This window comes from Solanum verrucosum, unplaced genomic scaffold (genome assembly GCF_900185275.1).
Source record: "Solanum verrucosum unplaced genomic scaffold, falcon-dt-bn FXZP01000040.1, whole genome shotgun sequence".
Classification (NCBI taxonomy): domain Eukaryota; kingdom Viridiplantae; phylum Streptophyta; class Magnoliopsida; order Solanales; family Solanaceae; genus Solanum; species Solanum verrucosum.
Window position 1 is genome coordinate 2253837 of NW_026020323.1, and position 144179 is coordinate 2398015.

The 144179-nt window shown below is 35.0% G+C and overlaps 9 protein-coding genes and 1 pseudogene across 11 annotated transcripts in view; 5 read left to right on the forward strand and 5 right to left on the reverse strand.

Moving 5' to 3' along the window:
- The first annotated feature begins 2678 nt into the window (after nt 1–2678).
- Nucleotides 2679–28443, forward strand: LOC125835422 (uncharacterized). The gene is made up of 15 exons (XM_049514549.1): nt 2679–3021; nt 3531–4055; nt 4453–4551; nt 4643–4695; nt 6395–6452; nt 6562–6644; nt 8999–9076; nt 9291–9370; nt 25127–25314; nt 26320–26394; nt 26953–26993; nt 27248–27353; nt 27610–27692; nt 27888–27961; nt 28116–28443. Exons 1-15 carry the CDS (start codon nt 2809–2811, stop codon nt 28223–28225), a joined length of 1866 nt encoding a protein of 621 aa, XP_049370506.1. The 5' UTR covers nt 2679–2808; the 3' UTR covers nt 28226–28443.
- A 1768-nt stretch (nt 28444–30211) lies between these two features.
- On the reverse strand, nt 30212–56042 carry LOC125835456 (chloroplast envelope membrane protein). Its single transcript, XM_049514582.1, has 7 exons — nt 55238–56042; nt 54682–54767; nt 50337–50510; nt 39442–39556; nt 38352–38449; nt 37771–37906; nt 30212–30592 (listed from the first exon to the last, which is right to left on the reverse strand). Exons 1-7 carry the CDS (start codon nt 55898–55900, stop codon nt 30524–30526), a joined length of 1341 nt encoding a protein of 446 aa, XP_049370539.1. The 5' UTR covers nt 55901–56042; the 3' UTR covers nt 30212–30523.
- Nucleotides 56043–69765: 13723 nt separating this feature from the next.
- LOC125835423 (pentatricopeptide repeat-containing protein At4g31070, mitochondrial) lies at nt 69766–71576 on the reverse strand. The gene has a single exon (XM_049514550.1). It carries the CDS (start codon nt 71574–71576, stop codon nt 69777–69779), a length of 1800 nt encoding a protein of 599 aa, XP_049370507.1. The 3' UTR covers nt 69766–69776.
- Nucleotides 71577–76553: 4977 nt separating this feature from the next.
- Nucleotides 76554–82254, reverse strand: LOC125835450 (RNA pseudouridine synthase 3, mitochondrial). 2 transcript variants are annotated; one of them, XM_049514576.1, is made up of 10 exons: nt 82210–82254; nt 79915–80261; nt 79052–79114; nt 78728–78886; nt 78500–78547; nt 78332–78412; nt 78009–78125; nt 77737–77838; nt 77498–77656; nt 76554–76957 (listed from the first exon to the last, which is right to left on the reverse strand). In XM_049514576.1, exons 2-10 carry the CDS (start codon nt 80239–80241, stop codon nt 76586–76588), a joined length of 1428 nt encoding a protein of 475 aa, XP_049370533.1. In that variant the 5' UTR covers nt 80242–80261; nt 82210–82254; the 3' UTR covers nt 76554–76585. The 2 variants fall into 2 exon arrangements, with proteins under 2 accessions (XP_049370533.1, XP_049370532.1); XM_049514575.1 differs by lacking the exon at nt 82210–82254 and adding an exon at nt 81104–81138.
- A 2823-nt stretch (nt 82255–85077) lies between these two features.
- Nucleotides 85078–88377, forward strand: LOC125835420 (protein REPRESSOR OF SILENCING 3). 2 transcript variants are annotated; one of them, XM_049514546.1, is made up of 4 exons: nt 85078–85365; nt 85940–86164; nt 86341–86907; nt 87018–88377. In XM_049514546.1, exons 1-4 carry the CDS (start codon nt 85123–85125, stop codon nt 88134–88136), a joined length of 2154 nt encoding a protein of 717 aa, XP_049370503.1. In that variant the 5' UTR covers nt 85078–85122; the 3' UTR covers nt 88137–88377. The 2 variants fall into 2 exon arrangements, with proteins under 2 accessions (XP_049370503.1, XP_049370502.1); XM_049514545.1 differs by having other exon boundaries at nt 85079–85365; nt 87003–88377.
- Nucleotides 88378–100914: 12537 nt separating this feature from the next.
- LOC125835527 (organic cation/carnitine transporter 7-like) lies at nt 100915–103896 on the forward strand. Its single transcript, XM_049514657.1, has 5 exons — nt 100915–101233; nt 101320–101557; nt 102159–102633; nt 102756–102958; nt 103672–103896. Exons 1-5 carry the CDS (start codon nt 100953–100955, stop codon nt 103894–103896), a joined length of 1422 nt encoding a protein of 473 aa, XP_049370614.1. The 5' UTR covers nt 100915–100952.
- A 1196-nt stretch (nt 103897–105092) lies between these two features.
- Nucleotides 105093–108001, forward strand: LOC125835526 (organic cation/carnitine transporter 7-like). Its single transcript, XM_049514656.1, has 5 exons — nt 105093–105382; nt 105453–105690; nt 106605–107088; nt 107185–107387; nt 107691–108001. Exons 1-5 carry the CDS (start codon nt 105099–105101, stop codon nt 107913–107915), a joined length of 1434 nt encoding a protein of 477 aa, XP_049370613.1. The 5' UTR covers nt 105093–105098; the 3' UTR covers nt 107916–108001.
- Nucleotides 108002–108320: 319 nt separating this feature from the next.
- Nucleotides 108321–115458, reverse strand: LOC125835465 (serine/threonine-protein kinase STY13-like). Its single transcript, XM_049514590.1, has 2 exons — nt 114476–115458; nt 108321–108920 (listed from the first exon to the last, which is right to left on the reverse strand). The coding sequence occupies exons 1-2, from the start codon at nt 115372–115374 to the stop codon at nt 108581–108583; spliced, it is 1239 nt and encodes a 412-aa protein (XP_049370547.1). The 5' UTR covers nt 115375–115458; the 3' UTR covers nt 108321–108580.
- A 6430-nt stretch (nt 115459–121888) lies between these two features.
- On the forward strand, nt 121889–127932 carry LOC125835544 (TMV resistance protein N-like; annotated as a pseudogene).
- Nucleotides 127933–131256: 3324 nt separating this feature from the next.
- LOC125835546 (ATP-dependent helicase rhp16-like) overlaps nt 131257–144179 on the reverse strand; it is a 13002-nt gene continuing 79 nt past the window's right edge. The window contains 27 exon segments of the mRNA XM_049514666.1: nt 131257–131335; nt 131435–131515; nt 131588–131676; nt 131776–131931; nt 132013–132114; nt 132277–132507; nt 132760–132858; nt 133135–133201; nt 133304–133389; nt 133468–133611; nt 133699–133756; nt 133855–133928; nt 134012–134128; nt 134470–134903; nt 134906–135173; nt 139398–139533; nt 140408–140467; nt 140559–140639; nt 140710–140798; nt 141270–141395; nt 141476–141577; nt 141697–141927; nt 142303–142416; nt 142865–142931; nt 143071–143162; nt 143236–143382; nt 144028–144179. The exon segment at nt 144028–144179 is cut by the window's right edge and continues 79 nt beyond it. Coding sequence (XP_049370623.1) covers nt 131257–131335; nt 131435–131515; nt 131588–131676; nt 131776–131931; nt 132013–132114; nt 132277–132507; nt 132760–132858; nt 133135–133201; nt 133304–133389; nt 133468–133611; nt 133699–133756; nt 133855–133928; nt 134012–134128; nt 134470–134903; nt 134906–135173; nt 139398–139533; nt 140408–140467; nt 140559–140639; nt 140710–140798; nt 141270–141395; nt 141476–141577; nt 141697–141927; nt 142303–142416; nt 142865–142931; nt 143071–143162; nt 143236–143382; nt 144028–144179 — 3482 coding nt within the window.

Genomic DNA, 144179 nt, shown 5'->3' on the forward strand with positions numbered 1-144179 from the left:
TTGTATGATTTGAGAATATACTTGTGATTGTGATTGTGGCTTGTTGAATGGATCGTGTATTGCGTTTCGACACACTAACTTGGATCGGTTGCCACGTTCTGACATAAATATGGGATCGATTGCCACGTTCCGACATACATATTGGATTGGGTACCATGTTTCGGTATGCTAACAGTTTGAGTGTAAGTCCCATGAGAGGACTATTGATTTGACATAACTGTGTAATTGGAGATTTGTGAAATTGTACGTTGTTCATATGTGATAATTGATTTTGTATTTCCCCGGAATTGTTAAGTGATTATGATGACCTATATCTGATTGTTCTATTATGTTGAGTAAACTGGTTAAGTATTTCGTTGTTGAATGAGCCGAGAAGGACAAGCCCTAACCGGGATGGGATACGGTATGTGGGGAGTCAAGAGTCAAAAGTGGTTAATGTTCGAATAAAAGGTTATTCGTGTGTTGCAAGGGTGAGAAGTGGGGGGGGGGGTATGGTACGTGATGAAAATACTTAGGTAGATCCTACCTTGGAGAAAGGGATTCGTGGTTAGTAGTTAGGAGGTTGGATATAATGTACCATGTGGCAAAGGCTGGGTAATATGAAGTGAAAGTAAGGGTATGTCGTGAGTGGTTAGTCGGAATGCTTGTAGTTGAAATGGTGGACTCTTCTATGCGTTAGAATGGTTAAGCTATGATCAAAAACCTAGTAAGTAGGTTGACTAGGTTGACTGATACAGTGGTTAGTAGTAAGGGTACTAGTGTAATTCTGAGGTATTTGAGAGAGGGTAAAGGTGGAGAAGCGAGTGGTTTTTATTGCATGATCTTGCTAGTTGAGTTATTATATTGTGCGGTGGGCGTCGGGTTGACCGATGATGCCTACCAGTACGTGTGGTTTTGTACCGATACTACTCTTGCTATGTCTTTTTGGCATACTCTGGATGCATGATCAGTGACGTTTCATTAGGTGCAGACGAAAAAAATCTCTAGCAGCTTCTATTTTTTCCTTCCGCATGGTGGGAGCTATGTCTTTCCATTATTATGTACTGTTTTGTACTCTTAGTAGCTCTTGTACATGTTTAGACTAGATCCTTAGGGTGTTAATTACTTTACAAGTCTTAACTTGGAGTCGCTTTAAACTATTGTTTTTATGGAAATATTTTATGAATTTCCTTTATTCGACAGTTTTCTTAATTTTCCGCATGATTTTAACTATTGGGAATCGAGGGTTCTCCTAACTAGGTGTTAGAGTAGGTGCCTGCACGACCCGGTAGGTTGGATCGTGACATTAACATATTCAAGTCATTAGCAACAATTATGTTTCATTTTATCCTTCATTGAATAAAATTAGGATTTATATCTACTTATCTTGTAAATTTTATTTTGAATCATTGAGCTTAAACCTTTTCAGAAGAGTAATTTGAAGAAAAGTAGCAGAGATAGACAAAAAACTGGAAAAATGGGTTAAGAATTTAATTTCATGGAGACATGAGTTCCGTTAATATAAACCTAAGCTATTTGTATTTAAAAATTACAAAGATCAAACCCGATGAATTTTTTAATACTTAAAGGACTAAAACCGGTAAGTTCATTGTTAAGGGACCAAACACGATGAGATTTGGAGTAGTAAAAAGACCCAGTAGGCCTTTGGACATGTGATATGAAATCGCGATAGAAAATCATGATATGAAATCAACGTTTGGGCGTGCAATTTCACGCTGGTTTTATCTCATGATTTCGTATTATGAGATGAAATCTCAAATTCTCCAAAAATCATGATTGGAGAATTTCAAATCATGATTTGAGATTTTTTAAATACAAAAATTGACCCACAAGTTCATATTTTGTAAAAACAACCCCACATATATATCTACTAACAATTTATTTCATATGTAAATAAAATTTATAATTCATATCATTACTTTTTAAACCATTTATTTCTCATATAATGATTATTCTCACAAACAAATAATATATTATCATTTCAAATCAATTTCCACTTTCCCATTTATATTCACCAAATTCATTATTTTTTTTTTCAAATATATTTACCAACTAAATTGACCAACAAATGGCTCAAAGTAACAATGCTGATTCGTCTTCTCAATCATATGAATGAGAAATGCAAGTTTAATGTGAGAAGATTGTCCGTACTAAGCAGGTGGATTATATTAAAGACTAGTATACCACAAATTATATTTAATTTTTTTTTATTGAATTAAGGTTTGATCAATAAATATTATATGTTTTAAGAATATCTTTGTGATTGTGTATTATGCGATTTTATAAACTTGTGCTTATTTGGTAAGATTCTGCAAAGTTTAATAGATTTACAAATAATGAGGTTTTTATGTTTATGAAAAAACACACAACCTAAAAAGTTCAAATTGCATGTTCAAACAAAACTTCAACATCATCTTATGATTTCATTTCATGATTTCAAATCATAATTTCATATCGCATAACCAAACAAGTCCTAAATCCAATAAATATATAGTTATTATTTTAGATGTATTCCAATAGTCGAGATAACATTTGCCGCATTTTCTCCCTAATTTGGAACACACTGAAAATGATATAGGGGTTAATACTTGTGTGTGTCCAATTATATAAAGTTGTTGTCAAAAAAAGGTACAATTGTAGAATAAAGGTATATTCAAGTAATTTATGGCCCACCCCTACCGCAAGATCCTTGTTTACTTGTCACTTCTTCACCACCCCGGGCAAGTCGACCTGGGTATCTGCAGTGTATATACACAATTTTTGCAAGTTTTTGGCTGCACTGAACTCAAAATATTTCGATAATTGTTGATGGATTTCACATCCGGCCTGTCGTTCCCATCATCTCTTGCGCCTAATGGAAGTTGTAATAGCAGCAACAATTGTAGCAGTAGTTTCAATCATCGATCATGCTACAATAACATCAGCAGTAAGGCCAATTTGTTGAAGAAGCAATCTTATGTCTTCAGCAAATACCAGTTGCGAAATTTCAAGATTCAATGTGTTCCTCGAATTGAAGCTCAGGTGAAGAAAATTCCATCATCTTTTCTTGTGTCGTGTTAAACCCTTTTTTCTTTTAGATATAATATATAAATATGCCTTCTAACTTTGAGTGTGCACAAGGAGATACTCGCTTTAGCATCTAGAGAAGTTTGTGGATGACTGTTAAATTCCTTATCGCTGTGTTGTTATTGATAGTAACCTGTAGAAAATTTATGGGTTAGGGAAGTAGAATGGCTTCAATTAAAAGAGCAAACACGAGGAGAGTTTGATATGGTTAACTTAAAGATGTTTGGGAGCTAAAGATTTAACAATGATACATCCTGTCTGTTGCTCGCTCCTTTGTCCATAACTAGACTATGTGTGTATGCCTGTATCGGGGGATATAGGACTTAAGAATACCCTCTGTTAATAATTCCTGAAAAGGAAAAAAAATGTTTTTTTGTTTTGTTTTTGGGTTAAGAAGCATGCCATCAAGCATTTCTGTTATTTTTTCCTATTATCTCCTGGAGTTCAGTTTGTTTCTTCCACAGTTGAAAGCTGAGCAACTAGAAAGCTCAGAAGCTGGTTGTGAATCTGATGGTCTTCAGTGGCCATCTCCAAATGATGAAATTCCATTCTGGAAAGGAGACTTTCCATCTTGGGACCTCAGTTCGGATGCTTCTGCTGGAGTGGAGCAGGATTCTGATCTTTTGCATATTGTTCATGTGACTGCTGAAATGGCACCTATAGCAAAAGTCGGGGGTCTAGGTGACGTTGTAACAGGACTTGGACGTGCCTGTTTAAATCGTGGCCATAAAGTTGATGTTATGATTCCTTTCTATGAATGTATTCCAAAGCATTGCATCAATGAGCTAGCCTTGGTGAAAACTTACAACTCATATCATGATGGAAACTGGGTTGCCTGTAATGCATATCGAGGAGAAGTTTCGGGCGTTCCAGTGATACTTATTGAACCATCCAACCACTTTTTCAAGGGAAAAAACATATATGGAGGGTCATGCAATGAATTAGATGCATACTTATTTTTCAGCCGTGCTTGCCTTGAATGGATGCAGGTATTACAGCCATGAGTTATAAATTGTTTCATGGTAGATGTATAGAAAGATTAAAACTAAACTTACTCAGATTTGACAATTCTACTGAAACACTTTGGGTTAATGCCTTCAAACCCATGACTCATTGAGCTATATCTGATTGCACACTAGTTATATACACTTGTGCACATCTTGGGACAAGTCTGGAAATTTTTTATGTGATGATGGCATGTCAATATGGTTTGCTCCCTCAATCAAATGTAGTCCCAAGTTTATTTGGTTAGTTGCAGCCTCAATTCAGTAGGTTCTTGATATCTGAATGTTTCAAACTTGCTCCTGTGTTTTGATTTGATGTCTTCTTCTAGCTTTCATGCAAACAACACTGTTACTGATTTTTCTGGTCAACATCCTCTTACAGGTAAATGGAACACAACCAGATATCATTCATGTACATGAATGGCAGACAGGTGCTTTACCTCTGTTCTACTGGGATATGTACCATTTTCTCTCACTCCAGGTATGATCAGGGGGCTTATGTTTTTCATTCCTTTAATTGATCTGTGCAGATCTATCTATCTGTTTGTTTTTAGCATTGACACCTCGTGCAGAAACCGAGAATTGTATTGACTATTCACAACATGGAGCATTATGGAGAATGCAGGTACACTTTTAGGCTATAAATGAAGGAAGAAATATGGGTCATTTTTCTAATATCTTTATGCTCTGTATGTATCTAACCTCTTCAACGATGGTGTAGTTTAGTCCTAGGAGACCGTTGCACACCATAAATTAATCCCCTAAAACATTTAACCAGATGCAACAATAAAGAAACTGCAGAAACAACAAAGGAGACCATATCTAGGATGGTCTTTTGTCCTCGTGATTTTTCAAATCTCAGTTTGCAGTTGTCTGAATTAGTGTCTATTCTGTATTCTCTTTTAGTATGGGTGAAATATGTTAATTGCTGATTATGCCTCGGGGAATAACTTTGGAAGGTATCCAATATAAAGAAAGGTGAGTTAATAATACCAGGATCATCTTGAAATGTAAAACAATATGTTTACATTAGGGGAATATTCTGTGTTCTAGAATTCCCATTGTCAATGGGTGATGATATGCAAGCATTCTGAATAACCTTTATTCAGTTCTGCAATCATTCCAAGGGAAAATCTTATAGTATGGAATTTCCAATTGGCTTCTTCTATGCTTTTATTGGTTTTCAACTAGGGATAATTTCAGTATTGATATTGTAATGGAATACAATACTGTACTGATATGTCCATTTGCTGAAAAAAATAGTTATTTTACTATTGTCCCAGCCTCTCAGGGGGGTAATGCATATCCAGAAAGGCTCAGTTGGTCAGTAGTAGAAGTTAATTCAAGAGTGAGGGAACATTTGCAACTTGAGATTCATCGTTTGCAATCTAGAGATGGAAATGGGCCATGGCGGGTCAGGAAAGAGTGGGTTAAGCTTTTCTCTGTGTTGATTGATACTGATAGTTAAGTAGTATGCTATTGTATTGAATGTAATTGGTTATGTGATATTGTCTTTTCTAGTTTAGTCTTAGGACTCATTGTATAAGTATCCATTCTCACGGGTTGTATATTCATCAAGAGATGTAAAGACCTTTTTCTTCTTCTTGAAATCTTCATGGTATTGGAGCCATTGCTTCCTTTTTGAGGTGAGTTATCTCCCTTGCAGCACTAGGGTTCCATTTTTATCAAAGAGGCTGAGTTTTCTCATGTTGGTTGGCTGTTCGCTACACAATCTCCTTCTGGTTAGTTCCTTTTGGAAATTTTTTCCTCCATTGGGGTCGCTGGAACATTCCGAGCCTATCTCTACTAGTTTTTGATTTTTTCTGATCACTGAAATTAGGATTCCGGTGTGGCAGCTAGCTTTCCGGCAACTTTTCCCGATTTTTTTTTCCAGATCTCAGGTTGCAGGCCTATTCCGACCCTTCCCATCCAAGTTTTAGCAGTTCCTGTCTGGGTAGAATTTTTCTGAGATCAGGAAGATTATATCTCCGGAAGGCTATTTCTGTATTCCTAGTATCCGTATTCAATTTTTGATACTAAGGATTATTACTTGTTCAAACTACGGGTGATACAAAAATAGATAATAATGCTATGTCTCAAATTAGTGTTGTACAATTGCTGGATAACACTTTAGAACCAATCTATGTAATTGACTTAAAATTCGTGTAGTTTTTTTTATCCTTTTTCTTTCTTAATAATCCATGATTCAATCTGCTGCTAAGCTAAAACTAGAAGGATGTTAAGCTAATAGTTGGTATCAGCATCTGATGCAAATAGGTCTTTTAGATTTACCAAATTCTTCTCATGAGCTTCCTCTTTGACAGACAAGAGCAACTCAGTAAGTTTGGTCTTGATGGATCGGCCTATGCAACTGAAGACAAGGTGTCCTCATTTATTTTAGATTTTGCTATCATAATTTGTGCTGTCTATGTTGGTTTTTCAGTTAAAGATATTATCAGGAATCCAATGCTTCTGTTGGCCAATGTGGCAGGCTGTAGATGATCGCACAGTTGGCCATAATCCAGAGAGGTTAAGTTTGTTGAAAGGTGGCATAGTATACAGCAATGCTATAGTGTAAGTTAGCTAAATCTAGTGTAGCTACTTAATTTATTTGCCTACAAGGTTTACTCTTTCTTGGTGTAAAAATATTTTTCCCCAATTGACATTGGTCAATGGTCACAGTTTAATCAGCTAATTTCCCTGTTCATTTCTCCCTACTCTAACTGTTTTCTTCATAAATTAAATTAATCAGTCCAATTGTTACATCTCCTCCCTTTTCCTCTAATAAGAACTTTAACCTCGCTACTCATGTTCTTACTTATTCCGTTTTGCTTCTTGTGTCATCTCGTTTGTACCACATATTTTGCAGAAGCAGAATAAGAGATAATTCTCCAGTTGCAACTTTATATTGCTATACCTAAAATGGTACATCACCAAATCACCTGAATCACAAGCTGACGGAATTAATTAAATCAGAGTCTTGCCTAACTGCCATCCTTGTAGAAGCAGTGGAAGATGTTATTAAACGAGTTACAAATTGTTTGACTAGTTCAAGTTAGCAAGAGGACAATTTTTGTTTGCTCGGGAGTAGGAAATTTTACATGTTTGCCCATATTGACTTCTTCAGCAATTTCTTCATGAAGGAAGGTATTTTTTATCCCAACTGATAGAGAAATCAATGGAAAATGGTGCCTTAGAGACAAGTGCGATTTTGGCCAACTGGAAAAGACCCATACATCTGGTTATATTCTTTGGTAAAAAGTCAAGCTTTAAGACTATCTATCTTCTTATCTGGTCCTACCCTAACTGTAAACGTCCAATGAAATCCAACTACAGTTTTTACCTGTAAGAAACAAACTATGTCCTCAAGTACCCATTTCCATGTGAATGAGACATTTTCTCAACCATAGCCTAGTCCCAGGCTCCCAGCTAAGATCAGCCATTGCTTCTGAGACAATTTTGGGTATTTGAAAAGTGGATAAGTTTGTAACAAGAACATGATATGAAGGTGAGAAATAGTGATAACTTATGAAATTGAAATAGTATGAGGATTGCGAATAGACTGGATACCTCTGCAAAGAGGAACTGGAAAAAATCGATTAATGTTTGTTCTCATGGTATATGTCTGCAAAACGCACCTAATGAGTAGTGACTCATCCTATTCCAAATCTAGAACCTGAATGAGTTTGACCTAGATATAGAATCAAATGAGTAAGAAATAAGGAAAAAGTCCCGAAAGAAGTTACATAGACTAAGATAAAGTATTTGTTTGTAGTGGGATCATAGTGTTCATAAGATTTTTGAAGACGGGAATGCCTAAATAAACGTAGACTTGCCTTTGTCATGTCCAAGGGTGAGATTCTGCAAAGCTTGTACAACTAAATACAGATCAAGAAAGCTGAAACTGAGTTTGACCTTAATATAGAATCAAATGAGTTCCTCTGTGCTGCAAAACAGAGGAAGTCTTCCAATTGATTATGTAGCAATAAGTGGGAATATTAACTCAAAAAAATTATTTGCAACTTGTTTTATTCAAAGTGTATTTTTCGTTTAACGACAAGAAATATGCAAACATGCTAGATGCAGGATGCCTTGGAAAGACATAAAAGATGAGAAGGATGTGGAAAAAATATTAAATATTCTGTAAAGAACCACACTGATTACAACAGATACCAAGTGCAACAGGCTTGAAAGATAGAAAATATTCTGATCTATTTCTACAACAGATACCAAGTGCAACAGGAATAGCTATCAAATAGAACTAACACAATTAGTGTAAACAACTCAAATATAAGTGTTGGCCTATTCTGGATTAGCTTTGGAAGACCACTGTGTGTTTAGCAAACTAAGATGACACACTCCAAATAAGACATTTTAGACAGATCTGGGACTATCTTTTGTAAATTGGAGATATAGGCATGTTTCAGACGGTTATGAAGTATATATAATGAGGCGCCAAAAGTAAAAACATCAAGGTTTTTCAGACTGAATAACTTATACAAGTCTTGTGACTTATGTCCTTTTCCAATCATTTACCCCTTGCTAAAGTCGTGCAGAATGACAAAATTAACTAAACAAATTATTAAACAATTTAGGTTTTTGGTTAGTTTATTAACAGATATAGGATTTTATGGACAATCAGGTGCAAACACCATTGAAGTTAAAGACAATGAAGGAAAAAGTGAGCTGTACCTAATAACTACAATTTTCTACAAACTTTTTAATGTCTAGTTTTTAGTCTGATTCTTTGGAAAAATTCTGAAGTTTTCACTCATAAATCTAATAGAGGCTATCCTGAGCTTGTACAGCTATTGGAATTGCATTTCTCCTGCAACTAAATACAAGATACATGAACTATTTTCATTCATTATGTCATCAAAAACAAAAAAAAACTATCTTCTTTCTTTAATTTCTCTTCTTAATTTCAGTACAGTTTCACCAACCTATCTCAAGGAGACACTCTGTTCTGGATGGCTTTCTGGTGCTTTGATGAGAAACCATGATAAGTAATGTCTTCAGCACTTACCATTAATTACATTTCCTTATTACATTAAGTTCTGCTTCATTAATCCTGCTTCAGCCTCTCTTTCTGAATCTCTGTAGAAATTAGCATGTGACATATTTAATACCAATTACTATAAATTCTCTCTTTTACTTTGCTTTATTTTTTTAATCTGTTTTTCTAATAAAGCTGTTTAAACAAGTTATGCTATCATTCAGGTATTCTGGCATTTTAAATGGGATCGATACTGAAATGTGGAATCCAGCAACAGATATTTATTTGCCTGCTAAATTTGATGGTAACTATTTCTGTGATGTTGTAGAAGTACTTAGACGTCACTTGCTTTGAGCTACCACTCCATATGTTTTCCCCATATGAGGGATGCTAATGTTGGTATAAATTCAAACGGATTACGTCTTAATCCAAGGAAATATTAAAAAAGTTCACCTCATTCATGCTGGACATGCGGAAACACAATGGAGACTTCCTTCTTTCCTTTTCATTTGTTTGAGAAATGTAGTCACGGGGTTCATGCAGAGTTAACCAGAAAATTGTCACAGTCAGTGTTGTCCATCAACTACCCCAGAAATAATAGCATAGGGTGACTTCACATTATATCGTGATACTCATTGATCCAATGTATCTCAATAAAGACAAGCGCAGGAAAGGACTTTAATTAAAACCCTACTACACAAGGCTCATTCAGCAGATATATGATTTTTGGTCTTGTATCGTAATCTAGGTATTGGGTAATGCATAGGGTAAGATAATTGTAATTGTTTAATGACAAATCATTGCTACTGCAGGAATTTCCGTTCTCTCGATGAAAGAAAGGGACCTAGTTCAACATGTCAGTTTTTTCAAAACTTTGCATAATATTAGAGACTGTTTAATATCATTATATCATTATTAACTTACGGCATTGAATGTGATGATTTCTCAACTATATTCACCTATTAAGGGGGGAAAAGGTCAAAATTTACTGATATTATTGCCTTGCTTTGAAAGACGCTGGTGTTTGCATTCATTGTTATCTTTTTCAAGTTTATATTTTTGGAACTATGAGACACTGGGGGTTTGCACTTAAAAGACTTACCGTTCAATCAGTTAGCATGGAAGAGCTGTCAATTAGTTTTCATTCTTTAGTTGTTTACTTGGACATGAAACTGTCAATTTTGTGATTTTCTAGTCCATATAAAATGTAGTATAGATTTCAAAGTGCAGAAATGGGATGAAAAAGTTAGGACAATCTTTATCTAATCCAAAATAAGGTAGGACAATTTTTAATGAAATCTTTTTGGCTTGTGAATAAGAATTAATCCTGAGCAAGTCTTTTGGGAATTTCAAAAACCCTTTGATCATAGCTCAGGGGGTTGTCCTTGGCTCTATACTCTAGTTATTCCAGCTTGCTGCTTTCTTGATCCGATTTCCATGTTCACAGGAAATTACCAAACTCTTTATGTGTTCCTTTTTTTTTTGAGAAAGCTAACATAACTCTTTATGTGTTCCTAAAAGCGTCATGATCCACTCTGTTAATATCAATATGATAAGTGTCATAGGTAGTACTAGTCATTGGTTATTGAATCTCATTGAGTTACCAAAGTGTGGCGTGATGTGAATTCGCCAGCAGAAGAGAAATATATGTGTCTAGAAGTTCACTCCAACATTTCTTCTAAGTCTTCCAGAATGATCCCCATGTAGACATCTAATCCAACTTTGATCTTTTCAGGTAGACTAAACCATGATTCAGTATTTCCGGTATTTGGATGCTCTCTTTACACATTTTTCCTGCTTAGGAATATAATACTCCTTTCGTATCTATCAGCTTTGGGAAGCTCTTACCCCTTTTAAGTATATTGCTTCAGATTCTAAGAGAAGTCGCACACATCAGACCTTTCTGTTGTTTAGGAGTTAATTTTCATAAGTGGATTCACGTGACTTGACTTGGACTGCTTCACTTATGCATTTTACATAACATGTGCAAACTATTTACAGTCAAGAAGTTGATGTCCTCATGGTTCCCACTTTTCCATTAATCTGCTTGTTTCTTCAATAAGTATACTAACACTTTCTTTTCAAACCAGAGCTTAGGAAGTTTGGTTTTTATTCTGTGTATAGATATTATGCAAAAGAAATGAGCCAAAAGGTTTTATCCATCTGGTCGTCCTCTCTATGTCCACAAGTCTACCACTGGTGTTCCTTTGACCCTAGCCTCTACATGAAAAGGGATGCACAATTAACCAAAATTGCCTCCTTTTTGGCACAAGGAGAATGTGTCTTTCTCATGGTTAATTTCTCTTGTGAACTTCTAGCTTTGGTTCTTTTCTCCTTTGGTAAATACTTTCTTGGTATTTTTTTTCTTGAGAATGGTAACAGTTAATCTATATATCCACTGGTATACTACATCAAAATATGTAGTCCCCCTACTAAAGTATTACAACTTACATCTTGAACATCTATTTGTTGTTCCTATGAATAGTCTAAAGCGTCAAAAATATCTTCTGTTTGAGCTATTAATTTCTGTTTACACAAAAAATAAAACAGAGCTAAACAATTCATTTTGAACTTCTGGAAGTTGCTCTGCTTGTCATCAAAACATCTCCTATTTCTTTCTTTCCACATTATCCACGAAGTGCATACAAGGACAATCTTCCATCTTCCCTCCTCTTTGGCTGCATTGCCATCCTTGTTCCAGCATTTTAGCAATCCTTTTATGTTCCCTGGCCTCACCCACTTAGTCCTCCACAGATAAATGAGTATCTTCCGCCACTGGTCTGTCCAAACTTCCTTCAGTATCTTTGTAGTATCCCCCGTTAGCTTTGTTTCCTGTAGACACACTACATGAGCTTTCCATGTATGTAGAATCTTTCTGATTAGCCTCCTCTTTCTGCCTCATTTTAGTCTCCTAACATTCCAAGGCACTCTTTCCAACTTCATTGATCTTTTATTGCCAGGTATCCCCCCCTACTTCTTGAGCCATTACTACAAAATTTGGCATCAAGCTCTAATCCTTTCAGTTCATTCACCCCTTCTTTTTTACAATGGCTTGCTCATCCAATTGTTGTTGTCTCTCTTCATAAATATTTTTTTTTCGCCTTCTCATCGCACCCTTTAAGATATACACCCTATTCAGTGCTTAGTTTGATGATGTGTTGTTGAATCTATTCTGAAGTGTTGGTGTCTTGAACAACCTCCTCAATTGGTAATTGCATTTTCAAAGGAATTACATCTTCTTTGATGCAATTTGCTGCTTCATCCTGTTCCTTCAGTTGCAAGGCCTTAGATTCCAAGGTCTACTTGTCCAGCTTCTTCCAGTGATAAGCTTTCCTTTAAATGTACGATTTTAGTTGATTTATTAGTCATACAAATGTTGAAATGATCTTCTTGTGTCTCTGCATGTTCTTCCTCACCCTCGTACATCACTGTGTTACTCACGACTTGAGTTATTGCAGATGACTGAATGTGCGATATTGTTCTTCTTTCTCCAAGTGTGTTTGCTTGGATTTCAATTGTGACTGGGTCTATAGTTTGGGCTTCATTCTCAGCGAAATTGGAAATCTCTGAATTATTGTGTCTGCTTTTGTTGGGCTTAAAATTGGGCCCAAGTTCTGAAGCTGAGTAAAAGGTCCAAGATAACCTTTAAAAGGCCCCTCACTGTTACTTGGCACCCTATGTGCCTTTGACCTAGTCTTTCCCCCATCTGCCCACATGCCCTATCAATTTCACCCAAGAGTCGGTCCTCATGTCTCTATAAAAAAAGGTTGGCACTGTACTATTATCTAGTGGATAATTCAAAGGCTTCTCCACTTCTTCTTCCATCTGATTTCACAGTGACCAGTGCTTCGACCCACACCGGAATTGTATAGATAAGACCTTCAGTTTCCACTTCAATCTCTAAAGGAATCTCCTTTCCATCCCCCTTCACTTTGATTCGAGCCCAGTGAAGATGATTTCTTAGAGTTGTCTCCTCCTCTGTTTCAATGAATCCACCATAATGGTCACCTATCTCTTCAAATATCTTATGTGACCAGAGATTCAATGGTAAACCCAACAATCTAACCTAGACTCAATCCCTGTTGATCTCCTCCGGCCAACATCCGACGGTAGTATTCCACCATCGGAGATTCAATTTTTTCTTTTGCCAAATCCATTCTCCCGTCATGACATGTTCTGCTTTCCTTGTGGGGAATTCAAAGAGATACCGGGAGTCATTCATGCCAAAGACATTAACTCCAAAAGTTGACTTCCATGTGTTACATGCCCATTTCCTCACATCACTCAAAGTTGGCGTCTCTTTTGGTGACAACTGAAATTTTCCAACTAGGCATCGGCTCAACAGATCTGATTCTGTCCTTGAGCCTCCAATTACAGATATTTTGTTGTTTCTTGCTGTTATGTGTGTTGTTTTGGTCTCCTCCGTCATTCATCTGCTGTTTTTGAAAGCTTCCTTGTACGAGGTTTTGTTTGTCTATTTCTGCCAGGAATAGGGTTCTTCACTCTGTTTGTATCATTGATAAAGTTAGTAAATTTATGGGCTCTCTGGTGTAATAATGATAGATTTACTTCCCCCTTGAATGACTATGAAGCTGATGTACCTACCACTTTCATTATATTTCAGAGTACAAAAGAACTCTAGAAAGTGGTCCTTCATGTTCCATCTCTTTATTGTCTTCCTCTTTTCTTCTGTAGCTGCATTGAAGATGAATACCAACCACTTCCTGACATTAATGCTTATAGTAACTTGTCTCATTAAATATCTGTCGCGCTCGATCCAGTCGAACAATACTTCTGAATCTGAATAGCTCCTAGTAATTTCATAGGGTTTAAACCCTGCATTATAAAAAATCCTATCTTCCCCCATATCTGTTGAAAATTCCGGCCAGAGCAGCCGGAAAATTTCTCCCCTGGAGACAGAAAAATTCAAAAAGGACTAAAACTGACAAACTCGAGAAAAAAGTTCCTGAGAGCATTCCTTGATAATTTTTTTTGGGTAACCAATGTGAATATTGTGAGAAATATATGGGAAAAATATTATTGAATTGTGTATCTAAATTGTTACATTGAGACCCTATTTATAGACATTATATTAGAATTCTTTTCCAACTAGGATTCCTATTCTTATTCATATTCCTATTCCTATTTTAAGTAGGAAATACTTATTTCTATTCTAACACTCCCCCTCAAGCTGGTGCATACAAGTCATATGTACCTAGCTTGTTACAAATGTAATTAATACGAGGACCTGTGAGGGACTTGGTGAAGATATCTGCAAGCTGATCATTTGACTTCATGAATTTCGTAACAATATCTCCTGAGAGTATCTTTTCCTGACAAAGTGACAGTCAATCTCAATGTGCTTAGTCCTTTCATGAAACACTAGATTTGATGCGATATGAAGAGCCGCTTGATTATCGCATACAAGTTACATTTGATCAATTTTGCCAAATTTTAGTTCTCCCAGCAACTGTTTGATCCAAACTAGCTCACAAGTTGTTGTCGCCATTGCTCGATATTCTGATTCCGCACTAGATCGAGCAACCACATTCTGTTTCTTACTCTTCCACGACACCAAATTACCTCCTACTAAAACACAATATCCGGATGTCGAACGTCTGTCAGAGGGTGATCCTGCCCAATTAGCGTTTGTATATCCAATGATATGCTCATGGCCTTGATCCTCAAAGAGTAGTCCTTTACCGAGAGCTGACTTTATATATCGCAGAATACGAACGGCTTCCCAATGACTATGACAAGGGGAAGTCATAAACTGACTTACAACACTCACAGGAAAAGAGAAGTCAGGTCTAGTCACTAGGAGATAATTCAACTTTCCAACAAGCCATCTATACCTTTCAGGATTACTAAGTGGCTCCCCCTGTCCTAGAAGGAGTTTAACATTGGGATCCATAGGAGAGTCAATAGGCCTACATCCCATCATTCCTGTCTCCTCAAGAATGTCTAAGGCATACTTGCATTGAGAAATAAAAATACCTGATCTAGATTGAGCAACCTCAATACCTAGAAGATACTTCAATCTGCCAAGGTCTTTAGTTTGGAAGTGCTTAAAGAGATGTTGCTTCAAATCGGTGATACCATCTTGATCATTATCGGTGATAACAATATCATCAACGTAAACAACCAAATAGATGCATCGACTTGGTGCAGAATGCCGATAAAACACAGAGTGATCAGTTTCACTATGAGTCATGCCAAACTGCTGAATTATTGTGCTGAACTTCCCAAACCAAGCTCAAGGAGACTGTTTCAGACCATAAAGTGACCTACGTAATCGACATACAAGGCTACTAGACTCCCCCTGAGCAACAAAACCAGGTGGTTGCTCCATATAGACTTCTTCCTCAAGATCACCATGCAAAAAAGCATTCTTAATGTCCAACTGATGAAGAGGCCAATGACGAACGGCAACCATAAATAGAAAAAGGCGGACATATGCTATTTTAGCCACAGGAGCGAAAGTGTCGCTATAATCTAGCCCAAATATCTGAGTATACCCTTTGGCAACAAGGCGAGCCTTAAGTCGATCAACCTGACCGTCTGGACCAATTTTGACTGCATAAACACAACGACAACCAACAGTAGATTTACCTGCAGGAGGGAGACAAGCTCCCAAGTACCACTCTTATGCAAAGCAGACATCTCATCAACCATAGCCTGCCTCCATCCAGAATGAGAAAGTGTTTCACCTGTAGTCTTAGGAATGGACATAGAGGACAAAGACGACACAAAGGCATAATGGGGTGTTGATAGATGATGATAACTTAAGAAGGTATAATGTGGGTTAGTATTTCGAGTGGATCGTATACCTTTTTGAAGTGCAAGCGGTTGGCTAGGAGGAGGCAAGTCCGCAGTAGGAGCAGGGTCTGGCGCATGACATGAATCATCTGGGACTAGGGCTGGATGTGGACGGCGACGATAAGTTAGTAGTGGTGGCACTACAACTGGAGATGTAGAAGTAACCGTAGATTCCTCAAAGGTTGGCACAGGTAAAACCGAGGTATGGGTAAGACCATAGATACATCAGGATGATCAGAAGATGTATAGTAAGGCTGAGACTCAAAAAATGTAATATCAGCGGACATAAGGTATCGATGAAGATCATGTGAATAACAACGATACCCTTTTTGAACTCGAGAGTAACCAAGAAAGACACATTTAAGGGCACGAGGAGCTAGTTTATCTTTCCCTGGGGCTAAATTATGAACAAAGCATGTGCTCCCAAAGACACGAGGGGGGATAGGATAGAGATGTGACTGAGGAAACATTATGAAATGTGGAACCTGATTCTGAATAGAAGAAGATGGCATTCTATTAATTAAATAACAAGATGAAAGGACTGCATCTCCCCAAAAACGCAGCGGAACATGGGATTCAACGAGGAGAGTGCGACCAGTCTCAATGAGATGCCTATTCTTTCTTTCTGCTACACCATTTTGCTGAGGAGTGTATGGACAAGATGTTTGGTGAATAGTTCCTTGGTGAGACATAAACTCCTGAAACTAGGATGATAACTATTCTAAGGCATTATCACTACGAAAAGTACGAATAGAAACACCAAGCTGATTTTGTATTTCAGCAAAGAAACTTTTGAATATAGAAAATAACTCAAAACGATCTTTCATTGAGAAATCCCAAGTGCATCTCGAATAATCATCAATGTAACTAACAAAATAACGAAATCCTAAGGTGGAACTAACTCTACTAGGACCCCAAATATCATAATGAATTAATGAAAAAATAGACTCTTGGCAAAAAAGAGATCAACAAAATTTAAAAATGCTCCCAGGCACTAGTTTCGAGACAATCTTCTGACGTCCCTTCTGGACTTCGGAGGTTTTTCTTTTCTCCGGTGGACTTCTTCCACCGGAATACTACTCTTTTTTTTTTTCTTTCTTTCTCGTTCTTTCTTTCTCTCTTTTTTTTTTTTTTTTTTTTTTTTTTTTTAAACTCCATTGCTGTTCAGATGGACAACAGAGTTTATTTCAGATCTGGGGGGAAGTCTTACGACATCACGGAGTCTAGATCAAAAGCTGAAGTATGGTATGACTGGGTTGAAGATGCTAGGCATCACATGAGGAGAATGGTTCTTAGCAGGGGAGCACTCGGTTGGATCTGCAAAAGGCTAACAGAGGCTTCAGGGATCAGAGGGAAAGCAGCCAAGTCATGGAGATGCAGGGATTTCTCAACGAACTTCTTTATAGCTTTGAAATTCAATCAATACGGGAGATACCTGTCTCTAATTTCAGTTAAAGGTAGTGACAGAGCAGTTATTATACTCCCAGAAAGTGCATTCAATGAGGGGTGGGGAAAGTTAGCTAAGAAGATAGAAGCATTCATTAATAGGGGTATAAAACAAACAAAAGCATTTAAATTATCAGGGGAGGCAGACTATGCTGCTAACAAGGGGGGAAGGAGTTATAGAGACGTTTTGCAGAAAAGTAAATGGACCAGAATTGAAACAGAGCTAGCAGAAGAAGGCAGCATGTTGCAAGCTCGAGTCCAATTAGAAGACGAAGACCTATTGGCACGTTGTCTAGTGGGGAAATTTTTTGGAGAAGATGATACACCCACTAGAAATGATGTAAGAAGATGGGCTCAACAGACTTGGAATGGAGCGCATGGAGTCCAAGTCTATGATATGAATGGAATTTTATTTCTTTTTGAATTCCAGTCCAGTAAAGCAGCAGAACACGTTTTGATGGGTGACTGGAGAAGACAAGGGAGCAGATTAAAGCTTCAATGGTGGTCGCCGACCATTGGGGCTTTCCCAATAACCCATGAGTTCGAATGGTTTTGGATTCGAGTTCTAGGGTTGCCTCTACATCTCTGGTCCAGGCCAATAATGAAGGAAATTGGAGATCGGTGTGGCGGCTGGATAGAGACAGAAGAAGAAACCGATCTCAAAAATCATCTCCGTTGGGCTAGGATTCGTGTCAAAGGTCCGGCAAAAAAAATTCCGGCATCCATCGAGATCGCCGATGAGGAGAACATCTTCTCTCTACCTATATGGGTAGAATCGCCGGTGACTTTTCGTAAGAAGTACGATGAGGGAGCGTGTACAAGTAAGGAAAGAGACGAGGGTGGGTATCGAGGGAGGAACCCATCAGATCTGTCTAGGTGCAGAGATATTCATAGGTCTGAAAAGCTGCCTGTTAAACCTAACAGAGAAGAAAAGGTTTTTTTTGGTGAAAGAAGTCACGTGGGTGAAAAAGTCATAAAGGGGGCCACTTCAAAACAAATAGAGGGCCACTTGGTTTTAAACCCTGGCCCAAGTCATTTGGGCATGTTAAAAGCCCAATTTTCAAAAGACTGCCCGACAGAACCTGAACCTTTTATTTGCGATGTAAATCGCTGGGAAAAAAATCATGAAATTATATACTCCTCAACTGATCAGAATCTGATGGAAGAAACAAAGGTGAAAGATTCAATTAGCAATTATATACAATCGAAAGTCAACACACAGGTGAATGCTGAAGAATCTCCACAAATTTCGGAAGAGCTAAATGAAGAAGAAGCTGAGTTATATGGGCAGAATAGTTCAAAACAAATCACAATTCTGGGTGACCCAACACCCATTCAATGTGATGCTTCGGAATGCAGCAAAGAAGTCGAAGGCAAGGCAACAGAATGGGTACAGAAAAATCTGTTGAGGCTAAGCAAAGAGTTTGGAGTAGCTTTCGAGGGGTGCACAGAGGAAGCTTTCAATTTACTTTTGAAAATTGACCAGAGGAGGCTCAAAGAGTTAACAAAAATAGACCCCATCTCGGGGACATGTGAGAATCAGATGGTGCCCAAAGAAGTAAGGAATCTTATCTTTGATGTAAATTACAAAGATAAAGAGTCCAGGAGTGCAACAAGGAGTAGAGGGAGAAATGCAACCTCACATTTATCATGAAGCTAAAAATATTTTCATGGAATGTGAGGGGGCTCAACATGGATACCAAGAGGAATCTGGTAAGAAGTAGAATACAACAAGAGGGGGTGGACATAATAGTGTTGGTGGAGACGAAACTTAGGGGGGAGGTAGGGGAGTATGTGCAGCAGTTGGGGGGAAACAGATGGATGGGAGGAATGTGGATGGAATCTTTAGGTAGTAAGGGGGGTATCTTGATAATGTGGGACAAAAGAAATTGGAAAGGGGAACCAGTAGAAAGAGGAAACCAAAGCATTACCTGCAGTTTCAGTGGTTTAAATCAAGACCTCATCTGGTTCATCACTGCAGTATATGCATCATGCGATGGGAGGGAGAGAAAGGAACTGTGGGAGGAGTTGGGTGTAATGAGGAGCTTCTGTGAAGGGCCATGGGTGGTATGTGGGGATTTCAACACCACAAGGTTTCCATCTGAAAAGACCAATTGTAGCAGAATTTCCGAGGCTATGTCTGATTTCTCCAGTTGCATCAATGAATTGGAACTTGTGGATCCCCCTTTATTTGGGGGACCCTACACATGGAGAGGAGGGGAAAATCAGAAAAATGCTTCAAGAATCGACAGATTCCTGTACTCTTTTCCTTGGGATGAAATGTTCACCCAAATTAGACAAAGTACTTTACCTAGTTTGGGGTCTGATCATAATCCAATAGTACTGATCTGTGGGGATGAGGTTTTCAAAAAATCATATTTCAAGTTTGAGAAGTGGTGGTTAAATGTGGAGGGCTTTCGAGACAAAGTTAAGGAGTGGTGGGGTTCCTTTAATGTGACCGGCAGTCCTGACTTTATACTAGCCTCAAAATTGAGCTTCTTAAAAAAGAAGCTCAAAGAATGGAGCAAAGAAAATAGAGGCAACTGGAGGGTCAGAAAAGAACACCTACTGGAACAAATTGGCAGGTGGGAAAACATTCAAGTGCACAGAACATTAACAGATGATGAGCAACTTTTGAAAGCTCATATAGCAATGGAGTATGAGGAAGTAGCTAGAAATGAGGAAATCCATTGGAGACAAAGATCCAGAATTCAGTGGATAAAGAATGGAGATAAGAACACCAAGTTCTTCCACAGAATGGCGACATCCCACAAAAGAAACAATACTATAGAATCCTTAGTGATTAATGGAGAAGAGTCTTCAGATCCTGTTGCAATCAGAAATGAAATTGTGGATTTTTATCAGATTTTGTACAAGGAGACAGAAAGTTGGAGACCATCTTTGAACATCTTAGATGTTCAAACAATCACAGAAGAAGAACAAATTTTGTTGTCTAGAGGCTTTGAGGAGGAAGAAGTTTTGGAAGGAATAAAACAGTGTGCTGTTGATAAAGCACCTGGACCAGATGGCTATACAATGGCTTTCTTCAGTGTTTTTTGGGAAACTATCAAAGACGATGTGATGCAAACCTTCCACAAATTTCATGCTCATCAAAAGTTTGAAAAGAGTTTTAATGCCACTTTTGTAGCTTTAATTCCAAAGAAGGTGGGGGCAAATGAGCTAAAGGATTTTAGACCTATCAGCTTGATCACAGGGGTATACAAGATCATAGCTAAGGTGCTGGCAGAAAGGTTAAAAAAGGTGATCAGTAAGCTAATAAACAAGCATCAAATGGCCTTTATCAAAGGAAGGCAAATCATAGATGCTGCACTTCTAGCTAGTGAGTGCATTGATTCTAGAATTAGAGGTGGAATCCCTGGACTGATGTGCAAGCTAGACATTGAGAAGGCATATGACCATTTGAACTGGGAGTTTCTAATCAATGTCCTAAGGCAGATGGGGTTTGGGTGGAGATGGTTAAGCTGGATGAATTTCTGCATTAAAACCACGCGGTTCTCCATACTTGTAAATGGAGAACCAGTTGGGTTTTTTCCAGCAGAAAGAGGCCTGAGACAAGGGGACCCACTATCCCCTTTTCTATTTATCTTAGCCATGGAAGGTTTGGACAGATTGATGAGAGTTGCTTCTCAGAATAACTGGATAAGGGGCTTTTCCATAAAGAACAGGGTAAACGATACAATTGAACTAACACATCTTTTGTATGCAGATGACACATTGGTATTCTGTGAAGCTGAGCAGGAACAAATTTGCTACTTAAGAGTGATCCTGGTGGTCTTTGAGGCTTGCTCAGGATTGAAAGTAAACTGGAGAAAGAGTAGCATTTTTCCAATTAAGGAAGTGCAACAGATTGAGGATCTTGCAAGCATCTTGAAGTGCAAGATAGAGAAGCTCCCAACAGTTTACCTTGGGATGCCTTTGGGTTCTGAGCACAAAGCAGGAAAAATTTGGGATGGCATTATTGAGAAAACAGAGAAGAAATTGGCTATATGGAAATCTCAATACCTATCTCTGGGAGGTAGAGTTACATTAATTAACTCAGTTTTGGATTCTTTACCCACTTATGTGATGTCCCTTTTTCCTATTCCTAGTAGCATAGTGAAGGTTTTAGATGCACTCAGAAGGAACTTCTTATGGCAAGGGAACAAGATAGAAAAGGGGTTCAACCTGGTGAAATGGCCTGTAGTACAACAAAGCAAGGAAAATGGGGGGCTGGGAGTGAGAAATTTAAAAGTTCATAACATGAGCCTCCTCTCAAAATGGTTGTGGAGATATAATCAGGAGGAGCAGGCTCTATGGAAAGAGATAATAAACCACAAATATGGGCAAGAGGATTTGTGGTGCACTAGTGAAGTTAATGAAACTTATGGAGTTGGGGTGTGGAGGACCATCAGAAACCTTTGGGAGAGTCTAAACAACAACTCAAAAATTGTGGTGGGTAGAGGAGACAAAACAAAGTTCTGGCTAGATGATTGGTGTGGAAATGGGATTTTGAGGGACTTGTTCCCTATTCTTTTCTCAATATGCACAAATACCAACAGCAAGATAGAGGAGATGTGGTCACCACAAGGTTGGAATATAATATTTAGAAGACTGCTAAATGACTGGGAGATTGATGGAATGGTGGAGTGTTTGGGCTTGATTGGTGGATTCCCAGGTACTACTCTAGAGCCAGACAGATTAGCATGGGGACATCACAAAGATGGGGTATTTTCAGTGAATAGATTATACAACTGGGGACTTAAAAGATGTGCAGGAAGATCCATTGGACCTTGGAACACAATATGGAAAAGTGTGGCTCCTGCCAAGGTGAAGTGTTTCACTTGGTTGGTTGCTAGGAAAAAATGTTTGACTCATGAGGCAATGCAGAAGAGGGGCATCAACATAGTATCCAGATGCCTCCTTTGTAAAGAAGCTCTGGAGACTAACAAACACTTATTCATGCACTGTAAGGTAACTGCTCAGGTGTGGGCTCTGTTTACAAGCATAGCCAATGAATATTGGACTATGCCTGAACACACCTCTGACCTTCTTAGCTGCTGGATCAAAAGGGGAGGCAGCAAAAGTCAGAAAAGATGGTGGAGAACAGTTCCAGCATGTATATGGTGGATTATATGGAAAGAAAGGAATCAGAGAATTTTTGAAGGAAAGGAGTGTACAATACAGAAGATCAAATGGAAAGTAATTACTACTTTAGGTTTTTGGTGTAAAGAACAGGATATAGAAGAGGAGATCCAATTAGTGGACTTCATAGGATCTCTGTAAGTATTTCTTTTTAGTCTTTTCCTTTTGTTGTAACAGTTTTTTTTTTTTGGAGGTGGCCAGCATAGCCCTTAATGCTGAGGAATATAAAAAGTTACCAATTTCAAAAAAAAAAAAAAAAAAAAAATAGACTCTGAACGACCCTCAGTACTATGTGAAAATGTAGCACGAGTGTGTTTCCCAAGCTGACACGACTCACAATCTAATGTGGATAAACTAGGCACCATCTTTTGCAATTTGGATAGACTTGGATGTCCCAAACGTTTGTGAATTAGATCTGGGGAATCTGTAACGGAGCATGTTGTTAAGGAATTTGAAGAGGTAAGATAGTAAAGGCCTTGTGATTCATGTCTTGTTCCAATCATCTGTCCCGTACTGTGGTCCTGCATGAGAAAAAAATCATCAAAAAAAGTTATGCTACAATGTAGGGCTTTCGTCAAACGACTAACCGATGCTAGATTAAAAGGAGAACCAGGGACATAAAGAACAGAGTCTAGGGTGACAGAAGATACGAGTTTGGCTTTTCCAACCCCTTTTGGTTTTGTTTGGATCCCATTGACTAAAGTAATAGCTGGAAGAGATTGTGAATAAACAATATCAGACAAAAATGATTTATTACCAGAGATATGATCAGAAGCCCCTGAGTCTATGACCCATGATCCAAGAGTGCTAGACTGTGACACACAAGTAAAAGAATTACCCGCAACAGAAACATCAGGTTGTGCAACCGAAACTACTTGTGGAGACGTTTGCTTATTTGCACGATACCGAAGGAACTCTTTATATTCCTTTAGAACAATAGGATCATAACTGGGTGGTGGACCATGCAAAATATAACATATGTCACGAGTGTGTCCAGGTTTATGACAATGACTACACTTGGATCGAGGTTTTCCAAAAAGTTGTTTACTTGCGCGATTTTGAAGGAGCTCATTATAGTCCTTTAGAACAATAGGAATAGGATCATAACTGGGTGGTGGACCATGCAAAATATAACATATGTCACGAGTGTGTTCAGGTTTATGACAATGACTACACTTGGATCGAGATTTTCCAAAACGCTCTCTCCCTCGTCGATTCTCCATAGACTGGTATGTATGCTGGAAACTGCCAGAACTGCTACAGTGGTCTGAAAATATTGGAAGCTACTGGAATCTTCCCACAGTGGCCTGAAAATTCTGATTTTGCTGGGAACTTGCCGGAAACTGCCTGAAAATCACCGGGACCATAATCCCGGTGATCGGATCTGGAGAAAACTTGTTGGGTTCTGGTCGGAAATACTGGACGACCCCAACAGAAGAAAACTGCTTGAAAACAGATGGCCGGAGAAGCACTCACGCGCCAGCGCGTGACCAGATCTCGCAGGAAAACTTCCACCTTCGAACGGCGCGTGGAGGCGCGTGAGGGGCTGTTTTCCGGTGGATCTAATTGGGGTTCGGTCGCCTGAGCTTCCCGAGCTTCGTGATGGTGTTGTCTTTCGCACAACACCTTCAGAACGAAAGATGACACAAATCAGTCCCAACCGTCGTCGCCGGAATTTTGACACGGTGACTTGAAGTTTCTCACCAATGCTTTGATACCATGTGAGAAATATATGGGAAAAATATTATTGAATTGTGTATCTAAATTGTTACATTGAGACCCTATTTATAGACACTACATTAGAATCCTTTTCCAACTAGGATTCTTATTCTTATTCCTATTCCTATTCCTATTTGAAGTAGGAAATACTTATTTCTATTCTAACAAATATTACCACAACCAACAAGAAAAAGCATCCAGTACACATAGGGGAGCACAAAGCACCTAATCTCACAACCACCTACTAGGAAAGGTATCATGAGAAATGTTAGGCCTCCAGAATAAGACGAGTTACAAATGATCTTATGATCAAACTGGTACAACTACGAACTCTCCTACTAGCTTTTAACGGATCTAGTCTTTCTACAATGTCCTCCTTTACCAATATGAAAACTGTCTCAGTTTGTACACTTTGATGCTTGAATGTAGTCCAGTTTCTAGCTTTCCTAGTATAGTAGACAGTTGCTCACCAAGTAGCTGCTACAATCTCCTTTTTGAAATGTTTCTAGTGCTTCCTTCTAATTCTCTCCAACACAGTTTTCACTTCACCAGCTTGAAGTTGTATGCTCAGCCAGTTTGATAAATCAGTTCTCAGTTGTTTAGTCCAAGCACAATTTGCAAATAGGTGCAGGGGTGTTTCTGTAGTTTTCGTGTCACATGAGCAACATTTATCACTGTTGATGGATATGTTCAAATGTCTCAATCTTGCTTTTGTAAGTAGTCTCCCCCAGAAAGCTAACCAAAGAACAAATCTATGTTTAGGTTGGGCTACTTCTGTCCACACAAGGTCATCTACTCTCTATCTGATGAGCCAATGAGTGTATTATAGCTATTTTTCATAGAATAGCTACTTTTTTTATTTGCTGTGTAACAAATTTTTGCTTTATGGATATTTCTTCACCTTCCTTCTTATTTCGCGTTTGTGTTTTTGAAGCCAGCAAAACTGAAGGGAAGAGGATATGCAAACAATTTGTTCAAAGAGGACTTGGTCTTCCTTTCCAAGGCATCAAACACGGTATTTGTGTGGCTGATCAAATACCTTTGGTTGTCTGCATTACTAGATTGGTTGCTCAAAAAGGTCTCCATCTCATCACTCATGCGATCAAGCACGTTGAAGAACTAGTAAGTGTTTATCCCCATTTCGTCCTTTTCACCAACAGTGCACTTAGACACAGGAAAACAGACATTCGATCAGTCAAATTTATACATAAATAGCACATAGGGTACATTTTCATTATGAAAGGTTCAATTGGATGACCGTTTATCATTTTAAGTGAAAGAGTCATTGAGATGATGTGAGCTTGACTTTTCCATCATAAGCACAGAACTTGTGAACTACTCTCGGCACTTCCTAAGACATTCCCGTGTCTCAACTATGACAGATGTGTAGAATCCCGATTTGTGTATTCAGTTTCAGATTTTGATATTAAAGCCCACCAGTTCCACCCTGGGGATATAGGGCTACCTGAGCAAGGGGAGTCGGAGAATGATCTGTCATCTTGCAGTGTAGATGATTGTTTTTGCCTCCTCTCCACATAAGTAACATCTGGAACATAATTGGTATATCACCTTTCAATAAGATTGTCCTGTCACCTGGTCAGGACTGCCACTTTTGCCCAAAGCCATGTAAAGTAAGCCACATTATATGGAACTTTGATTTTCCATATCATCTTCCACAGCCAACAGCTAATCTGGTTGTTTGTTAGGCTGAACACTTTATAAGCAGATTTTACAGAGAGCTTGCCTAAAAACGGCATGCATATGTTGGACAATATGGAGGGAGAGAGATTTTAGATTCTTTTGAAAACAAAGGAGAGCCCATCGAAAAGACTAAAATGAGCTGTTCAGTTTATTTTATTTTTTGACGCAAACAGAGTTACGTTAGTGATGCTGAAGCCGTGATAGAATCTATATAATCCCTTTAACAATAGCAAGGGATGCACTTTTGGTAATTTGTAAATACTTTTGACAGCACCTTGGTGAGATAATTGTAATACACTTACCTTATCTCAAAATTTTTTTTACAACTTTGCAGCTATTCGTAGGATTGTTTTCTAACTTGTGGCCAACTGATAGGGTGTTGTTTTGACCATTGTAATTGAAGTCTGCTGCTGGCATGTTTTTCAGGGTGGACAGATGGTTGTTTTGGGGAGCGCTTCAGATGATCGAGTTGAGAGAGAATTTGAAGGTTTAGCAGAACTGGTAACCAAAATTTCTAGACTTGAACTATTCTTCCTGCTGGCATGTTGTGGTGGTACAGACGGTTCTTTCTCCATCATGAGATAGAATATGGAAGCATTCACCACTGATAATACAGTTCATTATGATCATTTTTATTTTTCCTTCTCTTTATCATTGTTTTTCTAATGATTTTAGAATGGAATCATTTAATGATTTAGATGTCAGGTTCCAGACCAAGTGCTGGATTTTGACTTGAAAGAAACGCCAATTGATAAACCAAAAAGAAAAACAAACAGGAAAGAACAAGAGTGATAGAATAAGTTAATAAAATTGACTGCACTAATTGCTTATTAATGCATATTTCCAAATTTCCCTCCAGAGTAAACTAGGAGCAATAAGCAGTTAGTGATTTCATGTGTTAACAAATGTAATTCCATCCTGCTTATAAGTATCATCACTACTCACACATTTGAGAGAACATAGTGTTTTATTTGAAGGAGTCCAATAAATCTGTTGGTGTTTATTAACCTTTTTGAATGACCATGCAATGGTGATATCTGTTACTTGTCCTCTTTGTAGCATAACAAGGGCTCCAATATCCGTATCCTTTTGATGTACAGGTAACTACTTTTTAAAGCAAATTGATTATCTAAAATTCCTGACCTTCAACAAATGCTAGTGGTAATGTTTATGAAGTTATCTGGAGCTTCAACACAAATTCAACTTTCTTATCTGATTAAGTGCACCTCAAATGATATGAATCACTTGTAGATATCAATTCATTTTTCATATGAATCACCTCTATACACTGAATGCATGATGGAAATTTCTAACCCGAGTTCTCACTGTTTCCCCAATGGCATCAATCATGAAGCGAGGAGCTGTCCCATATGCTATATGCTGCTGCGGACATGGTCTTGGTGCCTTCAATGTATGAGCCATGTGGGCTAGCACAGATGATTGGAATGCGTTATGGAGCTGTAAGTACTAGGATTACTTATTAAGAGTAGTTTGTTTCACATTTTATGTTGATAAACTGGGAAAGATATCTGTTTCTTATCTGCTTCTGAGTTTCCATAATTATATGGTAGAAGAACTTGTCAGAAAGATTTTATTTAGGGCTGTGTGTGTTTCTAGAAGGATAAAGTGGTGGTTGTCCAATTATTGCTTCCAGAAACATACTCATTCCAGCTTAAGAAAGGAAACAATAGCAAGGAGTTTTTGTATCTGTTTCAGGTTCCCATAGTTAGGAAGACGGGTGGTCTCGCGGACACGGTTTTTGACATGGATGATCAATCTCACACTGAGATTGCTAATGGGTAACTGATCAAATTCTTGAAATCTTACTTATTTTTGTATTCAAAATTGATGCTAGTATGAACTGGGTTCTGAACTTCAACCTTGTGTGTGTTTTTTTCAATAAAAAAATTGTCTGGTCATGCAGCTTTTCCCATTTGTAGGTTTGACTGGTATTGCAACTGTGATTCTGAAGTGCTCACATATTTCTCATGTAGGTTTGTCTTTGAAGGAATTGATGAAGGTTCCTTAAACTGTGCATTAGGCCGTGCATTTTCTTACTATCAAGAAAGTAAGCCATTTTATCCTTGAATATCCACGTAGCTCTTATCCTTCTGATTTCCTTGAAAGATACCAGTTGATTGTAGGCTCTCAGAAACTGACTATCTGTTTTGAGATAAAGATATAATTGTTTGATTGATATGATGTCTGCAATTGTAATGCAGAACCAAATGAATGGAAAGCTGTCGTGCAGAAAGTTATGCGTATTGACAATAGCTGGAATAATACAGCAGGGAAATACATAGATATCTACAATTCCGTAAGAGTGAGATAAAACAAATTTCCCAAGGCACAGATCATTTTGCGATGATCAAGAAATAGAACCAGTTTATCTTTAATGTATTTTTTTTTCCCTTTATATAGACGAGTGTTACATTTTCCTCTGCTACCAGTTGATCCAGCTTGTGATAAAGTAATGATAACAAATTCTCCTACGGTCTGTAAATGTTTCCTTAATTTCAAATCTTTAATGTGGATCACAAGTGTTTGTCCATGATGATGGCCTACCTACAAGGCTACAACTAAGAAAAATTCTTAAGGAGGAGCAATACATATCTGATATAGACGTATCTTCTCAATCAAGGATTACCAACGTATCCCTGATTGAAGGAAATTCGCTAAAGAGCTATATCAACAATATCCAGATCAAATCAATCAAAAGAGCAATTAAGATGGAAAATTAATTTCAATAACAATCAAGGTGAAAAATTGATTCTCTACGCAGCAACGGTCATGAACCAACACATCACTATAAAAGAAGATCATGATTAAAGAACAGAGTGCACAACTTCACTTGAGCAAGAATTATTCCCTCTTTTATCTCACAAAAGACATTATAGTTAACTAGTGAAATGAAAAAGCTATACACGTAGAGATTGTGACCACAAAAGGATGTCTAATTTTCCAGACATAAGGAACTTTCAGAGTTTATCACAACGAAATCTGTAACCGTCAAGTTCGTTCAAAAGCTCTAAAGGGAACTGGATGAGGCAGTAGGCACCACATCGTTGATCTAAACCTGTATAAAAGCATCTGTGTCAATTAGTCTTTTTGTTAGTTCACATCCTGCTATACTTGCTTATCTGTCTAACTTTGCAGGAGAGTCGACTTGAGTGTAGCAAAAAGATTTCAATTCAACACCCCCTCACCAACAACCACCACCACCCAAGATATTCAGAAAAGCAAGAACGTCATGTCTAAAATCAGTTGATTATAATGTATGTGTAAACCATTTCATAATTAATTGAATCTTGGCATTATACTATCTTATATTCATTACCCAACTCACTACAAGTGAAACAATGAAAATTTCAGGAAATACTGTTATCATAAGGCATTAGTATTTCAAGATCTCTTAGATGGCAAATTGGCAATCTAAGAAGGAACACCCAACAGGTACGTAATTCATCAAGCAAAGTTTTCATAAACTCATATAAAGTAACACGATTTACGAAGCACATATCGTTAAGCTTTGAATGGAAGATAATTAAATTGTTAGGGGTCGTTTGGTTTGAAAATGAGTTATGATGGGATAAGTTATGTTGGGATTAGTTATGATGGGATAAGTTGTGTTGGGATTATTTTTTATTGAGTGTTTGGTTTGTTGTATTCAAAATAATAAATTTTAAGAACAATTTATTTGTTTACAAAAATGCCCTTCATTAATGTAAAAAGTGATATAACAAAAGGGTTGAAAGAGACATTTTTGTCATTTACCTATTTTATCCCGGGATAAGTTATCCCGGGATTACTATACCACCCAAGGAGAGGGATAACTTATCCCGGTACTAATTATTAATCCCGGGATAAGTTATCCCGAACTTGCCAACCAAACAACAAAATAAGCGGTACTATAATTTAATCCCGGGACTATTTGTTACTATACCTCACACCAAACGAGCCCTTAGAGATTTTGACAAGCACGGCTTGAACTACGAAATAGTTCAAAAAATAACATCAAGGAACACCATTTTGCACCTAGGATTTTTTTTGAATGCTTCGGAAATAACAGCAAAAGGTATGTAGCCAGAAATAGCAGAAAGAACCCCAAGTTATGTATCACCCCACACCCATGTAACTCCAGATGAAATGTTGGTTACATTTGATCTATGGTTTCTCCAACATATGTAAACCTCTTTTTTTCATATGGGTAGACACTCCCATGTGAATAAGAAAGTACAATAACAGCTGAAAGCATGTTTACATATCAAGTTTAGATCATATAAAGAGTTCCCAGATGAAGCAATAGATAGGTACAAAGAGGTGTTTTCAAGCCTCTAACAAACCTATTTTATTCAGAATCTGAATATTGCTGACAAACAAATAATAGGGTTCACAAATATTCCCATTATGAATGATTTCAAGGAATTATGCCACTTTGATGACAAGCTATTCACATCATGAAAAATACAAACGTCCTTTTACAATTTACTCCAATTTCAGGTTAAGGAGCCTCTATATATGGAAAAGTGGAAAGGAAGGCGAAAAGTATCAATCCTTTTACATGGGACTGATTGTATGTTCTACCTGTAGATGCTGCTGCAACTGAAACCAGAGATACGGGAAAGTCTCTCTAATGTCTCTTCATTTTTTGTATATATTTGGGCACTTCAGCTGATAACCTCGGCAAGTACTTAAAAATCTGGAAAGACAGTCTTCCGTTAGAGAATAGTAATATGGGTTACATTTCTTCCAATACCATAAGAAAGTACACATGATAAATGGTAATCTACAAACATTAACATTGATATTTTTTTTAGAAATATTAGTAAAATAAGTTGACTTATGCTAAAATGTCATTTCTTTTGAATGCATGAGGCCCATGTTGCAAAAATTTGGAGAGGATGAGTACTCTCAATCAATCATTTGTCTTGAAGACAAGTGAAGACATGATTCTTATTTAACTCACTCGACTTGCTTTTGATAAGTTGGCATTTTTGCCAAACTTATGCTACTTTTTAATGATACATTCATGCCCCATTTGTGAGATTAATGGGCTAATAATGGTTTGAATGATAAAATTTTAGGTTTTGACAGTTTTTTTTTTTTTTTGAAACTGGTAATGTTAGGTTGACAGTTTTTTTTTTTGAAACTGGTAATGTTAGGTTTTGACAGCTTTTGAAAAGCTTAAGGAGTGGAATGACTTCAATACTTTTGAGGAAATTGGACATGGAGGCTAAAATTTGAAGAAAAAGTGGCTAAAAAAGCAAAGAGAAAATTGTGGGGGCCAAGTACCTCACCCACGTATCTGAGCCACGTAGCCAGGGAAGAGAAGCCAGTCAAGGGGGAGCTTCTGGAGTCACCCACGTGACGTAGCCATATGTGAAGGGCCCTGTTGCCATATTTTTGCACGACTTCAAATAGATTTTTACTATACTTTTTATATCATCTTTGTACCTTTGAAGCTTAGAGAGCATCTATAACTATTTTTTAGAGGTTTTGAAGGATTTCTCCATAGAGTATCAATTTTCTTTCCTAATTGCTCTTTAATTAGCTAAACTCCATAGCTGGGGTTGTAGACTCTTATGGCATTAATATGAATGTGTATTAGTTTATCTTGCTTATTATTACTTGGGCTTTTATTATCTACTTATTTACATTCTTATTTGGTTATTTGGTCGTTGCAAACGCTAGATTAAGATTTACACGTCCATTTCTTGCTTGGAAGAGTGGAAATTGGATTGGATATTGCACAAGTAGCAAGGAATTGAGTATATTGGGGAATCCTTATGCTTGATTAATGGAATCAAACTAGGGAGATTCCTACTTGGGTTTATCAATTGGGTCTTAATATTTCTTTCTCTTGAGTTCGGAAGAATTTGTAGGGATTAACTTCCTAGAATTGAAAAATTCTACTAAGTAGTTTTCAATAAAAATCATAATCATCAATCCTATGTTGTACGCAAGATACTTATATTCATGAAATAGATGATTTATCTTTGAAGACAATTGGATGAAAATATACTTCTACCAACTTCATGCTTACATAAAATATTGTAGCGCCTAGGCATTTATAGGAACTCTCTACCATATGCCTATACTAGTATGTGCATCATAATTTAGTTCTAAACATTTCCTATTCCCTAGATCCTAGTTCATGAATAAAAGCATACATGTGTCTTCAGTCTTCACATTAATTTTTTCCTAATACATGAACTAGTTAAATTCATGTACTTGGGGTGGATCTAGTTTACTTTTATATTTTGACACTAGGATCTAGTTTACTTTTGCTAAACACTCCCCTTGAACTTGATTCATAATTTCAAGAGATAATCTAGAGACATCAAATCTTGGTGAAGATATGCACAAGTCAGTCTTGTGACTTCAGAAACTCGAGCTCAACTTTTTTCTTAAATCTTCCTCTACCTCATCTATGTTTACGGCTTCTTTGATACGAGTCATGTTTTTCGATCTTTCTCCTAATTCTTCATAGAATCCTATGATTGCAAAGCTTGTTCAACAATTCTTGTTTCGGATTATTACGTTTTTAACCAAGAATGAAACAACAAAAGACAATCTAGCTTAATCCTCAGTAACAATTTGTGCTTCTCTTCAAAACACCTGGAGTTCCTTTCTCCCAAACTACCCACCAAATACAACAAGGAACAGCATTCCACCAGTTATTTCATACTTTGCCTTGTCCATACTTATCCCAACATCGCAAAAGATCAGGTGTTGTAGCCCCAAGCATGGACCATTTGATACCCACAAAATTCAGAAATAGCTGACATAGCTGATCAGTGAAAGGACAATGTAAAAAGAGATGATTAAGAGTTTCTGCTTGACCACCGCATACATAAAGAGATTTCTGTAGGTTGTCTAGTGTCAGGAGTGATTCTTTGGCCCCAAATCCCAATCCATGAGAAAAACACCACTTTGTAAGGATCTTTTGACTTCCAGATGCGTTTCCAGGGCCATGGCTTAATAGGATGGAGTTGCTCTTCCTTGGATACAATTCTGCAGCAAGATTTGACTGAGAATTCCCCTTTGTTGCACCTTTTCCAGAGCAATTTATCTAAACTTGAGGAGCAACTTTGAAAATTTTCCAACAGCTTCTACAGTTAGCACACACTTCAACATTCCCAATTGTTCATATTTCTTCTGATGTTGACTGTCCAGGATCTATTTGCTCCAAACTTAGCTATGGTACCTTCAGTGCATGTCACCACAGAACAAATCAGGGAACAATCCTTTAGGGGACCATGGCTAATCCAATCATCATGCGGGCGAAAAGTTATTGCATCCATTCCCACTCTAAAAATTCAGGCCACAGATTTCTAACGCTCTGCAAGACTGGCACCCCATGTGGATTTTTAATTAGCTTGGTACACCAGCTACTTTAGATACCATACTTGATCCTAACAACTCTATTCCACAGTGCTTCCACTTCTAGATTGAATCTCCATAACCACTTCATTAGCAAACTTTTATTGTGTGCATTCTTAGATTTCTAACCCCTAGTCCCCCATATCCTTATATTTAAAAGCATTGTTTTCCATTTAACAAGGTTGAAAGAACTTTTCTCTTTGTTACCATGCCACAAGAATGACCTCCTTATTTCGTCAAATCTATGTTCAATGTTCGCAGATAGAGGGAATAAAGACATAATATAAGTACGCATTGAGTTCAACACACTGTTTACAAGGTCAGTCTTCCTCCCAGTGATATATATTGTTTTCTTCCAGCAAGCAAGTCTTCTTTCACATCTCTCCAAAACTGTAATGACCATCATGGTTGTTTTGAGTCTTCTGCGTGATTTCTCCATTTTGACCCTTTTTGTAGCTTCTATATGTCATTTATGACTTGCAGGGATATGTGGCAAGATTTCCGAGGTAATCGGATGTGTTTCGAGGAAAATTTTCAGTTTGGAAGTTTAACCAAAGTCAAAATTTTGGATTAATGAGGTCGGATTCAAGTTTTGACAGATCTGTTAGGTCCAAAGGATGATTTTTGACTTAGTTGGGTGGTTTGCACGGATCCCCAGGCACTCAGAAGTGATTTGGATCATTAGATGATTCTAGTATTTTGGAAAGTTTAGAGTAGATCACAATCAACATTTGGTCAAGATGACCTTGGATTGGTTATTTGATGATTCCACCAGGTCCGAAACTTGTTTTATGGTCAATCTGCATATTTGGTTTGTATCCGGGAGGTTTCAGATGAATTTTGAGGGTCGTGTCCAAGTTTGAGAGTGTTATAAGGTTTCTGGGTGCAGTCCAGTGCATTTCTTTCCGCACTGGCGAAGGCGCAGCAGTGAGCATTGGATTGCCGCTGTGAAGTCGTCAAGGTCAGGAGAGGTTGCTCCTGCGAACTCCCATCCACATTGGCAATGCCGCACCAGTGAAGCTCGTCTGCTCCTATGCGATGGCAGCCGCTTCTGCGGAGCTGAAAGCGCCAAGTAGCGCCCACTTTTGCTCATTTGGTTCCGCCTTTGTAAGCTCGCAGAAGCAGGAAATTCTCCACTTCTATGCAAATCCCTGGCTATTTAGAGTTCTAGAGCTTGGGGTTTTGGGCGGTTCTAGAGGGGGTTTGCTCAATTTCTTCGTGGGTTAAGATAAAAACCTTCTAATTACGAACTTTCTGCTACTCCATCGCTAAGTTCATCATTTAATTGGTGCTTGATGTTTTACCGATTTGGGAATTTGCCCCAAGTTGATAAGCATGCAATTCTGGATTTGGAGGTGGATCAACGATCCGTTTTAGCCAATTATTGGTGCCAAAGTTTTCTACCTAATGGGTTAACCGATTCTGAAATAAAATTCCAGATTCGACCTCGGGTGCTCGGGGTTGACTTCTTGACTCAATTTTTGAGCCAAACTTTTCTATTAAAATTCTACGAACTCGTATACTCATGTAGATTACATATTTAACCATATTAGGATCATTTGGAGGCATTTCGGAAGAACAAACCTGTAATTTGATCGTTTAAGCTTCATTTATGGCAAGTTGAGACTTTCTCGATTCATTATGAAGTGATAGTGCATTAATTGGCTGAATTAAGGGATAATGGGTAATGGGGTCCCATATAAATGAGATGATGAGCATTTATGCGGGTACTGGTGCCATGTTAGGGGTAAAATGATGATTATCTTCTTGCTTGATGAATCATGTGATTACATGAGCATGATTTGTGGCATATTGACTTGGCTTGATGCTTATGTTGCTCACTTGGTATTGATAAATTGATTTTGGCTGAAATCCCATATATGAGTTGTTTACTTGATTATTCTTTCACTTAATTACTCTTATTGTTAAATGATTCGGAGTTGATTATGATTGCTTGTACTGAGGGTTGAATCCGGTGTACAATTCGTTTGTGTTGGCATTTCAACTCATGCGCATTGACATTGTGGAGGTGAAATGATAAAGCCCGATTTAAAAGGTCACCTTGGGTATTCATGGTATATAGCGTTTATTTGGTACAGGGTGTTTCATCCAAGGCAAATCATTAGTGTTGTCCAGTATAGGAAGGGATGGACCCACATGGGTTCCAAGGGTTCATCCGAACCCCCTCGGTAAAAAATTGCACTATATATATAAAGTAAATTTTATGTTTTTATGTAGATATATTATTATGAACAAGAAGCAAGTTGTAGCAGTGGTAGATTCCTTTAAAGTTGACCCTCTCGTTTAGGGTTCGAATCCTGCTGTGAACATTTCATTTTTTTAGCCTCTCTTCATTTAGTTTCAGCTAAAAAGTCTCTTGTAACGGAACTAACTTTTTGTACCTCTACACTATATATTACTACTTAATTGAAATTGTGTTTTGTTGTCTTTTTCACATGTTTATACTTTTATTTTTCGAACCCCATTTAGTTTCAGCTATAAAAAGTCTCTTGTAACGGAACTAACTTTTTGTACCTCTAAACTATATATTACTACTTCCTTGTAATTGTGTTTTGTTGTCTTTTTCACATGTTTATACTTTTATTTTTCGAACCTCCTGAATGAAAATTTTGGAGCCACCACTGAGTATAGGGTGTGTATATGGACCTCGTGAGTTCCCCATGGATCCTGTCTATCTGACAAAGGAGACTTGCCGGAGTTCAGGATGAGTTGCTTGATTCAGCTGCACTGAATTCTAGCTCTATTTTAGATATTGTTTTTCTTCTTTTTTCAGATAGCTTGTACTTGTAGTATTCAAACCTATATTATCAGATTTTAATCTTTCTTGTACTTGTGTCACTAGTTCTTGGGGGTTGTGCTTATTACTCCCTCCGTCCCATTTTATGTGAGGTAGTTTAACTCGGCACGGAGTTTAAGAAAAAAAGGAAGACTTTTAAAACTTGTGGTCTAAAATGAATTGATAGAAATTTGTGTGGCTATAAATCAATTCATTAAGGGTAAAATGGACATTTTAAAGTTAAATTGTTACTTAATATAGAAATGTGTCATTTTTCTTGGGACAGATTAAAAAGAAAAGTAAGTCACATAAATTGGGACAGAGAGAGTATCATTTATCTTTGGGTTATGAATCAGATTTCAGACTTATAACTGTTTTACCTTGTTTTCTGCATATTTCCACTTTTTCACTCATCTAATGGTTAATAATGAATGGGGTTCACCGATGGGGAAGGGTAGGTACCCTCACCGCCTAATAGGATTTTTGGATCGTGACAGACATTTTGCCACATACTTTAATCTTTCCTCATCAGCATTATTGTCACAATCTTCATCTTTTCTTGGGTTTCATAAAAAGAAACCTTTTTGATGACAAGGGAAACCCGCAGTCGCTACCCTTTGGGTGCGCACAGGGTAAAACCCACGCTCCTATGCAATAGCTCGCAAACCACATACGAGAGGTAACCCGCACCAGGCGAGCTCTTTCATAAAAAGAAACCTTCTCAAACATATTTTCATCAATTCTTTGATAGATGAGTGTGAATTTTGTTATTCATCTCCTCATGACAATATCATTTGCGACCTCTCTACTCAAGATTCGTTGACGTGCAGCTACTCCATAAGCAACAATTTTGTTAGGGTTGACACTATTGTTGGACTCCTCACCCTAAACAAAATCCTTCAAAAGCTATTCAAGTTTTGAAATCTTAGTAGTTCCACCTACCAAAACAATTTCTTCAAGCTCATGCTTCCCTAGCACAACATCCTCATAGTTATAGTAGCTAATCTCATTCATATTTATTTCAATATGAAGATTCATTCTTTCAAATTTTTCAAAAAATCGTTTTCTCCACATGTCCCTCAAGACAAGTGGATCCGATACCAAATGTTGAAATTTTTGGAAAGGATGAGCACTCTAAATGAATCTTTTTCTCTTGGAAGATAAGTGAGGAAATGCTTCTTCCTTACTTCACTCAACTTGCTTTATCAATGAATGATTTTCTCATTGAAGACAAGTGGAGGAAAATATTCTTCTACCAACTTGATTTACATAAAATGTTCTAGAACCTAAGTAAGAATTCTTCTAACATGTATCTATTCTAGTCAATTTATCGTGATTTAGTTCTAAGCATTTCCTATTCCTAGTTCATGAATAAAGGCATACATGCATCTTAGCATTAATTTCCTAATACATGAACTAGGTAAATTCATGTACTTGGCATGAATCTAGTTTACGTTTTCAATAGGTCAAGGAGGGCTTTAAATCAATTACAACTGGAACAACGCAGACAAATATGGTTATCACTGATTGATCAACTTCAATACCATAATGCTCCACAAGGATCTCGAGCAAAGTCTCCCAACCAGATTCAGAATGGTATCTCCATGAAGGTCGAGGAGGACTTTACAGGCATATGCTTTGTTCACTTTCCAGATTTAAATAAAAAAAAATCCAAGTTATTGAAAAGTAGCACATACCCAAAGCTTCACAAAGGTATCCGTTACAACTGGAACAATGCAGACAAATATCGTTATCGCTGATCGATCAACTTCAATACCATAATGCTCCACAAGCATCTCAACCGCAGTTGTCCAACCATATTCAGAATGATACCTGGACAGATTCACCACATTATCCAGCATGACAAAGCTCTGGAAGGGTAGATTCCATTACTTTTGAAAAGAGGGAAATGCTGACAATTTCCAGAGATACAAATACATAGCTAAAAGATAGAGATGAATAGAAAAAAGATAAGAGTGTAAAACTAGGATTGGCACCACTAAAATTACAGGAGATGAGAAGAATAATTTTACGTCTAGACCTTGCACCTTGTTCAAGTTGAAGTACTTGTACAATAGAAATTTTAAATTTAATCCTTGAGGAAAGCCCAAAAAGAGGTTTAGGTTATTTAAACCCTTCACTTCTGTGAATTGGAAAGTAATGAGAAAGTTGCCTTCACTTTTATGAATTAGCTAACATGGATAGGTTCTATATTTACAGATAAGTTAATTTATAACATTCAATTTAGCCATAGGCATGAAATAGAACAAAATTTTACCCCAAAAGGATATCACTAATCAGAATGATCAGAAATGCCTTGCCAGCGTCGGAGATATTGTTTAGTATCTTATAACCAGTAAATTTGAGTAGCTTTACCTGCAGAAAGACAAGAAAGTTTGTAACTTAGAAACACTAAGACAATTTAGGAAGTACACTTTCAGAAATCCTATCCAATCCCTCAGGTAAATGACAACTACGGCCACATTTTTAAAGTTAAGATGTCTAAATCTGAATAAATGCTTGATTTTTAAGATGTCTATATTCGGATAATTAAGACTCTTTGTATTCTCTAAATCTCAATGTGCACAATTATCTTTATCTAACAACTCATGCATATAAAATTCAAAAAAAAAAAAAAAAATTAAATATTATATCCACATAATATTAGAGAATATTAAATTAAATGGTCCTGTAAAAGTTGTTAGTTAGATGAAGTAAACTCTACAAACTAGCGATAGAGGCATTATGGGCGGTGGTGATCGGTAGTGATGGTTGTGAGGCGGTGGCTGATGGTGGTACGGTCATAAATGATGGTTGTGCGATGGTCACCTATGTTGCTTGGACTCTTCAAAAAATATCAACGGGTGCGTGCTGGATTCTCCAAAAGTAAAGTGTTTTTGGTGAATCCGACATGGGTGTAGAATTGAAAGTGAAGAGTCTGCGCAACTTAGGAGGTCGCCAGTGGTGGTGTTTGGTGGTGGTTGCGGGTAGTAGTGGCTGGAGACTGCTTTGGTTGGTGGCAGTGGTAAGCAATGGAGGTTGAAAGTGGAAGTAGCATGGCTGACGGTAAAAGTGGTTGGTGGTGGTTGTGTGATGAAAGTTGGTGACAATGCTTGTGTGGTAGTAGTGAATAGAGTAGTAGTAAAAGATGACAGGAGTACAATAGGCAAAGTACAATCAAGAGCGATATTAGGAAAAAATGGCATTCAAAGAAAACTTCCTTTATTTATCTTAATCACACCAAGTCCAACCAAGTTTGTAATTTCACATTAACCTCTTTTGCCCAATAGCATAGATGATACCAGCATATCGGCAAACAGATAAATTTTGGAGGAAGAAAGATATTTCTCCGATTGGGGAGAACTTACTTTACTCTCATTGAAGCACAAAAGAATGAATAATGAGACCCCAAAGACAAAGTCCGACAATATATTAGCAAATGCCTTGCGATTTTCTAACCTCCACTCGTCCCGCAACTCTAACCTGCAGTTGTAATCACCCAAAAATTAACAGTATCAGAAATCAATGTAAGTCATGTCAGGATCTTAAGTGAGACATGTTATAAATTTTTCAGGGAAGGATTTCACTGAAATATTATTTTTTTTGATAACCGAGAAATCCGTCTGTGACCCGTCCTTTGGACGAATCACAGCCTTTTAAACTCGGTGGATAATGGGCCCGCCCCTCAACCCTTCTCCACTTAAATACCGGGCTTCGCTTTGCATGGTGTGGGGCATGAACCTGCGACCTAAGCCACAAATCCTCCACCTTTTGCCACTTGAGCTAGGCCTTGGGGGCGGGATTTTACTGAAATATTATTCACTGTTTCCAATCAGATTGTCCACATAAATCAACACATTAACTCTGTAACTATGTCCTTAAGCAAAAGAAGAGGCTCCAAGGATATGCTTGGATGTAAAGACAGACTTGACCTAAATATAATATCAACAAACAACTTGAGGAACATAGTATGAAGCCTTCTCCAGCTAAGAGGTTAACTTAGTCATGTATTTATAGACAAACTGTACAAGTTAGAGTTCAAAACACAACAAAACATAAATACAATTTAAAATACAAGTTCTATTCTAGCATACATGTTAAGGGGAGGAATGAACACTCGGCATCCTTTCTGAAATCTTTAACTCGAGGTTGTTTCTTTTTTTGGTCCAAACAACCAGAGTTGCCCCAAGGAAACAAAAAAACCCAAGGTGAAGCAGGAATATCAGACTCTCCAGCCCAATCCGTATCTGCAAAGAGGGTCAAGGAAGATGAGGAACTGGAATATGATTGCAAGCGATAAGCGGAAGTGCCTTCAAGGTATCAAAAGATCCTCTTGACTGCCTGAGATGACGAGCACGACGTTGATGAAGAAATCACAGAGGCAACGTGACTGAAAACTGGAGTCAGGCTATGAAAGAAAGATATAGAACCCATCCATGTTACGATAAAAGGAAATATTTCAGGCAAAGGAGAATATATCAATCTAACTTACTGTGAGTGAGAGTTTGGATAGGTTTACCAAGTTAACCACTTAAGGATATCAGTAACGTATTTGCATTGGACCAACAAGTTGAATAATACCTTAATTCCAAGTGTAACAAAGGGAACTCAAGTCTTCCATAGAAAATTTGGATTGAATTAATGAGACAAAGTAAGAAATCAACCATTTGGATGAACCAAAAAGTGCTAGGTCATTGACATAGATGAGAAGAATCAAGAGATCAGGGCCTACATGAAAGATAAACGAGTTGCAATCATGAGATTGTTTCGTTCAGAAAAAAAGTTCCAAGATGTTGAAACCATGCATGAGTTGAGTGTTAAAAATCAAATGATTGAATCTCTTAGATTGCCTCATAAAAGCATTCTCTCGTGACTTGTCATGACAAAAAACATAGGGCAGAGGTTGTGGAATCCGGTTCTTCAGAGGGTTCAGAAGAGGTTAGTTAGATGGCAGGATGGTAGAAAAGATATTTGCCCAAAAGAGGGAAGAAACTGCTTATTAAGAGCACCTTATCGAGCATTCCCACTTGTTCCTTGTCTTTGCTTCGTGCTCCAGCTTCAATCACAAGTAGGAAAAGTATCAAAGAAAATTTCTTTGGGATGCGGCATATAGGGCAAAGAAGTTTCATTTTGTGCGGTAGGAGACTTATCACATCTCCTAAAAAATGGGGAGATCTCAATATTAAATATTATTGGTGTTTAACAAAGCTTTGTTGGGCAAATGGCTTTGGAGATCTGGGGTGGAGGTACAAGCTTTTTGGGGAGAGGTGATAGTTGATAAATATGGGGTGATGGAAAGGAGAGGGAGAACTAGAGATGTCATTATGCCTTTTGGGAGATGGGAGGAGAATCTTTTTTTTGGGAACACATATGGTGCAGGGACAATCTTCTGAAAGATGAGTTTCAGATTTTGTTCTGAGTCTCATGCCAAGGAGACTCGACGATCCCAGCATATTAGGGGGACACAAGGTCGAGAGAATTTTTGAGATTTGAAATTTAGGAGGAATTTCCAAAATTGAGAGGTAGCAGAGTTTCAAAGGTCACTCGGGTTGATAACCCCAATGTCTGGTGGAGTTTGGGGAACAATGTTTTTTTTTAAAAAAACGGGTAATGTTATTGGAACAATGGTTTTTTCTCTGTTAAGTCCTTTTTACAAAAGACTGTTGGTTAGGGAGGAGGTTGTTTCTGTGTAATGCAATTTGGATACCACAAGTGCCGAGAAAGGTGTGTTTCTTCTCTTGGCTAGCTGCCAAAAGGGGTGATCTTGATGGCTAAAAATCTTAGAAAGTGGAAAGTTGTCTATGTCAACTGGAGTTATATGTGCAAGGAGGGGGTGAGGATGTGGATCATCTTTTTCTATAATGTGATTTTATCATGAGGTTATGGTGGGATATGCTAGATGGTTTGGAATTTCTTGGGCAATGCCACAAACTATGAAATATTTTTATTTTTTTTGAAAATATATTCCTCAGTATTAAGGATATGTTGGCCACCTCCAAAATAGAGTAGCAATACATGCTACCTATCAAATCTATAATCTGATCTATATCTTCTATACAAAGTTGTTTACCCCAAAAAAGTACAGATATAATAAAAATTCATTTAACTCTGTGTATGGAATTGGACCTATCTTCAAAACATCTTTCATTTATTTCCCTCCACACTAACCACTATATACATGATGGTATTAACCTTTACCATCTCTTTTGGCTTTTATTGCCTCCCCTCCTCATCCAACTGCTCAAGAGATCTGATGTGCGTTCTGGCATTGTCCAGCTCATGCATGTAATGTTGAGGAACAGATTCCATAGTCGAGCAGTGAATTTGCAGTGTAAAAATAGGTGTTTATTTATGTGGTTTGCGAGCTATTGCATAGGAGCGCACCCAAAGGGTAGCGCGGCTGTGGGTTTCCCTTGTCATCAAAAAAAAGAAAAAAAAATAAAAAAAATAGGTGTTTATTTTCTGTATTTATGTAGATATATTAATTTTGAACCCCCTCATAACAAGAAGCAAGTTGTAGCCTAGTGGTAGATCTCCTTTTAAATTGACCCTCATGTCCAGGCTCGAATCCCATTGTGAACATTTTATTTTTTTAGCTTCTCTTCATTTAGTTTCAAGACCAATCTTTCACGTTTTTTTAAAAGAAAAATGTGCTAAAAGAGTAGATTTAAACCCAAAAAATCCATTGTGAACATTTTATTTTTTAGCTTCTCTTCATTTAGTTTCAGGACTAAAAAATAAAATGTTCCATCTAATAAGCTTCTTTTCAGTTTTCTCTAGAATATCATCCCATATTTTCATAGTCTTATGTTTGTTGCCCAAAGGCATGCTCAGACTTCTTTTTCTTTCCCTACTCTTTCTCCAACTTGAAAACCTGTGATACACCTATTATGTGGTGCAATCTTCATCATACAAGCAAAACTTTCCATTGGCAAGAACAAAAAGAGAGAGAGGGGATCACCCAGTCTCAACCCCCCCCCCCCTTTCCTGATGCAAGAAAACTCACATATTCATTCATAAGAACAGAGAACCTAACTGTTTTTATACAGAACTCAATCCACTTCAGCAATCTGCTACCAAATCCCATCTGACTGAGAGTATTCAGAAGGAAGGACCAATTCACATGGTCATAAGCTTTCTGAACATCTAGTTTGCACATTATGCAGGAGTTCTCCTTTTCATTCTTGAGTAAATGCATTCATTGATTATGAGTGTGCATCCATGATTTGCCTCCCCTTTACAAATGTCATTTGATGCTTGTTGATCAATTTATTCACAACCATTTTTAACTAGGACTGGGCATTCGGTAGTTTGGTTCGGTTTCGGTTTTTTTTTTTCGGTTTTTTTGGTTTTCGGTTCTTGTACAACGTGTACCGAACACCGAACCGAAATAATTCGGTTCGGTTCGGTTTTTATTATTTCGTTTCGGTTTTTGTTAGTTCGGTTTTCTCACAAACTAACTAGCAACAAAAGCAAAAATCAGAAAGAAAAATAAATGGAAGAAGAAATATTCATTTTGAAACTTGTTAACTTAAAATGGAAGAAGAAATATTGACAACAAACAAATAATGGTGGTCGCCGGAAGTGGAAAGTTGTCGGTGGTCGGCTCACGGCTGGCGCCTGGCTGTGTGGAAACTGGAAAGGTCAGCTGGTCGCTGCTGTGCTGAGTGCTGCTGCCTGCTGGTCGACTGGCGGCTGCTGCGTGCTGCTGCTGGTCGCCAGAAGTGGGAATGCCGATTTTCGTGTACTGCCGGAAGTGGGAACGCCGATTCACTGTAGATATGGGAAGTGGAACGTGGGTCTGTACTTTGTAAAGTGCAAAGTGGAAAAGTAAGAAAAAAGTTTGAAAAGACAAACTTTTGACCTACTTTGTTTTTAATTTTAAATTATAATATTTATTATTTAATATTAATAATTAATAAAATATTAATATATATTATAATATAATATATTTCGGTAAACCGAAATACCAAATAACACAAAAATTATATACTGAAAAATACAAAAACATATACCGAATACCGAACCAAAAACTGAAATACCAAAATAATTCGGTTCGGTTCAGTTTTTCGGTTTTTCGGTGATTATGCCCAGCCCTATTTTTAACCTTTCTGCCATCAGTCTAGCAATGATGTTGTAAACTCCCCCTACCAAGTTGATTAGTATGAAGTCCTTCAGTTCTGAAGTTCATGATTACTTTGGGATTAAGGCAATAAAAATTGCATTGAAGCTCTCCTCAAAACCCTGACTGGAGTGAAAAAAAAATGAATAGTATTAATGATATCTCCCTTTAGCAGAACCAAAATGTATCAAAAAACACCATTGGTAAGCCATCAGGTCGTGCTTTTCCTTTGCACACAAGTTTAAAGTTTAAACATTCCATTATTTCTTCTTCCTCATAAAGTCTCTACAACCAAACATGTTCTTCTTTAGTGATCCTTGTAACATTCTGCAGTCTCAAGTCAGGCCTCTATTGCTCAGTCTCTTTCTAGAGATTTTTGTAAAACTTTTGCACGGCCTCCTTAATCATCTCATGATCCTTAATGGTAGCTCCATCCATCTCCAATTGATCCATAGAAATGAACCTCTTATGAGATGTTGTAATTCTATGGAAAAATTGTGTTTTTGTCCCCCTGTGTTAGCCATTGGACTCTTGACCTCTGCTTCTAGGCTAACTCTTCCTTCTTAGACACCTCTTCAAACTCCATGCCCAGGTGGGCCTTTTGCATCAGATCATCATTAGTGAGTGGCTCTATGTTCCTTTATTGTTTCCCAATTTGATATTTGGTTGAGGATATCCTCCTTCCTTTGTTTCCAATTCCCTCTATTGTTTTTACTCCACTTCTTTAACTTGACTTTAAGCATTTTAAGCTTCTCAACCAAAATGTAACCTGATCTGCCATTCCCACAAAAGGACTCCCAACATTTTTTTACTTTCTCTTTAAACCCTCCATTTCTAACCACCATGTTTCAAATTTAAAAAGTAAGACATCCTCCACTCTTCATCTCCACAGGTCAGAACAACAAGATCTGGGACCAAAAGCTATTTTGGGAAGACTACTATGTTTCATGAGAGTAAAATTTTCCCTCCACTCTGCACAGTGGAAAAATCTGTCAATCGTAGAGAAGCACAATTGTCCAAGTAAAGAATCCTCCAAAATAAAGGAGGATCCACCAACTCCAATTCTTCACTACAGGATGATAACTCTGCCATGGCACCAGTCAGTCTATGCAGTTTCTGATGTTACATTGGAGGTGTGGGTGAAGGAGGATAAGACGTAGGGCATGAAACGTGGTTCCTCTCGCGTTGATGTGGGTTGTTTGGAAAGACAGAGAAATAGGAGAGTTTTTGAGGGGGTAGAATCGATTTTTCCTCATTTGAGTAGTCTCCTATCACTTATTTTCTTTTGGGGCACCCTTAAAGTTCCTTGTTGTATAGATGATAGGGTGGAGTTTGTAGAGAATCATGTCTTTCTGTAGATTCCCCACCTAGTGGTATACCCCTTTGTATACAGCCAGTATTTTGGGCCTTGTTAATGAATGAAATACGTTTACCTGATTTAAAAAAAAAGCATAGGCACATCCAATTGGTTCATGAGCCAACTTTCGTACAATGCTAAGGAAAGCACCAAAAGAACTGTGTTCATCTTATGATAGCTTCCGACCTAACCTGAAGTATATCAAGGGCTCTCTCCAGGGTCTGCTATACAAGGACGGAGGACACACATGTGTGACCTGATGAAGATTGGGCAAGATCACCATCTATTTCAAGGATGTATGTCCTGATTGGAGAGAATCTATTATCCTAGCAAAAAAGCAAGAGTAATGACAAGATGAAGCACGAAAACAGAATACAGTGACATGGCTTTAGCTACATGTGAGCGTATATGGTTGAAGCGACTTCTTCAAAAATTAAAACTCAAAGGATATTAACTTTTTTTTTGAGAAGGTAACATTTGTGTTTATTGACAAGTCAGTACATGGGTTGCACTGAAACCGTATTTACAGCAAAATCAAAAAGACATATAGCTGACTCAAGTTCTAACAAGGTCCTAGGATGTCTATAACTGAGTCAGTGTCCTCTAAGTATATTTGTTTACACCAGAAACAAATAAATCTAATGCAATTTAGTTTGATCATCTGTAGATCACAATTTTTTCTCTCAAAACATCTTGAATTCCTTTCCTTCCATATTGTCCACCAGATACAAGCCGGGACAATCCTCCATCTGTCTTTGTCAGTAGCTCCTACTTCTGCCTCCTCCCAACTATGTAGCAAAAGAGTTATTTTGTTAGGCATCACCCAACTAATACCCCTAAGGCTAACAAAAATTCTCCACAACTGTGTAGTTGTTCTGCACTGTAGAAACAGATGACTAACTGTCTCAACCTGTTCACTACAAAGGTAACATCTGGAACACAAGGAGAATTTCCTCTTCTTGAGGTTCTCTTGAGTCAAAACAGCCTCTCTTGCCAATAACCAAGTAAAACAAACAACTTTGAAGGGGATTTTGATCTTTCATATATGCTTTCATGGACAATGTTGTCTCAGTAGATTTCTTTGGTTCAAAAACTTGTAAGCAGAGTTCACCTTGAATCTACCTTTGCTATCTAACTTCCACCAAAGTCTGTCTTTTTCTTCACTAGTACCTTTAAATTCCTCCAACATTCTGAAGAACTCAATAACTGAATCAATTTCCCAGTCATTGAAGTTCCTCCTGAAATGAATGTTCCAGCCTTGTTGTGTCCATGTGTCAGCCACACTCACCTCCTGCTGCCATCACAGCTAAATCAGGGAATAAACACTTTAAGCTATCTGATCTCAACCAATTGTCCTTCCAAAAGGAAGTCTTGTGACCATTTCCAACTTTAACACTAGTGTGCTTCTTCATAAAAGGCCAAAGTACTCTAATTGATCTCCACACACTAACCCCATATGGAGTATTGACTTCCTTTGTCATCCACCTATCCTCCTCACCATATTTGATTTTAATAACCTTACTCCAATATGCCTGAGGTTCTTGTGAATATCTCCAGAGCCATTTCAATCTGAGAGCCTTACTCTGTCGCTTGAGATTTCTAATGCTAAGCGCCCCTTGTTTTTTTTCCCCAAAGCACTTTGTTCCATTTGACTAGATGGACTGTTGAATCAGTTTCCTTATTCCCTTCCCAAAGAAAATCTCTCCTAACCTTGTCCAACCCCTGTATGATACCATCTGGGATTGGGAAGATGGACATCATGTAGGTGGGAAGAGCATCCAACACTGAATTTATAAGGATACCTCTGCCTCCTAAAGATAAATACTGTGACTTCCATTTGGACAACTGCTTTTCACACTTCTCCATCACAGAGCTCCAAATGTTCATGGAATTTGATTTGGCTCCCAAAGGCATTCCAAGGTAGGTGATAGGTAAAGCTCCTACTTCCCCTCTTAGAATTCTAGACAACTCCTCTATGTTGGTAACCTCATTTATAGGGAACAACATAGGATATTAACTATTTTGTGATAACCAGGCCACACTGCAAATTGTCTCAAATCTTGTGTGAAAGAACAAAGCACATCAAGGTAGATTATCGTTTTATTCATATGCATTGCCAAAAATTTTGCTAACTCTACTAATCAGTTAGTAGGTGTCCATACAAATCATTTAGAGGGACAAGAACTGATTATATTTGTGGCAAGATAGGAGCCTACAACATATACACTTCAGCTTCAGAGGAAGAGTTAAGAATGAAAATATAGAAAGACTTGATCCCTATCCCTGTGTTTATGTAATTAGTGAACATCTAAGGGTACAAAATTATAGGTTTTCCTTTTTATGAATTGCTTGCAAACACTATTTAATCCCCTACCTTTTGAAAGATTAAATATGGAATTCATTTCCTAATCCTCTTTTTATCAAAAGGAAACTTGTTATCCAATTTTTCATATGGTAAAGAAATCCCAAACTACCCAAGGGAGTAATATTATGGTGTAGAGGTTGCACAGCCCAAAATTACAGAAGGAATGGAGGCATGAAATAAAAGACATCAAATAACATTTGCAATGTGACTATACTCTCAGTCAGCATATTTGAGTCTAAGTGTACGGAAAAGAAAAACAAAGAGGATGTTGGATTATTGGTTTGTTTTCCCCCATCTGATTAAAAAAATTGAGCACGCATTTTTTTTTGGTTGAACAGTATATTCTATTGATACCAAAAAAATACGTACAATGAAAGGTCAGGAGCAGACTATGACTATCCATTCCGCTACACAATGACTAAACACTTATTTCTACCTGCTAAAAACTAAACAATCTGGAGAGCATAACTCCTGTGTCCTATGAAACTACTGAACTAGGAAAGAAAACCAGCTAAATTACAATGTATCATCACTAAAGACAATGATTTGAGCAAACATTTTGAACCAATGCATGGCACTCCTTGAATTTATCAATTAACTCCAATTTTAACACACTAAACAGAACTTTGTATAGTCTTCCATAAACAAAAAAGTAGTAAGGAAAAAGAATTAGAAGGTTGATAGCATCCATGTCAGTCTACTTGCACTAAAGATGATGGACTTCAATGAGAAATGAAGAAGATGTTTATTGTGCACGAAAAGCTCAAGATTGACCCAAGAATTATAACAAGAAGTGGACTAAGTGCTACATATATTTCATGGTCCAAGTTCAAGTCCAAGGGCTGAAAGACTGGACAACATGAAGACCAAGAGGAGGGCCCACATGAAGCCTAATAGGAGCATAAATGTATCCTATTTTAAAAGTTTCCTAATTTAATGTTTCCTAGTTTTTATTTCCATAAAAGTAGGATTCGAATCTCATTCTATTTGGGATAGATTTTCCCTATATATATAGGAGTAGATTTTATTATTTTAATTAGACAAGACAAGATATGATTAATATCATTTGAGAGGTTTCTCTTCTTTACACCTTTGTGTGTGGTGACTATGGATTTATCTTACAACCTTATAAGAACGATTCTCAAGAGATAAGATTAAACTTGATATCTTTGGTTCTTATTCATAAATTAAAGAAGGTAATTAGTCTTACATTAAAACTATTGTCTCTAATTTCTTCGAAATAGGGGTCTAAGATCATTTTTTGATCCAAGTTTTTGAATTGGCTCTATCAGTATTATAAATTAGCTTTTGATTCACTAATTTTTGAATACTAAGATCAATTAGGGCATAGCACATTTTTTTGAATTTGGGGATTTTATTCTCAAATTTTGCATATCTTTCAATTCTTGTCTGTAATCTATTTATTTTTGCTTCCACAATAGTTTCTTGTTTATTCAAGTAACCGGATCCTTATCAAAGGTGTTTGCCAAACATCAGAATAGATCAAATGAATGAAACACTAGCAATATCATTAGAAGACTGAAAAGATAGTCTGGAATGTTTGCCAAATTGATAGACCTTACAAATATTATTTGAAAAAGCAGAACTGCAAGAAATTATCCTTTATTGATTATTATCAATATGATAATTTGCAAGCATTCCCTACTAAATGGCTGGGCTGATGTGATGAAGAGGTGTTGCTAGATAATGCAAGAGGAGATGAGTTCTTGGCAATAAGAAGAGAATAGAGAGCATCCGAGTATCTACAGTGGCGCAACACTTGATTTATCTTCTTGCCCTTGACCAAAAAAACCATTATCAGTAAATTTAATAGTAAGATCATTATTCCAAGTGAAGAGGGTAGTTCTATAGGAGAACCCCCCTTTGATGTTAGAATAATTTTGAGGATAACAAAGGTCTAACAAAAAGAAGTGAAGGCATTTCAGTGGAGGAGGAAGAAGAAGGATATACCATTGGTTCTGATATCAAGCTGAAAAGAATAATCTAAAAGTGCTCTCAAGCCAATATATTGAATTATGCATGTATTCACATGAATCGTCCAAGTCAATTAGTACAATAAAAATAAATATATTGTAAAATATAAATATAGTCTATTAATACATTTATCAGCTCAAACAAGAGAACAGACAAAGTGGTAGATGTCTTCTGCAGCCCCCTTTTTCCCTTTTTACGCAAGGAATTTGGTTGTTCAAGACAAGATTATCCAATGTGAGTGCAAAAACTTGTTTTCCTTCAAAAATCAGTTGCTTCCTTCATACCAACTCTTTTAACATCAGGTGGATAAGTAGGTGAAGAACGGAAAGGACGACAAGTATTTGAATACAAGGTGTGAACTAAATTTCTCAGAACACTTCAGATTAACATAACAAGAACAGGCATCAGCTGCAGTAAAACTTACGCTTTGTGTCGTAGCTCCAGATGCAGCTCCTTTTCAGACAAAGGTGGAGATTTACCAATCTCAACCTCAAGGCGGTAGCGTGCTTGCTCAGCCTTCAATTCCTTAACCATTTCAAGCTTTTGGTTTCTTCTGACATCAAGCATCTGTGCTGCTAAAGGTACAGTCTTAACATATCTGACCATGACAAATAAGACAGTCAACACAAAGCTTAAATGGGTGTTCCATTCATACTAGCAACCATCAGAAGGAAATGTACCTGAATAGGAAATAAGCAAGCAAGAGGTGTAATATTTCCTTAGACTATATTGTTGTATTGTCTTTACTTATCCAAAAAGTAATATGTTCTCAAAAATTTAGAGTGCAGGGATGTATGTTCACAATATCAAGAAATAAGCTCAAATACCTGTATTACTATAGCCTACTGTCCATGAAGAATTTGTCGCACTATGACGCAGAAACAAGAAAGAGAAAAATTTCAAGTAGTTTTAATTAGGAAAATGACACTTTAGTAGGCTTCGAACCATTGGAACAAGTAATGGATGAAGTTGAGCAAACCTCTTTTTTGGGGGGATAATGATGGAGTAAGCATACAACAAAAGCTCATAAGAAAGAGCATCAGGGAATTCATCAGGCTGTCTGAATGAGAATTACAAACTTAATACAACACCTCAATCCCAAACAAGTTCATCTTAGAAAAATCTAATAATAGTAGTAACTATAATAATAAAATATTTAAAAGGATTGTTTGCTCTCAGGCACCCTTTTCAAGGCTTTTTTCTAAAGTCCCCTCTGGGCTTTGGGATCCAGGTGTCATATCTTTACAGTTAAAAATTGATCAAAGAAGAGAGAAGGAAGTTTCCCCAAATATGACCTTATCAGAGAATTTGGATAAACAATTGGTTCCAAAGGAGTTGAAGAACCTTATCCTTGATGTAAAATTCAAGGATACAGAGCCAATGAGCGACTCAAGAAATAGAGGGAGGAAAACAGACTACTCAGTTGTTATGAAGTTGAAGATACTAGCCTAGAATGTTAGAATGTTAGGGGGTTAAACAGGGAGGAGAAAAGAGAATTAGTAAGGAGCAGAATTCAACAAGAGGGAGCAGAATGAGATTTTATGTTGATGAGATAGTCTCTTCTCCTCTAGAAACAAAATGAGATTTTTGATCAATAGCTATGGAAGGACTGGACAATATAATGAGAAAGGCTACAGCAAATAACTGGATAAGGGGCTTCAACATTAAGAACATGAACAATGAAACTATGGTGGTGACTCACCTATTATTTGTTGATGACACAATGGTTTTTTTGTGAAGCTGAACAGGAACAATTTGCTACCTGAGGGTGATTCTGGTAATCTTTGAAGCTTGTTCTGGTCTGAAAGTTAACCGGAGGAAAACCAACATTTTTCCGGTTAAAGAGGTTAAACAAATTTAGACACTTGCAGATATTCTGAAATGCAGGAAGAAGAGATGCCCACAGTCTATTTGGGAATGCCATTGGGTGCTAAACACAAAGCAGTGAATATGTGGAATGGAATAATAGAGAAATCATAAAAAAACCTAGCTCTTTGGAAGTCACAGTACCTTCTCCTAGGTGGCAAAGTCATATTGATAAATGCAGTCCTAGACTCATTGTCAACCTATGTGATGTCCTTATTCCCCTTCCTGGCAAGGTGGTGACAATCTTGGACAATCTGTGGAGGAATTTCCAGTGGCAAGGAACAAGATTGACAAGAGTCTTAACCTTGTAAAATGGATCACAATCCAGCAAAGCAAGAGTTTTGGAGGATCAGGAGTGAGAAACCTGAAGTTGCACAATAAGAGTTTGCTTATGAAAGTGCTATGGAGATTTACCCAACAGGCCTGAATCCGTGGAAGGAGATAATTTTGCATAAATATGGCCAAGAGGGTCAGTGATGCACAAATGAGGTGACTGGCACTGATTGGGTTGGGGTTTGGAAGTAAATGAAGAATCTCTGGCTGTTATTCAAGCCTGACACTAAAGTAGAGTTGGAAGGGGAGATACGGTACTTTTCTGGAAAGAGGACTGGAGTGGTGATAGAACTCTTCCATCTTTGTTCCTTGGTATGTTTTTAATATGCTTGAAACCTGATTGCAATATACAAGAAGTGTGGTCTCCCCAAGGATGGAACGTGACCTTAAGAAGGTTCTTAAATGATTGGAAGTAGCATGGGTATCAGAACTTCTGAATTTGACAGGAAACTTCCCAGGTACTAACATGGAACCGGACAATCTCATTTGGGGGCACCACAATGATGGTATTTCATGGTTAACAGGGTATACAAAAGGGGTCTGAGTGAAGCTGCAGGCAGGTAAACAGGACCTTGATTGCTATTTGGAAGAGTGTTGCTCATACAGAAGTGAAGTACTTCACTTGGTTGGTAACTAGGAAAGCATGTTTGACATATGAGGCATTACAAAAGAGGGAGATCAGCATTGCATCTAGGTTCCTTCCATGCAAGGAGGCACTAGGAACCAACAAACACCTCTTCCTGCATTGTAAAGTAACAGCACAAACACGGGCCTTGTTCACTACCATTGCTGGAGTTTATTGGATCATGACTGAACATACTGTTGATTTGCTTAGCTGTTGGATCAGGAGAGGAGGAAGCAAGAGCCAGAAAAGATGGTGGAGGAAAGTCCCAGCTTGCATCTGGCGGAACATTTGGAATGAGAGGAACCAGAGGATCTTTGAAGGAAAAGAATCCACTATACAGAAGATTAAGTGGAAAGTTATTACTTCACTATGTTTTTGGAGTAAAGAACAAAACATAGAAGAGGAAATCTACTAAGTGGAATTCATCAAATCTTTGTAAGTATCTTTAATTTTCTTTACTGTAAACTTTTTTTGGAGGTGGTCAGCATACCCCTTAATGCTGAAGAACACAAATTACTAGTTTCAAAAAATAATAATTAGTAGTAGTAGTACTAGAAGTTTTCCATATTTTTTACTAGTAAATAAATCTCAGATAGGACTAAAAGACTCCTAGAAAACATAAAAACTAAAGTATACATACTAATGTGACTAAAATAAAGTCCAAATACACGAATCATATATACAACTTTTTCTTCCATTGTCTGCTACTTTTTGCTAGGTCTCCGCTGATTCCAACAAATTATAGGTCTTTTGACAATTCATGTGATTTTAGGTCTACCTCGTCTCCTTTTCAACACATTCAGTCAGAGTTTCACACCTATAGACCAGTGCATTCGGAGGTCGACAAAGGACATGAAAAAAAAAATCATCTCTCAAGCAACTTTCTTTCAGTTTATCCTTGATTTATGCTACTTGCACCTTCAGCCGGATGTAGACATTTCTATCTTGTATGTTTGCACGTCCATCTTTGCATGCACATTCAACAACACTCATCTTGTGAATATTACACTAACCATCCAACATTCACTCCCATATATGTTACTAGTTTTATGCTGGTTGTCAACCTATCGCAACCCTCCTCCTTTATCCGAGCTTGGGAACGGCGCAAATTCACACAAACTCAATAAGCAAAATAAAGGGCAAGAAAAGAAAAGGCAGGAGTTAACAGATCGTGTAGTTTAGAATTAGGCTTTGTGTTTGTAATAGCATCTAACCAGAAAAGCAAAGGGGGCTAGTGTTACTTGGAAGATGGAAAAGGCAGACTGATGTATATGAATATAGAGTTAGGAGACAGAAGTCATTTGTCAACTAGCTCCCCTTATCTTTTATCTGACTATATCTACAAAATAAAATACTCCAACGCCAAATAAACCAGCACGGTTTTCTTTTTGAGAAGATACACCAGCACAATTTTCATTCTGATAATAACGCTATGCATTCCAGCTGAGGATACTCAGAAAAAGACCAATTATGAAATCTTGTTACATAAATCCTATATAAGCCTAACTTATGCTACATGGACAGTCAAATGCTGCCATGAAGAACAGGGATTTACCGCTTTTTGTGAGACATTTGTAAGGGCATGAATATAAAATATCTTAGATTTGACAGAAACTGATGATGAAACATTTTCATCCTGCACTTGTTTCCATTGGACTTCTAGAGTTTGAACAATTTAAATGACGTGTTATGGAGCTATTAGATTCCACTGCAGATCCTTAGGAAATGGTAACGCCTCCTTGGCACACTAAATCAATCATTTATGTAACAGAGAACGGTTTAGTTACCTACAGAGGTTCTAGTGCTTACCATCAATATCAGGTCTTACCAAAAGAGATGTAGGAAAACATTTGATGGTAAAACAAAGTTAGGTACATAAGATCAAACATCAATCACTTCGAAAATGTAGCCAAAAGGCATGTAAATAAATCCAAGCAGAAGTTACCTGTCAAGAAAAGGCATAAGAACATAGTCATGAACTACAAAATCCAAAGCCCATGGGACAATTATCAGCAATGCCAAGAACTTCGCCTGCAACAGGAAGAGAAAAATCGCTCCTAATAAAAAGCTTTAAGAGTACATTTCAGATGCAACATTTGGAGATTCTCAGTGCTCAACAACAATACCCAGTGAATTCTAAGTGCTCAGGACATGACAATATGAGATGTGTTAGATGTTTCTACATTCATAATCTTTAGAATAAATCCAAGGAAAATACATCGACGTGCAGAAGCTCCTCAGCTTTGTTACCTTCATTTTGGCAGCCTTAGCTATTACATAAACCCTTCTTGAGGTATTGAAAATACTCAATTACCATATGTTCAGTGCACCATGTTGGCAGTGAATTGCAAGGAGCTTTTGCATATGCAATTCTTGGACCTAACTATTCCACATTGTAATAGGTTTCTCAAAAAGTTCACCAATTGAACCATAGAGACACTAAAGATTATGGACTAATTTGAGGGGGGAATCAAGATGAGAATGAGAACAAATGCACTTACAGAATTAAATGAAGCATACTGAAAAATACGATCTTCATATAGCATATCATCTTCTTCCCTGCCGAGTATCATATCCCTCACGGATTTAACCAAACCCCTCCCAGGTATTAATTCACTAGGATCTTCCATAATGTTATCTTCAGGTACTCCAATGGACTCCTGAACCCATGATGAATCATTACCTAAATCAACATTTACATCGACAAGCCAATCGTCCCACTTCCTATTCTCCTCATTCTTTATATCTTCTTGTGCTTCCCTTAACTCCATGATTGCCTCGGCTCGTCTCTTCCAAGCTTCAAACTTTTCATTCTCTGATAATTCATCATCACTACCTAAACCTTCAGATTCAAGTCCATCAATCATATCATCCTCCCTCAGTCCCAGCCAATTCCCACTTTCAACAAAAAACAACTCTCTCCACCAGCTTTTCTTCTTTGAATACTTTTTCTTTGCATTTGGAGTCGACCCAAAAGATTTCCTCCTCCCCCAACTAAAGCGAGCCTCAGTAATACAACTTTTATGCACAAATACCGAACTACTTTTCTTGAAAGATAGCAAATTTTGACCTAAGACCATTGAAGTGCTCATTAAGGACATGTATGGTAGACAACATTTTTCAGACTCATAGGGCAGTAGTAAAGATGTAACTCCAAGAAGCATTCAGAGGAAAAGCACCAACAAATACATCATTGAAGAGCTGGGAAAATACTGATGAGATAACCAAGATTCAACAAGAGAGAATTTAACAGCAAACACAAGAATATAAAGAAAATGGAACCCCCAACCTGCTCTCAGCTATTGTTTATCTGATAACTTGAAGGTGAAATTGTCAGTATTTAGGGTGAATGGGGCCAATTGGAGTGAAGCGAAAAGCGAATAGGGATAACGGAAATTGGTCTATTTTTCCATTGATAAACTTTGTTTTCTTTATCTATTCCAATTTCCAACTTACCTTTTTCATCTTTACTTTATTCCTATACACAATTGTACATTATTCCAAAAAAAATCTAGAAATCCATAGCTATCTATTGGGTTGATATGACATAAATTCGTTCATGTGCAATAGCTCATCTATTACATAACAAGATATATAAATTACATTAAGCAAATTCAATAGGATTTCTGACTTTTCTTATGAGGAAATATCACATGTTGCACTAATTCAGTTGTATTTCAATTTATAATACTTCTTTTTTCTTTTTATTAAAAGGAAAAATTATTTAGGTAAGTATTTCTTAATAAATAATTATGGATTTTAGCGACACTATTTTATTTGTTATCGTTATAATAATACATAACAATATTATGATAAATCTACAATATATATTAAAAGTGAATTATGCATGTAATATAAATGTATTATAAGTGTTTTAATGATATATATACTTGATTGGTAAGAAATTGACATAATATTGTATGTGTATTAAAGTGATAAATGTATTTATCAATAAAAATTATATTAAATGTGTTTTATAAATTATTCTCAATAATATGTATTGAAACTATATTATAAATGTACTATAAGTGTTTGATAACAAAAAAAATGTTATTATTATAAATTATAAATATTTTCTTAATATTCTAGAAGCATGAGAGGCAGCTCAGTATCAACATGTCAGCTTCTTGGAAATAAATTCTCATCTTCTTACTATTTGGGTGTTGGAGAAAAAAAGAGAATTGGACAAAGCTTGGAGCTCGCCAACTAATGGTGAATTTAATACTCAAATTGCTATGTTTTTGCATATTTACTGCCTTTTGTGAAAAGTTGGAATAAAGTTAAAACAAGAATATGCATGACGCCCGATGCTTTAACAAGGTACATGACAACCTACCATACTTCATTATTACTACATTGCACATTTACAACTTAATACACTTCTTTTCTCAATTACAGTATTTTGGCAATTACACCGTCAGAGCAAGATGACTATCACCACCACCTATCCAGTTTCTTTACAAATATGTAAATAGCATCACATAAATGCATATACACAGTGCAATCACAAATGTAATGTATACACAACATATGTATATTTATATAAGAGCTATCAATATTTGTGACAATAATCACCTATTTCGTATTGGGCTCGTGCGCGCACGGACAACTGTCGTCTAGTTAATATAACATATGTAAGTTTCTCTTTAAATTTTGTTGTTATACCATGTTCGTTTCACATAGCTTTTAACGTATTAAAAAACAAAATTATCTAATTAATCAAATAAATTTGATATGATAATTCTTAACAAGGAATTTCACCTATAATTTAATAGAACTTTTATCCCAATACTTACTTAATTGACAAATTAAATTAATTTAATATAAGAGAAATACATTCATCTAATTAGTCAAGCATAAATTTTGAATATCCTTAACAATGTAATCTTTAGTTATTAATTTAATATTTTGGGATAATATTTTTCTACAGGTACCTACACATACACAATAGATAAGCTAAGTTACTTTTTTAAATTACATTCCCCAAAGGTTTTGTTTGTTTTTTTAAGAATAACATATCTGAATTTAAATACATATTTAAATAATTAAGAAATTATTTTTAGATCTTAACACTAATTGATTATGACTGTTTATTTTTCAATATCTGAATGTACATAGTTTATTTATCTTTAGGTATAATAAATATAAAATTTCAATAGAAAAAAATATAAATTCATTAAAATAAAATCATTATTTGATTAAAAAAATTGAATACTTATGATTGATAGTGATGGTGGTGGATGGTGGTGGATGGTGGATGGTTGATAACTTGATATTAGTGGCTACTGGCTAGTGATAGTGATGGTAATAGTTGTGATGTAAAGATTGTTAGTGTTGTAGTGACTGATGCGATAGTGGTGATCGGTAATAGTGGTGGTTGTTGTGATGATGATGAAGTGGGGGTGCATGTTTTTAATGGTGATAGCGAATGAAGAATGTGTGGTGGTAGTCGACGGTGGTACTAGTTATAACGATGGAAGTGGTTAGTAGTATAGATTGACCATAGGGTGATAGTTGTTGATAGTGATGGCAAAGATGGCAACAATGACGAAGCCAAGAAGGTGATATATGTGGTAACGACTGATAGTAGTGACAGTTTCCAAGTGGTAGTGATAATGATAGAGATGATTGATGATGGTGATGGTTGATTAGTGGTGAAATATGTGAGTAATGACAAAAGTTAGCAACAAAAAATACCTTTTATATTAAAACTTTGTTCAAAATTTTTATGATTATGAACATCTTAATAACTAAAACCTATTCAAATCAAAATAAATGTGTAAATCTTAATATATACAATACACTTTATAATTTGAATCATTCAAATTCAAACATTTATCAAGAATCCTGACAATATGATTCGATTAGTTGTGGACGGGAAGTTTGGAGAGCTGAGAAGGAAAGTAAAAAGTTGATTTGCTTCCCTGCAAATAATGAAGTAAAGAAAAATAAACGAAAGTGAAAGATTATTTTGTGCATATATTTGTTTGAATGGGAAATGAAAATTAAAATATTTTCTTAATCACAAAGGAAGAGGAATTTCATTATTTGTGTTGCAAAAAGATATTTTTTTGTGATAATTTTTTAATGAGATTGATGTTTCTTAAGAAAGAATATTGTAATTATAATATCACTTTAATATAAATAATACAAAAGTCTCAGTATTTTAAAAGACTAAAATTGTTAACTAATGAGAAAAAATATAGTATATATTTCTCCTATTTTATTTCACCTATTTTCTTCTTCTTTTTTTCTTTCTAAAATGCCAATAATAAGATTAATTTAAAAGGAAAATAAAAGAAAGATCATGCATTAAAAAATTTAGGAAGAGAACTACTTTTTCTATATTTATGGACAATATAATAGTATGTTGCTAAGATTGTAGGATTACAATAATTTTTTAAACCTAACATATAATATATTTATTAATTAAATTATGATTAGTGATTTACTTTGGACAATTAAATCTTAATCATTTAATTTAACTTATGTGATGCGTCACAAATCCAAGTAGAAACTTGGGAAAAATGGAGAGAAGAGAAATGGAGAGAGTCGGATTCATAAAATCATATGCACAAGAACAATATTATTAAAAAGTAGTAACTAATGTTAAAATAAATGTTATATCTTTTTAAATAATTTAAATAAATATTGCACCTCAGATATGTCATTGTCTTTTATATCTCACATAATCTTTTATTACAAACGAAAAGAACAAATTTTAATTTGAATCCCAAAATTTCAATCATGAAAATTGAGACCGAACCAATGATTTGAAAATTTGTAAATCTTTATACATGTGAAACCTTGAATAATTGTGCATTTCGAAAAAGAAAAAAAATCATCAGCTCCACGAACGTAATAACTAGAGATGTCAAATGAGTGGGTTGTGTTGAAATTCGAGAAATAAGAATGAGTTGAAATAGAAGGGAAAACTTACATAAATATACTATAATAAAAAAATATTTACCATTTATAGCAATAACATTTTTTTCACTTGATCACTTTTAATACATTTATAATACATATTACAAAAAACAATTTATTATTCACATATAATACAAGTTATCGATAATACATTTATCACACATTTCAATACACTTATAATACTATGTGTCAACTTATTACCAAACAAGCAAATATATTTTTAAAAAATAGTTTTAATACATATATATTACATACATAATTCACTTTTAATACATATTGCATGTTTAATATAGTATTGCTATAAATGGTATTAAATTAAAAGTATCGCTAAAATTAGTAATTATTCATTAAAAAACACTCATTCAAGTAATTTTTCCAAATAGAAATTGGGGTGAGTCTTGACTTGCCCAAGTTTACTTTGGACTCAAATAGGTTGGGCTCAAATGGGCTTTAAACGGATTGAGTTTTGATCCACTTAATCTCAATAATTATATAAGTTTTATAACCACATTTTGAATTTCAACTTAAGATTTTTTTTAAAAACAAGTTACAAATAGATAGATAATCCTAAAAAATATAAAACAGATAGTAACTTGTACCTTCAACATAGGAATATACATTAAATCAATGCATATAAAGAGTCTTAAAACGGTTGAAATTGAAGATTAAATTGGGGAATTCTCTTAAAATGGATTAAGACTTGAATGAGTTGAGATTGAATCAAATTCAAATTATGAGTCCAATGCTTAAAATTATGGATGGGTTACCTCTAGTTGGACTCGATCAGTTTTGACACCCACCCTAGTAGTAACGTTTCTTGATTTGCCGTTGGTCCATATCCATAAAAGGAAAGGATAATATACAAGACACATGCATCCTTTAGAGAGAAATGACTTGATTTAAGTTTGAGTTGTAGCACAACAGTCCCAGTACATTTGTAAAAATAATTAACTTGCTATTATTACCTCTTAAAATACACTAATGTTGCATGTAAAAATCCTTTACAAAGTGTCAAAGTCGATATATACAAATTAGATCTTTTGCTATATATGTCGATATATATATATATACAACATAGCAAGAGAATCAGAGCTACTGCCAATTTTTCGTTCCGCGCCTCCATGGTGATCAGATCAGTATGGTTCGATGATCATGATACCAAACCTGCAACTATTGAATCCGACTTTGTGATTGTCCCAAGCCCTGAGAACTTGCAAGCCTCATCAACCTGATTGTTTATCTGATAGTAACTATTGAATGCATGCATATGAATTAATGTTTTCTCTTGCATTCACACGATGTCTCGTATCCAAGGCTTGTGCAATCACCACGTACACAAGCATAACTCACACTAGGGTCGTCAAGTTTAGCATTTGGCTTGAGCACACACCATTTCTTTTCCAAATACTTCACATAATTACTAGCTAGAACTAATGGCAAGCTACTAGAACTCTCATAAACATCAGAATTGAGGGGGACAATTACCTTTACTTGATTACCATGGCCAGCTTGGACATTTTGTAGATCAGCTTAGGAAACTTCCATTATATGTTGTCAAGAAATTAAAGGCTCATTTCCAACAGCAACTTACCTACAAAGTCAGAAAGTGTATGTACACATTGAGGTCTATGTTTATAATAATACAACCATATACTTCAATTCGTCGTGATAAACTAGGAATTTAATTAATTCTAATGGAAATCATGGTCTCATGGACAATACATAGAACAAGAAACAGAAAAAGAAGAAATAAAGACAGGATATAATCGATCTGGATTATGATGAGTTCAGTGGAATCGTATTCGATCGTTAAATGCCTCCTCATGAGAAACGAAATTAAACAAGAATCATATTACAGATTGAAATCTCATGCATGGGGAGTGCTGATTTGCTGCACTCCCCATGAGAATTATGTAATGTTGATATTATGTGCACATTAAACCTCCAATAGCATGAGGGAATAATCAAGTCGAACAACAACAACATATATAACCAGTGTAATCCCACTAGTGGAAGTGGGTATGGAGAGGGTGGTGTGTACGCAGCTTTTCCCTTACCTTACCTTTTGAAAGTAGAAAGACTATTTTCGATAGAAACAATAATCAAGTCGAACATTTGACACAATTCTGTTAAATGTCCTCTTCTCTTTCAACTATGAAACTGAAAAGTTCCAGTAATTAATTTTCAATTGTTGTTTTTCATAAAGTGAAAGAAATATGAGCAAGTGAGAGAGGTTCACCTGATGTTCTCATTGTTGTCAAAAGATGGGCAGATATGTTGTTGGACACCCATTTCTCAGCAGCTTTGAAGCTGCCTAAGGTTATAAGCATGTCATTCGGAATACCAACCATAACTTCAATACCAGCATTTCCCAAACCCTTAAGTGTGTCATAATGAGATTGTGTATTGACGAGTGCCCCAATTGACACCTATCCCACTAACTGAGGAAATCGTTGAACGCAAGGCTACAAGACATAACATGAATACTCCAAATGACTGGGAAAAAGGAAAAAATCCCATGTTCCCAATTGCCCTGATATAGATACAACAGATTAAAGTTCACTTCTTCCATTCTTTCTACTAGCTGCACTGAAGGGCATTAAACTACAAAGCAAGATTGTTGTTTGAAGCCAAGAAGAGAAAAGAACTACAGATTACATAATGTAGTATAGCCTGAAATTCCAACTAAATCTTAAACTATATTCTAAAAACTATTAAAAATACATACTCATAAGTTTATATTATCATTGTTTTATTAAGGAAATATAATTAGACTGGTTTAAGAGTCGCCACTTAATTTTAAACTATTGTTTTTAAAAGACTAAAACAGAAATCTAATGAAAACTTAAAAGTGGTTCGGGGTTCTTATTAGTATTTCGAGAGTTTGAAAGCACCCGAAATGCCCCCCAATTAATTATTTGGCTAAAATAATTTTAACTTAGCTTGAATTGCAAAACTGAGCTATTTTGTAGTTAGGACCATTTTAAGGAAGAAAAAGAAAAATATTGAAATATTATCTAAGTGAAATATTTTGTAAACTTATTTATTTATTTATTCTTTAAGTCAAGTAAAAGAGGAATACTTTAGTTAAGCAACTAATTCAAAATGGGTGTCTTTCGGGGATCTGAATTTTTAAAACCTTAAGGTTAAAGAGCAGATATTGACAAGCGAAAAACACAATAAAACAAAGAGGGAAAGAGACTTGGGCCCAAATCTGATTTTCCTGTCCGCCTGGGCCAGTATTTGGGCTCATTTTCGTTTTGGCCCTTTAGCCTATTTGAGCCGCTTGCACCTGCCCTAAACTAACATAAAATAAAATATTCTTTGACAAGGGCTAAGAACTAAGAACTAACAAGTAATAGCAAATAAGATGACAAGGACTTAGGCCCAAAGTAACAAAATACAACTTTTAAAATAAAGAGTGGGCCTTTTGAGCCCCTTTGCCATGTATTATATCAGCTCTAACTCCCGTATTTCTTTTTTTGGTTTCGAACACCTATACGTCTAATTTCCTTGCTCGAAATTAGTGAGGCTGACTCAATAAATAGTGCTACAGGCCCTTTGTGGCCTAACCGGAATGCGAATGGGGAAAACATTTGAGTCCAGATGAGACTCCATCACATGACAATAAAGGGAAAACATTAATATTTATTCATTGTGATAAATGAGATTTACAATAAAATGACATAATCAAAATGAAAGAAAGGTTGGGTATGAATGAGTTACTGGATAGTTTTGACAAATTCCAACCTTTTTATACAAAGAAAATCATTCAAAGGAACTTAACACCAACAAACAAAATAATTGAGACCTTAAAGTATATCTATCAAAGACCAAAGTAAAATAATAAATAAATAAAAAAGAGTTGAAGGCATTCGTTCAAACCAACTAAATAAATATAAAGCTCAGGTATAAGACTAAGAACTTTAGGAAATACTCTATTCAATCAGATTATATAAAATAATTAAAAAAAAAAATCTAACAATCAATTAATTCCAACAAAACATATTATAATTTTCTCAAAAGAATTTTCAAGGAACAGAGCCCAAGTATGGTGCCACACTGATGATCCTTTAGTCTAATCAAATGCACAAACAAACAAAATAAGGCATGAACGGCTAATTGTAACTCATCAAATAATTAGCTAAACTATGACAAAATGAACTGAAATATTTAGCACTACAAAGAAGAACATATGCAAACTAGTTAGGCGTGTTAAATAATCCGAATAAAGGAGCATGTTGGAAACAAAACAAGGCACAGCTAAACCTGATCCCAGCAAAATTCGATTATACATACTTGGATACGAAGAACAACAACATACAACTCAGCCGAAATGTAAATAATGAAGTACTTCTATCTAAAGATTCAATTTTTTTTAAGAAAAAATAAAATCAGAAAGAATGATAAGTCATCACCACTTTACCAACTTAATTTTAAATCACCAAAGCAATAACAAAGACACTTATGAAATGCTACTGGAGAACATCTTAGATAACACATTTATACCTACAACCTAACATGCTCAACTGACCAAAACTAATAGACTAATTAAATTCACATGGTAGGCAACAGTAACTTAAATAAGAACTATTACATAATAAGAACTTAAGAACTATTACAGAATTCCCACGACTTTAATGAGCATGGTTCAATCCTACACTTTAAACATATTGCTACCCATTCATATGTAATCTAGGAGATAAATAAGGGACTGAGCAGGAGAAAATTTTTTAAAAAATGCACATTCGCGCGAGACATTTAAGACTTAATGTAGAATAGCTAGAAACCGCATAAATTTGATCGTTCTGATTTATCTAGTGTCCAAATAAACTGATCATTCAAAGCAAGATTCCATTCATTAATCAAAAGATACTCTCAGCTCAAGAACAATGAGGACAGGGGGACCGAGCAAACAAGCATGGATGAAGAGGTTCAGCCGTTTTAAAATTTTAAAAACACTACCATGGATGTTTGGGCTCGAGCTAGCATAATATCCATCTATAGACTAGATGCAAACAGGGTAGTGCTAATCCAAAATAAGCAGAGCTTCATATTAGCAATGATACGAGTAGAACGCTATAACACAGATTTTGAAACTATAAGTTTAGCGAAGAGTTCAAACAAGCTACATAGCTAGTAAATACACTCAGTAATCATATCATAATATTTAATGAACTATAACCATAGATGAGCAGTGAAAGGAAAAAGGTAAAAAAGAACCAAGTCCAAATCTACAGCTAAATAACATATTAATTGAAACTAAGGCGAAATTTAGAGGGATCTTTATCTCTGTGCGGGCAGCGAAATAGAACGGGATGAGCAAGGAGTCGACCTTCCTACCACACGAACTCGAACACGAATAGTGGACAAGAATTTTGAGCAAAAACTGAACCCAAACACTTAAAAAAAACTATTGTATCGTTTGTCTCTGAAACGTATTTTGGTTTGTATTTAGAATACTAGTGCTCAAGCATTTCTCTGTATTGTTTTTTTCCCTAAAAAATTCCCCTTTGCACTGGAGAAAGAGAACCTTTATATAGAGAGGATTAGGTCAAAATTTGGGGGCAAAGGCTGATTTTTGAGTAAGGACAAGGGCCCAAATTGAAATTCAAAACCCAAATCCTTTCACCAATTTAGGAAACACCATTTTCTTGAGGTTTTAACTCATTCCGAAAGGGGAAAGGGGGACGGATGGGTGGGATCGAATCACTCTCCTTGGGCGCGACGTGGATCGATCCCACACTACAACGACAGAGGACGCAACTACTGGAAACGTACTGGATTCAGAGGCAAAGGAAGAAGACGACAAAGGCGCTAGCGTACTGCTCCTGCGATTTCCGTTTACACTGCAAGAAATTTGATTATTAAGGACGAATTATTTTATCACTTAAAAATCATATTTCGTCACAAAAATAAATTTATGACAAAAAATATTTTGTCAATCTTTCGTCTTTAAACGCTCGTCTCTAATAGTATATAAAGACAATTTAGTGTGTCGTCACTGAAAGTCTTATATTAACTACAAAAAGAATATTTGTCCCCAAATGCATAGTATTTGCAACGAACTTATTTGTCATAAAAATGTAAATATTTTGTAGCTAAAAATGTCATATCGTCACTAAAAGTGTGTCTAACAAAATTTATTTGTCACTAATTATTAATTTAATTAGTGACGATCTTGATCGTCTTTAACGTTATGCATAATTTGTAGTAAAAAGAATAAGATTCTGTCACTAAAAGATGACAATTTCATGGTTGAAAAAATATTTTTGGCAGATAATTGGCGGTATTAATGATGAATTAATTTGTAGTTAAAAATATAATTATTATTGTAATTATTTTTGTCACTAAATATCATCACTTCATGTTAAATAAAAAAGTAGCAATAGGGTTACTTATTTTTTATCCAAAGAAGATATTTTTGTGACCTAATATAATTCTTATAACATTTAATGCTATGTAAATAAATATGTACTTAAACTATTTGTTGTTAATACATGTCAATTTCAATTGTTAAAGTACGCAATCTATGTAAATAAAAACATTATATAAAAATAATATACCAAAAAAACATAAATAAAAACACCGTATATTATAATAATTTGTAGATAACACTTGCATACAAACTCATTAAGTAAATAAAATGAAATTACTCAAACAAAAATAGATAAATCTAATTGAGGTACGAAAACAATAACAAATTTAAAAATATAAAACTATGTAGTTTCCTTGTATACCAGTGCTCCATTATCTTACATTTTCACTCATTCACTTTTTTACATCTTCATCATTCATGTACCTGTGTAAAAGAAAATAAATAATTTTAGTATTCAAACTTTAATTCTAAAAATACTTTTTGATATCATGATGTAAACAAAATATGTATTCAAACTTTAATTTTAAAAATAATATTAATTAGTGAACTAAATTATAAAATGAGAATATATAAAATAATTTCTTCTATTCAAAATTATTAAACATTCAAGTATCACAATCAACTCCTTATTGAAATGGTGTCAAGAATTTCTACATTCAATCAACACCAAGTAAAAGTTGAATAACAATTTTGTAAAATAATTGTTCCTTATACTAATTGAAACAAATATTTAAAAAGTTATAGAGCATTAACAAATGCTAGATGGACATAATTTGGGATACTAGATAAAAGAAGGAAAAGAAACGAGAGAGAGCAGTAAAATACCTATAGGAATGGAATGTAGTATTTGTATTCTAGTTGGTTTTTTAGATTTAAGTGGATAGATTTTAATTTATTAATAATTCTAAAAAGGAGGAAAAAAGTGAGTGGGTAGTTTCATGTAACGTGGGATGGAAAATGGGGAATGAGTGAAGGAAATTTAATGCATTGAAAGTGGAGGTAAGGTCAAATACTTAAAAGTTAAATTTTATTTTTTTACTTTTACTATAATATTTTAGTTTTAAAATATAAATTCTCACAACTATGATTTCCGTCACTTAATGGGTTTCCATTAACTACTAAAATTATTTAATTTGTTTGACATAATCAAGTAAAAATAGTATGTCAATTATACTCCATCTATATAGATAAATTTTAAAAAATGTAAATTACATTCAAATAGATAAATAATAAAATGAGAATAAAATTTGGTATCTATGTGACAAAAATTATTTGTCGCAAAATTATATGTTAAATAGAGACAATAATATCATCATCGCTAATTATTTAAATTATTAGGGACAAAAAATAAAGTCACAATTAAATGTAAAATTTGTAGTTAAATTTTACAATAATTAAGTACAAATTGTAATTCGTCGCTATTGATTCATCATAGTTTTAGTGAGCAAAATTTTTCGTGCCCAAATGTAGATTATTTTAGGACAAAAGATGATTTGTCATAAATTGGGTACATCATTTAGTGACAAAATAATGTGTCATTGATAGCTTTATATTTGTAACTAATAGTACTCAATAAATGGCGCCAACTTATTTTTTGGTGGGAAATTTTAATAGACAAAAATATGCTACAAAATTTTATGTTTCGTCACTTAAAGTATTGGCCATAGATCTTTAGCAACGTAATATGATTTTCGTCATTAAAGATGAACAATTAGTGACGAATTTCTATTGTAGCTAGTAATTTCGTAGCTAAATATCATATTTGTTGTAGTGTTACTTCACGTCGTGGAATCCTCTTTTGTTAACGTTAGCGTTGAGAGGTTGTTGTCGTTTCTGAAAAAATGTGAACGTCGGAACGTCGTTTATTGCTTTCCGTGTGATATCGCTGTGCGTTATCGTTAGAGAAAAATATCAAAATTGTCCTTTATCTTTGAGTTAAGAGTCAAAGTAATCTTTGTCTTTAAACATGGAGCACTAATAATCCTCCATGTTTCAAGAATTGGTGCATTTTTGGTATTCTCTCAAACATCCATTCAATTTTTAAGGGTGATTGATTTTGTACACCAAAACAACAGCGGAAAATTACAAAACCTGCACAATAGACACTAAAATTGTACCAGAAAAGTTTCAAAACAGTGTCGAAATTACGCCAAAAACAGCAGCACCATTTCGCTGCACTGAAACTGCACAAAAAAGTAGTAGAAAAGCATCAAAACAATACCAAAGTTGTACGAGAACAACACCAAAACAATCCCCAAAATTGCATCAAACACCGACTTCGCACTAAAACAGTACTAGATTTCCACAAAAACTACACCTAAAAATACAAAACACAATAACAAAATATAGTTTAAACTTGAAGGCTTAATGACGATGAAAACTGCTTTGCATTGATAGAAACAAAAATAAATTATCTTTGTTGAAGACTTCCATTGAAGGGAGATGAACAAAAAACAAAAAGGAAAAAAAGAGATTATTCAAAAGCAACAAGATGCAACTAATTGAGTCTTATGCAACTACCAATCTCTTTATTTTTATTCTGTTTGACTACGAGCATCGAAGCTATGGAATTAGAGATGGGGAAGATCTGTAGGTTAGCAATGGTGAAAACAATTTCTTACGTGGGCACAACCGTTAATAATTAGACGGATGTTTGAGATAATATCAAAAGTGCACCAATTCTTGAAACATGAAGGACTATTAGTGCTCCATGTTAAAATATAAGGATTACTTTGACTCTTAACTCAAAGATAGAGGACAATTTTGATCCTTTTCTCGTTATCGTTAGAACGAGTTGGGTTAACGTTGGAAAGGTTCTGGGTTATTATGGGTTCTTTGCTGATACATTAAATGGGCTGGGTTGGGTATGTTTGTTGATGGGTCGGCTGGAACTTTAAAAAAAAATCAAAAGGGAATGAGGGAATGGGCTGGGAATTTCGGATGATGGCATTGGGCTGCTGGAAATTGGGAATTGTATGGCCCAACTTGGAGTCTTAAAAGGGTAAGGTAAAAGGGTAGTTACTACTACAATAAAAGGGTTATGTTTGCAATTAGAAAGACTACATGAATTAACAATTTAACCATACAAAATTAATGTTGTAGTCAAATTGATTTTGATTAGCAAATCCGGCTAAAATTTGAAAATAAGATGAATTGATATTAATTAATTAATGAGCTTCTTAATCTTAACAAAATAAAATAATTAACTTAATAGAAATAACTAATTCAACAACATATCCATAATTTAAACTAAGCTAAATTAATAAAGCATTTAACTAAAAAAAAAAAAGTAAAATCTTTTTGAGATAGCTTTCAAATATTTGTAAAATATATTAGTAACATATGTAACGATTTAAAACATATTTATTATTTAAAATATTATAAAAAGTGAGTAAAATTCTTTAAAATAACTTGAAACATAGTTTGAATTTTTTTTATAAAATTAGTTATTTCAAATCATTTGAAATTAAAGAAACTCGAAAATTAATTTCTATCGTGGAGGTCCAAATTGGGTGTCAACAATCATTTTATAATAAACATGCTCCGTGATGAAAATTAAACACATAGATTATAAGCTTCAACCTTGCTTATAAAGGAGCATCTAATTCTATTTACCTATCACTAGTTTTAGCCATTTCTCAATATTCTTCCCTTCTTGTTAATGACATGGCACAAAAGAAAAATAATTATCCATCTTAGAGTTATGTGCACAGAACTCAGAAGGATTACAAAATCTAGTCATCTAGCTTGATTCTGCTGAACCCGTAGCTTTTTCTCAGTTTTCTTTCTTTCATGTCTCGCCGTACATCTTCCACCCCAGGCCAGTTTTCAGATTCAGCATATACCAAGCTTAACAAAGCATAATTAGCAGCATTTTCAGGTTCAGATTTGGTGAGTCTATGAGCCAAACGCTCTGCAACTTCAAGTCTTCCATGTAATTTACAAGAAGAAATCAGGGAGCTCCAAATTCTGTTGGTAGGTTTAATAGGCATTCTGCTAATGACCTCACTGGCATCTTCTAGCTTACCTGCCCTTCCCAGGAGATCAATGTAGCAAGCATAGAGCTCCACAGTAATTGAGCAACTTTTATCCTTTGACGCTTCATCAAAGAGCTTCTTTCCCTCCTCAAAAAGACCGCAGTGATTACATGCTGATAGAATTGCAAGTAATGCAATTGAATCAGTCTTTATCCCACTCTCTTTCATTTCATGAAAAAGTTCCAACGCCTTGTCTCCAAAACCATGAGTCCCATAAGCATTGATTAAGGCACTCCATGATGCAGAATCTCTTATAGACATCTCTTGGAAAACTTGAGCAGAGCCCTTCAGAAAACCACATTTTGAGTACATGTTTATGAGGGAGTTACCAATGAACAAATGTGAACTAAGACCACTTGTAAAAGCATAGCCATGCACTCCTCGCCCATAGCATACCGATAATAGATTAGTACAAGCAGAAATTAGTGCTAATAAAGTAACATCATTTGGTTGAATTCCACTCAGCAGCATCTCATTGAAAAGCTTTATAGCTTCTTCACAACTAGATTTATTTCGAGTATAGCTCGTTATGAGAGCAGTCCACATTACCACATCTTTGTTAGTTGACCGATCAAATACATTCTTCATTGGCTGCAATGTTTCCCCACATCCAGAATACATGTGTACAATAGCAGACGAAAATTTAGTATCCGAGTCAAACCCATGGCGAAATGCATATCCATGTATCTCTTTTCCATACTTCAACTCAGCACAAGCTGGTAATATACTAGTCAATGTAACTCTATTTGGTTTAACATTTTCCAACTGCATTAAACGAAATAACTCAACCGCTCTGGCATACAACTCCTCAGCTATGCATCCAGATATCATGGCAGTCCAGGAGACTTCATTTTTCACTTCCATTCTCTGAAAAACAAGAAAAGCCAAATCTGGCTCACAACATTTCCAATAAAAATCTACCAAAGCAGTTGTCAAGAAAATCGAAGTTTCCATTCTTTCATCAACTACTGTAAGAGCATGGATAGCTCTTCCTAGTTTTAAATTCTTGGTCTGAATACAAGCAGATATAACACTAGCGATTAACTCAGGTTTTGGCACAAAACCATGTATATTATACATCTCCTTAAACAACTCCAATGATTCTAACAAATATCCATTCATATAATAGCAATTTATCATTGAATTCCACGAGATGATATCTCTTTCCGGCATTGTATCAAACAGTTGGTACGCAGCTTTTGTTTCGGAGAATTTTGCATACATTGATATAAGAGAATTAGATATTGCACATTCTGAAGAATACCCATTTTTGAGGACGTAGCTATGAAGCTGAAGACCAAATAATTGATGATGAACACAAGCTTTGATGATTGAAGGAAGAAGGAAGGTACTACTTGCATGAGAACAGTGAACTTTTGCAGTGTAGAGCTCAAGGGCTTGATCATATTTCCCCTTCACAACCAACTGTTTGATTGTGTTGTGAACTTCTGAAAAGGATGATAAAGTTGATATGAACCTTTTGATTATTTTTCCCATATTATGATTTCGCCATTTCCAGTTCACCTTAGACCTTAGTCTAAAATGCCATGATAACTTTTGATTTAAAATTTGAAAAAAGAGTTTTGGGCATAATCTAAAATTCTAAAATGTATCAAGTGGATAAATTAATCAGTTGAAATGTATATACTTTTAATTATATACATCATCTTCAATTGTTACATGTATGAAGTTTTAAGGCTTACTGGAACTAATTCGAATAATTTTTTTAAAAAAAACATATTTTAAGCCATTAATTTATTTACTTAATGAATATTTAAAAATATGCTTAAAAAGGATTAGAAATTTGAATCAAAAGTATTTAATAAAACCATTTCAAATGTTCAATTGAAATAAATCGTAATTGGAGAATCTTATTAGCTCAATTGGTTGACTATTTGAACTCTCACTTTGTTGGTGAAGATTTGATTCTCCATATTGTAATTCCCTACCCATTTCCCCTTTCCTACCCCCCAATAAAGAAAAAACGTAATTCGAATATCATTATTGACATACGTATAACGTTATTAGAATATCCTAAGTTAATTATGATCCCCAAATAATAACAAAATAGGTCTCTTATACATAACGTGATGGAATAGATAAAGAGTTCACACTAAATGTGTTCAAGAAAAATTGAAAAAACTAAACAAATAAAACAGATCAAATTGACATTAAAGAACCAACATTAGTTTGGGTTGATTTTAAATTTAAAACGATTGACAATTTCTGTTTTGGTTCAATATATGACGAAACCTTATTTGACAATATCGTTGGCATAAAGGTTTCGATTCAAGCGAGAGCCCAAATAGGAGATGGGAGAAGATCTTGATCGAAAGCTCCACTGTTTTGAATATTGAGGAAGAATGAAATTCAATCAAATCAATTTGAGAATATCATCGGTTGTTGCCTGTTAGATGGAACAATTGATCGACCAAACTAGGTTAGGCGATCACAGTTGCCAATCAAGTTAACGTCATTTGCTTTGAATTGAGTTATAATTGAGACTAATATCGTATATAATTCAATCATGTGAAATGTAATCGTCATTTAAATTAGTAATAATTATATTTTTCAAATCAATGTTATCTAATAAAAAAATAGTTTTCTAATGATGAAGAGGGCCAACTTGACTTAGCTTAGCTCGATACTGTAGAAAAATCAATTGAGCTCTGCTCGGACTTAGACTCGACACGCATAAAAGGAACCGTGATGTTTGTTTGTGCTCATACCCATAAAAAGGAAGAATAATAAAAGCTTCAAAAGCATTCGATAAAAGCAAGACTGTCAAAAGGAAAGACACATATTTTTCAAAAAGAAATAACGTGATTAAAATTTGAGGCCTTTCACAACAATCTCTCACTACCAACAATAACATTTGTAAAAAATAATTTAACTAATATCCACTGCCAATGAAAGTCTATTTTACACCGTTAGAATCTTTCAAAGCTTGCAACAAGTAAAAGTTTTAAATTATTTTTGACTTATAATATTTACATAATATTATAAAAGCAACTTAAACTATAATAGGAAGGCTCTCATGTTCTTGATTTCATCCTCAATTTAAGGATATCTTTATTTAGTAGGCGTTTGACTATGCGATATCATATCACGATATGAAATCGTGAGATGAAGTCAGTGTTTGGATATGTGATTTCACGCTGATTCCATATCATGAGATGAAATACCATATTCTCCAAAAATCATGATATGAGAATTTCATATCATGATTTGAGATATTACTATATTATAGAAGAGTCTAGGAATGACTACCAATGGTCCAATAAGATCACTACTAATGTCCAATATATTTATAAAATATATAAGTGGGCCCCACCACCTTCCACTTAAATACTACATATTATATATTATTAATTACTATACTATAAATCACAACTAATATCCAACATATTTATCAAACTATATAAGTGGGCCCAACCACCTTCCACTTAAATACTACATATTATATATTAATTACTATACTATAAATGACTTAAATACTCCATATTATCTATTAAAATAATTAACAATTATTTGACACTTTAAATTCTATCAATGCCATATAAATTAGGATAAAAAACCTAACATATAATATTTAAATATATTTAAAAATAATATAAGTAATACTATACATTACAATAATTAACAGCTTAATTATTTAAAACTTATATAAAAAATTTAATTGACTCTCTAAATTCTATTGGTACCACATAAAATGGATTATATAATAAACATATATTGTTTGAAATTGACGAAAAAGAAACAATAAATTACAATAGTTAATAAAAAAAAATAGTCCACTCCAAAAAATCTATCAATTAACAACATATATTGTTTGAAATTGATGAAAAAGAAATTATAAATTACAATAATTAACAAAATAAATCTCTCGACTCCAACAAATCTATCAATTAATGCCACATAAATTGGGACATGGCAAATAACATATATTATTAAAAAATTAGGTTCAAAATGTACTAAAAAATACAATAATTAACAACTTAATATATTAAAGAGACATATAAAAAATGGGTTAATATTTGAAATTCTGCATCTGCCACATAAATTAGAATAAATAGAGTAATAAATATTATTTTCAAAATTATGTTTAAAAAAAAGTACAACAAATCACAATAGCTAACAATTTAAAATATTTTTAAAATCATATAAAAATTTCAATAACTTCTCAAATTCCATAATATGACATAAATTAAAAAAAAAAGTGTTATAAATCATAATGAATAGTACAATATTTAAACTACTTTAAAAGTATTATAAATTGTAATAAATAATACAACAATTTAAATTACTTAAAATTTAACGACTTAAAAATATTTTTTAAATGTATTAAAATTTTGGTTATTTGTCAAAACTCTACATGTGCCACATAAATTGGGACATGGAGAGTCACACATATTTTTTTTTAAATTACATTAAAAGTATTCTATCAATTAACAACATATATTGTTTGAAATTGACGGAAAAAAAACCTATAAATTACAATAATTAACAAAATAAATCTCTTGACTCCAACAAATCTATCAATTAATGCCACATAAATTGGGACATGGCAAATAACATATATTATTAAAAAATTAGGTTCAAAATGTACTATAAAATACAATAATTAACAACTTAATATATTAAAGAGACATATAAAAAATGGTTAATATTTGAAATTCTGCGTGTGCCACATAAATTAGAACAAACAGAGTAATAAATATTATTTTCAAAATTATGTTAAAAAAAAGTATTACAAATCACAATAGCTAAAAATTTAAAATATTTTTAAAATCATATAAAAATTTCAATAACTTCTCAAATTCCATAATATGACATAAATTAAAATAAAAAAATAATATATATTGGGCCCCGTGCTGGCACGGGGTCCTATATCTAGTTTAAATACAAAAGTTGACCCACAAACTTATATTTCTTTAAAACAATCCCACATTATATCTACTAAACATTTATTTCATACTATGTAACTAAAAATTAATAATCACATCATTACTTTTTAAAATTTATTATTCTCACCAACATAAAATTTATTTTTGCTTTCAATTTGGTGAATATAAATGATAAAGTAAGAATTGATTTGGTGCATATAAATACAAACAGATGGAGTAATACTTTTTTGGTTTTTCATAATAAAAAAACTTCTCTTTTGACTAGGTATGAAAATGTTTAAAGCAATTTAATATGAAAAAAGACAAAATTAGTGATGTGTGTTTGATAATCACTACTTCCAATATGTTTGATTTTAACACGAAATTAATGTACTTAAAATGTGCAATTGCACACAAGTGAAACAAGGCATGAACCATATGATATTGACATACAAGTGAAAATTGTCATAACTTGTACAGTGTTACATAATTATTTGTGATAATATCAAAGGAGTGATGAAATATTTCTGGTATATGAGCATGAAAATATAGTTGCGAATGATATTGACCAACAAATGGCTCAAAGTAACAATGTTGGTTCATCTTCTCGGTCATATGATAGAGAAATGCAAGTTCAACGTGAGAAGATTGTCCGTACTATGTGGGAGGATTACATTAAAGATTAGTACACTAAAATTTATGTTCAATTTTTTTTATTGAATTAAAGTTAGATGAAACAATTAATTAAGTGAAAAACAGAGAGTTTTGTAATAATTTATTATGCGATTTTATAAATTTTTGTTTATTTAATAATATTGAATAAACAATTGGGGCTATTTTGAATAGTTTTACAACTTATGAGATTCTTATGTTTATGAGAAAATATACAACCCAAAAATTTCATATCGCATGTCCAAACAAAACTTCATCTTTATCTCATGATTCCATATTATGATATCATATCGTGATTCCATATTGCATGGCCAAACGGGCAATAACTATCAACACCATTGAAGCAATCAAAAACAATATATCTTCAACATTATTCAACATGATAATTCTTTATTCATTTATCTTTTCCTATTTGAGATTTAGAGAAGTATACAATATATTAATTTAATTCAATCTATAAAGTGATATTCTTTTGTTGAATATAATTTTAATCAAAATTTGTAAGAAGATGTGATTGAATTCTATAATCGTATGAATTTTCTTACCTCAATGGTAGACCTCTTGAAGTTAATGCCACCATAAGATGGATCCATCACTAGAAATATATATGAAATAGCTTCTCCCAAAAAATATGTATATTATTTTTAAACTTGGAAAAATGACATACCATTCCTGTATTTTTTATGAATGAGTTTCTTGACATTTTAGTATGGATTTTGACTTTTTTTATAAGAGAAGACCAGAAGCCATTTATGAGGAGGAACAAAATTAAACAACAATCATATCATGGGAATGCTGATTTGCAGCACCAGATAATGTAATCTTGGTATTCCTTCCTACTATAGAATATGTACACATTACACCTCCAATATTAGCTTGAGGGAATAATCAAATAGAACAACAACAACAACATAACCAGTAGCTTTTTCTTGTTGTTACTTGTTATTTTCATATCAAGCAAGAGGACATAAGCTTCCAACTAATTTTCATGGGAGATGGCATTGGTGCTACAAACCGGAGGAGATCTGGTTTTGAGCTATAATCTGAGTGTTTTTTCGTTTTTCGACTGTGAAGCTCAATAAATTTGGCAATATTTGGGAGCACAAGCTCCCTACAATGCAGATGTAACAAAGGGACCTTAGACAAGACACTTCCTTTCTGAACATCCAATCCTTCCGGCCTCTTTAATCTGTAGGGTTTCCCTGTTGTCGGCTCAACATCTACTCTCGGCATCTGCTTCCATTTGCGATGGACAAACCAACCATACTTGTAGTCACCCACAATTGGAGTTCCAAGGGCTTCAGCACAATGAACTCGAAGCTGCAAAGTAACAGAAAACAGAGTAATTTTTCACCTATTCTCTTCCCTTGCCAACAACCAACAACCAGAAATAAAAATATGGCCTTCTCAGTTACAGTTGAGTTGGGCATCCAACACAGAATAGGCACACACAAAATCTCCAGTAGTAAAGCAGCATCTTCCTCACACTTAATGCTGTTGTTTGTATTGGCCATCCTCACTAGTTGAGATGCTTATAATAGTGGAAAAAACTACATGCTAGACATATTACTCATCATAATTCATTAATACTTGCTTTATGGAAGCATCTTCATCAGTTCCTCTTGCTCTCATTTTGGGTTCATCAAGCAAGTTTTTCTACTTGGACCTACTAATGCTCCTAACTTAGGGACTACATTCAGAAAAAAACTTTATGCATCTCTCTACAACTTACATAACCACAAGTTAGAAGAACCACTGGTTTCATAGGGATCGCAACTTAAATACCGATATGCATCTCTCCACAATTTAAAAGCTGAACTGTTTTTTACAGGGATCATAAAAGGAAAAGGTTGAAGGAACCTGATGTTTTCTACTTGTATGAGGGCGCAACTCAATCCATGAGCATCCATTGATCATTGGACCAAGCAGCCTATATTCAGTAACAGCCTCATCAGAAGCTTCTAAACCCGACGGTTGAGCCAACATGACTCTCTCAGTTCTACCATCATCAAGTAGCACCTGCAATCAATGAACAAGCACAACGAACACTCAATGTACTTGACCAAAGCCTGCAAATGTAAGCAAGGAAAATGGAAAACCTTTGTAAGTGGTGCAGAGATCACGCCTTCCTTCTCCTTGGGGGAACCTATTACCAACGCCCAATACCTCTGATATGTTGACCCACATGCATCATTCCATGCCTGAATGACAGTCAGAGCTTTATGCATCACAAAAACTTCTAACTCAACCAGTGAAGTCAAAACAGGTATTCTCACCCACAACAAAGTACCAACCCTCTCTCCCTTGAAGAGGGAACGAAAAAAAAGCCAAACAAAAAATGAAGATGGTGCATAGGTTGTAGCCTAAGTACCTTAGACAGGGACTTGGACTTTTTTGTGTTGCTGAACAATAAATGAAGATGGGAGATACTTTCTTCTGTTCTTCCCATTAAATGAAGGCCACTGCTCTCTCTATCAAGACGATGTACCTTGACAATATATGCAGTAATCACCAAAGCTGAACATAGTTCCAAATTAACATCAACAGCTTAAATATCCAACCCCCACAATTGCTTCTTCACGAGCAAAGTAACTCCTATTTTTTGACTAAACGCACCAGGATATATTCAGAAAAATTAAAAGTAAAGAGATCTTCAACGTTTAATTAATAGCATATTCGCTATGCTTAGCTTACCAGCCTAGGACCCTCGTCATATTCATAAGACAATGCTGCGGCTGCCAAGGCATCCATGCTATTATGCACGGGAAGGTTTCCCTGTAATCAGTCTAATAATCAGAAATGAAAAAAGGCTGAAGAATGTGGTAGTCAAGATCATGCAATAAAGAACACTTAGAAACAAACCTTTAGAGGCAGCTTAGGGGGCTTGTTTAGAACAAGTATGGCGGGATCCTACAATTTGAACAATTAATAAGATACAGGAAACACGAATAACCTTTGGTGCATAGTTCCACCAAACGAACTTAAGAAGCAGAAAAAGTAACCACAGTAGCTGTGTAATCTTTTACCACCAGAAATAGTAGAAATCAAATGTAAAACTTGCAGAGAAGAATCAAATAAACAAACATATACCTTGTAAAATACAAGCCTTTGCAAGTATGCTATTTCATCAGCATTAGGATACAACGTGCCACTAGGTATAACATCATATCGTTTTGAGATTCTTGTTTCAGCAACAGATATGGGTACATGAATTCTTGCACCAACTTCCATGACCTCGGAATGCTTTATCTGTAAATTCACTGTGAAATTGTAAGATAGGGGAATCCATTGGGAGTGTAGGCTTGTAGCACAGGGTCCAAAAACAAATTGAAGAAGCCCCTTGGCTTTTGATGTTTGTATACTTTTAACATCAAAATGAAGTTTATACTGCTAGACTCATACAAGTATCAATACCTTCCTCAACAATCTTGTTTGCCTTTCCTTGCTTGTAAATAACTCATTAAACTCTAACTGCACCTGTAAATAAAGAAAAATAAGATAACTGTTGCTATGTTCATATTCATTACAACAAACTAAAGACAGTATAGCCATTAGACCCTTCAAAAGGGTAAGATAAAGGTTATATTTTAAACGTAGGAGAAGAGGACCAAAACAAATGCACACGTAACAGATTTACTCTACCTTATGAAATAAAATATCTATTCTTGATGTTGTGGTGATAAAATGATATAGTAAAATCAGACCAGATAAGTTAGACACTACTTCTGAACTAGCCATCAGCACATATAAAGACTAAGAACAAGAAAACTGCAAGTTAACATACTATAGGATGATGAATAATATGTCATTGATCAATGTTCAAATGAAATTGTCATTAGTTATCCAAAAACTGACCCTTGTGACTTGCATGTTTAAGTCTCTACATATTGTCACAAGCACTATGCTAACATTAAACATGTAGCAATTTTTTTAGTAGCAGTAATAACAATGGTGTCCAGGCTAGTTTGCACGCACCTCGACTATTTTATAAGCTACCTGCTAGGCTGCTACCTCCCACCAGCACAAGTACCGGTAACTCTGTCCCAACAAGACCTGTGATTTCTAGGTGATTTCTTTCCATCTAGTGATTAAATCACCTAGTGGTTTATCTCTGTTGGGATTTGAACCCTTACTAGTTGTACCAGGAATCCCTAGGAGAGGAATGTAATTTAATAAACACAGAAAACAGAACTACCATGCATTGCTAGGTGGAGATTTTATATAAGAAACATCACAATAACTCACATAGGGGAAGGAATAGATATAAGAATACTTACGAGGCCCTTATTAAAATGGGTTTGGATGACCGAGCCTGGTATCTCATCAAAGTAGTATTTGATCCAGCTAATGGCAGTAACATGACAAGATGGTTGGTCAGGACCGGTGGCCACTTTCTTTCCCGGCAAAGGATGACCAGGAAATGGGGGTAAAGACAATAGCTGGCTAGGTTTTGCACCCTCCTTTTGACGGCCCAAATGTGTAATATTGTTTGACACTCGAATCACAGGTTCACAATGATTTGCTTGTGCAGAATGGCCCACAGATCTAGAGAAGCGCCTGACCAGAAATAGTAAGCAACGACTCTCATCCTTGTTCCACCTCATCACATCCTAGACCTTAGCATCTGGATTATAAGAACATTGAGTTAATCCCAGACAAGAAGAAGTAGAACAACCGCATGAAAACCAAAGGGATGGGACAAACAGAAACGAGACACACAATTATCATGATTAAAATACTGAGCAGGACAGCCAACTCAATACATAGTAAAGTTGGGGGTAGCACCAAGTATTTAGAAACAATTATACAACAATGCCATAAATCTCAGAACACTTTCGTGGGAACCAATATGCTTTTTCCACCTTGCAACTCCATGCCTTAATAGTTTTCCTGGTAGCAACAGGTCATAGCTATAGAGTGTCCCAATTTTCTCTCCGTACTCAACAAGCCAAACGGACAGCAGAACGAACAGCAACTATCTTATACCCAAGAAAAATGTCAAATACTATATTTGCTACATTCTCTAGTTAATTCACTCCCCCACGAGCTCCTTTCCCCCTCCACCAAAACAAAACTAAAAAATGTTATAGCATATTCATGCTCCTGTAGAAATTGAAGAAAGATTATGGCACTGAAAAAATATATTTGCTCTACTACTCATGATAGAAGTTTAAGCACTAAATCCCTTCCTTCGGTGGTTATTTTGCATCTGCAACTGTGCAGAACCATTAACCACAACCTTGATACCTATGCATCTCTTGACTATTTATATGAACTTGGCAGTGGTTTGCTTGAGAATGATCCATATTAATCCATATACTAAACTAAAATACATGAAATGGTAAATTCACTAACTTTTTGGGTAGTAATACAACAGTGAGAACACATATGATTTATCCACATCTACACAAAGAAATGGAAATAATCAATTGAGATTTGTCCTCCATGAAAATATGAGAAGTTCACCTTCTGGGTTGTGCTTCTATAAATGTAAAGTTTCTAACTTCTTTTTATATGAGGAATTGATGGTGGTGTTAGGATCAACTTGCACACACCTCGACTATTTCATCAAGTATTATTATTTCCCGCCAGCATAGTAAATAACAAAAAACATTCTAACTTTATTGAGTATTAATTCAACATTGTATAATTCTTTTGTATCTATATTATACCAAAAATTCTTTGACATGAATACTGCCATCGAGGATGTGTACAAGAAGGCCTTTGGTTAAAAGTGGTGACTAAAATTGTAATTCAAAAGGTTTCAGTAAATACATGCTTAGCATAACAAACCCATACCTTCTCAATATCTTCACAATCAAAAAGATCCTGTCTTCTTTCTAGGTAAAAGCCAAAAGATAATGCTTTAGTCTAAAGTGTTTAACTTTCAAGAAATACAATAATCCATCTCACCAAAACAAAAAGAAAATTTAACTCTCGAGTACAAGGAATTTGGAGACCGAGGAAAAACTTAATAGTAGCAACAACTGCAAACAAAAATCAAGCAGAAAAAGGCCAACATTAAAGTTGTACATCTCGTAAAATTAAACAAATGAAATGCCTACAGGCTTAAAGTGATAACATAAGCCTATCAGCATCATCATTACTCTGTCTTTCAGAACCCTCCGTCTTCCCCTAAATTTCTTATTTGGTTTCGAATTCTAATATTGAACTTGTGGCGATATTCAAATCCATAAGCAAAATTAAGTGGTAAGGCTTTCTTAACGTAGTCCAGAAATAACTGTACTTTCTTTTCGGCAATTTCACAAACACCTTTTATGCAAGTATTGATGTTGTAACTAAATATAACAAACTCCTAATAAATTGTTACTTACCTTGAAAGAGTTGAAACAGATGAAATTTAAGATTAATCATATCTTGAAGGAGCTGAAACCGATGACATTTAAGATTAAACCATGAAAAAAAAAGCAAAAAAGGAAACATGCAATACAGTAGCCTAAAATTTTACACAAAAAAAGCTAAATATTTCATGGAAAATTCAAAACATCTCGAATTAGAAATTAACACAAACTAACATAAAAAGGCCAAATAAAAAAAAAGGAGAAACTTACCTGTAAACTGGGCAAGAAAGAGCAGTATAGTTTATGGAGAAAAAGAGTATTCTTTTAACCCTTAGTGGCCCAGTAATTTGGGTTTGGAACTTTAATGTTAGAGTTCGAAACCCCTTGTCAGCGAAAGCAAGGGCTTGCCTTTTGGATCAAGCTCGTCGTACCAGATTTGCCTAGTACAGACTACTTCTCCTATGTAATTTGCAAGCTATTGTATGGGAGCGGAGAGTTTTACCCGGTGCGCACCCAAAGAATAGCAGCTGCGGATTTTCCTTGTTACGAACCAAAAAAAAAAAAGAAAAAAAAGAGAGTACTCTTTTAAGACTGATTTGTGAAGGAGTAGCAATGTGAAATAAGTAGCAGAAGTGAGGGCCATTAAATAAATTAAAGGGAAAAGGGTAAAAGTGATTCATATATATTTTTACATTTATACAAATAACTCGCATATACTCTTTCTTATTGTTATAAAATGAGTTCACATATATTCAAGTGAAAAAATTAGTTTTAAATTTATTTTTTTGACTTTAAATTTAAAAAAAATTAATGTAGGAGTATATATATATATATATATATATAAAAATATATATATATATGATCCTTCTAGCAAAATTCAAGATATATTTTAATCTTCTCATACAAAAATTATTTTTGACTACTTTCATTATTTCATCAATTATATAGGCATTCATCTATGTGTAATGTGATTGAACGGACTTTTGGAGATTGGAAAAATAGGTTTAGAATACTGAAACAAGGCATGAACCATTATGATATTGATACACAAGTGAAAATTGTCATAGTTTGTGCATTGTTACATAATTATTTGCGAGAATACCACAGGACGGATGAAATATTTATGGTCTATGAGCATGAAAATATAGTTGCGGATGATATTGACCAACAAATGGCTCAAAGTAACAATGTTGGTTCATCTTCTCGGTCACATGATCGAGAAATGCAAGTTCAAGGTGAGGAAATTGTCCGTACTATGTGAGATGATTATATTAAAGACTAGTACACTACAATTTATGTTCAACTTTTTTTATTGAATTAAAGTTTGATGAATTAAAGTTAGATGAAACAGTTACTTATGGAGAACAAATAGTTTTGTAATAATTTATTATCTAATTTTATAAATTTTTGTTTATTTGGTAAGATTGAATAAACAATTGGAGTTATTTTAATAGTTTTACAAATTATGGATTCTTGTGTTTATGAGAAAATATACAACACAAAAATTTCATATATCATGTCCAAACAAAACTTCAATTTCATTTCATAATTACATATTATGATATCATATCATGATTCCATATCATGATTCCATATCATGATACCATATTATATGGTCGAATGTGCCCTTAGTAAAGTAAAGTAAAGAGGAAATATATCATTACCCCATTCAACTATAACACTTTTTTTAAAAAAGACATTTGAACTTTGAAAGGGTCCCAATACCCCCTTATTCTTTTTCAGAGTGGATTAATTATCCCCTAATAATCCTACGTGGCACACAAAGTGTATTTCACTCACCACTAGCGAGTGAGATAAACAAAAAAATATTAATTTATTTATTTTAGCATTTATTTAATTAGAAATATGATTTTCTTTTTACTCTATTTGTTTTACTGTAGTTTTGATAAAAAAAAAAGTTTTATTGTATTTTTGCAATTGGGACCTATCGGCAGTCCGACGAACAAGCTGCAATGCTTGCACTGAAAAATAAATTAGCGGCCATAGGAATTTCCACTCCAAAACTTCAAAGAAAATTGATGAGATTGTTGAAAGAGTAAGAGATGAAAGCGAAGTGAGGTGGTGGAGGAAGATCGGAAAGAAGCGCGACGGCGACGACGAACGACGGAGAGGGAATCACCAGGGGTCATGTTCAAACGAAGTAGAAAATACCCCATCTGAATTAGAGAGAGGCTTTCGATTTTTGCAGATACAACACATCTTGATTTCGAGCAAAAATTACACAAAAAGAAGATTAACCATGGGAGAAAATAGAAGAAATTTTGCTCGTATACATTTGCTTAGCCATTGTTGAGACGTGTTATTGGTGTTATAGCAGTGGCGGCTTTGCGAGAGAATTGCCGCCGCCGGGTAAAGAACGACTATTGCTGTTGAATTTTTTTTGAAGCAGAAAAGATAATTTTTTTTTTTATTTTAAAAATGAATAAGAAATAACATATTTGAAAATAAAATTTTAAAATTAACCTAATTGACACGTGGTAAGTATTAATTGATGCGTGTATACACTTCCCTTGTTATACTTGGGATTGACCGAAAAATGGGATACTTTTACCACTTTTAACAAACAAGGGCTTCCTATACTGTACTAAACAGAATCAGTGGACATAGAGCATGTCCCCCTCCTGACGTTCGTGCTCCCGTCTTTCCCACAGCCATCTTCGGTGGATGCGCGCCCCTTCACTTAAAGGCGGCCAAATCAACCCACTGAGCCAACCTTTTAGATTGAATAAAGTTACTAAGCTAGTCACCTCACCTCTCTTTCTTACCCACCCTTATTAGTAGTAGGCCCGTTGTTTCCTTTTCCTTCCGCACCTTTTCCTCGAAATGAGAAAGAAGATGGTACACTTGAATTGTATTATTTAAGTGCTTATTGCTTGCCAAAAATCCTACTTCTACAATTGGTAGGTCACCGGGTTATTCAAATAAGTCGTTTTATTTAAGGTGTTACTAGGGCCTTTGTAAAGTTTGAGTGTTTTTTTTTAAAGAAATATTATATTGTAGTTGAAGGGGTCATGATGTATTTTCTAAGTAAAAAGTATTCATTTTCTTGTTTGTGATTGGGCACCCGACCCGACACTCTAGTGTCAAAAGTGTAATTTACACCTTCTTTCTCCTCAACAAAGCGCATTAGGTTTCAGACCAAGGAGCTTGATTGCGTTGGACATGGAGGCACCGGCAGAGATGGCGACTGGCAAAGGAGGCAATGAATCAACGAAGAAAACCGTAAGGATATATGTTGGTGGTTTAGGCGAAAGTGTGACGGCTGAGGATTTGACGAAGACATTCTCAACACCACAACTCGGAAAAGTGGAATCTATGGACATCGTTCGAACCAAAGGCCGCAGCTTTGCTTACTTGGATTTACTTCCTTCTTCCGACAAATCTCTACCCAAACTTTTCAGCACGGTATAAAGCTTTCCGTATCTCACTTTGACTGTGCGTGCGCACTATGCTAAATTGTCTGTTTTCATTACATAGATATAAGAATTGGTGCAAATAGCGTGGCATTTCTAGTCTTGGATAAAAGATGAATACATATAGAATGGTAGCCGGTACCTTAGTTGGATAAGGAGGTTAAGAACCTGGATAAAGACTCCTAACTTATTTTGTCATGCATGGAAGTTAAGGTGAAAGAATTCCCTAGGCATTTTAGAGGTCTGGAGTGTAGGAATGCTAGTATATTTTAGAGCTTTTGTGAAGCAAGCAGCCCAACTCTTGTCAGTGAGTGCAGTGTCTCATTGGGTGTTCATTACATTTACACCCCTCCCTTGGGTGCTGCAAGACATTACTGTATATTGTTTATCTGTGGTGGTCATCTGTTCGGCCTTGTAACCATTAGTATCACATAATATCATAGTGTCTCTTTGTTATTAGGATAACTTAATCAATTTGCAGGAAGTGAACAAAGTCTTTCCTTTTAAAATCTACTCCTAAGGTATCACCTCGATGCTTAGTGGTGCTAATCCAATTTGATCTGCAGTATAATGGATGCATGTGGAAAGGTGGGAGGCTTAGAATAGAGAAGGCAAAGGAACACTTTTTTCTTCGTTTGAAACATGAGTGGGAAGAAGATGCTACACTTGCCACTACTTTGACCCATCTTCCTGTTACTGAAGCTGAAAGGACGGACTCCCTGAAAATTCAGAAGAAAGGCTCCAAATTGGATGAAGCTCAGATTCGGATTTACTTCCCAAAGTTAGGAAAGGTAAAGCATTCTTTCCCTGTGCTTGGTTATGATGTGCTTCCCTTGATACAATTATTCTTGGATGACGTATGGCGGGAAAGGTGACTGCATGGTTTACATTTGAATGCTATCTCATTTAGTAAGGCCTATGTTTTTTATTAAGTCAAGAATCATGCTTCTGGAATCTCTTTGTGCAGATAAAACCAGTGTCTCTTAGAGGAACTGGCAAGCATAAATACAGTTTTCAGCGAGTGGAAGTTCCTTCTTTACCTATCCATTTTTGTGATTGTGAAGAGCACTCTGGTACTACTTATACAGACAAGCAAAAATCACTTTGTAATTATGACTCAAAGGATGGTGGAATGGATGAGAAAGAGCTGAACATTATGAATTCAGTGTTGAACAGAATTTTTGAGAGGGAGAGCTACTCTGAGAAAACCCCTAGGGGTTTTAAATTATCTAAGGAAGTTCAAAGCTCAAATGGTACAGTTGATCATTTGCAGAAGGACAAGAATCTAGTCAACCAAGAAATGGGAGATGATGATAACCTCATTCTCAATGTGGTGGCTGGTGCAAATGATAGAATGACTATGGTTAAAGATCCAATCCAGGAAGCAATGACAGCTATTCAGGCTAATGAAGATTTTGTTGACCAAGAAATGGATGATGATGATGACAACCTTATTATCAATGTAGTGACCGGTGCAAAGGATAGAAACACTATGTTCAAAGATCCAACCCTGGAAGCAATTGCAGCTATTCAGGTTCATATTCTGTTATATTCTATTTTTTATTTTGCCTGCTCATGGTATAAGCATCTTAGTTTTCTTTTTCCTTTTTGTGTGTGTCGTGCGAACAGAATTCGCTATCCAAGGAATCACGACTTGCTACAGATAAACAAAAGCAAGGAAAGACGATGCCCTCAAACAGAAAGCGTAAAGCACCTTCAGAGGTTAAAGATGGTGAGGCACATACTTTGCTGTCTAAAGCTGAAGCAAAGCAGAGTTTGGAAGTCACACGAGATAGCCAACTATTAAATAGAAGTGCCAAATTGCCAAAGAAGTCTCCATGGAAAGATCTCGTTAGTGGTAGTGATGGTGCTACATTCAGTGTATTGGATATTTTGCCGAGTGCTATTCCTGGTAAAGAGATTCAGTCTGGCTCTGATGGTGTTAGTGAGTTCTCCTCTGACGAAAAAGATGAAGTAACAAATGATGAGAAAGTATCAGATCACCTTGAAGAGCTGGATAAAGTTGAATCTGAAGATGAAGTATCAAACGATGAGGAAGTATCAGATCAGCACGAAGAGCTGGATAAAGTTGAATTTGAAGATGAAGTATCAAATGATGAGAAAGTATTAGATCAGCATGAAGAGCTGGATAAAGTTGAATCTGAAGATGAAGTATCAAATGATGAGAAAGTATCAGATCAGCATGAAGAGCTGGATAAAGTTGAATATGAAGAGAAATTATCAGATCAGCATGAGGAGCTGGATAAAATTGCCACTGACAATTTAGATGCCCCTGTAGATATTTATGTCAGAGGTGCTGCATGGCGACAAAAATCTTCATGGACAGAATTGGTTCGTGATACCACCAGAAGTTCTTTCAGCATTTCACAAATTTTGCCTGGTCTAAGTCTTCCAAAACCAGAGTTGCCAGTGATGGGAGAGACCGGAAAAGCACAAAAATCTAACAGCACGGATAAAAGTGATTCCCAAGATGTTTCTGTAGAGGAGCAGAATAATGTTCATTTCAGTAAAGAGCTTCCAGTGCTGGACGACTATCAGCAGAAAGAAACAATGAAGAATGAAGCCAGTGCTCCAACTCCCGAAAAGGAACACGTATCTGCATCAAAACAAGCACTTGTAGTAGATACCAACTACAACGACACTTGTTCTTTCATGAAGAGTGCTGCTTCAATGAAGGAGTGGACGAAAACAAAAGCAGCACTAAGTGGGTCATTCAAGAAGAAGACTAATGAGAAAAAATAGTGGATACTTCAGAATAGCTTCATGTAAGATATGACGGCTTCAAGTTACATGGATGATGCAATTCCCTTTTCATTTAGGTGCATAATTCTTATTTCAGAATCAGTTGTGCCATTCTTGAATCTGTAGTTTTCCATTTGAAGTTTATACATGGACATCCTTATGTTTGTAGCCCTGTGTTGTAAGGTGGTAGGCTTACTTGCAAAGTTGTAACTGAACATGCTTTGAATTTGAAAACCAGAAATTGGTATTGTTATACACAACCTTGACTGTCCACAACCAAAACAAATGCATTTTTCTCTCAATTTTGTCTTTTCGTATCGCTACTTTTCTTGACATAATACATCATTTTATTTTTACTTCAGTTGACATTTATGTCCTCCAACTTTGGGTATGCACAATTAAATTTAACTTGTATAAAGTTGAATAGGTAGATATATGGGCCCTACATGACAATTCGTGTATGATACACTCCAACTGATTTGTATTATGCGAGGTAGGATGCATATTACGTAATGTAGGATGCGTGTGTTTACTGATTCAACTTTATACAAGTTTAACTTCTCCCATATTTGCTTGATCCTGGTGGGTTCTTCTTGCTTCTACTAACAAAGCCAATTTACCTACTGTTTGTTGGTGTTGAAACGTATGATTCGTAGCGCTAATTATTTTTTAAAGTTCTAAATCATAGTTTTAATATTTTTTTGATAACCAAATCATAATTTTTATATTTTATTATTATAATTTCTCAAGAATTTTAAAAATTCTCGTAATACAATATTTCATATGAAATGTTCTTAGAAGACAATCTTTTTGTGTTCTCAGCGTCAACGATGCGTTAAATTTGATTAAATATGGAATACAAGAATCAAATTACGCTTTAGTTATGAAAAAAAAAAGGAAAAAAGAAAATTAGACTACACAGAGTTTATCAAACGTATATTACTGTGTTTACCTAATAACTACTCCATTAAAGGAAATTTTTTATTTTTGTAATTTTAAATTAAAAATATATAAAATGTACAAAATTATTTTTTGATTTCGTAAATATATCACCTTCAAATAGCATGACATAATTTCCCGGCAAAAGTCATGTGACATGGAGCTACTTGTCCAATCACCTTGAAAACAATATTTGATCCACCATAAGTCATCAATTTCAAAATTTCTTTTCTACTATATTAGAAGAGTGGGTTAAAGCTAACATGTGTGCTTATGGGAATATGTTTAATTGATTATGGGCATTTTTGTCATTTCATTTGTTATCCTTTCTCCATTTCATTCCTTGCCTCTTTCACCGACCTTCATCATATTCCCCTCTTCTACTACATCAAAACAAAAATTGGGCAGTTTTCTTTCATCACAAGGATATTGCTGCAATCTTAAGGTACTATTAGTTTACCTACTGATCACTGAAGAACAGAAGAAAGTCTAGTATAGAAAAGAGAGAATCTTCATATCTGGAAGAGAAAAAATGTACAATACATGAACTGAAAGGAAATCAATGAATTAACTACAAGTTGTTCCTTATATACAATTTCTACACTAATCATCTACTGACAGCTGTACGTCTTCTAACTACTTAATTGAACTGACTAACAACTAACAGAATTTGTTACATAACTAACTTTTGGTAAACCACATTTAAGCTTAGCTAAGTCACAACTCCAGTTCCATCACTCCCCCTCAAGCTGGCAGGTACAAAAACATTCAAAATTCCCAGCTTGGATACTAAGTATTCATGTTGTGCTCTAAACAACCCTTTAGTCATAATGTCTGCTTGTTGCTCCTGTGTTATTAGGTATAATGGTTTGATCAGTCCCTTTTGAATCTTTTCTCTTATAAAATGACAATCTATCTTAATATATTTAGTCCTTTCATGATATACTGGATTTGCAGCTATCTGCAATGCTGCTTGGCTGTCACAAAACAGGTCAACTGGCATTTTCAGTTCTTCTCCCAACTCTTTGAATAATGCTGCAAGCCAAACCAGTTCTGATACAGTGGAGGCCATACTCCTGTACTCTGATTCTGCTGAACTTCTGGATATGGTTGCCTGCTTTTTTGATCTCCATGCTTTATCACAAAACCTGTCACAGATCTCCTTGTGTTTGGGCATGCTGCCCAATCTGCATCACAATATACTACCAGCTTGTTTTCTTTCTTGCTGCTCATCAGTATTCCCACAGTAGGTTCCCTTTTCACATATCTGACAACTTTAATAGCTGCTTCCATTTGAGACTTATTTGGATTTTGTAAAAACTGACTTAATGTTTGCACTGCAAAGCTGATATCTAGCCTTGTCATTGTTAAGTACAACAATCTCCCAATCAACCTCTGGTAGGATCCTATATCTGTTAAGGTGTGATCACCTGTCACTCCCCCTGCCTTGTCTACTTCTGCTATTGTTAGTTTCATATTAGGATCCAGTGGTGTCCAGGATGGTTTGGCACCAGTTAACCCCAATTCTTCTATTAGTTCTAGAGCATACTTCCTCTGATTCATTAGAATCCCTTTGGATAATCTGTTGAATTTAATTCCTAAGAAAAAACCTCAGTTGTCCAAGGTCTTTAATCTTGAACTTGACATGTAGTTATTCCTTGGTCTGTTCAATCAACCATAGATCATTACCAACTACTAACATATCATCGACATATGCCAACACAACTACAATATGTTCATTGTGCCTTTTGGTAAATAGAGAATGATCCAAGCTGCTCTGTATGAAACCAGAATGTACCAATGCATAAGTGAGCTTCACATTCCACTATCTACTGGCTTGTTTAAGGCTATACAAGGATTTGTCTAGCCTACATACCAGCCCTGACTTCTCCCCCTGGCTAGAAAATCCTTCAGGAAGGGTCATATACATTTCATCAAATAAGTCACCTTGCAAAAAAGCATTATAAACATCTAGTTGATGGATATGCCATCCAGAAGCTACAACAATGGACAATACACTTCGCACAGTAACAATCTTAACAACTGGAGAAAAAGTGTCCTGATAGTCCAGACCAGCCTTTTGGTTATATCCCTTTGCAACTAGTCTTGCCTTATACCTCTCGATATCCCCATTTTCCTTGAACTTCACCTTATACACCCATCGACAACCAATGGGAACCTTCCCATGAGGCAAAGCCACCAACTTCCAAGTATGATTATCCTCAAGAGCTTGTATCTCTTCCTGCATAGCCTTGATCCAGTTGGGATCTTTGCAAGCTTCATGATAAGATTGAGGCTCAGTAATGCAAGAAAAAGCTTTGATATAGGATTGATAAGGTTTCGATAAATGAGCATAACTCAGGTGTTGTGAAAGGGATAAAGAGTGGAGGCAGTAGCATTAACAACAAAGTCATTCATCCAGCTTGGATGCTTCTTTGGTCTAGTAGAATGCCTAACATCTCCAGATGATGGAATAGGATCTGTAGGTGCAGTCACTACAACAGGAATTTCATGGTTTATAGGCACTTGGGGTTCTTGAATTGGTTGATCAACAGGTGCAGGTAGAGCAACATCCTCATCAATACCTGGAAATATGTCTAAAAACATAGGATGAGATAAGGATTGTGTCTTGAAAGGAAAACTGTCCTCATTAAAAACCACATCCCTGAAAATAAAAAAACAATTATTTTCCAAGTTATACAAAACATAACCCTTCGATACTTCAGAATAACCCATGTGAACTGCAGGGTGTCTTTGCATAACACAAGCAACCCATAGTCCTGAAATGATCACATGTTCCTTTGCATCCATGAAACATTTCAAATAGTGTCTTTCCTTTCAAAGCTATTGAAGGAAGTCTATTCATCATATAGACAACACCTAAGACACAATGACCCCAGAATTTGAGTGGTATAAACCCTTGAAACCTGATAGCTCTTGCTAACTCCAGAATGTACCTATGCTTTCTCTCAACCATCCCATTCTGTTGTGGGGTGTAAACACATGACTTTTGATGTATAATACCATAAGACTTGAACAAATTATCACACTCAAAGTTGACAAATTCTGTTCCATTATCTGACCTCATTTTTTTACTGTCTTACCAAATTGAGTCGAAACAAGTTTGATAAAGTCTGTCAAAACAACTACAACATCACTTTTGAGTTTCAATAAGAAAATCCAAGTCATACGAGAGTAGTCATCCACAATTGTTAAGAAGATTTTATTTCCATCAAAAGTAGGTACATGAAATGGTCCCCATACATCCAAATGTAGTAAATCAAAAACTGTGACAAATCTAGTATTACTGTCAGGAAAAGGAAGTCTAGATTGTTTAGCTAATGAACAAATTTCACATGTATTGAGCACTTGTTTACATTCATCATGATTAAAATTGAATAACCGCTTCATAGCTCCAATAGATGCATGACCCAACCTTCTATGCCAAAGCAAAATGTTTGCCTTATTCTTAGTAGCCAACCGTCCTCTAACTGGATGTTCATTATTGTCTGTTGATCCTATATGATTCAACAAGTAAAGTCCATCATTCTCTTCACCAATCTCCAACACCTTCCCACTTGAGAGGTCCTGGAATACATAGAAATTTGGGAAAAAGCTGATTGAGCATTGTAACTCTTTAGTTAATCGTGAAACAGATAATAGATTGAATCTAAAATTTGGAATATAGAGGACATTTTTCAATGTTTTTCCATCTATGATCTCGCAACTACCTATGTGAGAAACATCTACTGTATCTCCATTTGGCAGATATACCTTCTTATCCTTAATAAGTATCCCCTTATTTGCAGTGTTTAACATCTCTTTATGAGAAATCATGTGATTGCTTGCTCCAGTATCAATTATCCACTCTTTCCTAAATGCATTCAAGCTAAGAACAGAGGCATTACCTACACTAGGAGTTCCACTAGAAACAACAGTCATATGAGAAGTAAAAAACTCACCTCCCATATTGGCTAAATCAGAGAGACAGCTCATGTTTGAACTTTCACCAACAATGTCTTTGTCTACTAACCTCCTGAATTGATTGTAATGATGTTGATTATCCATGTGTTGCATCATCTGATTATATTGACTGTAAGAGTAAGAAGAAGACATTGTTCCTTTGTTCCAATCATCAGAGTATCTTCCAGAATTCCACCCTTCACTGCGTGAATCAAATAATACTTTTACCCTGACCGGTTACATCTCTACAGTTGTGAACACAAGCAGATCTATTTTGTCCAGTCTCAGAATAAGCCCCATCATCAATCTTCCCAGCATGAGCTTGACTCTTTTGATCACCTCCCCGTGGATCAGGAGTATTAGGATTCCCAACTTTCTTCCTAAACTTGAAATCTGGTGGATATCCTATCAGTTTGTAACAATTTCCCCTAGCATGTCCCATCTTCTTACAATAGTCACATTGAACATTCCAGTCCTTTTTGAATTTGTGAGAAAGAGCATTTCTTCCAGCTATCAAAGCAGCAACTTTCATGTGCGTCATTGGACCAACAGCATGAGCCATACTCCTTTGACTCTCACGTGCAATCATCATCGAATAAGCCTGGTTCACAGAAGGTAGTGGAATTAACATCAGAATTTGTCCTCGAGCCTGCTCATAAGATCCATTAAGTCCCATAAAAAACTACATTAGTTTTTGCCTGGTCATGAACTCCATGAAATCTCTGGATTTCTCACAAGCACATCTAGGAAAAGGGGCTAGACAATCAAACTCAGCCCAAAGTAATCGCAGACGAGTGAAATACTCAGATATGGTGCTTGTCCCCTGATTTGCAGTAGCAATCTCCCTATGTAACTGAAAAATCCTTGATCCATCTGCCTTGTCAAATCTCTCCTTAAGATCTCTCCATACATTACAAGCATCAGAAGAGTAAACAATTCCACTTAGTAACTCCTTCGAAACACAGTTCATTATCCATGAAAGAACAATTGCATTACACCGTTCCCATAGATCTATTAAATTTGGACCAAAACCTTCCTTCCTGCACTTTCCGTCGATCAATCCCAACTTGTTCCTACCAAGTATGGCTATCTTCATCGAACGGCTCCATATAGAATAGTTTTCTGATCCAGTCAATTGAAAAAAGATCAAAACCACTCTAGAAGTATCTGATGAACTGAGATACAGAGGATGATTATGACCTAATTTCTCCGGCAATTCATTATCTACTATAATCGCCATAACTCTTCCTTACAAGTTCTCGAAAAACCACTATCAATGACTGAAAAACTTTGATACTATATTAGTTTACCTACTGATCACTGAAGAACAGAAGAAAGTCTAGTATAGAAAAGAGAGAATCTTCATATCTGGAAGAGAAAAAATGTACAATACGTGAACTGAAAGGAAATCAATGAATTAACTACAAGTTGTTCCTTATATACAATTTCTATACTAATCATCTACTGACAGTTGTACGTCTTCTAGCTACTTAATTGAACTGACTAACAACTAACATAATTTATTACATAACTAACTTTTGGTAAACCACATGTAAGCTTAGCTAAGTCACAACTCCAGTTCCATCAGGTACTTCCTATGTTTCTTTCTCGACTTCCTCTTGATTTTTAAATTTTACTTTCAATTTCTATATTTGGTTGAATACATTCATAAATTTTTTATTTACATTTATTTATATCGGTTGATGATGTTTGGTTTCTACTTGGTCAAAATATTCAAATTAGGACGGAAATTAAGATAAAAAGTTTTACCGAAAATTAGAAAAACCAAGATCATTAGTGTCACTCAAAGTATCTTTAAAAAAAAGTCATATTTTTTGTGTGTTTGACTTGAACAATCGCAAAGAAGTGAATTTCAATATAGTATTTTTTGTGTCTCACTAAAATGGTCACTCAATAATAGCTTTTAATTTCTTTTGTATCTTGACAGTGGATATGGACACAAGTTTCTACGAGTATCAAATAACCTAGACCTAAAGATGGGACTCTTCATCTGGGCAGCATGTTTTGCAAGTTGAAAACGAGAATTTAACTTAAAACTAGACACTGGTTGCACACAAAAAATCAACTAGTAGTCGGAGCCTTTTTCCTACTAGTCAAAATTGTAGTGAAAAGGGTTTGACTGGAAATTTTCATGACAGTGAGAAGAGGCAAAACACTAGTAATGCCTCAAGAGACCTATTATGTTCGAATAACTTTGATGCTTTATTGAAGACTACTGGAAAACAAGTAAGGCTAACAGAGAATGACCATGATTTGATTCATGAAAAATAAGTCTCACCACCTGCTTTAAATAGCAAATTAAACCCAGAAGCTCCTGTATTTGTGCCTAAATGTGTGCTTGCAAGGAAGAATGAGTCAAGTGCCTTAGTGTCAAATACAATTGATTTGGATGTGATTCTCTTGATGAAGATGGAGTTGATTTGGGTGAGGATTCTCTTAATGAAGATGAGGAAGATAATATGTTGGACATTTGCTTTGATAGAGTGGGTAGGAAGGGGATATATCAACTAGGCAATAAAGAAGTGGAAGCAACAAAAGCAAAAAAAAGACATGGAAGGCAACATAGTTAAGACGGTAAAATGACTGAGGAGTTTGTTCCAAGGCATCTATCGATGCGACAGGCAAAGCAAAACCATTTGACAGTAGCAATAGGTTCAACTAGATCCAATAAATCCATAAAGAAGTTATGAATCATCAAGTTGTTGGATAGGTTTGAAGAAGAAGACAAGAGAAAAATACTTCAAGTTACTTTCGATGGGAAATCAATCTTTTTTAATTCATGCTTTAGTAATAGAAAGTTTGAGGCTGGTAACTCAACTTTCTTCTTGATTGACATATTTTTACATTATTTAAGCATCCTCATTTGTAATATCATCATGAAGTGTATTACAAACTCTATGATGATCAGAAAATACTTAGTTCTCTCTAGCTCCTATTTTCTTCATGCTTGTTAGGTAGCAGAAGTTAGGTACTTCATTAGGATTAATAAGGTAAGGCCTAGCCCCCTTGCTTGTACTTGTCCCTATTGATATTTTTTATCTTTAATAAAAGACTGTTAAACACTGTCTAGTGATAAATTTGTTTTAAAAAAAAGAAAAAAACTCTTCATCTGCTATGTGCGTGAATATTTCATTGTGAAGCAGGTTGACAATATTTATTATCAAGTACAAGTTAGATTTTGGAACTGAAGCTTGCATTTTATTTCCTTAACCACTTGTAGATAACTATAAAAATGTACCAGGTTGCCGGTGAAGAAATGTTCATGTTTTGGACAGTATGCAAGATTCAATTGCAGGTTATGTCTTCAGTTACCACTCTTATCTTTTTCATTAGTTTTGCTCCACCACCAGAAACATAATTTAAGTCTTGGTTACATTCGTTTTCTTGATAGTACGGTAATAGCTTTTGTCGATAGTTAAACAAAGCGGCATGGGAAATCAGGATTCATAAATTCGACCTGAAATTGCTCTAGATTGAAGGACATTTGTTGTTGTTGTTGGTGGTGGTGTTGTCTTTCAATTTAATATCGTTTACAACATTGGCTATGATATCATAGGATATGGACAGTGAAGATTCATATAGTTGATCTTACCTTACTCGGGATTGAGCCGTTATAACTATTTGCAGTATATTCCTAATGAAACTCAATACTTGCAATTTTGTGAATTAATTTGAAAATTTTGTGTTATCGATTGTTAAATTGTTAGTTTTTGTGGGACTTAATTTAGCAATTGCTTATTGTGAATTTAAAATTTAACAATGATATGTTTAATTGCTTTTACATATAGACAATAGGTTTTTTTCCCCCTGTCATCTGATTTAGTTAATGGGTTCTTTTTGTTTCATGTTATACATAGAGGATCCGTCTTCTATGCTATTTACTTTTTTTCCCTTTGTTCATGGAATTGAGTCTTTAGTTAATTGTTTTTTTTTTCCCCTGTCATCTGAAGTGAGATTTATTTATCTTACTAACCTTAACCTTAATAAATAAAAAATGAGAATGCAAAAGAGTTTTAATTGCTTGCATAAGAAGTGAGAGCTTCTCAGAATATAACACTATTATTATTATTATTCATCTAAAGCATGAGATATGTTTTATATCCTTACTTTTAGAGTACCTTGCTGTCTCTTTCTTTCTTGAAGAAAAAAACTATTATGATTGACATCAAGGTTGCTATCTTTTTGCCTCTTAAAAATATGCATGATGCCCAACATTTTAACTAACAAGGTATGCGACAGAAGAATTAATCATATTCCATTTTTACTTAATACGCACTTCTCCTCTCAACAACATGTTTTTTTGTCCAACTCCCACAGATGCAGCAACAATTAAGAACGACAAGATGACTACCACCTATAGAAACAAATTAACCTCTGTAAAAATATGTAAATAGCGCGCATATATTAGCAACTCTTTTACTACCATTATTTGTGACATATGTAGCATAATATATATTGAGGTCCGTGCTTGCACGAGATTTTTACATGGCTCAAGAGAAAAGCAAACAACATGACTTGTTCTAAGAGAAAATTATGCGGTTAAGCAAATTTATACTACTTAATTATTCATCATAACTATAGGTTGCTATAATTACCACTCGCGACTAACATTATACATTAATTACGTGGGCTGACTTCGAGTTTGTATAATTAGCCACGTTTGTATATGTATAATTCGCAGCTAACAATTCTTTGCTTGACTTGTATTTGTATACGATTGTTTGTATTTGTATATGACGATGATTTTCTTTGATTTTTCAGTTTTGTCATCATATACATTCAATCTTTTTGTGTATAACTTTTTAAAGTTTGTATAAACGTGTAGTTTTTGGATTTTGTATAATATAATTTATATAATATATTTTGTATAATTGTTTAAAGTTCATACGTTTATGTTTGTATCAATTTGTTATTTCAAGTTTTATTATATTTGTATAATTTCAGACTTTATATTACCAATTATACAAAAAACATGTGAATTATACAAACGTACCTGCAAATTATACAAATGAGATGCGAATTATGCAAATTATTGTCCTCTGTCACTCGCCTCTCTCCTCCCTCTCCCAATCTCGCTCGCCTCTCTCCTTCCTCTCCCAATCTCGCTAGTCTCTCTCCTCCCTTTCCCAATCTCTCTTGCCAGAATATACAAATACATATGTATAATATACAACTATCTAATCGATATACATATACAATTCACCTCTCTCCCACTCTCTGTCCTCTCTCCTCCCTCTCCAGTCTCGCTCGAAACTCTCCTTACTATAACACGTAGCTACGAATCGTAATTAGTAAACTATAGCTATGGAGTGTAATTAGGCTATTTTTGAGTGACTATATGTGAAAATTTCTCTTTTTTTAACTAGAATCTTGGATACACGACAAACAAAATGTTAGTCTTTGTATCTCATTTTAGGTAACACGTTTTGTTAGTTCACTTGTACAGTCGTATGATGTAACTTTTTTCTTCGGAGAGAGGGATATTTTTTTGTAGAGAAAACATGGTGTTAGAACACTACAATTTTTTGTACCACAACTGTCATCTTCAATTTAAATGTTGGGACAGTTGCAATTAAATCACAGTCCTGAGTATTGGGCCTAAAATTCAGCTAGGCTGGGCCCAGAGAAAATGGGTTACTCTGAAGCCCAAAATTATCAAGTCTTATTTCCAATTTCCTAGTGAGATATTTTATTTTATTTTTTAAGCATTTGAGCATTTTGTATAACTATTAATAATAATATTTGATCCACCTTGAAAACAAGTAATCGAGTGTTTTAAATTATTTGTCGGATTTTGATTTATATAGAGTTTTAAAAATTAAATTAATATTTTTAAATTTTGTAGTTAATTTTTAGTTTTAAATATATCACGCGTAAAATTTAGATCAAGAAGTTGTCAAAAGAAAGAAAATAAATTATTCTTTATAAAATGAATTAAAAAGAAAAGTAAGATAATAAAACAGAATGAATATTTCTTTTTGTTTCAAAACTATATTATATTACAATTTTCTACAATGACATTTTTTAATATTTAAATCAAAACCAATTCATAGATTGTTTAGGGCTCAAGGTCCCAACATCAAAATTTCTTATTCACCTACTAAAAAAAAAAACCTCAAGTATTTAGTTTACTTATGTATGATTTTTGAATCAGTAATTATACATCGTATATTTTTCAGTTTTATAATTATAATAATAGTTGGAAGTGCTTGGTAATATTGATCATCACCTTGATAAGTTGTTGCCTCACCAATTATCTAATCAGACATGCAATAGTTTACTTCACAATCGAAGTCTGTAGTTTACGTCCAGTCTAGCCTAATTGAACTATGGAAAAGAATAGAAGAAACATCTAGCTACTTCATGCTTGCTCCACTTGGTTTGGGAGAATATAACATGATTGGTAAAGCTCCGCTCTTGTAATTTAGTTATTGTAATAACATATTGGTTGTCTAATTGTTCAGACAGTTATAATATTATCTTGTACGTAAATTGGTAACTCACTTTTTCTAAGTAATGGAAATGAAGATTGAAACTTGCCGCCGAAAGAGTACTAAGACACAAATTGACTGTCAAGAATGTAAAAGAGGTAGGATGGACAATTGATCAAATCTAATATGGACCATACATGAATGATAGTTGGAGTTGACGGCTCTTCTAGGATTTCCTCATCTGAGATCTAATCTTTGGGAAAGAAGATCAAGTTAGCCTTTTGTGAATAACTTGATGCACTATCTCCCTTCAACCCTTTGAGTAAAATGTGGTTAAAGAATATCATGAAACGAAATTCGTAAGAACTATGAGATCATCCCAAGAACGTCTTAGAAATTCAAAAAAAAAAAGATTTAATTGATAAATGGCCATTTGACATCGATCCTTACAATTTCGTTCGACATTCCAACAATTTGACCATTTTGGTCAACTTCGAAAATGAGTGTCCATTTGTGCATTTTTAACTTAAAAAAATGATCATTTTAACTTTGGATTATGTTTGCAAGCATGAGATATTTGCAAAAATACAATTTAATTATAAAATAAATTGTTTTCATTTGAGATGAGAAAAGTTTCTGAATAATAAAATGAAAAGTCATATTGTGCCATTAAAAAGCTGACGTTGGAACAACTGAGAACCTCACAGCAGGCTTATTGGATGATTAAAAGGTGTTTTAATTGACAAGTTGATACTAATTGATCCATTGAAACTTTATGCATAACTCAATCGTATTCATGTGACAAAAAAAAATCCAAAAAATAAAAGGATCAAATTAATATACTCCCTCTATTTCAATTTATTTGACTACTTTTTTTATTCCGTTGAAAAAAAATGACCAATTCATTTTTTAGCAACTATTTAATTCTAACTTTTTCCACTTGACATATTTAAGATCACAACATTATAGAACATTTTGATACATTTGACATATCTTTACTATAAAACCACATAATATAAAAATATTCTTTATTTTCTAAAAAATTCGTATCAAATCAAAACAAGTCAATTAATTTGATTTGATTCGGATTAATTTAGATAAACAAACCGACCAAACAAACTCATGACATCCTTTAGATAGTTGAGTGGTAGTTTTGGTTATAAACACGTTTCTGTCAAATTATGAACCATTAAAGAACACTGACTTATTTTTTCTTTTTTGCCCGTTTAAAAAAGAATGATATATTTTTATATTAACTTTAAAATGCCATTTTTTATTTTTAATGAAATGATTCATAACTATATAAATATGTGTTAGTTGATTTTAGATCACAAATTTCAAAATTATTTCTTTTCGGTCAAACTAACTCGTATAAAATGAACGGAAGGAAGGATTATTAATAATATAATGCATCATTATAGATTACTTTTGAAACAGAGGAATTATTAAGTTCCCTGTTTCGATGGCACATGAAGAGGAAGAAGATGGCCCTGTATACACCTTGGAAGAAGCACTTACAGCAGTTGGAATTGGCAAATTTCAGTATATGGCAATGTGTTATGCAGGTCTTGGTTTCATTGCAGATGCAGTTGAGACTATGATTCTCTCTTTTATAGGACCTGCTTTAAGGTCCCAATGGACACTTTCTTCTACTCAAGAAAGCCTTATGACTACTGTCGTTTTCGCTGGCATGTTTATCGGAGCTATTTTTTGGGGATTCATCACGGACTGTTATGGAAGAAGGCAAGAAATTGTTGGAAATGTACAATTTTTATTTTGTTTATTATATTTGAGAATAATCTAATTTTATTGTCTGTGTTAACGAACAGGAAGGGTCTTTTAAGTATAGCAATAGTGAGTGCAGTATGTGCAGCGCTCAGTACTTTTTCTCCAAATTATAATTCGTTGCTTGCTGTGCGTATGATGGTTGGAGTTGGAGTTGGTGGTGTACCTGTTTATGGATCTTGGTTTCTTGAATTTGTGCCTTCACAAAACAGGGGAATGTGGACGATTATCTGTTCAGGTTTTTGGACAATTGGAACAATACTTGAGGCTTTATTAGCACTGGTACAATATATATCATTTGGAGTTATCTTCTAGATGTCTTTCTTTTGGATTTGTTTTTCTTTGATGCTTTCTCACTTATATATCATACCTTCAACTAGTACCATCCGTAAAGTTATGACACCTGAGCTTAACTCAACCTCAAAAACTAGCTCATGAGGAGAGAATTGTCCAAGTCTATATAAGGAGACCACCGGGAGCCTAAACAGGGATGGACATGACTCTGATACCACCATGTAAGGATATGGCACCTGGGCCTAACTTGACCCCAAAAACTAACTCATGAGGGGAGGGATTGCCCAAGTCCATATAAGGAGACTAGTCCATTCCCCAACCAATGAGGGACTTTTACCCACTCTAACACCATCTGCATTTATGTGAAAATCCTAAAAACAGAAACAGTTGGAGGAACGGAACTCTTAAGCAGTTCTTCTCCTGCAAGCATGTACTACTGCACAATTTACTTCTGATTCTTCGTGCTGGAAGCAATTTTCTTCGTTCTAACCTTGAGGACTGTACAATGCAGACAAAACAGTAATTGTTGTAAGTTGTCACCAAAATTCTGCCGTAATCTCATGTATTCTTATTGGTTGTTATGTTGCAGATGATTATGCCAAGATTGGGTTGGAGGTGGCTACTGGCTTTATCATCCATACCATCATTTTTAGCACTTTTGTTATTTGTATTTACAGTAGAATCTCCTAGATATCTGTGTGCCATGGGTCGAACAAGCGATGCCTGTGATATTTTGAAGAAAATAGCTGTGGTGAATAAGACACAACTTCCTCCTGGCAAGCTTGTCTCTTCCCAACTGACTGAGGAATTGCTTTCTCCTGGAAAAAACAAAATTTCAAGTGTTAAATCAGGCTTCTCATACTTACTGGTGCTTTTGTCCCCTGCATTACTTAGAAATACCCTCCTCATATGGGTGGCTTTTATTGGAACTAATTCCTCATATTATGGCATTATATTGCTGACCTCTCTGTTTAGCAGTGAACAATGCCAACACTCGTCAACTGCTTTGCACACGAACGATGATCAGAGCCTTTATACAAATGTGCTCATCAATAGTCTTGCAGGTAAAACAATTTTTCTTTGCTTTAGTCATATTCATCCCAACTAATTATTAAATGATTGTCTTTTACTTAGCATTGATCCGATAACATGTTGTAAAATCTAAATTACCCTATTTGGTTTCTAGAGATCCCTGGGTTTCTTTTATCAGCTATAATGGTGGAGAAAGTTGGCCGGAAATTCAGTATGGCAGTTATGTATGCTCTATACTTCCTATTCCTTTTACCACTTCTTGCACCTCAACTGTCTGCTTTGACTACTGCCTTGCTATTTGGTGCTCGTGCTTTCAGCTCCGGAAGCTTCCTCATTGTGGGAGTCTATTGTCGAGAGGTAACCATCAATCCATATCATCATGCAATTTCTAGGCTTCCTGTTTCATTGCATATATAAACAAAGTTGACTTCATGATATCAAGATTATGCTTCATTTGTTTGAAGAAGCTTAAAACTTTTTAGTTGTTTTTAGGCTTCTAACTTTGAGATATAAAAAATTCTGAAGCCAGACTCATGTACTGAATTTGAAAAAGAGAGCGGAAATGCTAGTGAATTTGGACTGCAGTTCTCTTCTTCTAATTTGACAAGTGACAATGAAGTTCTAAAATGGTTAAATTTCAGCAGTGTTACCGATGTTGAAGTGTGTATTCTTAAACAAATAATAGTCTAGTTCATGTGAATCATTTGTGTTTTCTGGTTCTTGATCAGTGAGAAGAAAAAAAGAAAATTCTGAGGTAAAGGTCTCTTTTGAGTTTTGTGACATCTTTTCATGAAGTATTGTCTTGGCCTCTTCGCCCTTTTTTTCTGTTGGCTGAGGGGTATGCGACAACACATGTTGTCTACTACTCCTCATGTTGATTCTGGTATTTCGGCAGTCTGATTGAGACTTATTATATAATGAGGTGACTTTGATGCAGACTAACCTTCTGAGATGCATCTTTAATTGTTAACTGCTAAACTTATGCTGGATTTTCAAGGGCCATCAGCTCATTAGATGCAAATGCTCTAGTCTAGAGACTTAAGTTTGTCATTTTAATGTCTTTTATGCAGATATATCCAACATCTGTAAGGTCAACTGGTATTGGAGTTTCAACTTCTGTGGGAAAAATAGGGGCCATGCTTTCTCCTATCATTGCGGTGCAATTGGTAAGAGGGTGCCATCAAATGGCTGCAATCATATGTTTCGAAGCAGTTGTAGTTTTATCAGCAGCCAGTGTTCTGCTCATTTCAGTAGAGACAAAGGGTAGGGTACTATATGACACTCTTGGTGTCTAAATGTTTTAGACTTTTTTTATTTTACATGTATTGAAAATAGATTGGACTGAATCAGTGTAATGAAGTTTTACTTGCATGAATCATTGATCTTGGTCAATTCTTCCTTTATGAGCTAGTGTTTAGGTTGAATTAGACACAATGGTCATATGTTCGTATTGCTCTAGAGCCATACCCATTGGTCCTGTTCATGTGTGTTGGCCCCCCGGTGTTATGTTATTCATGCTCCAATTGTTCATTCCTAGGCGTGTGGAGGAGGAGTGTTAATTATGTTCCAACTACATTAGGTTGAGGCCTAGAGGATCTTGCTACAACTTTTGCTTTATCTTTCTCAATTCCAAGTTCATTTTTTTTTTGTTTCTCACCCAGTGTCTGGTATCTGTTTTGGAGCTCGACTAATTCGGAAATATACCACTTTGGAGTTCATACTCATGAATCCAGGTTCTATGATAATGTGTCCAAAGTATTCTATAGTGTTTTTGTTGTAGAAAGATTAATAATGCCTCAAGATGGGTTTCCAAAGATTTACCATACATCATAAGATCATTATAAAAAAAACCCGAATATTTTCTTAGAAAATCTATTCCAGTAAATCCAAAAAAGAGGGAAATGAGACGTGATTGGCCAGGCAAATAATAAAATATGTGGAGTATATTATTTGCGTATCTATTTCTTAATGATAAATATCATTTAAAGTTTTATTATATTATCCGTTTTTACTAACTTGTGTGACGTATAGTGAAAAATAAAAACTATTATATATTCAAAACAAAATTACATATTAAAATTCGAGATGCTTGACGAGTTCATAATTAATTGTTTAATACTACTAATATTATCACTATAACCTTTTCTATGTCCTCTTTTTGATGATTAAACACACAATTTATGAAAAAAATGATATATTAATAAAAAAAGAAGAAGGAAAACACAAATATGAGCATCCAACAACTCCACAAATAATTTTTATTTATAGAGTGATTAAGTCATAAAAATTAAGTAGAAAGGAGTTAATGAAACATGCTATTTAAGTAGAAAACGTAAACAGATAACTCATAAAATATAATTACATATAGTAAATAAGATAGACTTTCTTTTAATTATATCAAACAAAAAAATAATTTTCTAAGCCATGTTAGGTATTTGTCTATATCTATTTTTATATAAGAAATAAGTTTTTCCATCCACTTTGACTTCACTTGAAGATGGCAATAGAGCAAGTGGAAGAAGATGGTGCTGTGTATACAATGGAAGAAGCACTCACATCAGTTGGAATTGGTAAATTTCAGTATATGGTATTGTGTTATGCAGGTCTTGGTTCTATTTCAGAAGCAGTAGAGACTATGATTCTCTCTTTTATAGGACCTGCTTTAAGGTCCCAATGGTCTCTTTCTCCTACTCAAGAAAGTCTTATGAGTACTGTCGTTTTCGCTGGCATGCTTATCGGAGCTTTATTTTGGGGGTTTATCACAGATTGTTATGGAAGAAGGCAAGAAATGTACAATTTTATTGTATTTTGATGTTTGGGAAGAATTTAATTTTTCATTATTAACGAACAGGAAGGGGCTTTTAAGTATAGCGTTAGTGACGGCTGTATGTGCAACACTCAGTATCTTTTCTCCAAATTATAATTGGTTGCTTGCTGTGCGTATGATGGTTGGATTTGGAGCAGGGGGTGGACTTGTATATGGATCTTGGTTTCTTGAATTTGTGCCTTCTCAAAATAGGGGAATGTGGATGATGATTTATGCAGGTTTTTGGACAATTGGAACAATACTTGAGGCTCTATTAGCACTGGTACATTACATATCTTTTGCTTTACTAATATGAATGTTTTTCAATATGATGTTGTTGATCTTCCATTTAATCGCGCCTCCAAATAAATTGGTCCTCTATAGGAATTTTCCATCACTCAAGCCACTGTGACGTTTTATCAGACGTTAGAAATAATAACAACATACCCACTGAAATTCCTTCCACTAGGGCTGTTTCCAAAAGAATGAAGAAAGCATAGCAGTTAATAAGAAAAGTAGTGTAAAGTCTACAAGAAAGGACAATAGCAACAAAATAGTGTGATAATTGAAACACAATATGGCCAGAACTACAAGGGTAAGACTAATACTAAGACAGGCACTAACAAGCCTAGTATGCCCACACATCCATCTCAATATCCTCATCTCCACAACATGCATTTTTTGAACGTGTGAGTCCTTGACTGGCCATCACTCCACCCCATACAACAAGGACGATCAAACTACCACTCTATAGAACTTACTTTTAAGTTTAGGTGGTACCTTCTTATCACACAAGACTCTAGAGGCAAGCCTCCACTTCATCCCTGCCACCCCAATGCAAAAGAAATTAATTTATCGGAAGTAATCCTTGTTCATCCCTACTGCAAGAATGTCTTCTGCATCAGGTACGCTTCTAATGACAATGTTATGTAGAATTCTCATGTTCAAGATCTTGGTATTTATATTTAATTTACATATAGCATGTCTGTATATGCTTAAAGTTATGTTAACAAAAAATATGCAGATGTGTTGTGGAAGTAAGCGACTCAGTATAATCTCTAGATACTATTCTTTTTCAAAATAGTATAACTACTTTGTAAGTTGCTGCTTATAAGTTATACATATTCATACATGAATGTGTTTGCAAAGAAAAATATGATTAAATTAAGAATTTCACTAAGGTTGTTTATGTTGCAGATGATTATGCCAAGATTGGGTTGGAGATGGTTACTGGCTTTATCGTCCATACCATCAATTGCAGCACTTTTGTTATTTGTATTGACAGTAGAATCTCCTAGATATCTGTGTGCCATAGGTAGGACAAGAGATGCCTATGATATTCTGAAGAAAATAGCTGTTGTCAATAAGACACAACTTCCCCCTGGAAAGCTCGTATCTTCTGAAGTGACTGAGGTGCATGAGGAATTGATTTCCCCTGGGAAAATCAAAGTCTCGATTCTTAAATCAGGCTTCTCATCACTACTAATGCTTTTGTCCCCCGCGTTACGTAGAAATACCCTCCTCATATGGGTGGTTTATATTGGAAATTCCTTCTCATATTACGGCATTATATTGCTGACCTCACTGTTTAGCAGTGGACAATGTCAACATTCGTCAATTGCTTTGAACCTGAATGATGATCAGAGCCTTTATACAAATGTGCTCATCAATAATCTGGCAGGTAAAACAATTTTCTCTTTACTTGTGTCATATTCATCTCAACTAATCAAAAGTTTACAGGTTCTAAAATCTAAGTTATTCTATTTTGATCTCTCAGAGATCCCTGGAACTCTTTTAGCAGCTATAATGGTTGATAAAGTTGGTCGGAAATTCAGTGTGGCACTTATGTGTGGTTTAAGCTTCCTGAGCCTTTTACCGCTTCTTGCACCTCAACTGCCTGCTTTGACTACTGCCTTGTTATTTGGTGCTCGTACTTTCATTTCTGGAAGCTTCGTCATTGTGGATGTCTATTGTCGAGAGGTAACTATCATTCCTTATAATAATGCAAATTTCTAGACAGTACTCATTCCTGTTTCCATCCAGTCAAACTTGATGCGTATATAAGAAAGTTGACTTCAAGATTATGTTTCATTTATTTGAAGAAGTTTAAAGCTTTCCAGTCTTTCTTAGACTTCGAACAGGTAGAGTGGTGTGTATTTGGAACCACCTGACTCTCAAGCCAGATGCATGTATTGAATTTGAAAGAAAAGTGGAAATCTCTCTTCTTCTTGTTAGTTGTTAGTATATGTTGACAACTATCTCATTTTAATGTCTTGTATACAGATATATCCAACGTCTGTAAGGTCAACTGGTATTGGAGTTGCAAATTCTGTGGGAAGAATAGGGCCCATGATTTCTCCTATAGTGGTGGTGCAACTGGTAAGAGAGTGTCATCAGACGGCTGCAATCGTATGTTTCGAAGCAGTTCTAGTTTTATCAGCAGTCAGTGTTCTGCTCTTATCAGTAGAGACGAAGGGTAGGGAACTAATTGATACTCATGATGTCTAAAGTTTGGACTTATTCCATTTTACTTGTATAGACGTTTACTCTCCACTTTAGAGAGGAAAAAGAAATGATAAATATATTTTTATCACTTTCAATTACCTGTGTAAGATTGGATTTTATGAAACTTCCTCTCATTTGCAGCTAAATCATTTATAATCACTCAAGATTCAACAAATAAACAGTTGAAAGCATGATGTTTGGTAATAGTATACCACAACACCACACACACGTCTTCCTGAAGGTCAACTTATCTCATTTCTATATATTACATTTAGAAGAAAAAAGAAAGATAAGACCTACCACATTTTCTGCATAATAATAAAATAAAGCATCAGAGATACTAAAGGTAATCTATGGGGTCAGGGTGGATCTGCATGTAACGTCTTCAGCACCTGATAAAATTTGATCAAGGTAAAATAAAATACAGAGATATGTATAAATACACTTACTATTCTATTATCACTAATCAGAATCTTAAATTCAAGAAGAAAAGGAAAACAAAAGAAGATACAACACAAAATCAAACAGTTTCTTGTCATAACTTTCTCCCCTTTTTTCTATCTGAATAAAGAAATTATGCCTCATAGATACATACACATGCCAGACTTTGGAATCACTTCTGTTTAGCCTTCCCAAATCCTTTACTGCCTACAGTTTCTCTTTCCATATCAATCTGTAGTCATGGGTTGACTGATGCAGCACCTGAAACGGGCCTTTCTGACTGTTGTCAAGATTTCTATTTCTGCAGCCTCGAGCATTCTGACCACCTGAGAGAAGGGTGGTCTATTGTCAGGGTTACCATCCCAGCAGCGAGTCATGATTTCACCTAGTACGGGTAAACAATCATTGGGGATGGTTGGACGGACGCCTTTGTTGACAACTGCAAAAGCTGCCTGCACAGCAGTCATGTTCTGGAAGGGAAGCATCCCCGTTAGAAGCTCCCACAGAACAATGCCAAAACTATAAACATCAACTTTCTGCGTGTAGGGTCGGTGCTGGATCATCTCCCTGCAAAACACAGTAAAATGCTCTCAAGTAGCCCACAACACCACACACATGCTAAACCACAACTAGGAGCAGTGTATTTCTATTTTGCAAAACACATGCAATTCAGAAAGTATTGCTAAGATATCAATACTGCCAAAAAAATAAATTGCTAAGAAGTGAATAGATAGTTTTTCAGGGGAAATGTGCCAGGTTGTTTCCTTTTCCAAACAACCTAAAATCAATTTTTGAATATATTATAATTGGATGTGATTTCCAAGAGTGGCTACACATGCCAAGCTACGAGCCTTATTCGACATGAAGATTGCAACTGGGACAACCTTTATAGCATCAACTTTGGTACTTGGCAAGTTCCCATCTATTTTCCTCAAGTCATGCAAGCTACTCACACACTACTCATTCCTCGCACAGGGAAGAATTGCATTCAAAAATCTTGTGCCATTACAGCAAAATGGTCCATCTCAACTGCAACAGCACACTTAAACATCACCAGAGCCACTAGATACGTCCATGCCTATCACAAGCATTCTGACAGTGTCTTATATTCACCCACAAATACTATCTTCTTCAATTAAATGTCGGAAAAGATTGTCCAATTGGAAATGAAAACTTCATCTGTCATAATTCTTTGACAAATGCAAACACAATCATAGGCATTTGGACAGTGTCTTATAGGCACCGATAAACACCATCTTCTTCGACTAAATGTCGGAAAAGGGTTGTCCAATTGGAAATGAAAAGCTTCATTTCTCATATTTCTCTAACAAATACACACTTAATCTCCAATCCTCTTAGTTTTAAAAAAAAATGTAATTTCATCTCCCAAGACAAGTTTCATCTCTAATATTGTGTTGAAAGCTAAACCTGGAAACTTATTAAACAATTGTATCCTAGAGATATATCCACTGATACTCTTCTTGAAACTTAATTATGTAATGGATCTCCAGCCAATGGAAAAGGATATAACTCTTATCTTTCAATTTCTTTTCATCCTGGATTGCTTATCTAACTCAAGTTACACATCCTAACTGCCACATCAAGCCCAGGAAAGAAAATAATAAGCTAACATAAGGAATACCTTTTAAAAAAGCTTTTGTAAAGGCTAACATGAATATTATTCTAAGGGCTCTAAACCATTGATAAGCTCAGATGTCTTGGGTCCGGCTATATGGATTTGCAACCACTATGCTCTATTCAGTCCCAAATTGAAATGAACATTTTGTTTTTGTCATTAAAACTTTACTATAGTTATCAAACAGGGACGTTGGTAATTTTACTAGTTCTTTATGTTTTAATCGCATGATTATAAAGTTTATCTGGCAACTGCTTAAGCTATCAAGTATGCAAATGCAATGATTGACACATGACACTACAGTGTACCCATACATACAGAAGTGTAATTTCTTAGTAGACAAAGTTAGAATATTCTTACATATGTGAATATATACCTTCAATATTTTTTTATGACAAGGGAAACCCGCAACCGCTACCCTTTGGGTGCGCACAGGGTAAAACCCCTGCTCCTATGCAATAGCTCGCAAACCACATAGGAGAGGTAACCCACACTAGGCAAGCCCGGTGCGACGAGCTCGACCCAGAAGGCAAACCCCTTGCTTTCGCTGGCAAGGGGTTTCGAACTTGAGACCTCCAACATGGAAGTCCCAAGCCCAAACCACTGGGCCACCCCTAAGGGTAAACCTTCAATATTCTTGTGTGTTTTTCATGTGAGTGTACACATGCAATATCAGCCTATCTAAATCCTTTAGAAGATTTGACGCATGAACTTTTCTTTCATACTTCTCCGAGAAAGAGAGAGAGAGAGAGAGATTTAAAAACCTGACAGTTCTTTTAAGAAAAGATCTACACTGCTTGATCGCTTTAGATAAGGCAGGGAAACCATGATATCCAGTATGCATGAGACAAGCATATTAAAGAATTGACTACTAATCTCCAATTGTTTTAAGGAATATAGCCTGCTTGACAAGAACATAGAAATGTCAAAACATGCGGAGAGGCATAATAAGTTACATTACCTAAATATGCCTTAGAATTAAACTTCATTAGTTTAAAAGTATGTATATCTGAAACTACCTCAAGCGATGCAAATACCATTTCAGGGAGGACTGAGGAGCAAACCTGAACGCGTAGTGGTTCCAGTTTCAACATTATTCAGGTGAGATTTAAAAGGTAGTGTGCAGAAACATTTGACAGAATCCAATGCGAGAGCACATGCTAAAGTGCAAAAAATATTCCCTCTCATACTTCAGAGATGGAATATATGAACTCCTTGAGGCGGTTGAATCTTACACTGAACAAGATCCTCAATAACATGAAGAATAATCCACAATAGGGGTACGAACAAGAATCTCCTACTGCAATATTCACAAGGGACTCTGAAGCAAGAATTGATGAGATCTTTGCTCTAGCCCTTTTGCTTCCACAAGAGAAAGAGAGCCAAAGTAAAGAGAGATACTTTCAAATAGGAAGGAGCTAGGACAGTTATTTTGGAATAAAAAAAAACTTTTCGACGAAGGTCTTTCATTATTCTACTCATTAAATGTACTACTATAATGAGATCACAAAAATGTACCAAACCTAAGAAACTTAACCAAGGGACCTCACAAAGAGCAGGATACTTATCCAACAACTAGATTTGAGCCCATTACTAAGAGGCAACACTTCAGGACCTGTTCAAAAAGTAGTGGGGCACAAAAGCAAGGGGAGGAGCCACTTGTAGTACAGATGTCTCATTAAGCCAGGAAGTTCCAAACACATTTCTATATTCAAATAAAACTCATCCCCCCCCCCCCTCCCAAAAAAAAAAAAAAACACTCATGTGGTGCAATTACAATGTTTCTCCAGGTGGGTGAGCTTAACTGAACTGAACAAAAAAAAAAGAATTTTCTAATAAATGTGAGAGGGGCATAGAAAAAGGTATTCCCGAGTACCGGGGATAAAAGGGCAAGATCACAACCCTTCTACTAGGAGAAGGCTGCCTTAACTTTCATTTCAAGGAATTTAATAGTTCAAAACATGAAGTAAAAAATGATTTCTATTAGAATAACCATGCCTCAATCCAAAACTATATTACTACCCAATGCTCTATAACTTACACCATGAACTGTAAAGTTCATTTGAGATCATTTAGGTATTCGAGGATGTACGGTACAACTTTAGACAAGAGTTGGAAAACCATCTATTGAGAAAGGAATTCATGTAGAGGCAGTTAAACTCCTCCCACTTAAGGTAAAAGCCTAATGTGGCAGACTTTATTCATTTTTTATGATTGGAAAGTTGACACTCGGTCTACCAAAGAATTTTCTTCATGCATTACCAAGAGCAGACAACGATTGATTTCAATGCGTCTCCCAATACAAGTAAAGGCTAGGATGATACAAGTCATCTATTGCATTGAAGAGTCACTCATAGGCCAAGTGGAGTTAAATTTAGAAGCTATCATCAATCACAATAAAGCTTTATACACATGGCCAGCCAGATCTACAATAAAATAGCTACAACATTAGATTTCTAGACCTAATTATAAAAACTAAACATAGGTGCAGCTTCAACAGGTAAATTTCATCCTGATCACCTATATCCAGATACAGTTGGCACTTACTTATGGCCGTTCAGGAACTTTCCACAAGCATTAGAATTCTCTTCACAAAATCTTGAGAGAAAGAATATCCTACAAAAGATCTATAAGGAATACATGCTCTATTTCAGTCTTCCATGTCCATGTAATCTTTCATAAGACGTTAAAACCAGATATCCATATGACTCGAACTAAAAAATTCAATGTACTCTCAGTAGCAATATCCAGGACACAATCTCAACGCAAATGATAGTAGATGCCATGATTATACAAGTTGTATTTTTGCCAATCTACTCTTCTTACTTGCATTGTTTGAAATAAGGCAAGGAGGAAAAACAAATCTTGGAGCACAAGGTGTGGCCTAGTGGTCAATGAAGTGGTGCGACCAAGGTTTAGACAAAAACATCTGTCTAAGACTTGGCAGACCAAGTTATCTGGTACCCATGTTGGCGGGAGGTAGCAAGTACCTTGTGAATATCCGAGGTGCGCACTAGTTGGCCCGGAAACAACGTTATAAATAGAAACACTAATCTTGGAGCTAATTCTGTTGAATTTAAGTTAAAAATATGAGATGACACACCCAAAAGAATAAGTTGAACCACTTAATCTGAAGTGCCTACAACTACCAAACAGAAATGGTTAATATTTCTCAGTTTGATTACTGTTACATGGAACGAGCGCCATGAACAATTTATTACCAGTGAGACCCTAGAATTGCAGAAGAGGGAACAGAAGATGAGAGACAAATATATGGTGAAGCCAAAAAATATATAATTAACTTTAACCCTTAAAAAGTTTAGAACAAAGGTGACAGATGATGAGCTTATGTATACTGATCTAACTGGAACATTCCTTAAAAGCACATGAGAGTGAACTACGGTTCATCTCAACACATCCTGAAAACAAATTCCATGAGCTAGACTGAGTTAAGCATGCAAAACCCACAAAAAAAAGAGGAGTTTTTTGACACTTCTAGCAAGAGGCACAAATAACTAAGTTTAAGGATTGTCTGGAAGAAACAACTTCTCTCTCTCTCTTAGCAATACCAGGCATACAATAGGAACATTAAACACAATCAATCTGGGTTATTCAAAAGGTTATAGAGTACTTAAACGCGTCACATTTTGCCCCTGCGGTTAGCTCAATTGGCAAAGGATGAGGAATTTGTGTCATAGGTCACAATATGAACAGTTTGCTAAGCGAATTAAGGCCAATATTTAGGAGGAGGAAGGTAAACAGGTAAAGGGATGGGTACATCATCCCCGAGTTTCAAAAGCTCCAGTTGGCTCCAGGAAAAATTTAAGAGGAGGGTGGAGGGGTGGGCCCATCATCCCCAGGTTTTGGAAGCTCCATTGGCCCAAAGGTTTGAGGGAATCCCGACAGGTTTCTCGCTCATCAAGAAATAATAATTAAACCCATCACTTTTTCACTTTAAATCTATCTTTAGGCAATGGAGGTGCAAGTATATTTAGATCATTAAACATAAACATATCTTATTGCCACCATTTCTCTATTCTCTTAGATAAGTTGAAGGCAATTGCATGGCAAGCACAAGTATGTAAAACAACAACGAACCCAGTGTAATCCCACATGTGGCGTCTGAGAAGGGTAGAGTGTACGCGGACCTTACCCCTACCTTGAGAAGGTAGAGAGGTGGTTCCCGATAGACCCTCAGCTGAACGAAGGATAGGAAGCGTACTGTATGCAAAACATTTGAATGAATTTTACAAAAAGAAGGAAACTGAAACCATGAAAGAGTCTATGGAACAGCCGAAGTAGCTCTGTGTTATGGCTGATATTTAACATTTTGAAAGAAAAATAAAAGCAAAAGCTCTGTATTATGGTTTTGCCAAAAAAGAAAAAGGCTAGACTAAGAAAATCACTTTTCTATTTTTTTTTGAGAAAGGTAACAGTAAATAAGACAGTCGCATCTAACAAGGTTGCTAAAGGGTTAAAGGCTTACGGAGCCATCCAGCGGTATGTTCCAGTCTCTGGTGTCATTCCTTCTGTCTGCACCTCAATACGAGCAACCCCAAAGTCCGCAATCTTGATTGATTTATCAGCAGAAATTAATAAATTATCAGATTTCAGGTCACGATGTATCAGATTAAGGCCATGCACATATTCCATACCCCTTGCCACATCCAAGGCCTGCTTCACTGCTAACTTCAAGGGCACAGATCGATTTTGTCGCCTAGTGAGAAACTGACGAACTGATCCTCCTTTAGCATATTCAGTGACAATACACCACACCATGGGTTTACGGCATGCACCAATAAACCGAACAATATTTGGATGTCTCAACCTTGCCAACATCATAACTTCCTGCTGAAACTGCTGCTCCATCAAGTGAGCCCTCTCAAGATCATTCTCTGGCCTCTCTAGAAGCTTGATAGCAACATCCTCACCATTGTAAGTTCCCTTGTACAGTTTACCAAAAGCCCCTTGAGCAAAAGCTGGCCCCATGTTGAGCTTCCTCAGATCAATTGTCCACTCATCATAATTCTCAAGCCCATTGGTAGGAAATCGAGGATCCATCAACGCTTTAGCTAGGGCATCATCACTCAACCCATGAGAAGTTTTGCCCTTATTTACACTAGCTGCAACCGAATAGTTATTGTGGACACGCTTGAGACCCTGATGATTTAAAATACGAGTATGTGAATCATTTGATCCAACACTACTATTATCCATCGACATTGCAACTGAACCTCCACCATTGCTCATCTGCAAGCTCCCATAACTGTCGATTGACATATTTGACCCTTCACCAAGCTTATGGTAAAAATTTTGTGTGAGACCATAATGATCATGGTTCTCATTTAAGTCTATAAGTCCCGCAAACTTTGGAGCCTCCAGCATTTTCCCCTCAAAGCAACTGCAGAAAAAAAACTATAGGTTCTTTGGCATGAGGATTTGTTAGTCAAACTTTAACAATCCACAATCCTGTAGAAAAAATCATGAACTATCAAAACACAATAAACATAGACAGAAAATAACTAAACCAAAATTAAATTCAAAATGAACACACAGAAGAAAAAGTTCTTCGGTCTTCACTAACAGACAAGATATTGTTTAAAGGAAAATCGTCCTCAACTTTCAGTTCATTTAATTCATTCAAATTAGCTAAATGACTAAATCATTTAAAATCAGTAAATGTAATTAATGAGTATATACTTTAATGGAGCAATAAGGATAGAAATGGCAAAAAGCCTTGTTCGACCAATTTTTTGCTGCTAAGAGGTAAAAGGAATTTCTGAGTTAAATCTTCAGAAGCCTGAAACATCTGAAAAATTAACTGAAAGAAGAAGTGAATTTGTTGAGAAGAGAAGAAGAAAAAAACATGCACAGACCCACCCAACTGTAAGAAGTTCCATTTCCCCTTATCTCCCCCAACAGATGAAAAGGTTTAATGGTAATTTACAACAAAAACGCGTTTCCGATTTGAAGCTCAGGCTTGAAAGAAAACAAGTCAGATAACTGAAGCATAAACAGGCAACAACAAAGCTATAGAATTTAGCAACAAAACCAGCTGAAAATTAACACAAAACCCCTAAAAAATCAACAAATTAGGTGATCTAAGGATAAAATTACAGAAAAAAAAGAGTAAAATAACCTGGATCGAGTAGACTTGACTTTGATAATTTTGAGATATGGTATGGTATAGGTTCCGAAAACAAGCCGATCGACCGGAAAGCTGTAAAAAGGAAGTCTGAGCAGCAGCAGCGGCGGTAGAGAAACGACGACGTTTAAAGAGATAAAAGCAGAGAGGAGAAGAGAAAAAGGAAGTAAATGAATGAAATGTTAGCTTTTTGCAGTCAGTCTTGTGTGTTTGGTCTCTGGTTTTGTTTTAGTTTTCCAGGACACATTACTCTTCTGTCCTTGCATACCCCCATTTGGTGGGGTCTACCTTCTAGACTCTACAACTTATTACTTGGTCCGCGATAGTTTGGTAGAGTGTATTAAAAAGAGCAACTTTCACATATAGCAAATACAAAAATCATATTTGTATGTTATATTTATAGTTTGCATAATTACGCTTCATAACAAACATAAATATGTATATTTCGCTATATATATACAAAAGAAAACAGTTGAATAATTTCGCTATACATATACAAAAAAAAGTAGTTGTATAATCTGTTTTGGTATACATATGCAAAAGATCAATTGTATAATTTGTGTTTGTATAAAACGAGAAAGAGAGAAAAACAAAATAAAACTGGGCAGGGGAAGATTGTATTTGTATAATAATAAGTGTATAGGACGAAAATATATGCATTTGTATTTGTATATACAATTTTCTCGCGCTTTTACATTGTGTTTGTATAAAGTGAGAGAAGCGAGTGAGCAAGCGAGCGAGATCTGGGAGAGGGGAACGAAAATATATGTATATATACAATTTTCTCTCCATTTATACAAACACAAACGCATTTTATACATTTACGTTTTTGTATAAAGTGAGAGAGGCGAGTGAGCGAGCGAGATTGGGAGAGTGGTGAGCGAGATCGGGGAGAGGGGAGAGAGGGGAACGAAAATATATGTATATATACAATTTTTTCTCGCTTTATACAAACACAAACGCATTTTATACACTTGCATTTGTATAAAAAGCGTGAGAGGCGAGGGAGAGAATGAGAGTGGCGAGTGAGATTCACCAGGAGAGAGGCGAAATAGCAACAGTTTGCTATGGAGTACAATTAAATCATACTATATTTATAGCATTTAATTTGAATTAATAGTTTGCTATTATATACACTTTTTTCTATTAAAAATAATATCGCATGTAGTGTATTAATAAGACAAATATTACTTATGTACTTATGTTAACATTATTTCATATATACTGTTTAATTTGATCTATTAAAATAATAAATGTTGCATAACTTTTACTTCATCTGTCTTATTATATGTGACACTTTTTGAATTTTGAGATTCAAACAAATTTATCTTTGACTGTAAATTTTTCATAGATGTTTTAAATATTTTGAATTATCAATTATTGTGTCTTATAGTACTTTTTACTTATTTACAAATATATAAATTTCAATCAAAAAAATTGAAAAATTCATGCGCAAATTCTCGATCAAACTTAAACTGTTTGACTCCGAAAAATGAAAAGTGTTACATAAATTGTGACAAAGGGGGTAATTTTTTAAAAATGTTTACAAGAATACCCTCCACATTATTTAGCTTAGGGAAATGGAAACTATTTTTTTTAAGTATTTGAGGGATAGTTATGTCATTGATGAAGCTATGTATGTGTTGAAGTTCCTTGTATTACTAATAATATGAATTTTTTTATGGTTTTAGTAATACGTAACTCAATACACAATACCATGTATAAAAATGTGCTAAATAAGGTATTAATAAAATAGAAAGTTAATGCATGCATTATTTTTTTAGTAAACTCTATCAAACAACTCTTATTTAGGGGGCGTTTGGTAATTGGATAAAATCCAACTTAACCAAATATTATTTTTCGTACAACTTATACGACGTTTGGTAGATAGAAAAGAGATAAGTTATTCATGTATAAAATTAATACAATATTTAGTTGACGATTTAGAAACTTGCATAACTAATACATATATAAGTTATGAAGAAATCTATGTTTTGTTTTACTCAGAAAAAAAGGTGGAATAACTAATAGGGCTAACCCATCGGTGGCCCCCTAAACTTGGCACGATCTTTCACTTAGACACCTTAACTAGGCTTTGTTCATTTTAGACACCTCATGTCACGCCCAACGGTGTCAATTTGACACTTTTTTGACAATCTGCCAAATTTGTAAGGTGTGTGTAACACACTCGCTGATGACGTGTCAAAGTGACGAATTAAATAAAGACACGTGACATATATATATATATATATATAAAATATTAAATGATGAATCTTGAGTAGGAAAAAAACTACCAATGACTCATTGACATGTGGCATTTCTTTAACTAAATAATTTTTAAAAAAAAACACTTTTAATAAAAAGAAAATTATACCCACACCACCCCCAAATTGTCTTCTCTACTACCCACCCCCACCTCAAACCCCAACCCCTCTCTCTCACTCAGATTTTCTTCTCCACCCACCACCACCCCCGACCGTCCCCCACCCAAATGTGTCAAAAGAAATTGTCTTCTCTACTGCACACAACTGACTTGATGTGTTCTTACATTGTAGAAGACCACATAATTATTTGCTTCTCGAGAATTTGGTCGATCCCTACAAAACTGCACATTTCAGCAAAATCGCGATTATTGAGTCTCATCCTCAAGGTTGCGGAAACCAGCAACCAAATCATCATGAAGCTTCTGAAACTTGCCCACCAGAACATCCTCTCCTTCAGCTGGATCCTCAAAACTTTTGGGACCTGTGAGAAATGTAGGTGTAAAAAGCAGGAAAAATGGGCAAGGGAAAGGGGTAAGGACAGGGAATGCATTAAACTGGCATCATAGGGACATCTTTTTTCATTTTTTTACTGGTTACAGTATTAGGGACATATTTCACCATGGAAAGAGTTTAAGCTTGAAAAATGGTAGTCAAAAAATGGGGAAGAAGAAGAAGAAAAAAAAAATTGGTAAAATGAGGCTCTCACATGCGTCTAGTGAGTGTATCACACTTGCTATGCCATCTCAGCAGAAAGTGTCAAATTGACACAGTTGGGTGTGACATGAGGTGTCTAAAATGAACAAAGCCTAGTTAAAGTGTCTAAGTGAAAGATCGTGCCAAGTTTAGGGGGCCACCGATGGGTTAGCCCTAGCTAATACATGTACAACTAATCATTGCATAACTAATACATGAATAAGATAATACATAAATTCACTCATAACTAATCATTACATTACTAATACATGCATACCTCTAACCAACTACCAAACGATCCATATGTGTATTAGTAGGTGTTTGAACATGCGATTTTTGTTTTGTGATTTAAATCAAGAGATGAAATCTCATTTTTTTCACAAAAAAATGATTTGAAAATTTAATATGATTTCACGTTTTTAAGTACAAATTGATTCACAAGCTTATATGTTGTAAAAACAAAATTACCATTTTATATCTACCAACCATTTTATTTCATATGTAAACAAAATTTATAGTTGATATTACCAACCTTTAAATCATTTATATTTGATATAAATACTACTCCCTTCAACCAAATTTATATAGCATAATATTAACACTCTTACCATTATTTAAAACATTTATATCTAGAAATACGTGCTCAACCTGAAGAGATTGACCATATAATGTGCAATAATTATACTAAAGAATAATACACTACAATTTATATTCAATTTTACTTTTTTATTATACTAAAGTTCAATCAATAAATATTGTGTTTTTTGAAAATTGTTTTGTAATGATCAATTATACTTTCGGAAAAGGGTCATATTTACCTTTGTACTCTTAAAAAATGTTATATTTATTCTTCGTCATACTTTTTTTTGATATATTTGCATTTGAAATCCAACTTTGGCATATATTTACCTTTGGGATCATATTTTAACTTTTATCATCCTACGTAGCACGTATATGTCGCCTATATAGATATTATATCACAATTAAAAATTTACTTCCTTTTTAATATTTTACCCCACCCACCCAATGTGAAGACCCATTAAGCATAACTCGAGTGCCCATTCTCTCGTTGAGTTACAAATTAGTAACAACAATTCTTCTTTCTTCTCTGGTCTATGTTCTACTACAATTCTATTCATCCCAAATCTTCTTTCTTGTTGAGTGGCATTGAAGAGTAAATATGACCCTTTTCATTATACTGAACTTTCGCTTATTTAATAAAATTGTATAAAAAGTTGAGACAATTTAATAATTTTCACAATTTATTGAGTTAATCTATATATTTATAAAGAAAAAGATAGTTTAAAAATTGAGGAACTTTCACATATAGCCACTCAAAAATAGCCTAATTACTCTCTATAACTATAGTTTGATAATTACAATTCGTAGTTACATGTTATAGGGAGGAGAGATGCGAGCGAGACTGGGAGAGAGAGGAGAGAGACGAGCGAGAGAGGGCAAAGAGTGGGAGAGAGGTGAATTGTATATGTATATCGGTTAGATAATTGTATATTATACATATGTATTTGTATATATGGCAAGCGAAATTGGGAGAGGGAGGAGAGAGACGAGCGATATTGGGAGAGAGAGGAGAAAGACAAGCGAGATTGGGAGAGGGAGGAGAGAGGCGAGCGAGATTGGGAGAGGGAGGAGAGAGGCGAGCGAGATTGGGAGAGGGAGGAGAGAGGTGAATTGTATATATATATCGGTTAGATAATTGTCTATTATACATATGTATTTGTATAATCGGGCAAATTATACATATACAAACGTGACTAATTTATACAAACTCGAAGTCAGCCCACGTAATTAATAATGTTAGTCGCGAGTGATAATTATAGCAAACTATAGCTATGATGAGTAATTAAGTAGTATAAGTTTGCTTAACCACGTAATTTTTCCTTAAAAATTTAAATGACATGTCTAAAGAAAACTATAAACTTCAATCTAATACAATTTAATATAATGATTTCAAATGATATACGAACAATTTTGTTTATGCGTGTCTGTACCGAATAGCCAGTGCATTGTTTAACCCTATCCCTTTGCAATGTGGATCTAGGATTTTAGTGACGGATTTAGGATTTTAAAGTTGTGGGTGCTCGAGTCAAAAATATAAAAAAGACATGTTAAAAGTGAGATTCGAATTCGGGTTTAGCAACACAAAAAGAGCCTTAAACGCCCACCAAGAGCCAATGGACCAATCAAATCATTTATTCATTGGATGCTCTATGTTAATTTTATACAAATACCTCTTAATTTCTATATATATATTCCGAGACAAGTTAATGGGGGTTCGAGCACGCTGAGAACACCATGTGGGTCCGCCCCCTGCCCTTTAGGTTATTTTATGAGAGTTGGGATTAGGGGAAATGAACATAGAGCTAGAAAGAAGAGGTAGCCCAAACATCTTCTTCCTCCTCTGTGCTTTATTTGATTATTCTCTTCCATTCAAGTAAAGTTGTCTGTTTTTAATCAATTTTTGACAGGCAAAGTGCATTAAGTTGGTGTTTGGAGCAAATTTTTGTTTCTTTCTCATTTAATTTGGGGATATTCAATCTATCTTCATAGAAGCTTTTTCTTATTTGAAGTTTTATTTGTAAGTTTTGGTTCAAAGATCCTTACTACCTACTTCTATGTACCTACCACATTTAATTTTATAGTTACCAATTGACTGTTCCAATAGCAATAATTGAATAGAGTAGACTTCATATAACTTTGTCCCAAATATCATCTCTTTTTACAATCCACACACTTCATCTTTTTCTTCTCAAATTTTAAAAACTTAACTGAATTCATGGCATCAACTTCTTCTTCTTGTTCTGGGTGCTGTCCTCGATGGAAGTACGATGTCTTCTTAAGTTTTAGAGGTGAAGATACTCGTAAAACAATTATAGGTTACTTGTATGAACGTTTGACAAGGAAGGGAATAATTGCCTTTCAAGATGATAAAAGGCTAGAGCGTGGCGATTCAATCCCAGAAGAACTCTTGAAAGCTATCCAAGATTCTCAAGTTGCCCTCATCATTTTCTCAGGGAATTATGCTACATCGAGGTGGTGCTTGGATGAACTAGTGAAGATCATGGAATGCACCAAGGATGAAAATGAAAAAATAGTCATGCCGGTATTCTATGGTGTGGAACCATCACATGTTCGAAACCAAAGTGACAGCTTTGCTGAAGCATTTGCCGAACATGAATCAAAGTATAAGGATGATGGTGAGGGGATGCAGAAGGTGAAAGGATGGAGGACTGCCCTAACTGCTGCCGCAAATCTAAAAGGATATGTATTCGGTAATGGGTGAGTTAAACTGAAATCAACGGAATAATTTATGATGCCTAGCTACACAAAATATATTTTACTATAGAACAAAGAATCTCTACTTCAAAAATGATAAACAAAATCATAACTAACTTATTCACATTTTCTGAAAATAGAATGATGGTTGATTATATATGTTTCTATCTGTAAGAGTTTGGTTTCCAAGCATAGTCCTTATTCTTAAAATCATAATTATGGACTCTACAATGCGAAATACTTCTTATTCTTGACTATTTTTATATGTACATATTAGAAATATTTTTTTTTGTAGGGTTGAATCTGACTATATTGAGTGTATTGTTGATGAAATTTCGTTCAAATGCAAGAGTTCAGTATCTTATTTGCACAAAGTTGTGGGAATAGATGCTCAATTAGAGAAAGTAGAATCCCTACTAAAGATGGAAATCAATGATGTTCGGATTGTGTGGATCTGGGGAATGGGGGGAGTCGGTAAAACGACAATAGCAAAGACTATTTTTTATAACCTCTCGTCCAAATTTAAAGATGGTTGTTTCCTTGAGGATATCAAAGAAAACAAACATAAAATGCACTCTCTGCAAAATATCCTTCTCTCTAAACTATTAGGGGAAAAAGAAAATTGTGTGAACAATAAGGAGGAGGGGAAGCACCTGCTGGCTCGTAGACTTCGGTTTAAGAAGGTTTTAATTGTGCTTGATGACTTAAATCACATAGACCAGTTGGATTACCTAGCAGGGGATCTTGATTGGTTTGGCAATGGCAGTAGGATTATTGCAACCACTAGAGACAAGCGTTTGATAAGGAAGGATGTAGTACATGAAGTGGAAACACTACTTGACTGTGATGCTATTAAACTGTTCAATCAATATGCTTTCATGAAAGAAGTTCCTGATGAGTGTTTTAAGGATCTAATGTTGGAGATAGTAAGTCATGCTAAAGGCCATCCTTTAGCGTTGAAAGTGTGGGGTTCTTCATTACACGGGAAGGGTATAATTGTATGGAGAAGTGCTCTAGACCGAATGAAGAAAAACCCTGGTTCAGAAATTATTGAAAACCTCAAAATAAGTTATGATGGGTTGGAGCCTGAAGAGCAAGAGATTTTTCTAGATATAGCATGTTTCTTCCGAGGAAATGAAAAAAGAGAAGTCATGCAAATCCTTGAGAGTTGTGATTTTCCAGCTGAATATGGATTGAGCGTCCTTATTGACAAATCTCTCGTGTTCATCTCTAGCCATAATAAAATTCAAATGCATGACTTAATACAAGATATGGGTAAATATGTAGTGAAAATGCAAAAGGATCCGGGCGAACGTAGCAGATTATGGCTAGCTGAAGATTTCGAAGAAGTGATGGTCAATAATACGGTAAGTAGGCTAAACAATGCAATACTATTCAATTTTTAGTTTTTCATATTCCAAATACATATAGGGTTGATTCCCAATTTTCAATTATCCATTTCTCTTACTTCATATGCTCTGCTTAAGTCATTTTAGTTGTTTACTTTAGAAGGAGAAGCAAAAGTAGCATTAATTTCCTAATGCTGCCTAATTCGTTTTTCTTATGTTATTAAGCCATGAACTAGTCTAGAATACAGGCACTTTATCTGTTTAATCCAATTTCATTCCTTGGATTAACTTGAAATTTGTGTGATATTTTGTATGTAATAACTCAACCAGGAATTCACTTTACCATTGATTGTTTTTCATTTTAAAGAAAATTACAATTTAAAGATACTATGTTTCAATAACAGTTCCATTCTAACATTGCATTGCATGAAAAGCTTTTAGACTTGAGTCTAAAGAACTTTTCAGAAAATGTAATAATAGAAAATAGAACTACATTATTAATTGCTCAAAGTAAACTAATGATCTTTTTTATCAGGGAACCAAGGCAACTGAAGCAATCTGGTTTCGTTATCGTCAAAAAATATGCTTTAGCAAAGAGGCCATGAATAGTATAAAAAATCTTAGGATATTATACATGTCAGGAGCTTGCATTCACATGCATCAATTGCCATGATGGCTCCATTGAGTACCTTTCTAACAACTTGCGTTGGCTTTCCTGGAATCATTATCCTTGGGAGTCATTGCCAGCTAAATTTGAACCCAAAAAGCTTGTTTATCTTCAACTAAGGTTCAGTTCACTGCGTCATTTATGGACCGAAACGAAGGTACTAACATTTTTTTTCTTTAGCTACAATTTGTTTCAATCCTTTCTAAATAAGTTTAACAATATTCTTGTTTAGGCAGCATACCTTAAACCCTCCTAAACATGGCACGTTTTATTTGGTACACGCCTAAACTTTATGTTATCTTAATTATCCCCCAAACGTGACTGTTTGTAGATGATAACAAATAAGTCAATTCTGGTTGGCCAGAATGCACACCATATATATATATATATATTTAGAAAAAGCCCAAAATCATCCCTTATCTTTGGCATTAGATTCAAAGCCATCTCTTTTTTTTCACATGGAGCTCTAATAATCTCCATCTTGTTAATTTAAAAGCTCAGCTCCTGTGCACATGACATTCACGTGAGAAACTTCTCCATTCATTCTGATGGAATGTTTACATCACATTCTTCTAAATTGTGGCTCCAACAACTAATGGTTATCAATAGTGATTATTGGTGGCACTGCAACAAATTTATCCCCAAAACTTATAAAATTTCAAATTTCAAATAGGTACCGAATAATTGGAGAAGAGCTTTGTGCACAATCCCAACATATAGAGAACCGAATCACTAAAAAACAAATATCGACAAATTTCAATCCCTGAAGTTGTGCCTATTAATGCACCATGTGAAAGAAAATGGATGATTTTAAATTTAGTGATAAAGATAAGGGATGACTTTGGGCTTTTTCTCGAATTTTTATGATAATTCTTTTACCTAGCTGTTCTTGTTTTTCTATCTCATTCTTTCCATTCTGAACAGTATTTGCGGTCCCTACAAAAGCTAGATCTCAGGGACTCAAAAAGCTTGACACGAACACCAGATTTCACGGGGATGCCAAATTTGGAGTATCTGTATTTGAGATCTTGTAGTAATCTTGAAGAGGTTCATGATTCCCTGGGATGTTCTAGAAAACTCATTTGGTTAGATTTGAGTGATTGTGGCCGCCTTAAGAGGTTTCCATGTGTTAACTTGGAATCTCTTGAATATCTGACTCTACAATATTGCTCTAGTTTAGAGAAATTTCCAGAGCTCATAGGAAGAAGTAACCTGGAGTTAGAGATTTCGGTGAGAAGCACTGGGATAAGGGAACTACCAACATCTATTCAGTACCAGACTCATATTACCAAGCTAGATTTAAGTCGTTTAGAAGACCTCGTAGCTCTTCCAAGAGGCATCGGAATGTTGAAAAGCTTGGTGGATCTATATTTGTGGGGTTGTAAACAACTTGAAAGCTTGCCAGAGGAGGTAGGAGATTTAGAAAACTTGAAGATGCTTGATGCCCAACAAACTCTAATTTCACGACCTCCGTCTTCCATCATGTGCTTGAACAAACTTAAATCCTTAAAGTTTGGAAAAGATATTGAAGAAATAGGGTATTCAGAAGTCTTAGAAGATGAAGTGTACTTTGTGTTCCCTCCGGTGGCAGAAGGGTTATGCTCATTGGAATATCTGGATCTCGGTTACTGCAATTTAATAGATGGAGGACTTCCGGAAGACATTGGATGCTTATCCTCTTTGAAAAAGTTGTATCTCAATGGAAATAATTTTGTGCATTTGCCTCGAAGCATTGCCCATCTTGGTGCGCTTCAATCTTTGAACATAAAAAATTGCAAGAGACTCAAAGAGTTGCCAGATTTCACCAGGATGCCAAATTTGGAGTATTTGTATCTCAGATCTTGTAGTAATCTTGAAGAGGTTCATGATTCCCTGGGATGTTCTAGAAAACTTATTCAGTTAGATTTGAGTGATTGTGAAAGACTTCAGAGGTTTCCATGTGTTAACGTGGAATGTCTTGAATATCTGGATCTACGAGATTGCTCTAGTTTAGAGAAGTTTCCAGAAATGCTCGGAAGAATGAAGCCGGAGTTAGAGATTTACATGAGACCCTCTGGGATAAGGGAAATACCATCATCTATTATTCAACAACAAGCATGTCTTACAGAGCTAAATTTGAGTTATATGATAAACCTTGAAGCTTTTCCAAGCAACATTTGTAAGTTGAAGGGTTTGGTGAAGTTAAATGTATCGTACTGCCCAAAACTTGAAAGCTTGCCAGAAGAGATAGGTGATTTAGAAAACTTGGAGTGGCTTGATGCCACATGGACTCTAATTTCACGACCTCCTTCTTCCATTGTCCACTTGAACAAGCTTAAATTCTTAAGTTTTAAAAAATATAAATCAAAAGATGGAGTGTGCTTTGTGTTCCCTCAAGTGAATGAAGGGTTACACTCATTGGAACATTTGAATCTCAATCACTGCAATCTAATAGATGGAGGACTTCCGGAAGACATTGGATGCTTATCCTCTTTGAAAGAGTTGTATCTCTGTGAAAATAATTTTGAGCATTTGCCTCGAAGCATAACCCAACTTGGTGCTCTTCTATCCTTGGATTTATCACAGTGCAAGAGGCTCAAAGAGTTGCCAGATTTCACGGGGATGCCAAACTTGGAGACTTTGAATCTGTCAAATTGTATGAATCTTGAAGAGGTTGATCATTCCGTGGGATTTCTCAAAAAGCTTTGTACATTAAAATTGACTAATTGTAAAAGGCTTAAGATGTTTCCAGTTCTGTGCATTGATTCCCTTGAATATATGGGTATGTGTGGGTGTTCTAGTTTAGAAATTTTTCCAGAAATCATCGGAAGCATGCAAGTGGAGTCAGAGATTCACATGCTAGACAGTGTGATGAGGGATCTAAATTCGGTGTATATTTCATTTCCAGATTCCTTGTCTCAGAATATCATTTCCTTGCAGCATGACATCTCTGGTTCAGATTCCTCGTCACTAAGAGTGTTTACCATTGAGCATCCTGGGAAGAAGATCCCAAGATGGTTCCACCATCAGGGAATGGATAAAAGTGTATCAGTCAATTTGCCTAAGAATTGGTATGTATCGGATAACTTTGTGGGATTTGCTGTATGTTACTCTGGCTGCTTAACTGAAATCACAGCTCAATTGATTCCCTTGTGTGATGATGGCATATCGTGGATGACCCTGGAAGTGAAATCATCCCACCATTCAAAATGGATTACAGAACCTAAGATTCATTTTTTCTTGGTACCTCTTGCTAGATTATGGGATCCATCTAAGGCAAATGGAAAAACACCAAATGACTATGGAATTGTTAGATTATCTTTCTCTGGAAAAATGAAGGAGTATGGATGTCGTTTGTTGTATAAAGATGAACCAGACCTCGAAGCCTTGTTACAAATAAGGAAAAATAATGATAAACCAACAGAGAACTCCATGAACAATGAAGCCAGCTGCTCCTCTTGTAAGAGACATTCTAATATTCGTGGGAGAGTCACCAGTCTCTTCAGAAACTTTGCAGCTCTTTCGTGCAAACCCAGGAATTTCTCTTAAATATTGGTAATATACCACATGACTTGTTTTCTTTTTCTAGCTGGTTGTGAAATTGTGTTCTCTCTCTTTTTGTCAATTGATTCTCCATTCTGTCTCTGTTTGTTATGAACCATGATTAACCACGGATGGTTAAAGGATGTGAACAAGTTTAATCTTTCGATACTCAAGTCAGATCCTGGAATCATGCTATCTTAACTCTGTTCTTACCTTGAAGTGCTCACAAGTCAAGAATTTAACTTGATTGCTTTACTCACAGTTCCGATGTGAAGGACTAGGCTGTCTCCTAAATAATTACAGTAAATATCATATTTGTTTTGTGCTGGAACAATTAAGGGTGAGTGCTTAATTTAGCCATGTGTTGATTAGTTACGGAGCTAGTTTTCCTCTAAGAAGTAAGATTTTGGTGGGGTTTTCAGGCATATGTTGGTTAAGCAAGGGCAAGAGTTTGAGGAAAAATCACAAGTTCTTTGTCGAATGGTGGGACGATTCAGTTTAACACTTCTGCACTAAAACATTTTCTTGTTGAAAGGTATCATGCTCTCTAACTTGAGCAATACACTTCTCTTTAGCAGGATCCATTTTCATATTTATACCAAGTTAAACATGTAGTTTCAATTTAGGATAGAGGGAATGAAGCAACATTTTATAAAATAAACAACTGTAGGAAATAAAAGCATTAAATATTTTTCTACTAAAAGTTCCTGCATTGGGAATTTGTTTCAGTAGAATTTTAATAGTAGAAGTACCATATAATAATAGTATGTAGAGCTCTGTGCTTCATCATTGACTAATGATTTGATCTGACCTTTGAGGGAGCAAGTGAGTGAGAGAGGGAAAGAAGTCTCTGGAAATTTTGAAGTTGCCAATTTCTCAAGTATGTAATGTTGGATAAGGTCACACGAAGCATCGTTGTGTGATTAAATATAGTCAGCAGCAGCCCTTGCATGTTATACTATGCCACAAGATTGAGTAGTTCACAAGCATGTATTATAATATGTTTTTCAATCTTTATCTGAAAAAATCGATGTATATAAAGGTCTTGAGTTACGTTGGAGTCGTGGACGCTGCCAACAGAAAAGGGACTGTCGAGCTGCAAAGATACAGTAAGGAACACCCATTTGCACAACTCTCAGGATTGGATGCATGGTCCGGGTGCTGGGCTGAAGTGACAGCTGGTCGAGTATTCTGTGACATCTGGCAACTTGCTAGCCGCTGATCCATGGCTACGAACTTACTAATAGTTACATTTGGGGAAATCTCTGTTTTTACTTTTAAATAAAAATTTCTCTTTTTATGGTAGGGATTTGGGTAAAAGATGAAACATTTGACATCAGAGACGGTGGAGGAAGCTGGAGTACGAGGTGGAATCGAGGTTCGTTATCCCTCGTGAAGGTGAAAATAAGCAACAAAGTCTTTTTTGTCAACTTGGCTATTACATCAGATAATTACAGAATACTAATTGTAGTAGAGTTAAGGGCTCATGATTTTTCTAATTTCTTGAAAAATATTCAGTCCTAGAGTATAATACCAAATGTTACTTAGAAGCCCTTTCCTCTCAAAACTGTTTGCGCCCCTTCATGGTTAGATATGATGTGATCCTTTCAAATTAAGAATGTATGATCTTTCTTATCCTGCTGTATGTTGTTTCTCGTTGACATTGATCTTGATAAAGTAGTGCTAACTTGTTATGAATCTTTAGGGAAGGATCGATTCACAAGGCGATATATAAATCAGCTCGTTAAAGGGAGGCTGAAACCTTAGAATTCATTAAAAGAGAACTCTGATCTCTTCAGCTCTTCAAAGGGAGACTGAAACCTTAGAGTTCAATGGAAGAGAGAACTCTAATCTCCTGCTTTTTGCTGAATTATGACTTACTGATTTATTTATCAAAAGCCCCTTTAAATAGGAGTCTTATTACATCAATAGGAAGTCTAATTCTTATGAAAGTAGGAGACCTAAATCCTATTCCAAACTAATAACTATAACTTAACCTAATCCTTATGAAACTCTGAAACTAAGCCTTATTCTAGAATAATAAATAAAGCAACTCAAAATATAATTAAATACTTGAATTAATGACTTCCAACGCATCCCTAACATAACCTCTATATCTGGATTACTTTTAAGTAATTTTAACAGGTTTCAGCCTTTTGGATGTGGATTATTTTTGCAGTGCAAAATGGGAACATGGTATTTGAGAACAGAACTGCATACAGACAACACATATTTCCCCTGTTTGTAATAGAACTGGATTATATTCTTGTGGGCAGAAAGAGTTTTGCAAAGAACTTTGTAATCTGTATAGTTCTAATCTTTGTAGAGGTGATGTGAGTGACAAATCTTTTGCACCAGAATATCTAGTTTTATTATGAAATGAATTCACAACTTTGAGTGTGCTGACAAGTAGCTTCCAAAAATCATTTGCAGATGAATGTGCGCGAAGCAGGAAAGCTGTGCCAAAACGGATGGATGAAAGAAGTCTTGGAACTATCACATCAGAAAGCACAAGTGGTCCAAATGGGAACAATTTCCAAGAATATTTGAATGTAGTTACCAAGGTCTACTGACGAAGAGTAGTTATCTACATGGTACAAGTAGTTTGTGTATATGAAGCATTGCAGATGATCAGTCTAGCATGCGGATTAAGTAGTTTGTGGCTTTCAAATCCATACTCATATGTGCTGTTCCAACTTCAATAATTTATCCAATCCATCTACATGGATGCTAATCTAATCACTATTGAAAACTCACCAACTTATGGAAAGATCCTCAGTTTTATTGAGATTCAATTTGTTTTATAAACTTCTCTATTTTTATGTAAAATTATAGTATTTCTTCGCTAGTACATGTAAGAAGCTGCTGTCTTAAGAGATGCTACTGTACTGAATACTGATGAACACCTTAAATCCTGCAGTCTTTGTCAATGCTGAGTTTCCAAGGAGCATGTCGGAAAGAGGCTTGCACAATTTAAGAAATCTGACGGTGATAAAGTCGTTGAAAATTCCACAGATGAAAAACATCTACCTGTGAAAGGATATCTACCTAATCCTCCTCTTTCAACTTTTGTTAAAGTAATTGGTATTGCTGACACTAACAAGTCTATCCAAGCAGAAATTTGGAACCTGTTTTGGTGAAGTTTATTGAAGTTAAATGAAAAGGAAACAATTTAACTATTGATGAAGCTAATGACTGTTGAAGGTGATGCAGAAGCAACAGAAAATTAACTCTTTCGACAGATCGAAATCCATACAGCCTAAGGGCAAATGTCACAACACTTTGTACAAAATTAATTTGTCAAACTGAAGAGATAGAACATATCAAAACTCAAAAGTGACAATTAAGAAGGGATTTCAAGTCCTTCCCTTTTAGCTTTCCAAAGGCCTTTGAAGAACCACCAACTGTCCTGCAATCGGAAACTTGCAAGTTCAGTATGGTAACTATCTTTCTGTCACAACACATATGTAACTATATATCTAGACGACTGTAAGAAAAAGACACTTGCCCTTCAAAACGTAATTTCTTCTCCTCTTGTAACTCTAAGATTTTCTCTTCAATTGTATTCTTAGTCATAAATCTCACAATCCTGCAAATTTGAAAACAACAATAAGCTAAGCTCCATTCAATGGCTCCAAAGTGCACGAAATACGGAACATACTTGACTGGTTTTTGTTGCCCTATTCGACGGATTCTATCTTGGGCTTGCTGCTCCACCGCAGGATTCCACCAAGTATCCATTATGAAAACCTAGCAAAGATGAAGAGATGAGGCACCTAACATGACATGTATCATGTGCTTATTCAACGGATAAATACAAGTCATAATTGTAAGAAAATGAATCCTTACATGTGATACAACTTTAACATCAAGGGCAATGCCTCCATCTTTCAAGCTCATAAGCAGTATCCTGCAATCTGAATCCTTATTGAATTTGTCAACTGCAGCATCTCTTGCAGTAATAGATATGGATCCAACTAATTGAACACAATTGACGCCCGACAGCTGAATACAGACAATGCAAGTTCCCTTAATTGTTAGTCTGAAAGGGAAAGTAAGAAGGGAGAAAGTACCATTATGTCTTACATTAAGAGAACGTTGTATCAGATCCAAAAACGATGTGAACTGGCTAAAAACTACTCCTTTTGCAGAACCGTCCCTTTCAACCATGATGCTAATTTCTTCCTTCTACATTCCATAAAAGTAAAAAATGAGCATCAAGCATGTAAGTAGCAGACCCCCTCACTTTGAAACTCAAGATGGAGTTTCGTACTATAAAATAGAGATATATAGCAATACAAGAAAAACAAAGCTGAGGAGAATATGATAATGTAGAATGCAATTGCATACCAAAGCTTCTAATTTAGTGCTTGTCTTGAATTCATTTAGCTGATTTTTTTTCGATATACTTGAGGAGCTAAACCCTTTGCCAGTAGGTTCAGAATTAGAATCTCCCTTATCATTATTCACAGTGAACTCAAATGTAAGGGGTTCGGTACATGAAGGGCATGCCATCCTCTCCGTACTTTCAGCAAAATCTATCAAACATGCCTTGCAAAATACGTGGCTGCAAGATGTAACCTGAAACAATCAAAAGAGATGAACAGTTCAGAAAAGATAAAGACTTTATACTAGAAGTATTTAAAACTGTTCAACACAAGTAAATGGCATTTGAAGGTTCAACATACAATAGATAGGCTGACAATGAGAAATTGAAAGGTGCTCGAAGTTCTTGGACCTTGAATGGACAACATAATTTAATAATTGCCAAAAGGAGAGAGCTATCAAATTAAACTTCAGCTGTCGGCAGTGGGTAGAGGTGCACAAACTCACTACTGGATCTTCCACTGCATCCTGACATAAGTCACATGCTTGTTCAACATCTCCAGCCTCTTTATTGCCACAAGCTACAAGGTAAGGATGATCAACTACCTGTCAATTAAAGAAAGACATTGGTCAAATTTTGTTAATGAACCGTAGTAAAACAAACACATTTATGCGAGGCAAGTTCAGACAAAAGCAAAGAAAAGTCAGTGTCTGTATTTGAGTTCATATAATAGGACAAGAAAACTAAAAGCCTTTGCTCTTATCAGTTTATAAATCCAAGGAGTAAAATGCCATTTTCAATCTAATCCGGAGAAACTTCACACAAGTATTTTATCCAGTGATCCACACATGACAAGCATTTATAAAGCATTGTCTTGGTACCTGCCGTAGGCGTACGATAGTAGCAAACATGTGAAAATAGTTTTTCATCAGAGTTCCAGCATGGACACTGCACCAAATATGAAAATAGATTTTTATCAGAGACAAGTAAAGGTGACTTGAAGGATGAAGTGGTCGAGTTTGAACATGAAATGTCAGAGAGATAGTATACCTATAGAATTGTTCTCGACTTCTACGGAACAATGACTTGTAGGTTTTATATACATCAGTATCCAAAGAAACTTTCCTCGTTCTAACCTAAACCCCAAAAAGGTAACCAGTAAGAAGATTCTTTTCAAATTTAAGCACACAACACTACTGCAATACAGAACTTACAGTCTTTGTTGGAAGTGCAAGATCAGCAACTCTTTCTTTTTTGGTACGTTCTAGCATTATATTTTTCAGAATTCTGTGATTCAACAACACCATCGCATCTCTACCCTCCTCATCATATATCGGCTTTACAGGTATTTCAATATACTAGAAAAAAAAAAAGAAGATGCTTCAACTTTACTATATCAGCAATATGATGATGAAGCTCATGTATATTACTAATTGTTAACTTACTTTTTTCCACCAGTGAAAGTATCGAGCACAATTGTGGGGGCACATTGGATTAGAGAATCTGTCGAATTTATCAACGAACAGGCAACACAAGATATTTCAGAAGTAACATTGTTTGAGAAGCAAAAGGATAACAATATATATAAACTTTATGTCTACCTAAAATCAAGTCCTTTGCCATCACAATCTTCGCAAAAGTAATAAGCATAAGGATCAGCTCTTAAGAAACGGACCTGTATAGAAGTAAAAAATTTGATCAACTTCACAACTATAGGAAGTAAAGAAAATGTAGTTAAACTTGCAGAAGTTAACTTACTAATGGGTACAATACTTCAATTTGCAGGTGTGCACCAGTTAAGGCCCACTTATATGTAGATTCTAAAGCAAGAACCGCTTTTGTGGCGTTGCTGTCTACAGATTGGATATAATGAGCCTATGCCACAGAAGTTCAATCAGTTAAGAAAATTGCAGATAAAATATCTTGTGTCATACGAACTTTAGGAGTTCATGTGTTACCACCAAAGATTATTCAGCATTTAACAGTACAGGTTCTTCGTAACCATTATAAGATTCTTCAGTCTAATAGCATATTATTCAGCAGTTAACGGTATAGGTTTCTTCATAATCACCATACTAATATCCATATTTACGAGTCCAATCACATATGTGAAGAACTGGTATTTATACAAAAAAAATTGCATAAACAGAAAAAGAACACGATGTACAGATAGAGAACGCCAATTGAAGAATACAACAACATAACATATGACTTGCCTCATCCAATATTATACGATTCCACTTCTCCGAATGCAGAATTGACTTCAACCTGGACACATCATCATCAGCAGGTTTTGAGTTCCTGCTGCGCTTTTTTGAGTTCTTGCCGCCCTTCTTTGACAGTTTGGGCATATAGTCAGCCTCGATAGTGGGGTACGTAGTAATGACAAAATCATATTCCTCCAGTTTGTACATACATTTCTCCATTTTGGCACCATGATAAACAAAAGTTTTATTGCTTCCTCTAGTGGTGCAACGTTCAATCTCGCGAAACCATTGCATTGCTGCAATCACAGGACATACAACAAGAGTTCCTTTTACTACTGGGAGGAGTTGCTCAGGTGAATATGACAAGGAATCTTTTTGTAATTCGCGTTGAGCAAGCACGAGAGCAATGGCTTGAATAGTCTTCCCCATTCCTGTTTCATCAGTAGAATACCCCCTTTGATTTGAGAGTTTTCTTGGTTTAATGACCAAGCTAACCACTCCTTTTGGTACCTCAATAATGGCAAGATGAAATTTGATGGTGGCTCAACAGTTTCAGAAAGCGATTCCGCGTTCTGATTACCCAAGTCTAGATCATCTGAATGTTTCTTAAAAAGGAATTCATCCATTGTTTGTTCCACTAACTCCCATATCAAAATATTTCCTCTTTCCTTTTGTTTCCTCTTTCGATCATGTTTCCTCTTATCTGTCCTTTTCTTCAATCGATGATAATTTCTTTGGTCTGAGTTGAATGCAATTTCAGATACATGAACAATTATCAAATTACAAATAAATTAGAAAAATATATGAATGTAAACTTTCAAAATGATTCAAGAAATTCAAGATTTTTGAAAGAGAAGAAGAACCTGAAGGATTCATTTTCCCACAAACCAGAGAGAAATCAGGGCTTTACACACACAATGAAATTAAGAGCTAAGTTGAAAGTTGAGCGGGAAGGACTTGCTTATATAGAGCCCAATTCGCTGATTTTTTTTTTTCTAAAAAAAAATTATAATTCCTTTTTATAGTTTTTCTGTATTACTATATATTAGAAGACTCTAGGATTTACTACCATTGTCCCAATTAAATCATTACAAATGTCCAATACTTACTATATAAAATATATAAGTGGGCCCCACCTCCTTCCACTTAAATAATATTTTTCAACCTTATCATGGTAAAAGTTGAATTTATTATCCTTTTCATTTAATTTTATATGATATTATTTTTTCTATAAAATCATTATATATGTTTTAATAATTTAAATTTCAAAAACATTATAATTTAACTTTAAAGATTTTATTTTATCAAAATCTTGTACATTGAAATATATAGTTATGAATTTAAAATATTTTTAAAATCATATAAAAATTTCAATAACTTCTCAAATTCCATAATATAACACTTAAATACTACATATTATATATTAATTACTATACTATAAATGACTTAAATACTCCATATTATCTATTACAATAATTAACAATTATTTGACACTTTAAATTCTAGCAATGCCATATAAATTAGGATAAAAAATCTAACATATAATATTTAAATATACTTAAAAATACTATAATGAATACTATACATTACAATAATTAACAGCTTAATTATTTAAAACTTATATAAAAAATTTAATTGACTCTCTAAATTCTATTGGTACCACATAAAATAGATTATATAATAAACATATATTGTTTGAAATTGACGAAAAAGAAACAATACATTACAATAATTAATAAAAAAATAGTCCACTCCAAAAAATCTATCAATTAACAACATATATTGTTTGAAATTGACGAAAAAGAAACTATAAATTACAATAATTAACAAAACAAATCTATCAATTAATGTCACATAAATTGGGACATGGCAAATAACATATAGTATTAAAAAATTAGGTTCAAAATGTACTAAAAAATACAATAATTAACAACTTAATATATTAAAGAGACATAAAAGAGGGTTAATATTTAAAATTCTGCATGTGCCACATAAATTAGAACAAATAGAGTAATAAATATTACTTTCAAAATTATGTTAAAAAAAAGCACTACAAATCACAATAGCTAACAATTTAAAATATTTTTAAAATCATATAAAAATTTCAATAACTTCTCAAATTCCATAATATGACATAAATTTTAAAAAAAAGTGTTATAAATCATAATAAATAGTACAATATTTTAACTACTTTAAAAGCATTATAAATTGTAATAAATAATACAACAATTTAAATTACTTAAAATTTAACGACTTAAAAATATTTTTTAAAATGTATTAAAATTTTGGTTAATTGTCAAAACTTTACATGTGCCACATAAATTGGGACATGGACAGTCACACATATTTTTTTTTAAAAATTACATTAAAAGTATTCTATCAATTAACAACATATATTGTTTGAAATTGACGAAAAAAAAACTATAAATTACAATAATTAACAAAATAAATCTCTCGACTCCAACAAATCTATCAATTAATGCCACATAAATTGGGACATGGCAAATAACAGATATTATTAAAAAATTAGGTTCAAAATGTACTCTATAAAATACAATAATTAACAACTTAATATATTAAAGAGACATATAAAAAATGGTTAATATTTGAAATTCTGCGTGTGCCACAAAATTAGAACAAATAGAGTAATAAATATTATTTTCAAAATTATGTAAAAAAAAAGTACTACAAATCACAATAGCTAACAATTTAAAATATTTTTAAAATCATATAAAAATTTCAATAACTTCTCAAATTCCATAATATAACACTTAAATACTACATATCATATATTAATTATACTATACTATAAATGACTTAAATACTCCATATTATCTATTACAATAATTAACAATTATTTGACACTTTAAATTCTATCAATGCCATATAACTTAAGATAAAAAACCTAACATATAATATTTAAATATATTTAAAAATACTATAAGTAATACTATACATTACAATAATTAACAGCTTAATTATTTAAAACTTATATACAAAATTTAATTGACTCTCTAAATTCTATTGGTACCACATAAAATGGATTATATGATAAACATATATTGTTTGAAATTGACGAAAAAGAAACAATAAATTACAATAATTAATAAAAAAAATAGTCAACGAAATTGACGAAAAACGAATTATAAATTACAATAATTAACAAAATAAATCTCTCGACTCCAACAAATCTATCAATTAATGCCACATAAATTGGGACATGACAAATAACATATATTATTAAAAAATTAGGTTCAAAATGTACTATAAAATACAATAATTAACAACTTAATATATTAAAGAGACATATAAAAAAGGGTTAATATTTGAAATTCTGCATCTGCCACATAAATTAGAACAAATAGATTAATAAATATTATTTTCAAAATTATGTTAAAAAAAGTACTACAAATCACAATAGCTAAAAATTTAAAATATTTTAAAAATCATATAAAAATTTCAATAACTTCTCAAATTCCATAATATGACATAAATTAAAAAAAAAAAGTGTTATAAATCATAATAAATAGTACAATATTTTAACTACTTTAAAAGTATTATAAATTGTAATAAATAATACAACAATTTAAATTACTTATTACTTAAAATTTAACGACTTAAAAATATTTTTTTAAATGTATTAAAATTTTGGTTAATTGTCAAAACTTTACATGTGCCACATAAATTGGGACATGGAGAGTCACACATATTTTTAAAAAAAAATTACATTAAAAGTATTCTATCAATTAACAACATATATTGTTTGAAATTGACGGAAAAAAAAACTATAAATTACAATAATTTAAAAAATAAATCTCTCAACTCCAACAAATCTATCAATTAATGCCACATAAATTGGGACATGGCAAATAACATATATTATTAAAAAATTAGGTTCAAAATGTACAATAAAATACAATAATTAACGACTTAATATATTAAAGAGACATATAAAAATGCTTAATATTTGAAATTCTGCGTGTGCCACAAAATTAGAACAAACAGAGTAATAAATATTTTTTTCAAAATTATGTTAAAAAAAAGTACTACAAATCACAATAGCTAAAAATTTAAAATATTTTAAAAATCATATAAAAATTTCAATAACTTCTCAAATTCCATAATATGACATAAATTAAAATAATAAAAAATATATATATTGGGCCCCGTGCTGGCACGGGGTCCTATATCTAGTTGAAAAATAAGTGTGTCGTTTTTTTCAAATATAATTTCAAAAAAATCAGTTAGTGTCCATTTCTTCACAAAGAAAACCAGTTTATGTTATTTTCAACTAAACATTCACGTGGAAAAGTTGTTTGCCAACCTTTATATAAAAAGAGAAAAAACTAACTGTTCACTACAAATTTCATTTTACAGCCATAAACTCTAACTAACAAAACTATTGTGATATTATAATGAGTTAGTTGTACCGATCTAACTTCGAGTACTTGCTGACATGGCAAATGAGCTGGATATTAATCCGAAGGCTCGATTAGTATTGTTTTGTTTGCACGTCGTTTGGTACATAGCTGGTTATAGTTATGTAAGTATTAGTAATGTAAGTGAATTTATGTATTATTTTATGCCGACACTAATTATTCATGTATTAGTTATTCCACTCCTGCCTTCTATCCTAAAATAATACATATATAGATTCACTGATAACCTATATGTATTTGTTCTGTGGATTTCTAAATTGTTTGTGTCTGATCTTCTTTCTTTAATTTAGTTGGTTTGAATTGTTAAGAAGCAAAAAAAACTTGATAATAGGATTTTGATAGGCTAGGTTTTAACTTGAAGGAGAAAAGTAAATTATAGACATTATTGATAAAAAGATTCAGCATACATACTGACAGAGTTCAAAGGCAAATTAAACCCTTAGCTTGTGCAGACATAGGCATTATTTGAAGCCTTTCTTGTGAGATTTGAGAAGTTACCTCTCGTGCACGCAGAGAATGCAAGTCACTGTCATTTGCAAGGCTATTGAACTTCACAGAATTGGATGGCAATGGCATAGTTGGGTAGCGTCGCTGGCAGAATGTCACTAGTCTTCTAACAGAATGCAGAAGCTTCCTAGTTGAATCATTGTTCATGATATGAGCAACACTATTTTTGTGCATCTTCTCACGAGCTGATGGGCTCACGAATACCAACCATAGTAACTAACACCAATAGGCCAAGGTGCATTACAATGGCTGTCCTTTTTGCAAACTCTGTAACTCTTGATGATCCTACATGAATACTATATTAACTTATCAAAAAATGATATTGAGATTCAATTTGTTTTATAAAGATCTTTATTTTTATGTAACTCTTGATGATCCTACATGAATACTATGTTATCTGTATGTGTATGTATTTTGGTATGAATGATTTGCTAATATGTATCGCGTTCTTTGGTACTTGTTTCAATTTATTTTGTTTATTGATGATTTTCCTGAAATAGAACTAAAATCAAATCTGGTGCTTCATTAGTTTGCTTTAAAACATACTGTAATATGCAATTCATTGACAGTAAAGTAGAAAAGAAACAAAATGTAACATCAGACCATAAATGCTTAGTATAACGTTAGAGATCTTAGTAAGTTTTATTATTTAATCTATGTTTAGCAGATGCTTACAGTTTATGGAATGCTCGTTCAAGACTGATAAACTGTGTTTTACCTCTTACTCATCGCGGGGAAATGGAAAAAGAGAGTATTCTCAGATGATGCAGTTTATGATAACAATATTAAGTACATAACCAAGAAAAAGTATCATGTACGTATGAATTCTGATGCATTTGTTTATCATGCAAGTGAAGTTAAAATGGAAGGAAACAATAAGAACAATTGATCAAAATCCATACAGCCTAAGGGTAAATGTCACAACACTGTGTACAGAATTTCGCTACAAGCTAAACAAAACATATATCATTTAATTAGTTTGTCGAAAGTGACAATAAAACAGTGATTCCAAGTCCTGATCTGTTAGCTTTCCTAAGGCCTCTGGAGAACCACCGACTGTCCTGCAATCGGAAACTTGCAAGTTCAGTATGTCAAAGGAAAATAATTTCTAGAGTCACAACACATATCCAACTATCTAAGAAAAAGACTTGCCCTTCAAAAAGTAATTTCTTCCTCTCTTGTAACTCTAAGATTTTCTCTTCAATTGTATCCTCAATCACAAATCTTATGATCCTGCAAATTTGGAAACAACAATAAGCTCTCCATTCAATGGCATCCAAAGTGCACGAAATATGAAACATACTTGACTGGTTTATGTTGCCATATTCGATGGATTCTATCTTGGGCTTGCTGCTCCACCGCAGGATTCCACCATGAATCCATTAAGAAAACCTAGCAAAGATCAGGAGATTAGCCACCTAACATGACATGTATCATGTGCTTATTCAACAGATGAATACAAGTCATAATTGTATCTTCAGCTGGTTCTTTGAATGCACCGAGAAATGAAGTTGAGTATATCAAATGAACACTAGATATGCACAAGCCTTACATGTGATGCAACTTTAACATTGAGGGAAATGACAAAATGTGAAATCTACAACTACAAATGAAGATCTAATTTGAGAGAGAAGAGAGATGTGATCTGTGAACTGATTTTATTGATTGGAAAAACTAAACTTACAATGCATTATGTACATACATATATACTTGACCCTACTACATTCACAACCTATCACATTCTGACACCTGTCAATAATAACAGAATTTGTTACACCTAACAATAACTAACTGCTAAGCTCTAACAATGAATAACAGTGAGATCAAGTTACTCCACTACCCTCACTATCTTCAATAGGAAACACCTCCATCTTTCAAGCTCATAAGCAATATCCTGAAATCTGAATGCTCAGTGAACTTGTTGACTGCAGCATCTCTTGCAGTAACAGACATGGATCCAACTAATTGAACACAATTGACGCCCAACAGCTGAATACACACAATGCAAGTTTCCTTAATTGTTAGTCTGAAAGGGGAGTAGGAAGAAAGAAAGAACCATTATGTGTTACATCAAGAGAATGTTGTATCAGATCCAAAAATGATGTAAACTGGCTAAAAACTATTCCTTTTGCAGATTTGTCCCTTTCAACCATGACGCTAATTTCTTTCTTCTACATTCCATAAAAGTAAGAAAATGAGCATTTAGGTTCTGTAAAATAGAGATACTATAGCAATAAAAGAAAAGCAAACTGAGCAGAATATGATGATAATGTAGAATGCAATTGCATACCAAAGCTTCTAATTTAGTGCTTGTCTTGAATTCATTTCGATGAATTTTGTTCAATATACTGGAGGAGCTAAACCCCTTGACAGTAGGTTCAGAATTAGAATCTCCGTTATCATTATTTGCAGTGAAGTCAAATGTGAGGGGTTCGGTACATGAAGGGCATGCCATTCTCCCCATACTTTCAACAAAATCTATCAAACATGCCTTGCAAAACACGTGGCTGCAAGATGTAAACTGTAACAATCAAAATAGATTAACTTTATACTAGATGTACATCTGATAAAATCTCAATGTCTATGGCGCTGGAAAGAGAGCATCCCAAATGCTAATCCACTTCTTGAGAACTTCCAGGGAAAAACAAAGCAAAACAGAAGAACTAGAAAACAAGTGATCCAGACATTGTTTTAAGGAAAAAGTATCTAAAACCGTTCAACACTAGGAAATGGCATTTGAAGGTTCAACATACAATATATAGCCTGAATGAGAAATTGAAAGGTGCTCGAAGTTCTTGGACCTTGAATGGACAACATAATTTAGTAATTGCAAAAAGGAGAGAGCTATCAAATTAAACTTCAGCTGTCGGCAGTGGGTAGAGGTGCACAAACTCACTACTGGATCTTCCACTGCATCCTGACATAAGTCACATGCTTGTTCAACATCTCCAGCCTCTTTATTGCCACTGGCCAATTCTGTTAATGACCCGTAGTAATGATGATCAACTACCTGCCGATTAAAGAAAGACATTGGTCAAATTTTGTTAATGGCAAATACATTTATGCGAGGCAAGTTCAGACAAAAGCAAAGAAAAGCCAGTGTCTGTATTTGAGCTCATATAATAGAAGGACAAGAAAACTAAAAGCAGTCACCTCAAAATTAAGTTCACAAAATAAAAGACTAGCACAAAATAATTTAAGCAAACAACTATGTTTAATAGCCTTTAGCAGTCGTCTGATACGTCTTCCACTAGTCCAATTTTTTTTGACAACTAGTAGGGACAGGTCAAGAGAACCAAAGTCGGAGACAAACAGCCCCATGACGGGAGGAGTTGGTGTAAAGAAAGGGAAGCCTTTGCTCTTATCAATTTATATATCCAAGGAGCAAAATGTCATTTTCACTCTAATCCGGAGAGACTCCACACATGTCAAGCATTTATAAAGAATTGTCTTGGTACCTGCCGTAGGAGTACTATCATAGGAAACATGAGAAAATAGTTTTTCATCAGAGTTCCATCGTGGACACTACACCAAATACGAAATGAGGATACAGTTAGAAATAATATCCTTGCTTCCTTCTTACTTTTTTCACTAGGTAATGACACAAATGATTGAGAATTTTATGTGAAGAAAACGAATGAAATATCAGAGAGAGATAGCATACCTATCCAATTGTTCTCGACTTCTACGGAACAATGTCTTGTAGGTTTCATATTCACCAATATCCAAAGAATCTATACTCGTTGTAACCTGAACCTGAAAAAATGTAACAAATAAGAAGATACTTTTTGAATTGAAGCACACAACATTAGTGCAATACAAAACTTACAGTCTTTGTGGAGAGTGCAAGATCAGCAACTCTTTCTTTTTTGGTAAGTTTTAGCACTAATTTTTCCAGAATTCTGTGCTTCAAAAACACCATCACATCTCTACGCTCCTCATTATTAGATCTCAGCTTTAAAGGTATTTCAATATACTAAAAAAAAAAAAGAAGATGTTTCAACTTTACTATATCAGCAATATGATGATGAAGCTCATGTATATTACTAATTATTAACTTACTTTGTTCCAACAGAGAAAGTATCTAGCACATCCGCAAGGGCAGTATTTATTATAGATTCTGTCAAATTTATGAAAGAACAGACAACGCAAATTATTTCAGAAGTAACATTGTTTGAGAAGCAAAAGGATAACAATATAAACTTTATGTCTACCTAAAATCAAGTGTTCTGTGATCACAATCTTCGCAAAAGTAATAAGCATAAGGATAATGAGCTTTCTACAGATTTGATATAATGAGCCTATGCCACAGAAGTTCAATCAGTTAAGAAAATTGCAGATAAAATATCAGCAGCTACTGTACTGGTTTCTTCGTAATCGCCATAAGATTCTTCACATTCTAATAAGTATCATAGCTGATAGCATATTATTCAGCAGTTAACGGTATAGATTTCTTCATAATCACCATACATATTTACAACTCTAATAACACGATCGACTTGAAAAGCTGGTGTTTATAAGAAAAAGATTGCATAAATAGCAAATGAATACCATGTACTGGGAAACCAAGAAATACTACAATTGAAGAAAACAATAACATAATGTATGACTTGCCTCATACAAAATTATACCACTTCACGGAATGCAGAACTGACTTCCTCCTGGACACATCATCATCAATATGTTTTGAGTTCCTGTGTGGGACTACAGTCAGGCTCGATAGTGTAATGACAAAATCATATTCTGCCAATTTGTAGATACATTTGATATTCT

Coding starts and splice junctions, on each gene's coding strand:
- LOC125835422 (XM_049514549.1), top strand. CDS start 2,809: ATGGATTTCACATCCGGCCTGTCGTTCCCATCATCTCTTGCGCCTAAT. Junction 6,453..6,561: donor CCTATGCAACTGAAGACAAG/GTGTCCTCATTT, acceptor CCAATGTGGCAG/GCTGTAGATGATCGCACAGT. Junction 27,354..27,609: donor TTGGAATGCGTTATGGAGCT/GTAAGTACTAGG, acceptor TATCTGTTTCAG/GTTCCCATAGTTAGGAAGAC.
- LOC125835456 (XM_049514582.1), bottom strand. CDS start 55,900: ATGCTTCTTGGAGTTACATCTTTACTACTGCCCTATGAGTCTGAAAAA. Junction 38,450..39,441: donor TGTGCTTCAATGAGAGTAAA/GTAAGTTCTCCC, acceptor GTCTTTCTGCAG/GTAAAGCTACTCAAATTTAC. Junction 30,593..37,770: donor ATACCTTTGTGAAGCTTTGG/GTATGTGCTACT, acceptor CTGTCTTTCCAG/ATTTTTAAGTACTTGCCGAG.
- LOC125835423 (XM_049514550.1), bottom strand. CDS start 71,576: ATGGGAAAAATAATCAAAAGGTTCATATCAACTTTATCATCCTTTTCA.
- LOC125835450 (XM_049514576.1), bottom strand. CDS start 80,241: ATGAGGTGGAACAAGGATGAGAGTCGTTGCTTACTATTTCTGGTCAGG. Junction 79,115..79,914: donor CCCATTTTAATAAGGGCCTC/GTAAGTATTCTT, acceptor CTTTATTTACAG/GTGCAGTTAGAGTTTAATGA. Junction 78,413..78,499: donor CCCCTAAGCTGCCTCTAAAG/GTTTGTTTCTAA, acceptor GACTGATTACAG/GGAAACCTTCCCGTGCATAA.
- LOC125835420 (XM_049514545.1), top strand. CDS start 85,123: ATGGAGGCACCGGCAGAGATGGCGACTGGCAAAGGAGGCAATGAATCA. Junction 86,165..86,340: donor ACTTCCCAAAGTTAGGAAAG/GTAAAGCATTCT, acceptor CTCTTTGTGCAG/ATAAAACCAGTGTCTCTTAG. Junction 86,908..87,002: donor AAGCAATTGCAGCTATTCAG/GTTCATATTCTG, acceptor TCGTGCGAACAG/AATTCGCTATCCAAGGAATC.
- LOC125835527 (XM_049514657.1), top strand. CDS start 100,953: ATGGCACATGAAGAGGAAGAAGATGGCCCTGTATACACCTTGGAAGAA. Junction 101,558..102,158: donor TTGAGGCTTTATTAGCACTG/GTACAATATATA, acceptor GTTATGTTGCAG/ATGATTATGCCAAGATTGGG. Junction 102,634..102,755: donor GCTCATCAATAGTCTTGCAG/GTAAAACAATTT, acceptor TTTGGTTTCTAG/AGATCCCTGGGTTTCTTTTA.
- LOC125835526 (XM_049514656.1), top strand. CDS start 105,099: ATGGCAATAGAGCAAGTGGAAGAAGATGGTGCTGTGTATACAATGGAA. Junction 105,383..105,452: donor ACAGATTGTTATGGAAGAAG/GCAAGAAATGTA, acceptor ATTAACGAACAG/GAAGGGGCTTTTAAGTATAG. Junction 107,089..107,184: donor GCTCATCAATAATCTGGCAG/GTAAAACAATTT, acceptor TTGATCTCTCAG/AGATCCCTGGAACTCTTTTA.
- LOC125835465 (XM_049514590.1), bottom strand. CDS start 115,374: ATGCTGGAGGCTCCAAAGTTTGCGGGACTTATAGACTTAAATGAGAAC. Junction 108,921..114,475: donor ACATACCGCTGGATGGCTCC/GTAAGCCTTTAA, acceptor TGTGTTTTGCAG/GGAGATGATCCAGCACCGAC.